The following is a 144,179-nucleotide window of genomic DNA, read 5'->3' as shown; positions in this document are numbered from 1 at the left end:
GGATGGTTTCTCATTATAGACGCGATAATTGTATGCCATGAGTTACAGACGCGTAGTGCTGTATGTTGGTGGATACTCATGAGCTAAAACATGATTATGAGAATTGAAATGAAAGATGAACAACCATGAGTTACAGACGCGTTGTGCTATATGCGGTGGATACTCATGGGCTAAAATATGTATATAAGAAATGAAATGATAAAATGAACAACCATGAGCTACAGAAACGTGGTGCTATATGTTGGGGGATGCTCATGAGCAAGAATATGATTATGAGAAATGAAAGCTTTTGAAAAGATGTTGATATATGATTATGAGAAATGAAAGCTTATGAAAACATGTTGACATATGAATATAAGAAATGATTTGAAAGCTTATGAAACTATGATATATTTATATATGATTATGAGTACATATTTTTCCCAGTTGATATAATTATTTGTGATGAATATGATATGATATATTAAACTCATGTTGCCACACATTGAATAATTTACTCCGTTTTACTAAGAGGTATCTTACTTAGAATCTAAACATTTCAGGAAATCAGGGCAGACGAGCAGAGAGAGCTCTGAGGTAGAGGAGATCTCGTTACCCTAGTATTCAGGGTAAGTTTTGGGGAGATCTGTCATGTGTACAGTGGTATTTTGGGGACTCCTGGTATTGTACTAAAGTCTAGATCTAGTGAGAGAGTTGTTGATGTATTTTGATGATGTTAGTACTCTAGTATTGTGGTTGGGATTGTGTGTGTATATATATTGTGTTCACGTTGCCTGGTATTATTATTGAGTTATGGATGGATCACCCGGTACCCTACTTTGGGTCGGGCTATGTTGACATATGGTATCAGAGATTTTTGTGATATTCGATAGATGATTTATCATTTTTTATTATTTTTGCTAAAAAAAAATGGTAGGAAAAATCAGGTTGTCATAGTAACGACCCGAAAATTCTGCTATATTTTTCTCTTTTCATATAAAATAAGTCTGCTTTGATTCCAAACTATATTGTCTCGATCCCGAAGTGGGGTAATGGGTAAACCTAACCATAAACAAGTCCATGAACTAAACGGCGGAAACATACATATAAAATCCAAGATGCAATACCACAGTTCTACAACCATCCATCAACATATAAGTATCTTCCCATACACATATTTACAACCCATAGTGTACAAAACATCACTGTATAAATATCAGAACTCACAGACACTTCCAACAATATTATCTAGAACCTGTCTCGAAGCACTCTAACCTTGATTCCTCGTATTTCCTGAAATGTTTAAATTCTTGGGGTGAAACACCTCTTAGTAAGAAGGAAAATACTATTATCAGTATGTGGCAATATGAGTTTTAGTGTTTCAAATATACAACCATTATTTACCTTTCCTTTCATTATGAAATCATGTAAAACTGTATACACGTATATATAAACATATTTCAAAATACATACTTTCCTTTCTCATCATACTCTATATAAAATAATATCTCTGTATAAGTAAATATGCATATATGCATAGAAGAACTGTCTTGGATGGATAAACAAACAATGTCATGAATTAACCCTGCATGATCCGAGTTGTGCGACTCGAAGGCTGGACCTAGCCATGGTTGGCCTAACTAGACTAAGTTAATTGTATATGTATCTGTATCTGTAACTATGAGTATGATTTGCCTACCCAACTGGTCTGGACTCCAAGGGGTAACTCTACACTTCAATGGAATAATTGACTATATACGACCAACACTCTATCTGAGAAGTGTGGCTGCACTAGTATCTATGAAGTTACGGTACCGTGATTAGCTATGGTCCATCAAGGTTCTTAAACCATATAATGCGATTTCTAAAACAATATAATATCATGATTTCATTCACAACTCAGTATAAATTGTCATACTATAAATCTGTATAAAATCATTGAAATATTGTTATTCTGTATAAAATACTATCATACTATAGTTCTATATAGAACGTTATCATTTTGTAATTCTTTATCAAATGTTGTACTGTAGTTCTATATAGAACGCTATCATTCTATAATTCTGTATCAAATACTCTATTGTAGTTCTATATAGAACGCTGTAACTCTATATAAAATCTGCACTGTAGTTCTATATAGAACGTTGTAATACTGTATAAAATCTGTACTGTAGTTCTATATAGGACGCTGTAATACTGTATAAAATCTGTACTATAATCCTATATAGGATGCTTTAATATTGTATAAAATTTGTACTGTAGTTCTATATAGGACGATGTAATACTGTATAAAATCTTACCTCTGTCTATATATTTTTACCATAGAAACTGACAAATCTAATTATACATGACTTTCAAATTCATGCTACACAGATTGAGTGATAACTTATACTATAATAATATTATGCTGAAAATTCTAGTATAACCATCTCTAGTGTTTTTGTAATGACCCGATTTTTTCATGTTTTTTTTTATAAATATAAAATATATAGCAAATCCCTTTGTATTACCTGCTGAAAACATCTCAGGCCTAAAAAAGCACTAAGGAAACTTTGTACACAAAACATTCCTAAGCAGCGGTAACCATAAAACTTTAAACAATATTTACAATACCAAAAATCTAAAAAAGTCCCAGAATATACATCACAAAATACCCAGTGACATCCATAAAAAACCCTAGGATCTACCCCCAAACAACCAACAACCCAGCAACACTCACCCTTCCAAAAAGGGCAGCGCAAGAACTTCCCTACCCGCGAGCTTGATCTGCTCGCCTAACTGGATGACCTGAAAAATATTAAGTCAGTGGGATGAGACAACGCTCAATAAGAGGAATTATGCTATTACTAGTGTGTGGTAGCTGAGTTACACATTTAATATACTGATATAATACCGAAACTATAAAGCTGATAATCTAGTATAGTGCACAGATCATATTTATTATAGTTTAAAATACAACTATATATCTGAGTTTTCTAGTTACATATAATTCTGATATTATAATAACACTGCTGTTGCACTGTATATTTGTATGTATGTATTTATGTATATATATATATAGATATATAGAAACATCTGTGATAATACCCTGAGAATTGAATGTCATGATTTAACCCCTCATGACAGGGTTGTGCGGCCCATATGCGGGACTTACTCTGGTTGGCCTACCAGGTAGGGGTGAGCATAATTCGGGGAAAACCGAATTAACCTACCGAAATTGGTCGATTCGGTTCGGTTAAAAAATTCGGTTCAGTTAGTTCGGTTATTTTTTCCAATATTTCGGTTAATCGGGTTTCGGTTCGGTTAATGGAGAATATTAATTAGGTTAACAGATTAACCGATTTACGAATTAATTAAATTTTAAATATAAATTAGTAAATTAAAATCCGATTTCACTCATTCCCTCTCATACTCTCAGTCTCACACTCTCACTGCTCTCAGTCTCACAGAAGTCAGAACATGTAAGTCCCTCACTGCCTTTCGCCATCGCCATCGCCATCGTCGGCCATCATCACCAACACAGTCACTGCTCTCTGAAGTCAGAAGCCATCGCCGTCGCCTTTCTCTCGCTCACCCGAGCTCCTCTGCACCACCAGGCACCATCTTCACGCGATGCCTTCATCTGTGTCCATCGCCATCGCCGGCCATCATCACCAACAGTGCAACACAGTAACTGCTCTCTGAAGTGAGAAGTCGGAGGCCCTCACTAGGTCACTGCCTCTCTTTCGCTCACTTGAGCTCACTGCTCCGCACCATGGCACCACCATCTTCACGTGATGCCATCGCCGTCGCCACTAGCCAACCATCGTCACCGAGAACCACCCCCGACTCCTCATTGTCATCGGCGTCAAGCTCACCCGAGCTCAATCATCTCCCCCGACTCCTTCTTGACTTCCCCCTTCCCTTGTTTTGGATTTACCTTCCTAATTCCCCCTTCCCTCATATTTCTTGGTTAAATTAGGTTAACCAAATTACCCGAAAATAAATTCGGTCGGGTTCGGTTCGGTGAGGCCCAATGGTTCGGTCGGTTCGGTTAACACTATTCTTTAACCGAAATTTTCGGTTAATTCGGTTAATTAACCGAATTTGGCCGAACCAACCGTTTGCTCACCCCTACTACCAGGTAAGTCAATCTGAATCTCTATCAATCAACAATCTGGCCCACTATAGTCTCTCTGGGCATGCTACTACTCTACCTCGTCAAACCGGCCACCTCAACTCAGTCTTCTGGGGAGACTGCAATCTCTCCTTACACCGTTAGATGGAATCCACACACTATCTGAGATATGTGGTTGCACTCTGATATAAAATAGCAACGGTATCGTGCTTGAATCTGACTAAATATTTTCATAGGGTCAGATACTATTTAGTACAGATATATATATATATATATAATTATCTTACTATTTTTACCATGATATTGAAATAATCATAACATCTTTAAAATGATCTGCATAATCTGAATTTCTAACTGAATAACTGAATGAACTGAATAATTGAGTGCTATGGTTCTGAAGTCATGACATTCTGAATAATACTTTAAATCATCTTTTCTGAAAAATGATATCAATATTTTCCTGCTAATAAACTTTAGAACATGATATTTGTAAAATTGTATAAATACTATACTAAACTGTAATAAACTCATGCCACACAATTGAGTAATTAAATTCCATGCTCTAAAATTTGCATCTCTTGATATAATAATAAAATTCTGGAAAACTGAATAATAATATTGATACATATATAATTTTCTGGTAAACTTTCTAAAATTCCTAGCATAACATATTTCTCTTTCAAATATGACTGAGAGGCTGGCCTCCACTCAACACTCCACTCTCACACCCCCGGTGTACCAACCTCAAAACCTGCATTTATATACACATATTCTCCAGTAAATTAATACACCCATAATTTCTAAAATTTCCTATTCATAATTCTCTTAATCCATATTTTACCTGGGTTCCCAAACAGGTACTTGTTGGGGTCCTCAACACATGACTATAGGGGCCCAAAACACCCTATTCCTGAAAATATGACACCCCAAATTTATTCCACAAAACACTAGTATATTCTCATAGTATACGAAATCTAACCTCAAATAATACTGGTAATACTGAAAATACCTAAAAATCTACTTACCCTAATTTTGGGATGATTCCTAAACTGCTCAAATTGAATTTCTGCTCCAGTTAGGTTGTAGAGAATCTCCCCAGGATCATCTTGGTAACTTCTGATCGTCGAACTGGGAAGAATCGGTGTCAGAAATCTAGAGAGAAGGGAAAGAGTGCGTTTTAGAGAGAGAAAGAAACTGGGGAAAATAGATTTTCGCAGGAAAATCTGATTTAGGCTATATATAAAAATGCTATCCACGTGGTCTCGTCGACGAGCCACATCACCTCGTCGACGAGTCCATGAAGGCAGTTCATCGATGAGGCCTTGCTATACCCCTTTTAAAAATTCTTTTCCTCTTCTCTTTTCTTTATTATTTGATTCCAATAATTATCTGAGTTATTACAGTTTTACTCAAACTCAATAACCCTGTCATGACCTGCTTAATTTTCACATTTTTTTTTGCAACACAATAAAACCCAGCAGATCATAATCCACCTGGACCCGTGGGTACCAGGGATACATCAGAACTCATAATGGAAGCCTAAGCAGTAGGAAACATACAATCACAATATCATAAATACGAAAACATCCTTCACAATACCATAAATACCAGAGTCACTATACCCACTGTATTTCAGTATACACATCCCAAAAACAAGATCTAGGGACATTTCTCACAGAATCCAACTGTCCCTACTAAAACTTACCCTTCAAAGAGGGCAGATCAACAACACTAGATCAGTGAGGCTTTTCCCGCTCTCCTATCAGGGGCTCCTGAAAAGTTTATAAAATTTTGGGGTGAGACACCTCTCAGTAAGGGAAATAAACTAATACTAGTGTGTGGCAACATGAATATTCCGTGTTATACATATACCATACAGAACATATTCAGTAAATTGTTATGTCAAATCTAGAAAAACATATATATTATCAAAACATGGCAGAACATACTGCATTTTCATAAACATATATCATCTCATATAATAATAATACAAAACATTTCTGGTAGGTTAGCTGGCTGTTATCATGTATTACCCCCACATTACTAGGTTGTGTGGCCTGAAGGCAGGACCTGACAATGGTTGGCTGACCATTGCTAAGTCAAAAGTACAGTCTGTAAGTTTGATGGGTCTGCCAGACTTGGTCCGTACACCAGGGGCACTCACACACTTCTTAAAAACCACATCGACCATCCAATCTCACACCACTCCGTATAACGGCGTTAACACAAATATCATGATCATGATGACCATGGACACATAGCAACAGTACCGTGCAAGTGCTAGCTTAGACCAAGCTAACCAGGTTCAAATATCATATAACATATACTGAAACTGTGATATTAATATTTCACATCATTAATTATCAAATCAATCATATCATTTTGCATATATACGTATATCATGAAAATCATCTGCCCATACACCGGCAAATTATATCCATAGCTAAGTCCGTACGCCGGCAAATCATATGCATAGCTCAGCCCGTACGCTAAAAAATCAGATACATAGCACAACTTGTACGCGTTGGCAAATAAGATACATAGCACAGCCCGTATGTTGGCAAATCAGATACATAGCACAGCCTATACGCTGGCAAATTAGATACATAGCACGACCCGTACGCCAGGAAAACATATAAAATCTCGGCCCGTACGCCGGTTTTCCATTATAAAAATTCGTATCATTAACACATTCCCAGAAAATAGTTTTTCATTATAATTTCTACTCATGCCACACTAAACATGTTTTTCGTATATTTAGCATACCATCATTTTTAGCAGTATTTCCCAAATATAAAACATAGATCAATATATTTATTTTCCTGAAATCAAATTCTATAACAATATACATACTTTTCCTAAAATACTAGCTTAGTTTATCCCCTTACCTGATTCCTGAAAAGCCCATAAGAAAATCTGTCCCGCACTCGCAGGGTTCCCTACTCAACACCCTGGAAACAATATTTCCCAGAACAAAAGTTCAGTATTTCTATGCATACTATGCTTTCTACAACTGTCAAAAATCCAAATATTGAGTAGAAAGCCTTACCCTGGATTTGGGATGGTTTCCAACTCAGCCCCACCAATGATCCGCTCCGGCAGACTTGCAGAGAACTTTCCCAAGAGCGTCATGGTGGTTTCAGATCATCGAACCGGTAGAAAATCGGCCCGAGATCTTAGAGAGAAGGGTAGGGAACAGTATGAGGAGAGAGAGATTTTGTGCAGGAAAATGGCTGAAAAATCACCTTTAACCCTACTTATACTGCGGGATTTGTCGACGAGCCACGTCACCTCGTCGACGAGTCCTATAGAAAGTTCATCGAGGAACTTCGACCCTTGTCGATGAATTTCACATTTCCACAAATCCTCTCTCGGTATCTTCTCGTCCACGAATCCTATCCTCGTTGATGAGCTCCTCTTATACCCTCGTCGACGAGGAGCTGAAAAATTTCTCGGGATTATCCCATCCAAAATGCAACGTCATTGACAAATGCGAAAGTCGACTGCCTTCTTCTATTCTTGTTTCCATTTCCCTTTCTTTTTATTATTTAAATACCAATATTCTTTGGGTCGTTACAAACCCAATTTCTTAAACATACATATATCATTTCCAAAGTTCCCATTCTCAAAAATTTGTATACTTAGGAAAACATATATATATATATATATATATATATATATATATGTTACTTAGAAATCACATAATATAATTTAATTAGTAAAATTTTTGAAAACGCTAAACATAATCTATTTCTCTTATTTGTTTCCTGAAAATGTGCCTGCATGGATCCCAAAACTGTGCTTGCGGCGCTCGCACAATCTTGTATCCATATACCCTAACTTAATCAGATCAACCCTAGAATATTTACCATTTTAATACTCCTAAGCTCATACTCTTTCAATAACTAATTAAACTTGAAAAACATCTCCCATATCCTAATTTTGGAGTCGTTCCTGGAAAGCCTAAACAGCGAAACTGCTTCAGTTAAATTGCGGAGAATTGTCGTCGAAATCCTGAAATGTCGTTTATCCTTTAATTTGGGCTGAAATCAGGCCAAAAACTGAAGAGAGAGAGAGAGAGAGAGAGAGAGAGAGAGAGAGGTTTAAAATTTTTTTCCAAGAAAATGAACTTTGTGGCTATTTATAGATGGTTGTCCTCGGACAAAATCGTCAATGGTTTCAGTCAACAATTTGATTTTTAACCAAACCAATTTTCATTGTTTTACCCTTACTTGGCCATAGTAACTCAAAACCGTCGACGATTTTCTGAACTCCACCAAAACCGTCGATGGTTTGACTTGTGCCAAACCAAATTTCCTTTTTTTTTTTATTATTTCATTAATTACTATTTTCCGGGTCTCTACATCCTCCCATCCTTATAAAAATTTCGTCATCAATGTTGGAATTGGTGTGATCCCAAGAGGGGGGGGGGGCGAATTGGGTTTTAAAAACATTTCGGCTAATTTAAACATTTCGCCGATTCACCACAAATCATATCCCATTCATAATACAAATGTGTATATAAATGATAAAACTGTGAGTGTGAACATACACGTGCAGCATATCTCATTTAAATAAAAGTGTGCATGCAAGTAATTAGAACTATGAATAAACATGCAAACACATACTTCATTTAAAGTGCATAAATTAAATAAGATAAGGGAGAGAGTAACACAAGATATTTATTATCGAGGTTCGGCCAAACCAGCCTACGTCCCCGCCTTGGGCATACCCCCAAGGATTACACTATCCTGCTCACTTAAACGGGTGGAGCAGAAGCTGTTTACATCCTCTCCTTACGAGGCGAGGAAAATCCCAATTCAATTTTCGAGTTGAACTGAACCGGTCTCACTTATGGGGCTGAGACTCCTCAGTTCAATTTCTGGACTGAATCGAACCGGTCTCACTTACGGGGCTGAAACTCCCCAGTTCAATTAATGGGATGAACCCAACCAGTACATGAAAAATAATTTTTGTACATAATACAATGCTTCTAAATACAAGCAGAAATGTACACATTAAAGTTCTAAAATGTATGCACTCTCTTATGATATGATTTGAGCTCAGTAGAGTAAAGTGTAAAGACCCGAAAAATTAAAATGATTAAAATAATTAGAAAAAAAAATAATAATAAATAAATAAATAATAAATAAAATTTAAAATTAAATTAAATTAAATAATTAACTAAATTAAGTAATTAATTAAATAATGATAATCAATAGTTAAATTATAAAACATAACATATTAATATAATATAATATATGATTATAATATATAATATATATATATAAATGGGATAACTCTCCTGAAGCTCTAAGCTTCAGGAGAGATGAAGTTTTTTTTTCCTGCAAAGATTCACCCCCCCCAAGGAAATTCTTTTGCACAGCTCCAGCTCCTTCCGTCTCCGTCTCTCTCTCTCTCTCTCTCTCTCTCTCTCTCTCTCTCTCTCTCTCTCTCTCAATTTCTCGACGAATTTGAGGCGGATCGAAAAACAGAAGGTGTCGTTGGATTCCTGACTCTGCCACCGACATTTCTACTGGAGCAGATTTGTCGTGGGAACGACTTAGGCACTGCTCCTAGGGAAAGGTAATTTTTCCCCATTTTCCTAATTTCTTTGTAAATATGTGGTTAAATTGACAATCGGACGCCACCACGGGGTCCTAGTCGTCGTCGTCATTTTGGTGTAAGTAATTTTCGAATTGTGGTTTTCTAGGCCCCACTCCAAAGCGAGAGTGAGATTTTAAAATTTTTGCAAATTAACTAAATTTGTGGGTATAACTGTTAATTTGAAAATTATGACCCTAGAAAATATTTAAATAGTATTTTATTTAAGAATAATTTAAATGAAATTAGGGTTTTTGATTCAGTGTCCGAGTGAGTGCCGCAAGTATTTTTCAGAGTCTCTATTGGCGTAGTTCAAGAAATCAGGTAAGAGGAAATTATATATTAAATCAGATTTTATGAAATTAAAGGTAATAATTTATATTATATTATATGTATGTTTTGGTGTGAATTATTAAAATACTAACCATGTAAAACTATGATTTCTGAGCTTAGGACTACTTATTTAGTTTTGTATTTGTGGAAATGAACTGAGCAAAGTGGAAGGAATTTTCTGGATAATTATGTAAGAAATGGAAATTATATTCTCAGTAATTAAATGCTAAATGTGGGTTGACCTATTTTACAGGAATATGTATGAATTTTACTGTTAAATTGTGTGGCATGAGATTTTGTACAAATAAATGTTATATGTATAAGATGTAGACTAAGTAAGTAAAACAATGAGAATAAAATATGATTTGGACAATGTTGCCCATGTATGTTAAATGCAACCATGTAAAGGTACGACAGTTGAAAGTTGGGTTAGCAGATTCTAGCGCATTTCTATGTGGACTAACAAATGACGGCTAAAGAGCGGCTGTAGTACAAAGGAATGAAATGAAAATGTTATGAAATGAAATGATAAGGAATGACAATGTAATGAAATGAAATGTGAAACGTGAATGATATGAATGGGAAAGAGTCACTTAAAGTGAAACGAAATGCAAAGTCAAGTTATGAATAGGAATGAATGTGCATGAATGTGTAATGACAGAAAAGAATGATGTATTACGATATTAGAAGTATGTATGTACGTAGAACATGTTACAATTGGGTAAGGCGAACTCTTCGCCTGAGGGCTTGCTGAGAAAGGCGAGTGCACTAGTAACTTCAGATGTGGCAGTAGCTGCATAACGTATTAGGGTAGAGGAAACCTATTTGTATGGGCGGGTAGATTTCCCTATCTTTAGGGCCTTTACCGGTAAACTATTGTTGAATGCATGAGTACGAGATCAAGTTAACACTTGAGGGCTTACTGAGTAAGGTGAGTGCTCTAGTATGCTTCAGTAGTGACCTTCGGGTTACCTAATTATTAGAGCAGAGGGGTGCTACTTGTATGGGCAGATAATCACCCCTATCCTTGGGTAATCTCGTGGGTAAACCTTTGCATGTGATTGTTAGGTTCAGAAAATGACTTTCAATATTATGTTAATGATTTGTAAATATTATAAAATGATATGTATAATCTCATGATGGCCACACGCTGAGTTTAATATATTATTTCTTCCCTTACTGAGATGTGTCTCACCCGAATATAAATGTATTTCTTTTTCAGGACATCCTCCAGGTCGAGCTTTGAGAGCTCGAGGTTTTTATAGCATTATTAGGAAATATAAAAAGAAAAGTGTATATTTCTATGTTAATTTTGAGATGTATATGTTATGTTTTATGTTTTGTATTTTAAGTCTTCTAGATATTATGAAAGGTTGTGAAACATACTAGTATTATGAATACTGAATAATGTTTGGAGATATGTATATATTTGAATACGGGTGGATGATTAATTTATTATGGCTGGTAGATGGATTTAGAAAACTCTGGTATAATATAATTGGGAGACTATATTTATGTTTTCCGCTGCGTATATGTTGATTATGGATTATCAGGGATTTTATTAGGTATAACGCGCCGAACCCCTGGTTTAAGGGTTCGGGGCGTTTCATAAAGGGTGCTTATATAAATAATTAATGCACAAATAAAATATATATGAAAAATGAATATTATTGTTCTCCTAAAAATATTTTTGAAAACAAAGAATATTTGGAGAATCTAGGAATTTAAGCTCAAGAAAATATTTGTGCCATAAATAATTTTCTTTTAAAAATATTTGTCAAAGAGATAACTAGGAGAAAACCTAAGTAATACTCTCAAAAATATTTTTCAAAGATTAAATGCTAAGAGAGAGTATATGCAAATAAAATGCCATGAATAAAAAACTCTTCTCAAAAATAATTTTGAAATAAAAGCATGAAAGAGAATTGGAGAGATTTGCATAAAAGATTTTGTCCCAAAAAAATGATTTAAACAATAAAAAAATATTTTGGGGGAACTTTGATTAACAATGGATTAGAGAGAAAATTTGGGTTAATCAAAGTTGCTAATCTTCCATGACAACCACCCTGAAGCAGCCTCCTTACCTGAATAGCTAACACCAACTGTGGCGAGATGCGCACACGTGAACCTTAAAATCTGTATTCTTGCTCACCTGGGGGTTTGAAAATTACTTCTTTCTGATGACAATCTATGTTGGCGTGATTAGCCGCCAACCAATTCATACCTAATATTACATCAAACCCCTGCATATTTAATATCACAAGATCAACTAGTAGCACTTTCCCTTAAATGGCCACTGGAAAATCCCTAAGTACCTTCCTACACCTCATAGTAGATCCAGTCGGCGTGGCTACAGACAACTCAACATCTAACAACTGTGCTTCCACCCCAGCTACTTTAACATACCCCGACGATACAAAGAAATGTGTGGCACTTGTGTCAAATAAAACAACAACTTTATACAAAAAAAATAGTAAAGATACCTATAACAACGTCTCCAGTAGCCTTAGTGTCTCCCGGTGTCAAAGCATGCACCCTCGTCGATGCTGTGTTCCTCTGCTGGACCCCACGGTGTGCTTGATAACCACCCTAAGGTGGTTTATAAGCTGGCGTATGGATCGGCGGTTCCCGACATGATCGTGCCATATAGTCAGGTTTCCCACAACGATAGCAAACATTTTCTCCCGTTTTACATTCACCTGGATGCCTCTGACCACATTCAGGACAGATAGGAAGGGTCTACCCACCTTGAAAATCGCTATGCCTCATCATCTGTCCCTGACCTCCTCCTCTATATCAATCTCATCTCCATGGGCCCCAGCTGGAACCCGCCTAGAAACCCTGAGGCGTGGGCCTTTTCCTCTGACTTTGAACTGTGGTGCCTCTTTGCATGCCACTCTCGATTATTACAGCTCTGTCCATTACCTTCGCGAATGTTTGAGCCTAAAAATTAATAACCTGCTCAAACAAATTTTGCCTCAGACCTTCCTCGAATTTCCTTGACTTCTTCTCCTCGTTTGGTGCCAAATGTGGGGAAAACTGAGACAACTCTATGAAACAGGCTGCATACTGTTGTACTGTCAATTGTCCTTGAGTTAAGTGTAGAAATTTTGCGGCCTTTGCTCTCCTAACAGTGGTAAGGAAGTACCGGTCGAAAAAAAACTCTCAGAAATGGCTCCACGCCACCACTACTGGATCAGGCCTCTGTTCCTTAATCAACCTCGTTGAATTCCACCAGCGTTTCGCCTCCTCAGTTAGCTTAAATGTCGCAAACAATACTTTTTGCTCGTCAGTACACGAGAGGACTGTCATTATATCCTCAATATCCTGAATCCAGTTTTCAGCCACTAGAGGGTCCGCTCCTCCAAAAAATGACGGAGGTCTCATCCGCGTAAACTGCTCGATCGTGCAACTATGCTCCCTCGAGCTTCTAGCCATCTCAGCTATCACCTGTTGGGTGATGTTGCGCAATACCAGATCAGAATCTCTACCCCCCAAACTAGAAGGTACTGACCCATCACCCCCAGCATTCGTACCACTGCTCCCTGGGTACAATGAACATAATTTAAGGACCCTATCTCCTATATAGATCTAATTTATTTCATCTAACTGAAATCTCATCTTCACAATTAACTACCCTCCCTGATCTTAATTCAAAATTCAATTCTATAACCTAGACACACGACCCAACAATAGTTTACTATGACTTTCCTGAAATTGTCACCCCAATAAAGACATAGAAACCATCACGGAAATCCTGTACCAAGACCACAGAACAAAATCTCAAATCCTTTTCCTATATTTTGGTATTGTTTCCATTCCACTCTAAAGTCTACGGAACCTAACAACTTAGGCTCTGATACCAAACTGTAACGACCCAAAAATTATAACTTTTTTTTTTTTTTTTACCTATTTACTCTGAAACCCCTGAATTAACTGCTATAACCTCCCAAGCTCCAAGTGAGCACTGAGGAAACCTTGCTCATATTACATACCTAAGCAGTGGAAAACATAAAAACATACATCCATATTTACAATACCAAAATCCAGTTTTTTCCCAAACATAATCACATAATTGCACATCATCCCAATATCATATACCCAAAACTCTTGGTTACTACTCAAAAATACAATCCTATTAAAACTTACCCTACAGATAGGATAGTGTACTCGACCTCTTTATTTGTGAGCCTGATCCGCTCGCGTAACTAGATCACTTGAAAAATATTAAATTACTAGGATGAGACAACGCTCAGTAAGACGAAATATGCTAGTACTAGTGTGTGGCAACTGAGCTTACGAACATGTTATACTAACAAATAATTGAAAGTAAATTTAGCTGGAAAAACATCTCATAATACATCATACACTCATATAGTTTAAAATACAACCGACATCTCTCAGTACTATTTATTCATAATTCTAGTACTATAGAATATCTACTATTATTTTGTAAATCTTTATACATAAAACTAGCTATGATAATACCCTGAAAAACTGTTCATCATAATTTAACCTCTACCACTCCTCAGCCTGGCCTTGACACAAACTCTATGGCACGGTAGCTGGTAAACTGCACTCCACTAATCCTTAGCCCAACCTTGACACAAACTCCGTGGCACAATAGCTGGTAAACTGATCTGAAATAGCCACAGTACCGTGCTCTGTTGATAACTGATTTAATTCATCAGAGTCTAATACTGTATATATATATATATATATATATATATATTATCTTGTTGTTTCATCATGATTTCAAAATAATCATAATACCATAAATTGATATGAAAATATTGTAATAACTGAACTGAAATATTTATAAAAATTGGCCTGTAATATTTGAACCGTATAAGCTATAACATCATAGTGTTATGACTTTAAAGTTCTGGAAATCATGGTAATCTGTGAATACTATAAATCATAATAGTCTGAAAACTCATAATGATATTTTTTGCTAATATACTTTAATCATGATATCTAAAAGCTATATAAATTCTGTACCGATATGTTATGAGTTCATGCCACACAACTAATTAAATAAATTCCCATGCTATAAAATCTGTATTTTCAGAAATGTGTTTTACAGAATATACAGAAAGTAAATATAGTTTACAACAATTACAGAAATACCATGATTATACAATTTTATAGTACCATGACATACAGATTTACAGATAATTATAGAAACACAGTTGATATAGATATAGTTTTCTATAGCGTCATGGTTTATACAGTTATTACAGAATTATGATAAAACAGATAGTTGTATATAGAGATGTATTATATAGTATCAGACCCTATTGGACCATACAGTTACAGAACACGGTACCGTAGCTACATATAGTTTATAGAGTGCAACCATCTATTCAGATAATATGTGGTATAAAGGTCGATCGCATAAAACCCACGAGTGGACAGGCTCCCCATCAGATATGGGTTGAGGAGGGCTGATCAGACTATGTAGTATAATGATTTATTCCTGATTGGCTAGCCAGGGTAAATCCCGCCTACAGGCTGCACAACCCTGTCATGAGGGGTTAAATCATGACACACAGTTATCCACATGGAAGTTTACAGTTATTACTATGTTTATACAGGTTTACAGAAACAGAAAATATAAATATACATATAAGCAGTATTTTGAGTATAAACCTAAAGTACAGAAATGTTAAGCAACAGGTAAGAGATGAAAATTTATATTACTGGTATTGTACTTTACAGATTCAGTGATACATGACTATATAGTAATAGATTTTCACAGTATTGTAACTCATTTGCCACACACTAGCAATAACATATTTCGTCTTACTGAGCGTTGGCTCATCCCAATTACTTTAACATTTTTCAGGTGATCTAGGTAGGCGAGTAGATCAAGCTCACAGGTAATGGGGCTTCAATACTGCCTTGTTAGTAGAGAGTGAGTATTTATTTTGGAGTATTTCTGTATAGCTCTACCCAGTTGAGGATATTTTGGGGAATAGTCGTGCATGTATATTTTGGGGAAACATTTTAGCACTCTGGTATTGTATATAATTATATATGGTTATGTTTATTTGATTTCCGCTTCTCGCTGCTTAGGTTGAGTTTAATTTAGTTTGGTATCAGGGCATTATAAATATTATAGTATAAAAAAAAAAACCAGTTAAATAGAAGGTGGTTACACCAAACCCTCATCAGCAAGTTTCAGGCCCCGAAATAGCCCCTCGGTAAACTCTTGTTAATGAGATACGGGTCCCCGTCAACGTTACCAAGAAGCCACTCGTCGATGAGCTCTTTCAATTTGTCAACGAGACCTTGCTAAACCCTCTTGAAAATTTTTTATTCTCTCTATTTTCTTAATTATTTAATTCCTATAATTATCTGGGTTACTACATGTCTCATGTAGCATATGAGACAAAGAGGGGGCATCTGTTTGCCCTGTACTGCCCAATCTCCCCCTCCCTGTCTCCGTTCTCCTTTGTAATCCTGTCTCCTCCAAGGCCCTCTGCTGGACCCTGTCTGAAAATCTGGAGGCACGAGCCTCTTTCCTTGGCTTGGCACTACTGTGCCTCTCTAAAGGCTACCCTCAATCACTGTAGCTCTATCCACTACCTCTGCAAAAGTTTGGGTTCGAAAGCCTACAACCTGCTCAAACAAGCTCTGTTTAAGGCCTTCCTTGAACTTCCTCGCCTTCCTTTCCTCATCCGGCACCAAATGTGGGGAAAACCAGGATAGCTCAATAAATCTAGTTGCATACTATTGTACCATCATCGGTTCCTGTTTCAAGTGTAAGAACTCTACTGCCTTCACACTTCTAATAGTAGCGATGAAGTATCTCTTGAAAAAGATTTTCCTAAAGCGGCTCCACGTCACCGCTACAGGCTCAGGTCTTTGTTCCTCTAATAGTCTCGCTGATCTCCACTAGCGTTTAGCTTCCCCAGTCAATTTGAATGTCGCAAACAGTACTTTTTGCTCATCTGTGCATGAGAGAACTGTCAACATATCTTCTATATCCTGGACCCAATTCTCAACTACCAATGGGCTAACCCCTCTAAAGAACGATGGAGCTCTTATATGCGTGAACTGCTGAACCGTGCAGCTCCGCTCCCCCGAACTCCTAGCCACCTCTGCCATCACCTGCTGAGTGACGCTATGTAGTACTGCATCAGGGTCTCCTCCACCCATACCAAAAGGCCCTGCATCGTCACCTCCGGCTTGTGCACTGCTACTCCCTGGGTCTATCCTGAAAATTGTGACGACCCGAAGAATAATAATATTTAAAAAATAATGAGGGAGGGAAATGGAAACAAAAGCAGAAGGAGGCAGTAGACTTCGTCGACGACATTGCACTTTGGGAGTATTAACTGAGGGAATTCATCAGGTCCTCGTCGACGAAGGTACAAGAGGGCCTCGTCGATGAATACAAGTTTCGTCGATGAGAAGATATTGAGAGAGGATTTTTGGGGAAGTCTAAAATTCATCGACGAAGGTGCAGGTTCGTCGACGAACTTTCTACAGGACTCATCGATGAGGTGATGTGTCTCGTCAACGAATTAGACCCTATAAATAGCAAAAAGCCCGTATTTAAATGCAAAAAATTAAGAAAAAAATCACTCACTCACTCTCTCTCCCTTCGGTTTCTCTCCCTCCTCTCTTCGATTTTGGCTCTGTCGCTTACCGGATCGACAATCTGAAGCCACCACGACGCTCTTGGGGAAGTTCTCTCCAAATTTGCCGGAGCGGATCGTTGGTGGAAGCTAGTCAAAATTCATCCCTGAGTTGAGGTAAGAGTTTTTATACCGAATTTGGTCTTTTCATAGTTATAGGAAATGATATTCACGTGAAAATACTGAAATTTAGTATTGAGAGTTTTCATTTTCAGGGTATTGATTAGGAAATCCTACGGGTGTGAGTCTAGGAATTCATAGGGGCTTTTTAGTTTCTAGGTAAGGGAATAAACTAAAAAAGTTATTTTCCACGCGTATTATTATTATTTATCAATAAATTAATTTTTCAGTAAAACATGCATGATATTTGGATATTATTGAAAAATGTACGTTATTAAGAAAATACTGCTATTATACGGAAAATGTGATTTTAGAATGAAATGTACAGAATTATTCAACTTGTGTGGCATGAATGTTATTTTTCATGAAAAGTAATGATATGACAAATTTTACGAATAAAGTATGTTTTTAGGAGTTATGAAAAGATATAGTATATTATGATGATTTTGATAAGTACATGATAATTGATTATTTTCAGAATGATATGTATAAAATGATTTCGGCGCGAGGCCATATATATGTATGAAATGATTTCAGCGCGTGGCTATATATATTTATGAAATGATGTTCGGCGTGAGATCATATTTATGAAATGATTTTCGGCGCGAGGCCGTATTTATGAAATTATGTTAAACGCTATATTATCATATATTATATGTTATAAGAACCCGGATGTTAGTTTAGTTCAGTTCAGGAGCATGGTACCGTAGCTTATAGATCAGATATCTATGATCAGATTAGTGCTAACCACCCCACGAGGGGGTGGGAGATGGATAGTCGATGTGGCTTTTAGTGTAGAGTGTAGACGTCCACCTGGCAGTCCGGACCAGGATGTGACGGACCCATCGTACTTACAAACATTTTTGACTCGGCAGTGGTCGGCCAGCCATTGTCGGGTCCTGCTTTCGGGCTGCACAACTCGTCATGGGGGTTAATACATGACACCAGCTAGCTATTCATCCTCGGTATGTTTTCAGTATTATTAAATATAACAGACGTTTTATGAGAAATATGATTTATTAGAAAATGTGAAAGTATATAATTATTTAGTATGATATGATGAATGTTTATAGATATATAAAATGTATTGTATATGTATAATTGTATTAAATGTTCATGTTGCCATACAACTGTATTTAGTTTATTTTCCCTTACTGAGAAGTGTCTCACCCTCAAATTTAATTAATTTTTTAGGAGACCCTGAGAGATTGGCAGGTCGTGGCCGCCGTTGAGTTTGTTAAGTTACTTTACTAGGAGGGTAAGATTTTGTACTAGGATCAAGATTATTTTTTTTGTGAGATCCTAGTTGTATTTGGAATATTATGGGAGACTGAACATATATGTATGTTATTTTGGTGTAAGTAGACTCTGATATTATGTTTTATGGTTGGATGGTGGTAATTTTATACTTACTGTTGCTTAGGTGTCCGTTGTGATTGACAGGTGTCCCTGTTACCCACAGGTTCGGGTTAACTGTTTTATTTATTTTAATTATATTATATGAGTATATAAGCAGGTCGTTACAAAAATAGTATAAAAAAGTTTTTTAATTTTATCATCTTAGCATCACTGGCACACTCAACAAACAAAACTCATAAAATATTTCTCTACAATCATCTATCCCCAATATCCTCAATCCCAATTTAGAATCCAGTCCTTCCACTTAGAAACAAGAACCGATAATAGTATCCATGGTTTTCCTGAAATCGTCACCTTAGGAAAATCACATAAACAACCATGGAACTCCTGTCTCCAGGTTGTAGGATAGAACCCTAAATTTCCAATCTCATCCTCCAACAATAACTAACTCATATCTCAATTCATCCATCCATCCACTATTCTCATCAAAATCCATTCTTATACTCTAGTATTGTATTCCGCTGTTTACTAAAGTCTGCACAATCTAGCAACCTAGGCTCTGATACCAAATTGTGACGCCTCAATTTTCATAACATTTTTTTAATCAATAATTCAACATATGCAAACATCGGCCACGTCAGAAACCTTGTTACCATATCAACATAACCCGACCTGCAATGGGATACCGGGTAAATAGACATACATACAATCCTAACTGCGGAAATCAATATTTACATACTTTCCATGATACTGTAAAAACCCCAAAAAGAGATATAAAAGATTAGTTGATTGATTTAAAAAAAAAAAATGATAATAATAATAATAATAATTAATTAATTAATTAACTAATTAATTAATTGGATTTAAAAGAAAAAAAATAAAAAAAATTAATTAAAATTATTTTTTTATTAATAAAATATATTATTATTAATATTAATTAAATATCATTATTATTATTATTATTATTATTATTATTATTATTATTAATAGTAACATCCTGAAGCTTCAGAAAGCTTCAGGATGAATGTTTTTCTTTGTTTAAATTAACTTCTTCAGTCACCCCCCCCCCACATCATCTTCTTCTTTACTTTTCTTTATTTGCTGCAACACAGCTTTTTCTCTCTCCTCACGTTCTCTCTCCCTCTCTCCTCGATTTCGTGATGAATTTTCATCCGATCGAAAATCGAAAGATACCACTGGACTCCATTCGCCGCTGTCGTCATTTCTACCGGAGCGGATCGGTGGTAGGAGCGGCGTAAGCGTATTCCCTAGGGTAAGCCATTTTTCCCTTTTTCTTTAATTTCTTGCAAAATATAAGTCCAATTGATGAACAGACACCACCACGAGAATCTAAGGATGATTTTCTACAAGTCTAGTGGGACGGAATTCTCATGGGGGTGTCGGGCCAAAACCCCAAATTTGGGGTGCAGCAGTTATTAAGGGACTTATTTTTAATTAATTAGAATTAATTTAGAAATGCTAAAATATTAAACATCTAGGACTAAAGTAGGATTTCTGAAATTTAGGGCTCAGGTGAGCGCTACGGGTGTAATTTTGGGACTCGCAGGCAAAATTTTGAAAATTAAGTGGGGATATTAAATAATAGTTTAAATATTAATTTGAGGTATATGGAGCCTAGGGAAGGCTAGATGAGTATTATTTTGAAGAAATAAATTAATTAATGTGGGGAAAATGTAAATTGTAGGAGTTAAATTTCGGGCGCCAAAGGCGTGAAATTTTGCGTCCTAACAAATTTCTCAGTAGTCAGGTAAGGGAATAAACTAAAGCAGTAATTTTTCATACAAATTATTATTGATTATGAGTAAATTTATTTTCAGAAAAGCATATGTTATATTGTGTATTACGAATGAAATGTACGATTGGGAAAATACTGCTATAATGATTAAAATGTATATGTATGTATGAGATGTAAGGAATTCACGATTTTAGAATATGAAGTATGGTTTTTTTTTACAGCACATGTGTGACATGAATATTGTTTTACGTGTAATGTATTATGATTTGAAAAATTTTACGAACGAAACATGTTTTCAGGTATTATGAAAAGATGAATTATGTTGTGATGGTTTAGACGATTATATGATAAATGATGTATTTTTAGAATATATATACCTGAAATAATTTTGGCGCGAGGCCATATATTTATGTTATCGGCACGAGGCCGTATTTATGTTATTGGCGCGAGGCCATGTATTTATGTTTTCGGCACGAGGCCGTAATTACTATATTTTCAGCACGAGGCCGTAATGATATTATATATATGATCATGTATTATATGTTATCACCACCAAGATGTTAGTTAGTTCAGTTCAGGGGCTCGGTACCGTAGCTATATATGTAGATCAGATATCTACATCAGATTAGTGCTAACCATCCCATGAGGGGATGAGAGATGGATAGTCGATGTGGCTTTCAGTAGAGTGTGGACATCCACCTGGCAGTCCGGACCAGGGTGTGGCGGGCTCATCGTACTTACAGACATATTTGATTCGACAGTGGTTGGCCAGCAATTGTCGGGTCTCGCCTTCGGGCTGCACAACCCATCATGGGGGCTAGCTATTCATCCTGGGTTTGTTTTCAGTACTACAGTTATAACAGATGATTTTATGTATGTTATGATTTATTAACAGATGTAAAAATATATGTTTACCCAGTACGATATGATGATGTTTATAGATTTATGAAATGTATTATATACGTATAAATGCATTAAATATTCATGTTGCCACACAGCTGTATTTAGTTTATTTTCCCTTACCGAGAAGTGTCTCACCCCCAAACTTAATTAATTTTTCAGGAGCCCCTAAGAGACCGGCGGGTCAAGGCCGCCGTTGAGCTAGTGAGATTACCCTGTGAGAAGGGTAAGATTTTGTAATAGGGTTAGAGTTATTTTGTGCTCGACCCTAGAGATATTTTGATGTATATGAGGATATATAGAAGTACAATTTTATAATGTTATAGAAAGCTCTGGTATTATGTTTTATGATTGGATGTTTGAGATTTTATGTTTACTGCTGCTAGGTTTTCCGCTATGTTTGACAGGTGTCCCCGCTACCCACGGGTTCGGGTTGACCATTTTATTTATTATGTGATATTTTATGTTAAGAAATTGAGGTACGTTACAAATACAAATAACCAAAGTACTAAACATCCATACACATATGCATATCTATCACATTCCCAAAACAAACACAAAATACTCTAGGGGAATCTTCCATCCCTAGCTCAAAAAACTCACCTTGTCTAATTAGGATGTCAGCTCCCCTCTATCTCGGAACTCTATCTCTAGGCCTGTCACGATTCCCTAAAATATTTAAATATTTGGGTGAGACACATCTCAGTAAGATGAAATAAATTATTTACAATGTGTGGTAGTATGAGTTTCATTATATCATAATATACATATACATTTCAATGATAACACCATTTGAGAAAATACACTAGTCATTCTCACAATCGTATAGATATAAAATACAAGCTTTTATAAGCTTTATTCCCATCTTTCATCTCATTCTCATGCAACTCATATTTACTAGCAAAAGTTCTTGAGGATAGGGGAGATTACATGCCCATACATGTAGCTCCCCTCTACTCTGATATCGTTTAAACCTACCCGATTAACTCAAGTACGACTACAACTAATACTTATCAGGGCACTCACCTTACTTAGTAAGCCCTCAGGCGGAGAGTTTTACTTCACCTTATTTATCTATGTTATTACACTCACGCACTTTCTTTCCACTTTTAATTTCATTTCATCATCCAGCGCACTACCTTGAGAATATTCTTTTTACGCCATGCTTCACCCTATAGTCGAGGTTATGCTACTCTGAAGATATTTATCACATCATGCTTCACCCCATGGTCGAGGTTATACTACCCTAAAAATATTCTATACGCCATGCTTCTCCCTATGGTCGAGGTTATGCTCACCTGAAAATATTCTCTACGCCATGCTTCTCCCCATGGTTGAGGTTATACTACCTTGAAAATTTTTTCCCACGCCATGGTTCACCCCATGGTCGAGGTTATACTACCCTGAATATATTCTCTACTCCATGCTTCTCTCCATGGTTGGGGTTATGGTCCCTTGAATATTCTCTACTCCATGCTTCACTCCATGGTCGAGGTTACATCCCCTAAAAATATTCACTACGCCATGCTTCACCTCATGGTCGAGGTTATTTCTCTCCACATTTCATCATTTCACATTTCTCATTCACATTTCAGTATTTACAATTGTAGTATTCACATCACAATTTTTCACATCCCTATATTCACAATTCCAGTATTCACATTTCACATTCATACTACAGTATTCACGTTGCAATATTCACATTCTCATATTCGCATTTCAGTATTCACATTTCAACATTTTCATTGCAGTATTCACATTGCAATATTCACATTTTCATACTCACATTTCAGTATTCACATTGCAGAATTCTCCTTGCAATTTTCACATTTCCAGTATTCACAATTCAGTATTCCCCATCTCAATATTCACATTTTGAGATTTACATTACAATATTTTCATTTTCAGTATTCACAATTCATCCTATCATATCAATGATATTTTCATCATTTCAACACACATTTCATTTCATAATAAAATATATATATATATCTCAGTAAAACATTTCCATATTTCATATTTCATCATTTCTCAGAAGATACTTTTCAGTACACTTCACTTTGCAATGTTTCTCAATAAAACTATTCTCATATAATCCCAGTTTAGTATATAAAACATATATATATATATATATCTCAGTAAAGCATTTCCATATTTCATATTTCATCATTTCTCAGAAGATACTTTTCAGTACATATCACTTTTCAATGTTTCTCAATAAAACTATTCTCATATTATCCTAGTTTAGTATATAAAACATAACTGGTTTCCTTTATTTCCATTTCTACATAAAGCCTTTCAATATATATATATATACATCATAGGCTTATTATTCTCAGTGCAAAACACACACACAATTTCAAGAACGTTTCTAGAACAAATCATATGTCACACAAATTTTATATGATATTCATAATATAAAAATTCCAGTCAAAATATCATACTCACATTTTCATATATCAATTTACCCAGTAATTCTCAAAATACTGCTATACTTTATTCCCCTTACCTGACTTACTGAGATCTCACTAAAATACCCAAATTCTACTCTCCTTGGTGTTCATAGCTCAAAAACCTGAATATCATATTTTCCCAGTTCCATTAGTTCAACCCTAAAATTATAATTTCCTTAATATTTCTAGACTCACAAAATTCCCAATAACTATTTTGACATTTCCTAAACCTATAAACTCCAAATAAATAATTAAATTACTAGAGACATCAAATTTGCTAAATTCCCTAAATCTTACCTTAACCTTGGAGTGGTACCTAGAAAGTCCAGTTCAAAAATTTACTCCGCTAGACTCATAGAGAAACGCTCCTAGAACATCGTGCTGGTTTTTTATCGTCAATTTGACTAAATATTTAAGGAGAAATTAAGGAGAGAGAGAGAGAGAGAGAGAGAGAGAGAGAGAGAGAGAGAGAGAGAGGTTACCTTACCCCAGGAGTGGTGCCTACGTCGCTCCTACGACAAATCTACTCCGATAGGAATGTCGGTGGTGGAGAATGGAACCCAACAGTATTTTTTATTTTTCAATCAATGCCCGTTTGGCTGATGAAATCAAGGAGAGAGAGAGAGAGAGAGGGAGAAGGCGTAGGAGAGAGAAAGACATAGAGAGAGACTAAAGAGAGGCGCAACTTACTGAGAGCAATGGAAAAAGAAGCTTCAATGTTAAGCTTTTAACATTCATATGTAATTTTATATATAAATATACCTTTATCATTACATATATATATATATATATATATATATCTTATTTTATTATTTATTAAATTAATTCAGTTTAATAATTAATTAATTAATTAATTAATAATAAATTTTTTTTCCTGGATTACTACACCTATATAAGACGCTGTAATACTGTATAAAATCTCACCTTTGTCTATATATTTTTATCGTAGAAACTAACAAATCTAATTATACATGACTTTCAAACTCATCACACAGATTAAGTGATAACTTATACTATAATCATATTTTGTTGAAAATACCGGTATAACCATCTCTAGGGTTTTACTCAAACTTAATAACCCAATTTCACAAACATGCATATATAATTTCCAAAGTTCCCATTCTCACTAATTTGTATACTCAGGAAATCATATATATATTACACAAAAATCACATATTATACTTTAATTAGTAAAATTTCTGAAAACGCTTGACATAATATATTCCCCTTACCTCTTTCTTGGAAATGTCCATCTAGGGATCTCAAAACTATGCCTGCGACGCTCGCACAAACCCTGTATCCATATACCTTTACTCAATCAGCTCAACCCCAAAATATTTACCATTTTAATACTCCTAAGCCCATACTCTTCCAATAACTAATTAAACTTGAAAAACATCTTCCTTACCCTAGTTTTAGAGTGGGGACTGGAAAGACTAAACAGTGAATTCGCTTCGGTTAAACTGCGGAGAATCATCGTCGGGACCCCAAAATGCCGTTTATCCTTCAATTTTGGTTGAAATCGGGCCAAAAATCGAAGAGAGAGAGAGAGAGAGAGAGAGAGAGAGAGAGAGAGAGAGAGAGAGAGAGAGAGAAGGGTTTAAAATTTTTTCCAAGAAAATGAACTTTGTGGCTATTTATAGATGGCTGTCCCCGGACAAAACCGTCAACTGTTTGGTTTTTAACCAAACCCATTTTCACTGTTTTACCCTTACCTGGCCATGGTAACTCAAAATCGTCGACAATTTTTTGAGCTCCACCAAAACCGTTGACAATTTGGCCTGTGCCAAATCAAATTTCCTTTTTTCTTTATTATTTTATAAATTACTATTTTCAGGGTCTCTATAGTAGGGATGCAGAAGTCCTTACCAATACCGTCCAAATTGTGGGAAAGTGTCTCACAGGACTTTGTCACCAACCTACCTAGAGTGGGAGATATAGGGTCTATGATTGTGGTTATAGACAAGTTTTTGGAGTATGGTACGTTCATGGTCGCACTAAAGTACTTTTCGATAGAGGAGATTGTTGACCTTATATTTCACGCCCGGTTTTGATAATGACAAATACTCTTGTATTTGATGAATATCTAGCTCTTGTGCAGGTCTACATTAGCAGATACATTGATGGCACGAAGAGAAAGTGAAGTTGAAGACCAAATCTCCTTTTGTAATGCATTTCATATCTATTTGGTCTGTAATAGTAATTAGGACATTTGGTTTGTAATAAGCTCACACACATCACATGTATGATCTATTTTGTAAGCTCAAACCAGATGCGAACTAAAAGTGACCTTAGAAAGACCTTAGGGCTTTCCCTTTGGTTGACCGACACTGGACTTTTTCGGTGTCTTAAAATTGTACCTCAAGTGACCCTAGGACACACACATTTACACATATATTTGTTAGACACTTGAATAGAGTTTGTATGTCTCAAAACGGGACCAAAATGCACACTTGGTGCACTTTTGGTCGATCAAACCAGGCAGTTCATTCTGCCCTGGTCGACCGAACTAGGCCTAGGTCAATAGTTGACCAAGGCCCTAGTCGACCGAACCAGGCCTGGGTCAATAGTTGACCAAGGCCCTGGTCGACCGAACCAGGTAGTTCAAAAACTCCTGGTCGACCGAAACCTCCCTGGGTTAACTTTTTGACCATCTGGTCGACCGAGCTACTTTTGTACTCCAACTACCTGATCGACCGAGGGTCCTCGGGAGAAATCCCAGCGGTTTGGTCTACCAAACCAGCCAGTTCAAAATGGCCCGGTCGACCGAGCCTCAAAAATTGAGAAATCTCCCTCTCCTGGTCGACTGAGCCCTTAGTTCAAAATCCCGCTAGTTGACCGAACCATATGAGTTCTAGTCGACCGAAACATTTCTGGTCTAACGGACCTCTCGAGTTGCCCTAATTTTTACCGCGGATAAATATTTTTTAAACAGGGTTAAAATGTGTTAAATGTTATTAAACTTTTCCAATAATTCCTAATAGGTCCCCAACGGTCAAAAATTCTAGTATGTCTATATATACTCTTTCATTTGGGAGAATTAAGCATCGATTAGCAAAAGGATTAAAAATTTTTCTCTCAAGCAAGAATACTCTCTTTTGATTCCTATTGCTCTTACTTTCCCTACAAACACTCCAGCTTTTCTTCTCAAGTTGAAAATCATTTGTAAGAGCTTTGAGTGTATATTCAAATAGGTTTTGCTCTCATTGTTTGAAGTATTTTGAATCGATTTTTCTAACAAGAGCATAACCTAAGCATTCTTAAGAGGCTTTACTAATAAGCCTACCCTAAGAAGGCTTGTGGTGAACTTCTGAGTATTGCATTCTCATTGCAATATCTTTGAAAGTTTGTATTTTTTTTTGGTTTGCAAAAACATTTTCAAACTTACTCAAATATCTTGTGGAATCTTTATTGAACTATTTGTGAAAAGATATTTGTGTTTGTTGCATTAATCTTTGTGGCAATATCCATTCAAGTCTATATCATTTGCTAAAATATAGAGATTATCTATTTTTGCAATCCAAGCATATACATATTCATGTGATTGAGATATTCTACTGATTGATATTTTTGAGGCTTGCTTGATATTCTGTGTGAACACATTTGATTGAAACATTTTGAAATACAGATTGTTGTTGATACTCTCACGTACTCACTACACTGATAGAAAATATTTTTGAGAGTTGAACTATTTAGACCACACTGAGCTTACATTTTAAATCATCTATGGTGTTTGTGATTGTGCGCATTTGTGGTACAAATTTGCTTTACGTGAAAGCACCCTTATACTGTACCTTTTGATTGTATATCTGAGAGATTCCAGACGTGGCCTGAGGGAGTGGTAATCCAGCCTGGTAAGGATTGGTATAAAGGTTGAGGTCAGTCTTGTGTTAATTTGACCTGGTTTGTATAGGATTAGTGAGCAAGTTATTGTGAGAATCCTTGTGCTGGTTAGCCAAGGTGGGGACGTAGGCAGTTGGCTGAACCTCGATAACATATCTGTGTGTTACCCTATTCATTACTGCTTTCTGGTACATGTGTAATTGATTAAACTACTTTAAATTAACTTCTGATATTACTTGCACTAGATTGACTATAGGGTTGTGAACATACTGTTGTTAGGAGGAACACCTAAGGGATAGAAATTTTAAAATACCAATTCACCCCTCCTCTTGGGATCACGATAAACCTAACAGAGATGACCTAATTGTTCCTTGTGATTGTTGTGAAATATTGGGGTGTTCGCTAAGTTATTGTTTGTGACCGAAACTTAATGTTCACTGACAACTTCTTGACATAAATTTTCAGGATCTTCATGTCACATCTTGACATCTCTTCGAGTTCTCACCGACAGACAGACAGAGAGATTCAGAGAGCTACTAAAAGAGTATTTTGTCATTTCGTCAATGACAACCAGAAGAATTGGGTGCAACTACTTAATGCGGCTAAGTTCTGTTTCAATCCCCAAAGGAGCTCAACAACCAACAAAAACTCATTTTGAGCTTGTTACAGGCCAGCAACCGTTGTTACCTTACACAGTGGATGAGCCGTACAGAGGAAAGAGTCCCAGGGCATACATCTTCACTAGAGAATGGAGATAGAATATAGAGTTTGCCCGAGCCTATATGGAGAAAGCTTCTAAGTAGATGAAGAAGTGGGTAGATCAGGGGAGAAGACTGTAGCACTTCAACCGAATGAAAGTGCATCATGTGTTTCATGTCAGTTGCCTCAAGCAGTTCAATGCCAACATTGACAATCGGAGCAGAAGTTAGTCAAATAGAGCAGAGTTGAAGATAGTGTCACCTGACAAACATGAAGTTAAAGAGATCCTTATAGACAGAAAGTTCATATCCTTAAGGAAGAAGCGACAGGAGTTCCTAGTGAAGTGGAAAGGCAATAGTGATAAAGAAATCAGCTGGATTTCTGCGGAAGATATTTAACCGTTCATGGACAAAATTGAAATGTACCTACCGCCAAAGTCTACAAGGACGTTGACTGCATAAATGGGGGAGTATCATGAACTAAACTTGTTCAGGGCATTATGCTTGTCTGTGATTGCTTGTCTTGTATGCTTGGGGATGAATTTTTATCCTGTAGATACTAGTGTAGGGTTATTTTATGCTAGCAGTGTCTTTGAATACCAAATAAGAGAGTATGACTTATCAATCACTTTGATGTGTTCTAGTATCAGGATGATAATTTCATAAAAATCTCTTTAGGGGAGGGTGAGTGTTCATCCGTATTGTATAATTTACTAGATATTGTCAACGTGTTTAACCTACTTGCCTTTCTCATTAAACACACATTGTTAATGGAGGTATTGTTAATAAATTGCTTGTCAATAGAAATATTGTTAATGAATTGCGTTACTTCAATGTTTACTCCTTACTTGCCACTACATTCATGATTACCTACTGTTTCTACTATCATTTGATTGAATGTTAATAAAAGTGTTTTGTGGAAGAATGTAGATAACCAATAAACTGACTAGTTAAGTAGGAATGTTTTAGTTAGCACCACATGACTCTTTTGCTATAAACCAAAAAAAAAAAAAGAGGAAGAAGAAGAGTTTTTTCCCATTTTATTATTAACGATAAATAAAATATTAAATAATACTCTGAATGAGAAAAAAATTCCCAAACTAATGCTTACGTAATCTCGCAGCTTGAAACTGCGAGATTTAAATTGATGACCACTAAAAAGATGACACGTGGCAAGGAGAGAACCAAATCTCGCAGCTCCAAGCTGCGAGATTTAAAGAAAGTAGCCACTGGAAAGCTGACACGTGGCAAGGAGCAAATCTCGCAGCTCAGAGCTGCGAGATTTAGGGTGACGCGTGGAAAAAATCTCGCCCTCCGTCGTTGCATCCTCCGATGCCACCCTCAGCCGCCACCTCGTTGAAATCGGCGTCAACGACGTCTTCTCCGTCCCCGACAACTTCAACCTCACCCTCTTCGACCACCTCATCGCCGAGCCTGGCCTCAACCTCGTCGGCTGCTGCAATGAGAAGGTAACAGTAGCCGCCGCCGCCGCTCTCTGCTCCACTCGCCCAGCCTCCCTTCCGGATCGCACCAGAAAACCGACACAACCACCACGCATCACCACCTCGGGCAACCTCCCCGTCCTTACCCTGCAACACCTCTTGAAGCAGAACTAGTCCTCGCCGCCACCGTCGCCAACACCCCTTGCCGCCGTCATTGCTCACCATCCTTGTCGGCGCCGTTGCCCACGCTACTCGTATCCTTTTCCGTCGCCGTCACATTCCAGCCTTCTCCCACCTCCGGCAGCATCTCAATCAGCCGGAGGCTTCTCTGTTTAAATCTCGCAGCTCCAAGCTGCGAGATTTTCTCCCCTTATGCGCCACGTGTTAACTTCCTATTGGCTATTCTCTTTAAATCTCGCAGCTCCAAGCTGCGAGATTTGGTTCTCTTCTTGCCAGACGTTGTCTTTCCAGCGGCCTATCACTTTAAATCTCGCAGCATCAAGCTGCGAGATTACGTGAGCATTACTTTGGGAAATTTTTTCCCAATCAAAGTATTATTTATTATTTTATATATTTTTAATAATATAATGGGAAAAAACTCGGAAGAATAAGGCAAAGGGAGACCCCTTTGGCTCTACGAAGAGGGCGAGCACTGAGCAGTCAGCACTCAGCGGGCTTCCCTGTTTCTTGGCAGCAGGTCCTGGATTGACTCTTTTGTTCTCGACAATAATATCCATTATCAGTTTACTCTCTCCGTTCATCTCATCACATCTCTTATCTCGTCTTGGTGTTTCGCTCCCCTCGATTCCCGGAAGGATGGCGGCGTTACTGTTAGGGCCGTCGTTTATTAAAGTGCCGCCGCCGCTGCCACCGTCATCGCTCTCTTCAAATTCACATCACACTAATCAGTTTCATCCAACGTTCCACTGTCTGGGGCCGCGCTCAGAGCTCTCTCTTCTTCATTCCTCCTCCTCCTCCTCTGCCAATACGTGGACCCCTAGTGAAGAAGCTGGAACTGCCGATAACTCTCCCGCAGAAGATAGAAGCAGGGATCGCCGGAGAGTGGTCAGACTCGCCTGGGAGAAGCTTGTCCGTTGGTCCCGCTCTTGGCGTTCCAAGCCCACCCCCGACGTTCTTCACCGCATTAACAAGGTTCCTTCTCTTCTCTTCTCTTCTTTTCTTTCTTTCTTTTTCCTTTTTCTATCTCTTTATTATTATTATTATTATTATTATTATTACTCCTCTCTCATCTTCGAGTGACCAATGCCACTTGGAACTCCATTTTTGTTCATTCATTTGCATTTTTGAACTACCAGTCAATTTTCTTGGATTGCTTCCTTTTCCTTCCTTCTTCTTCTTGTCATTAATACTCTTATGGTTAAGTTTGCGTGTACTTGCTCCGCACAAATTCATGGGTAGTTCTTTCTTTATTTGGGGACTTAAATTCATAGCATGGTTCGCGACCATTCCTCTCTGTGTTAGATTACCACTTTACCTAAAAACTTAAGCTGTTAGGTTGTGGGTCAATAATGTATATCAAGTTTTAACACTTCCCCGCATGTGTAGCCTAATAGCACGTGAAGAGATAAATAAATGACAAATAATGTCATAGAATAAAGGCGACGGGCGATAAGATTAGAACCCAGGACCTCTTGGTACCCAGAACTCTGATACCATGTTAGATTACCACTTTACCTAAAAGTTTAAACTGTTAGGTTGTGGATCAATAATGTATATCAAGTTTTAACACTCCGTCTTTGTCTGTTGCCTTTTCACCTGCGCACAATAACTAACACAATCAATATACAAATAGTTTACCCTAACTAGTTGCACACTGATTGGCACACCACACAGAGATTAAAGCTAGCAAGCAAGGCAGTAGGTTGAAATCATACCTTTCATTATGTGAACTGATAGCCTGTTGAATACAAGCATACAACTACTTGGGCCAGAATCCATTTGGTTGGAGAGAAGTGGAGAAGCAATGAGTTCCTCTCCACTTTTCTTGTTTGGTTGATATAAGACAGAGAGACTCTCCTGGGAGACATTTCATGTTGGTGGTCTCCTGTTGGAATCTTAAGAGGGATGAGAAGAGGTATGTAATGGGACATGAGCTACTACCTTTGTACCAGACCAACTATGGACCTTGACCAATAACAAAAAAGATATGAGGTGGTGGAGAGAAGATAAGAGAAAAGAAGTGGAGTTGAAAAAAAAGGAGAATAAGGCCACTTTGTTTCTTTCCCAAAGTGGAGAGATATGTAGAGAAACTAGGGAAAAAGACCGAAACAACCTTGGGCAACTTTAAAAAGCAACCCCTTTGGCTATCATCTCTTGAGTGGGACTCCCTTCTTTTGCAAAAAATAGATGACATGATTAAGCAATCACAACTAGGCTTGGCCCAGAAGGCCCTCCCCAAATGTACTTGCTCTCAAAGCCAATATGTCTCAATATCCAAACTGGTATCACAAAATCCTGTTCGTAAGGAGCCCAAAGCCTAAAGCTCCCTAAGCCAAAGCTGTTTAGTTTGAAAGCACTCCCAACCACTCCATCATCACTTGGATATCTATCCTAATCAGACTGCCATCAATGCAAAAGTTGAAAACATGGGGAAAAGCTTCAAATGACACATGCAGACTATGCAATGGTTTGCCTAAAGGCATAAACCACCTTCTATTCAACGGTCAAGGTATCCAGAAAAGTTGCCTTTGCCCTATGCATTACAAGAGCATTCTCCAGCTGGGATGATGAAATTTTCACTCTCTTCTATGAGAAACCCTCTTGGCATTATCAATAAACTCACGTAGGATCAATAGAATAGGTAGATGATCAGTCATTTAAAGATAGAACTGGAAGCTGCTGTCTACCACCCATGGAGGGCCCAAAATCCCTTCCTTTATAATCATAATCCCCTTAATATAGAGACTATAGCCTAGGCCATTTGCATTGAAGTTAAAGCTGAATGCTGTGATGTATAGGGGCTCAACCACCTCCTCCAATCCTTTTATTGCTATATTTGTTTCTTTGAATGTACTCCCGATTTGAGCTAATAAATTCCTCTTTCTTCAAAAAAAAAAAAAAGCATGTGGAAGATGTTCTTATAAACGACAGTGGTCTTTTGTCTTTTATTTTACCATATTTCTTGCCACATTAACTACTATTGATGTCCTGCATAACAGCCTTGAGTCACCTATAACCCCCTTAAGCATAATGGCTAGTCACCCATAACCCCCCCTAAGCATTACGACACGCTCATAAATACCAAGCTAAAGGGGAGTCTTCCTCCACCACTATAAAAAGGGGATACCCGGAGAAGGTAAGCATCTCATTCCAACTCACTCTTCATTTATTGTTGCAATTTGAGCCTCCCATTCACTAACTTAGGCATCAGAGTGAGCCATCGGATTACACCTCGGGTCCTCTAAGCCATTCTTGTTTGATTTCTTTCAGGTGGTCGCAGTCGAAGGACGGTTTAACAAAAGTCATATGATTCTTGGCAGCAACAGTTGGCCGTTTGTGGGAATCCTTGGGAGGTTTTCTATTCTTGACCATGACCACATCACATGACTTCAAGTTAGAACTCGCTAGGGGAAACCAATCACCATAGTCAATTCATTCCACTCCAATAGATAACCCAAGTGTGCCACTGAGTGACTTTCTGGCCGTTCAGAAAAGGGTAGAAGACATGTTCACTATGATCTTACATAAAAAAAAGGATCATGGGGAGCATGGTATGGAGGCTAATCGGATAGAAGCAATGTCTGACGGGAAGGCAGCTGTCTCACAAGAAGTTGCTGTGAAGGCCTTCGATCTAGTAAAGAAGGTAGAAGATGCAAATGGTGTGGGCATTTATGAACAACGGTCTCGCAAGCAGGAGGAAAAAATTGACCAATTGGAAAAACTGATGAAGGAAGTACGCAACTACCCCTCCGTGGGGGAATCATCAACTAAATCTTCGGACCCTCCCTTTACCAAAGAGGTAATGGAGACCCCTTTTCCAAGTAATTTCAAAATGCCAAGTATTGAAGGGTATGATGGCTTGACCGATCCTTTGGACAACCTAGACACCTTTAGGATGTTGATGCAATTGCAAGGTGTGCACGATGCAATCATGTGTCAAGCATTTGCAGTCACCCTAAAGGGGAGTACTAGGGCATGGTATCGAACCCTAAAGTCTGGCTTTATTAGATATTTTTCTGAAATGGAGCAGTAGTTTGTTAGGCACTTTGTTAGTAGCTGAAAAATGGCAAAAACCTTAGCTTATCTGATAAATCTTGTCCCAGGGGAAAAGGAGACACTTAAGGAGTTTATGTGCCGCTTTGTCAACGCCACTTTAGAGATTTGAAACCTGGTTCATGGGGTAGCGGCAGTAGCTCTAACAACAACTCTTCAACCGAAGGACTTCTTAAACTCTTTAGGGAAAAAATCCCCAGCCAATATGGGGGAACTGCTCACACGAGTCCAGAAATGCATCAATCTAGAAGAAATCATGACCACAAGAAGGAGTGATCTGAAAAGGAAGAGTTTGAAGGACCTGGATGATGTGGGTAAGGAGGGGAAGTAAGTAACTTATAAACTCATGGCATGCGAACCCCAGTGGTGCGAACCCTAATGATGCAAATCCCAATGGCGCGAATCTGAACAGCACGGATCAACATGTCTGGGCTTATAGTGGTCCATCTGATAAGCACAACTCATAAGGCCCTGAAGACCCGCCCAATTGATGAGCACAACTCATGAGGCGAGGAAGGAGTGAGTACGACTCACCCACAATGGCCCATCTGATATGCATTGCTTATGAGGCCCTAAAAATACGGCCAATTGATGAGCACAACTCATAAGGTAAGGAAGGAGTGAATACGATTCACCCATGATGGCCCATCTGATGAGCACCGCTTATGAGGCCCTGAAAATACGCTCAATTAATGAGCACAACTCATGAGACAACAAAAGAGTGAGCATGACTCACCCATAATGACCCATCTGATGAGCACAACTCATAAGGCACAAAGGATTCGGTGCGACTCACCCATAATGATCCATTTGATGAGCACAATTTATGAGACCCTGAAAACTTGCCCACTTAATGAACACGGCCCATGAGGCATAGAGGAGTGACAACAACTCACCTGTATTGGCTCATCTAATGAGCAAAGCTCGTGAGGCCCCGTAGACCTGCCCCCTTGATGAGCACGGTTCATGAGACACAAAGGAGTGAGCACGACTCACCTGAATGGCCCATTTGGACCACCGGGTAGTTCCAAACCAGCATGGCTTAGGCAGGCAGCCCTATAGCTAGCTCTCTAAGTCACTTGGGGACTGGTTCGAATCATGGTTTTAAATCGCGGTAGCGGGTAGCGTAACGTAACGGTAACAGGTGTAACGGGAAGCAGGAGTAGCGGATGTTACATAACGGGAAGCGGCTGTAACGGCCGTGAATTTTTTTGAAGCACGCACAACCTTGTGCATATAGCGTACTTGCATGTTTTAAGCTTTTGGCCATTCTTAGAAAGGGTTTTAGTGTATTTTGGACCCTTTAGTTCGAGTAACTAAGTTATTTGGTAAGGGCAACAAGTTTACATTTGTTTTAAACCATCATTGATAGAAAATTACGTGTGTGCGCGTATTTATACTTCTCATTGTTCTTATCTGTGATAAATTCTTATGTGTGCTAAATGAATTAATAAAATAAAATACATTATACACTCCATTAGTCTATTAGACACATAAGACATACGAATAATATAAATATAAAATAGCTAGAAAAGAAAGAAGGTTGAAGTTGAAAAATAAAGAACATAAATATCACATTACTAAAATTATTAAAAAAAAATTCCTAACAAGTTAGTATTTTGAAATTGTTAATTAATGCATCTATTGTGAGTATTTAAAGAAAAAGTAAATTTTGTATCATTGTCATCCTCATTATAATCTTTTCCCCCTCTTGCCACTTGGTATATTGAGAATGATATATGAAAGAGAGAGAAAAAGTAAAAAATAAAATATTTTTTTGGTGTAACAGTCCTGTAGCGGTTACGTAACGGCCGCTACGGCCGTGATTTTTCTTCCCACCGATTTCGCGGTGTGTAACGGTATCGGTAACCCAAAAAACCTTTACGTAACGGCGTTACGTAACGGTCGCGGCCTTTATTTAAAACAATGGTTCGAATTACTACTCTTGAATAAGAGAAATTTATTTCAAATATTCGGGAGTATTGGGAAAAGGTAGGGGGTGGGGGGGAGGGGGAGAACTGATACACCCAAAATTGTCAGGCTACCCATAGGGGCGGATGGTTGTAAGGCCAATATTGGACAACATATGATGTCTTGCATAACTGCCTTTAGGTTATCCATAACCCCCGATGTGGTTACAATTGTTACTATTGATGTCCTGCATAACTGTCTTGAGTCACCCATAACCCCCCTAAGCATAATGGCTAGTCACCCATAACCACACTAAGCATAATGGCATGCTCATAAATGCCAAGCTAAAGGGGAGTCTTCCTCTACAACTATAAAAAGGGGATCTCAAAAGAAGGTAAGCATTTTATTCTAACACACTCTTCATTTACTGTTACAATTTGAACCTCCCATTCACTAACTTAGGCATCGGAGTGATCCCTTGGAGTGCACCTTGGGTCCTTCAAGCCATTCTTGTTTGATTCCTTTTAGGTGGTCACAGTAGAAGGACGGTTTAACAAAAGCCATACGATTCTTAGCAGCAACAGTTTCTTTTCTCTTCCCTCCACCTCTTTCCAACCAGGCTCCAAATATCTGCTAAGTGCTAACTAGGATTGGGTTGGAATGGGATTGAAATCACACTCACACTGCTGAACTACTATTGAGCTACTATAAATTAGGAGGTAGGAAACATAAAGCTTGAAACTTGCAAACTTTAGTATTTTCTTTGGAAGTCCCTGTACGAGGGACCAAACTATAGAATTGTGAAATTTTAAAGTATTTGTTGAATTGGTCATTCAAGAATTCAAATCTAGTCACGGGGTTGGGTTTGGGGATGGGGAGGGACTAACCATAAACTTCTTTCAAATTGTAATAAATTGTATTGCTAATATTGCATTTTTCACAAAATTTTGGGGTTGCTAGACATAAAATTTTCCAATTTCTAATGAGTTACAGAATTTATTGGGAATATATCTCTTATAAAGGGGTGGGGTGGGAGTTACCATAAACTTCTTTCAAATTGTAATAAATTGTATTGCTAGTTGCATTTTTCACAAATTTGGGGGCTGCTAAACATAAAATTTTCCAATTTCTAGTAAGCTACGGAACTTACGGGGAATATATCTCTTATAAAGGGTGAATGTTGTTCCACCACTGCATCTGCTCAAGACTTCTTTTATTCTTAACTCATGCAAAACATGTTATTGTGGATATTAATTTCTGATTAGAATTGCCATTGTACTGCACATATCCATGCTAATTGGGCTAACTATCTCTTGTCCCTGTAACTTGGTTGGTATAGGCTTTACCTTGATCTATTGGAATACTGTGCCCTTACTAGGTGAACAGTCAATCCCTCTAGCTTCTCAGTTCTTTCTTTGCATTATGAGTGATGTGTCTTCTTTGCATACTTGCCGTGTGTTCGATTGTTTAGGTTGTGGTGCTTGGAGGTGGATCTTTTGGTACGGCAATGGCTGCCCATGTTGCAGAAAGAAAGGCTCAATTGGAGGTTAAGATGCTTGTACGCGATCCTCAAGTTTGTCAATCTATCAATGAGAACCATTGTAATAGGTGAAATTTTGAATGACTGCACTATTTGCATTGACATATATTGTCATGCAAATTAAATTGACAATTCACAGCATAAATTCTCTCTTTAATTGTAAATTCTTGCCTCCCTCGTCTTTGTGGCACCTTTGATTTGAACAAATTTGTACTCGTGCATTAATATGTTTATATTTTGTCTGAATGAGCCATCCTAAACAACTTTCCCTTGTCATTTTTTCAATTGTTGTCATCTTTGACTTTTGACAAGTGCATTCATATCTCATATAATCATATAAAGACTTGTCCAATTTTGCCACTTTTATGTTTCAAAATCTTCTTTTTAGTATACATGTTCTTTGAACATGTTATGTTTGATTGCCAATAATCTGTACGATTATAATAGTATTGTTGGCCTCACGGCCATTTTATCGACATTTTTCTCAACAATAAATTATCACGTGATTATCTGAATCACTTTTCAACATCATTTATTTCATTTTAATTCTATGGCCTGATTGTGCTTCAACCTCTCTGATGTGAATGATATAGCCAAGGTAACTATCAATTCGTTGTCTTTTGGTATCAATTATTAATTTTCTTTATTCTGCTAGTGTTGTTACTTGCATTCCATATATTGTTCTTGGTAATTATAGACCTGCAACCTCTGAGTTCTCGATACTCCATTGTTTAAGCTTAAAATGAACCTTTACTTCACAAGTCCAGTTACAATCTTAATGTCTGTAAACAACATAAGCTGTTTGCTTCAAATTTTCCCATTAAAGTTCATTATGACCATTGCATAGAGTCATTAACATAAGCTGCTTCTTATTGGATACTTATTTGCCATTCATCTAATTGTTTACAATTACATTTTAGTTACCACCCATATGCATGTTCCTGCTCACTTAAATACATTCAAATGCTGCTTATATTGTATCTCATCTTTCATACATCTGGTTCGAAACTTGCAGATTTGGAAGGATGAGGGTTCTGGTGAGCAGATGCTAGAGAATCAATATAGATTATATAATCAGGCATACCAAAACACACAAATGCACTAACCCCAATTGGGTGAGGATTTTGATCTCCTCTCCATTTCACTGTAGTTAATGTTCTTTTCTTTCTCCTCAGGAAGTACTTTCCAGAACACAAGCTACCAGAAAATGTAATTGCAACAACTGATGCCAAAGCTGCCTTGCTTGGTGCAGACTATTGCTTGCATGCTGTACCTGTACAGGTCTTTCAATTTCCTACTTTGTCCGTGCTTAATTTATTTACAGCTTTTGTTTAAAAAATGTGTGATCTTTGTTAAGTGGACTAGTTATAACTTATAAGCACAACCCTGAACTTAATGCTTTCATTAAGTGTTGTCCATAGCCCACTGTGACAGATGCCTTAGCCTTTTCTCTTTTATTGCAGTTCAGCTCATCTTTTCTTGTGGGCATTGCGGATTATGTTGACCCAGGCTTGCCATTCATTTCTCTTAGTAAAGGTTTGGAGCTGAATACTTTGAGGATGATGTCTCAAATTATTCCACAATCATTGAGGAATCCTTGCCAACCTTTCGTTGCATTATCAGGCCCTTCATTTGCGTTGGAGTTGATGAATAAATTACCAACAGGTCCTTGTACATGTTGAAAAAAGGATACTATTGCAGATACTATATTTTATTTGTATGTGGTTTGAGGTGCTAAATGTGCTGCTGTTGTGCTTGCTTTATTCTTTCTGTAGCAATGGTGGTGGCATCAAAAGACAAAAAACAGGCTAAAGCAGTTCAACATCTACTAGCTTCCAGTCATATGAGAATTAGTACATCAAGGTGGGCATCTCCCTTAAATTTAGTGATTGGAAGCATGGAGTTTGAGCAATGGATTTGGACCCAAGCGAAAAATCTTGGGTTCAATCTCGTTAAATTACACACAAATCCAAATCCTCAAAACGCATGCTTGTAAACAGTGTAAGTCAATTCAAACCTTGTCATGAGGACTGGGGGTGTGCTATGTCATTTAATTCTGGCCATTCTTTTCTACGATGGTCTGTATTTTTTGATAAATCATGGAATAACAAAGATCATCATTTTTTTCCTGCCTACCTGAGTGCATCGATTCTGCGATTGGAAATTAATGTTTGTGTGACTTTCATTATGTTACACTTTGGTTATCAAGGCCCTTGTACATGTGCTCTTTTATGCCCCATTCTCTATAAAGCCCGTTGTGTTCATTCTTTAGGGATGCTGTCTTATGACTTCTCTAGATCAAATAAGGAGCACATTTAGTTATCTTTACTTTAAATCGTTTACCATTAGTTCCCTGCCAAAGTAAGAAGGCATCCTTTGCGTGAAACTGAGCTTCATGATCTCATGCGTCTCTATTCTACAACTTTTTGCAATCATTCTTTCTCAAAGTTCTAGATATGATATATTCAATGTGTTATCACGAGGTGGTGCATCTTCCAACTTGTTCATCTATTCTGTAATATGTACTTGTTCTAATGTTCTCTTCAATTTATGTTTATAGTAGAACATTTTTCCTATTATTATTGTTTCCCTTGTTTTGTGTCAACTTTTTCAGAAGTTCTATTAAAAATGTTCTCAATTTTTTTAGTTTCCATCGTACTAGGTCTCATGTAGGCATGCTATATTTGTCTCTCATTTAATCTTTTATCTTATTTATTGATTGATTGATTGATTTATTTATTGTGTTTTTGTGAGCAATGTGTTGCACTTATACCACCTAAGTGCAGCAAAAAATGGTCAAGGGTGAGCTACATCGTTGCCCCAAAGCAATGCACCATCGTAGTGCTTTGGCACAATGTTCAATATCTGAGGGTTCCTGCATCATTGTGGACGTGGGAGTTCAGGACACTAGGATTATATTAGCAACTAGGAATGTATGGACACTTCAAATCAGAACTTAAACTTTGGTACAAAATAAAAGAAGCATATGAATGTGGTAGGAACCATTGGAGACAAAGACCTAAAAGATACTATTATAGATGTTAAAAAAGGAGATATAAGTATAAAAATCTAGATGGTTTTAGAAAAAGAGATAATAAATGTGACTAGTACTTATGCTCCTCAAATAGGCTTAGAAAGAATTTTAAAAGACAACTTTGGGAAGATATGGATAATATTATACAAGAAACGTCAAGGGCTAAGAAACCATTCATAAGAGTCGGCTTAAATGGATATATTAGAAAGGACAATGAAAGGTATGAGAAGATATATAAAAGGACATGGTATGGAGATGAAAATGAATTTGGTGATATGATCCTAGACTTCTCCATGTCATATGATCTCATTATAATGAATATATGCTTTGAGAAAAGAGAAGAATGCTTAATAACCTTCAATAGTGGAGAAAATAAAAGTCAAGTAGATTTTTTCTTGCCTAGGAGGGTAGATCGTTTATCATGTGAGTATTGTAAAGCTATGACATGTGAAAGTTTGATGACACAAGATAGACTTTTAGTCAATGTTACCTAGAACATGGAGTGTTATAGTTCATGGAACAAGATCGGGATAGTGGTATGGCATGTGCTCTAAAATGTGGAATGTTAGGGTTATACATATATAGATATATTGATGAAAACTATGCAATGGAACTTGTATATATTGGGGAGGATGTTGAAGTGTTTCAAAATCTAGAAGAGATTTTCTTTTGTCAAATAGATTATTAATGACTGAAAATGGAATTATAATGCAATAATTCTCCACTTTAACTAATAGAAAAATATGCTAGGTGAAAAAATATTGAATTAAAATTTGGGATTGTTCGAGTTATTGACTTAGTGTTCCGGAACAAAAATGTACCATATTTTGGGATGTTTGCACCAATACATGGTTTGCTAGGATGTTAGCATTTCTTGGTAACTATGGTTTTAGTGTTAGACATAAGTATTAAAAAAAATGGAACAAAAGGTAACCTAAACCATTGCAAGAAAACTAGATGGTGGAAGTAGGGAGAATAATGCATTGGACAATAAGGGATAGTGTAAATGCAGAAAATCTTTGTGCTAAGATAGCTAGCTCAATAAAAGGATAGAAAATGAGATTTTAGGCCAATCTAGGGGATGATTCTTGGCTAGTCAAGAGAGTCGGTGGTGAGATCAAGATGTTCAAACAGTTGTGAAAACAAAAAAAATATGGTTAAAAACATGAAAAAAAATATAGAAATATGGACAACTTTAAAAAGTATAAAGAAGGAAGAAAATTTGCTAAAAAGGGCGTTCATGATAATTTTTTTTGTGCTAAGCAAGTGGTAATAATTTATATACTAGACTAGGCACGAAAGAAGGGGGAAAACAGATATTTAAACTGACTAGAGCTAGAAAGAGCGTGGACTTAGGTAATATAAAATGTATGAAAGCATGGGGATGATAGTGTCTTGGTTAAAGAAGAAGACGTAAAATAAAATGGCAAATTTATTTTGATAAGCTATTCAATGAATACCAAGTAGAAGACTTATACTATGAATTGACAAATGAGAAAAAAAGGCTAAAAATTTGAATATTAGAGTGAATGAAGTTAAGTTTGTGTCAAAAAATGAAAAATGGAAAAGTTAGAGGACCAAATGAAATCCAAACTGAATGTGGGAATGCCGAGGTGATATTTTATAAACTAGGCAAATGCTAGAGGAATGGAGGAAAAACATCTTAATACCTATATAGAAAAATAAAGGAGATATTCAAAATTGTAATAGTATCGTGGAATTAAACTTGTGAGTCCTACAATGGAACGTTGGGAAAGGATAATTAAACAAAGATTAATATTAAAAATGAGGTTTCATAAAATTATTTTGGTCAATGCCTAGTAGATTAACTATAGAAGTTGTATATCTTTTAAGAAGATTAATGAAAAGTTTAGGGAAAAGGAGGACTTTCATATGGTTTCTATTGACTTCTAGAAAGCCTATGTAGGGTACCTAGGGAAGTTTGGTGGATTCTAGAAATGGAGTTTGCAGTAGTTATACCAATTTCATTAAGAATATTTCGGTACTGACTAGTAATAAAACTGCAAGTGGGAGTCTAGGGATATCACAGTAGGTGTACATTAGGGTTTTCTTTTTTAAGTCCTTATCTTTTTGCATTGGTAATAGATGAACATACCAGGGGTATCCAAAAGAAATGAGGTTCTATGGTGTATGTTGTTTGTAGATAATGTGACCTTGATTGATGAAACTAGGGATGAAGTAGAATCTAAGTTAGAATTATGAAGAGAAGTTTTGAAATTTAGAGGTTTTAAGATAAGCAGAAATAAGATAAAGCATATAAAATGTAATTTTAGTCATGGTAGGAGGAATATTGGAGAAAAGATTACATTTGATGGTCAAGAAATCAATAGCACTTAGATTTCAACATATTGGATCTATTAGGTAAGTTGGTGCAGAAATTGAAGAAGTTGTAATAGATAAAGTTCAAGAGGATTTGGTAAAACGGAGAAGTGCTTTGGGGGGGTTGTGTAATTGTAGAATACTCCTATAATTAAAAGGAAAGTTTAGGATGACCATGAGACTAGTTATGCTATATAGATTAGAATGTTGGAATAATAAGAAATAATATATCCAAAAAATGAAAGTTGCCACTGAGAATGCTAAAGTGGATGAGTGATATAAAATTAAAAGATAAATTAAGAAATGAATATATTTCTGGTAAGTTAGGCATAACACTTCTAGAAGATAAGATGAGGGAGGGGTGATTGAGATGGTTTGGGCACCTGCAACATAGGATATATAGTGCATCAGTGAAGAGTGAGCTAGTTACTCCCAGTGGCACTGCGTAATAGAAGAGGTTGGGGTAGTAAAGATTTACTGGTTCTCAAATTGTTGGTGGAAATTGCCCAAGATCATATAAATTGGCGGAAAATGATTAATCTACTCGACCCCACCCCACCCCACCTCGTGAGAATTGAGGCTTGGTTTTTTTTGTTATTGTGTGTGTGTGTGTGTGCTTGCATATATATATATATACTTGTACATTTATATATTCTCTTGTTCCCTCTTTCAACAAGGTTCCACTCTTCAGTTGATACAGAGCAAATAACCATACAAACATATCGGAATATTTATGTTCAGCTTGTAACCTCTGATATTCCAGTGATGTTACAGGGGTGGAAATTGCAGGTGCACTCAAGAATGTACTTGCAATAGCAGCAGGGATAGTGGATGGGATGAATCTTGGAAATAATTCTATGGCGGCTCTTGTTGCACAGGGTTGTTCCGAGATACGATGGTTAGCAACAAAGGTATTTTCATTGCATGGACAGTATATTCTCCTAATGAAAAGCTTCATCTCCAAATGGATATTTTATTCATTGTTCTTGAGTGCGTTTGGATTTCTTGGAGGGACTAATCTTGGTATTTTATATTAGCTGATCACTTTAAGCATGAAATGGAGTAGTAGTTGTAAGGAAGACACCTGTGTTGATTTAGCTTTTGTATGTAATTTTAATGTTTCAGAAGTCAAAAGGCTTTATTTCTATTGTAATAAAAGAGATCTTTTTGCATTTCAATTTTTTGGATTTGGTAAATTTTGTTGATATTTATATTTATGTTAATATTACATGACTTGTACATGAATAGGAGTTTCTTCTTACTTGGAAAATGCCTCTTTTGGCATCTTCTCTGTACTGATACACTTATTTTGGTTGAGATGAATAGAATGCCAATAGCATTAATTAATTCTCTTGCACCATCATTGGGGTATAATCATTCTTCTGTGATGCGCGGTATGTGCCCTAGTACTAAACAAATTTCCTCAGTTTATGATATAGTGAATTTTTTACGGGGTAATTTTTGTGTCTTGACCTTAATGCTTTTCTTGCATTGAGTTATAAAATTGTGAGTTGATAATGTGGATGTGACTGTCATTCTTAATCAGCATTGGTTGGTCCATCAAGCGTTGATCCTGCATCCCTCATTTATGCCTTCCTGGTTTTTTTTTTTTTTTTTGTAATAATTTCCTGAGTTACTGTTTTTGTCTTATGATTAAATTTGGTTCATAAAATTTTATATTTTTCTCCATCAAGTTCTTTGCTGTACTTATTGCAGTGTTTATCTGTGCAATATATGTGACAACAAACAAACCAGGTTCTCCTATAACTGCTGTTATCTCACAATTTCGTTTTTCCATTTTTCCAAAAATTAAGATGGGTGCGAAGTCAACAACGATCACTGGTTTGTCAGGAACTGGAGACATTATGCTTACATGTTTTGTGAATCTTTCGAGAAACAGAATGGTTGGAGTTCGTCTTGGATCAGGGGAGACGCTTGATGATATACTAAGGTCCATGAACCAGGTATTGTCAGTTGTCTGTTTAAAGTTTGCAGATTGATCCAGTTACTTAGATGAATGTATTCATAGGTGGCCGAAGGTGTATCAACGGCTGGAGCTGTGATTGCATTGGCCCAGAAATATAATGTTAAGATGCCAGTTTTGACGGCAGTTGCTCGAATTATTGACAATGAACTTACACCAAAGAAAGCTGTTCTTGAGTTGATGAATCTCCCTCAGGTAATTCTAACACCTTGCGAAGTTCATGAATTTTTAAAAAATAATGATAACAATCAAATTGTTGTGATTCATTTTTGAGGCTCGTGGATGGCCTTGCCTTAATTTAAGTTCCTGCAGTTACAGATCTGTAGGTTTTTAAGATTACGATTCATTTTTATTGCAGGTGGAAGAGGTATGAAGGGAACCCATGGACTTTGGGAATTGGGAATTCAGGGTGAAAGAACTACATGGAATTATCGAATTGTTGTCTAGCTGCTGCATGCAAGGAGTAATTAATTTTAGCTGGCGTCTACAGGATTTATGGGGGTGGTTCCCCGGTTCCCCCCCCCCCCTGTATTTTATTATTGCTACTGCAGACTCCCTTCTGAAAAATGGAAGGGAGAACAATTTTGCATATTTGAGATTGCATCAGCGCGTTGTAGATTTGGGAAAAAAAGAAAAAGGAAAAAAGGGAAAATGAAAGAGCTGATGAAGGGCGAGGAGGCAATGACCGAGTATGAGGTCATCCCAAGTGCAAATGGCCACGCATATGCATTCTTATATTGACAATACCTCACTTGAGAACTGGCAGAATATAACAAACCTATCAAGTGGGTTGAACTATTTTGTGCCCGAGTAATTGTGAAAAATGTTTTATTTTATAATTTTACTATTTTCAAAAAATAAATTAATGAATTTCAGCTTCTTCTTTTTTCAGTTTCTCAAGATTCATATTAAAAATTTTGAAAATTTTGAGCTATAATAGTTCATATAAATTAAAGTTTATGATTTGAGCTCTATGCTTTGGAACACAATTTAAGGAATACAAAATTTATACTACTTATAAAATGATAAAGAAGGGTCTGAGGTGTCCTCTTAAATTTTATTTAAAATTTTTTAAAATAAATAATTAAAAGATGCATATTTTCATAATTAAGTGCCTTTTTACAGTGGAATACCTCTCCAAATATTTAAAAATAAAGAAGAAACATGTTTTCTGCTTGCGCATGCCTTCCACCGAAAGACGTATCATTTGCCATTCTATTAGATTTTAGGAGGGATAAGTTTTCAAATGTGCATGGAGCATTCCCAAATTTAAATTTGTAAATTTTTTAAAACTAAACCCCACGCCAAGAAGCCCATCTGCTACTCAAATGGTGCAATATTTTATTAATTCTTTTCCAGTGTTGCTCTCCATTATTTCTCTTTCATTTCGTAGTATTCTCAATGCATGATTTTAACATCTCTCTCGGGTCGAATTCGACCTTGTTCCGCTTACAATCGTGAACCAGTGTGTTCCGGTATAGAGATTGGCGATGACTGGCTCATACATACTCCACAAAACCCATCACTTTTCTCTTTTTGTTTCCTCCCTATTTCTCTTTCTCATGCACTGCCTATGACTCTTCCAAACTATCACACCAACTTCTCTTCTCTCTCTCTCTCTCTCCCCCAATGATTGCTAGAATCGCCCACCGCCTTTAAATCTAGTACTCCTCATTGTTGATTTTACACATGAACAAAAACCTCAAAAAAAGGGAAAAATCTCCAAAAAAAAAAAAAAAAAACCAAGACTAGAGCATTTTCTATTTTGGATTGCATGTGTTCAGGTCTTGGGTAATGCTCAAAGCATGCGTAAAGGAAGGGGGTATGGAAAGGAATTATTTGCTTCCCTTTTGAAATTTAAAAATATTAGAGAAAGAAAAGAAAAATATTAAGGGATCCAAGTTTCTTTTTTTTAATTTGGTTATTGAGTAGGATAAGAGAGAAAGTGAAAAATATATCAAATTCATGAATAAAATTTTAATTATACACATAATTAATATTCAATTTTTCTTAATTTTTAATCATATAAAATAAAATTTTATTTTTAATATAATTTGATATAGAAAGAAAATATAATGAAAAATGAGTTTTCTCTGTGTTTTCATTTCCTTTCCTTTTCTTAGGTAAAATCCTTGATCCAAATGAACCCGTAACGTTTTGTTAAAAACTTAATTCTGAAGTAAATAATTCTAAAAGTGAGAATTTGGTTTGGGCATTTTAAAGGAGTAACACTGTAGGGGTTCAAAAATGGTTTCACCCACTAATTTAATCTACTATATTCCTATGCTTATTACCTTCATTTGACTTATCTTATGCATTAATAAACATATTTTATAATTATTTTAGTCCAAATGTTTAAAAATAAAAAAATATTGATCTAAGCCAATAAACTAAAAATATGTAAATACAATCATCCAACATTTTATATGCCTTTTTTGCATATTCATATTTTATGTTGAAGTTCACTTAGTTATCGCATGCAATTCGGACACTTTATACTCCGTCAATAGGGTCTTATTTCTCTCTTTTAGTTTGTTGAAGTTGCTTCCCAATCTTATATTAGACTATTGGCACACGATAGGACAAAGACAGTTTTCTTTCTTCTTTTTTGACTGCAAGATTTGTTAAAACTCTTCTACTATTATATATAGTCACATTGTAGATTTATCTTATTATTTGTAAACTCTCAATTTAGTATTGACAACCGATTTTTGCATCTAAAAGCTCCTGAATAGCATTTTTACTTCTCTCCCTCGGATGGAATAAGCAACTCCTTTCACCATATACTAGATAGTTGAGTGAGAGGAACCCATAAGATCAATGTTAGGCTAAAATGTACTGTTGTTATTGTGTCATCATTACATGATTTATTTTTAGATAAAGGATAATTCTCAAATCTCCTTTCAAAATATATTTTCTTAGAAAGCAACCTCTCTCTCTCTCTCTCTCTCTCTCTCTCTCTCTCTCTCTCTCCTCAATCATATACTACATAATTGAAAAATGGGATCCACAATCAACATAATTAAGATAAAAGTAGTACAAAATCATGTTTTATTTGGTTTTTTTTTTCTCCTCCTTACATTATAGGAGATACAATATTGTGGTCATGCTAATGAATCATATGAAATAACTCATTCTACTAAATATAACTCCCCAAATCCTAAAGAGGATGTGTTTTAAAGCCATTTTTTTCTTCAATTTTTTTTTTTGTTTTTTTTGTTTTTCAATTTAGCAAACAAACATTTTCATTCAAAATACTTTAGGTGATAATTATTCATTTGAACGAGTAACTATAGGGGGATGTTGATTAAGGTTAATCACCTTTCAGCCTTCCTTATGCACAAAGTACTTCTAAACCTATTATTCTCTATCAAAACTACTTTTTCGTTCTTAAATTTTTTTATTTTTTTTGTCTCTTTCTTTTAATTGGATGAAAACTTCATTTTCTTTTTTAACCCATTTTCAATGGAATGCTTGGAGCATTGTGTATGCTCATTTATCCATCACATAAACCTTACAATTGATCTAAGATGGAAATACTCACTTTAATGTTAATACTTTACAATTGTATTATTATGTCGAAGTAAAAGCAAACTCAATACTTGTATTGGGTCAAAGTTTAATAGTTATTAGAATGTTAAATAATGAAGCTGTGCACATTTTTTTTTTTTTTTTAATGATAAATTGTTACTTAGAATATATGTTTGACCAAACTGATTTGTATATGCATATGTTTATACACACGTGCGCAGTTATATTTTTATTTATTATATCTTGTCTTTTTAGTTTTTTAACGAATTAAAAACTCTCTTTAAGGAGAGAATGCTCCTTTACATGTGAGAATATATATATTATTTGTGAGTAGTAGGAGGAGAATCTCTGTGGATGTATGCATGGGCGTACGTGGTAGGAATGTATAGGATAATATGTAAGTGCCCATTGTTTGTAAAAGTTATTGTAACTGTTTAAGTATTAAAGAAATTTTTTTTTAAAAAAAATGCTCAAATAAACATTTCATACTGAAATTATTTAAAGAAGTTAAAATTTGTTTTTGCATTTTTTTTTTTTTTGAAATATCAAGAAGATATAATAAAAACGATACTAAAGAAAATCCAACCATGTCCTTAATGAGTTGTACGTGCGAAATTACTAGTAAAAAATAAAAAAGAATCTGCGGTCATTTCGTTCGACCTCACCCAATTAATTTGACGTCGTAAAAAACAAGATTTTCTTTTTTTTTTTTTGGTTTTTTATATAAAAATATTTAATAAAGGTTCAGTGGGAGTAGAAAAAGTGTAAATCTTGTCACTTCCCAAATGAGCATTCGCTTCCATTGATGTTCAAAGTTTGAACGTTGTTTCTTTTATGTGGCCCTTATTGCGTCTTTGTTATGCTAAAGGTACCAGTGAACCTGCTGGACGTTGTGACTCGATGTCCAGTCTCTTTAAGCTTCCCTCTTTCCATGGCTAGTAGTATATGTACGAGGAGTAAATGCATTTCCTCCAGCAATTGCTTACGAGTGGCTTCCCGTTGACTATAGAAATAATGTGTAACATGATAAAATGTTAGTTGCACAAAGGTCGTTATTGGGAGGCTACGAGCTCCTTTCAGAATGGCGTTGAAACACTCCGCAAAGTTAGTGATCATGTTCTCATACCTTTGTCCACCGTCGTGGCACTAAATCCACATATGAAGAGGGATCTGACAAGAAAATAACTTTGTTGGTTCTCCATCTTCAGCAATTATCCTCTCGATCCACTTGTCAAATTTTCTTACTTAATGCTCCCTTCCCAATCGCTCTACCATACGCTTTAAATTGACACTTGCTACTTTAGTATTGAAGTTGCTTACCACGTGCCGAAGGCAAAATCCATGGTGGGCACATGGTGGTTGCCAATCATGATTTCGTTGCACCGCAACTAAAATGTCTGGATGCCTATATGATGTTAGACAAATGTCGTCCCTATCGGTAATGAAACGAAGATAACAAAAAAACGAATTCCATGTGTTAAAAGTTTCCTCTTGGACATTGGTAAATGTAAGAGGAAAAATTTACTTATTTGCTTTCGGGGAAGTAGCAATAAGGAGTTTACCTTTATACTTACCATACAAGTGTGCCCCATCTATACATATAATAGGAGGGTAATGTTGAAAGCCCTTAATGGATGCTGCAAACGACCAAAATACAGATACGAACATTGCAGTGTTTTCGCATTTTGGAATAGAAATTCACCTCCACTTGACTACAGTTCCAAGATTGTACGCACATATCGGAGCTTTACCCGCTCTCAGGGGCTTCTGAAATGTTTATAAAATTTTGGAGTGAGACAATAAGGGAAATAAACTAATACTAGTGTGTGACAACATGAACATTTCTATGATATACATATAATCATAAACATAACCAGTAACACTATATATAAAATTTCTGGGAAAACATGTATAATCAAACATAGCATAACATAATGGTTTCCATAACATAATTCATCTGATATAAATAATAATACAAAAACAACCCTGGTAGGTTAGTTGACTGTTGTCATGTATTACCCCCACATAACTGGGTTGTGTGACTCGAAGGCAGGACCTGACAATGGTTGGCCGACCACTGTCAAGTCAAGAGTACAGTCTGTAAGTTCGATAGGTCTGCCAGACCTGGTCCGTACACCAAGGGCGCTCACACTTCTTAAAACCACATCGACCATCCAAGCTCACACCACTCTGTACAGCGGCGTTAACAAAAATATCATTGATGTAGGATGGGAATGGTCGACCTATGTCCTACGCTTCAACCCTCACACAAACACATACACTTAAACACTTTAATTTAAGAATTTAATTATCCGAACATAAACACAATAAATCATGTTTTATTTCACATGTTCAAGGATTTTCAAAAGGTGTATGACTTGTCTAGCAATTTAAGTCCAAATTAGTTCTTTTACAAAGGAATCAAGTTATATGCTGAAAAATTGTTATTTCAAAGATTCAAGAATAAAAGTTCTATGTTAGCAAACTAATAATTCATACAATTGATTTTAACTAGCAAGTACCAATATTGCAATCTATGGATCAAATGGGCTATTCAAAGATGTGATTTTAATCTACTAGCAAGGGTCCACAAGATATAGCAAAGGATTCAAGCATAAGTACTGAAGTTACCAAGGAATTGGTTTGGATGACTTGACGTTCTTTCACACGTAGTTAGGTCACACCGTAGGTCCTTCGTACAAACTTTGAATCACAAGATGAACGTAGCAATGAAGTGTAGATGATGATCGTCGTATGGGTGTATGAAGATGCTGGTCGTGTGGTGTTGATGGGGGCCGTGAATGTATTAGATGGAGGAGGGGTTGATGTAGTCATTGGATTGTTTAGTGGTCTCTCACCACTTGATCTTCGAAGAGAACATCGTAGCCTCACACTACTCACTCACAAGGAGAGGAACAAGCTTTACAAGCAAAGAGATGCTTCTTCAATATTCAACTTCAACTTCATATCTCTTGTTCTTACAATAAGAAGGCTATTTATAGGCATAGCCTAGAAGACAAAGTATTAAACACTCAACAACTCTCAACAGCTTTCAACAACTATTAATCTAACACAATTAATACTTACTAAAAAACAAGAAACTTCAACTCATAAGCACACAAGTCAAGCTTAGTTGTCTTGCATTATTTCAATTCAAATTTGAAATTTAAACATATTCCAAAAGGAAGGCCAAAACCGTGTGGGACCCATTGGAGCCATGTGGGGCTCACCTAGGTTTTGAGTTGGACTTTGCTTCAATACTTCACTTGGGTCTTCAAACATGGTATTCAAGCACCTAATAATCTTGAAATAACATATCCACAAAAAATATAAATTAACACAATAACAAAGTCTTCACATAAAAAATGTCTTCCATCAAAGAAGTATAAGATCTTCAATTGATCTCATGTGTTCCTGCAAAATAGATATAAACAATTGAGGACATATGGAGGTCGTCCACGTGTCACCATGTCAGCAAAAGAGTGGACATCGGGAGGTCGTCCATGTGTCATCATATCAGTAAAAGGAATACATAAGGCATGTTGATCCCCATCATCTCTCTCGGGCCAAAAAGAATTCTTCTCTGAAGAATTAGAGGTGATATACTGGGAATACAACTCTGAAGTGCGAAGAAGGAGGTCTTCTTTAAGTATCCATCTCCTCTCAAAAAGTGGCTTGTCTCTCCACTTGACAAAGAACTTTTGATATGATCGCTTTCGTGTGAACTTTAGCTTGTCATCCAAGATTGCATCAAGGTACTTGGGCATGGGTAAGGGTAAAGGCAAAGGCAATTTCGAGTTTTCAAGGTCAAAAGGAGTGGGAAATGGAATGGGGTCACCTGCAGGGTTAGAATTTGAAGGTTCTATAAAATAAGATGCTACAAGAAAAAATGTTAGATTTTCAACATTAAAAACATTGTTTATGCTAAAATCAATAGGAATATTAAGCATGTAAGCATCAGAACTAGTTTTCTTTAAAATTTTGAAATGATCCATCTTGTTAGCATGTAACTTCCTCACCTTTCTTACACGAATTTGCTTAGGACGAATACGGACTATAACCATATCACCCTTTGAAAAATTTTTCAACATGCAATGTATGTCAACAGTAGATTTATAATTTTCATGATTCAAATTAAACTTCATTCTTATTTTAGAGTGTAGATTGTGTATATGCTTTGCAAAAACGTCAGTCGGCTCGCTCACTCTAGACTTAAGTGGTAGTCGGATAAGATCTATAGGCTTTCTAGGACTGTATCTTGTAATAATCTGAAATGGGCTGAGTATTGCGGTCCTATCCACTGAACTACTGAATGCAAAATTGGCCACATGAAGGCATAAATCCCAAGACATGATGTTTTCAACTACCTTACATCTCAATAGGTCCCTAAGGCTCCTATTTACTAGTTTAACTTGACAATTAGTTTGGAGGTAGAAGCACTAGAACATTTAAGTTTGGTGCCTAACAAGGTCCTCAAGGCTTTTAAGAAGTAACCTATGAGTTGTACATCTTTATTTGAAACAATGGTTTTAAGAAACCTATGATCGATGACAATCTTGTTGGTTGCTCTATCATTGATGCATGTGCTCAAAGTGTTATCTTCCTTGGGATTAGGGAAAGTAAGGCAAGCAAGTGGACCTAAAATCTTATGAACAAAGTCATGTTCATTCAATTCATTCACTTGTTTTAGCTCCTCATGTTCTATCGGGTTCACTCTATGATGTGGTAAATGAGGGAAAGATGAATAAGGAACAAGGTCAGTGATATGTTGATTGTCTCTCATGGGAGATGACTTACTAGGTGACTTAGGGATGACATCCTTAAACTCAAAAGGTAGGGATGATACTTCTATGGGTGTTTCTTTCTCAAAAAGGACCATTTTAGTCTCCTTAGTAACAACCACAAACACTTCTTGTGTATCTTGACTTTCCTGCTCAAACGGCTCTTCACTTATGATATTCAGGGTTTCTCCACTAGTTTCTTTCTTTTCCTTCTTCTTTTTCTCACCATCTTCCTTATCAAGTGCCAAGTTCCTAGTGGGACATTGTTTAGGAAAGCATCCTTGTTTATGGCACCTGAAGCACACTGCACTGCTAGAACTCTGGTGAGAGGATCCAGTCATGGGTGCTTTCCCTTTGTCCATAGGTTTTGGACTGTGGGATTGCTCCCTCGGGAAGTGACTTGACCTAATTGCGCTAGTCGGGACTTTTCATAACTCTGAATCTGGTAAGAGTATGACTCATTGGAAGAGGTATCAAACTATTTTCCCATGGGCTCTTTAGTCCTTTGCTTAAAGTTATAAGCCAAACTATAGGCATGTTCAAGAGACTTTATGTGATATGGGAATAGTTTTCTCCTCAGTTCAGGCTTTAGTCCTAGACAAAATCGGGAGGTCTGTTGACTATCAGACTCATAGACACCACATCTTAAAGTCAGCTTATCGAATTGATTCATATATTCTAGAACAATCATGCTACCTTGACGCAAGTCGTAAAGCTGATCTATAAGGCGCTCTCTATATCTAAGGGGTGCATACTTCTCCCTTAATCTATCCTTCATTAGATCCCAATGCTCAGTGGGTCTATGGTTTAACCTCGCTTCTTGTTTCTTAACATTTATCCAATGGAGTTTAGCTTGCCCGGTTAGTTTCATTTTTGCAAACCTCACTCGGTGTGAGTCATGCATCTTACACCACTCAAAATAGGCATCCATTCCAATCAACCAATCTTGGAAGACTTTAGGATCCTTTTGTCCATCAGAGGTGGGGGCTTCTATCCTCATTTCATCATTGTAAGGATCACAATGGTCCCTATGGCAAGGTCTCCTAATATGAAGGTCATCAATGTCAAGTCCTCTTCATCCCAATATTGGGCATAGGGCTCATGACGTGGGGGTATCCTAGCAATATCAACTTGGTGACTCACTCGCCTTTGTGGAGTGAGGGAAGGTCTTTCTCTAGGAGTCATAAGTGGCTCTCTCTCAACATGAATCCTACAACCTCAGTAAGGATTCCCGACTTGAGTAGACATCCTAAGGGTTGAGAAAGGATTCAGAGAGCACTAGGGCAGCCCTTTGGAATAGAGTTTGGTTACACAAGGTAAGGTCAAGTGTAAACATAACATAACTAAGGTCCAAATACCCAAAAATCAGAGTATGGGTGGGCTATTCTTGGCAAAACTATCACCCGTTTTTTTGGAAACCTGAAAGCTGCTAAAGGATTTTTGGCTGCGAACACCTTTCGGTATTTGAGACATAACTTTTGCTACAAAACTCCAAATAAGGCGATCTTGGTGTCAAAAGAAATCTAAAGATATTTTCCACAACTCTTGTGTTTAAGGTTTTTGAATATGGTAAGGTTTTGATAGTGAAAATTACACATCAATTTGGCAGACGGAAAATGAAGATGTTGGGACTTAGAGGGTTCGCCTAATTGGAACTAGGCTCTGATACCAAGATGATGTAGGATGGGAATGGTTTACCTATGTCCTACGATTCAACCCTCACACAAACACATACACTTAAAACACTTTAATTTAAGAATTTAATTATCCAAACATAAACACAATAAATCATGTTTTATTTCACATGTTCAAGGATTTTCAAAAGGTGTATGACTTGTCTAGTAATTAAGTCCCAATTGGTTGTTTCACAAAGGAATCAAGTTATATGCTGAAAAATTGTTATTTCAAAGATTCAAGAATAAAAGTTCTATGTTAGCAAACTAATAATTCATACAATTGATTTTAACTAGCAAGTACCAATATTACAATCTATGGATCAAATGGGCTATTCAAAGATGTGATTTTAATCTACTAGCAAGGGTCCACAAGATATAGCAAAGGATTCAAGCACAAGTACTGAAGTTACCAAGGAATTGGTTTGGATGACTTGACGTTGTTCCAAACGTAGTTATGAAGATGCTGGCTGTGTGGTGTTGATGGGGGCCGTGAGAGTATTAGATGGAGGAGGGGTTGATGTCGTTGGATAGTTTAGTGGTCTCTTATTACTTTCATTACCGAAGAGAACGTCGTAGCCTCACACTACTCACTCACAAGGAGAGGAACAAGCTTTACAAGCTCAAGCAAAGAGATGCTTCTTCAATATTCAATTTCAACTTCATGTCTTTTGTTCTTACAATAAGAAGGCTATTTATAGGCATAGTCTAGGAGACAAAGTACTAAACACTCAACAACTCTCAACAACTTTCAACAACTATTAACCTAGCACAATTAATACTTACTAAAAAACAAGAAACTCCAACTCATAAGCACACAAGTCAAGCTTAGTTGTCTTGTATTATTACAATTCAAATTTGAAATTTAAACATATTCCAAAAGGAAGGCCAAAACTATGTGGGACCCATTGGAGCCATGTGGGGCACACCTGGGTTTTGAGTTGGACTTTGCTTCAATACTTCACTTGGGTCTTCAAGCATGGTATTCAAGCACCTAATAATCTTGAAATAACATATCCACAAAAAATATAAATTAACACAATAATAAAGTCTTCACATAAAAAATGTTTTCCATCAAAGAAGTATAAGATCTTCAATTGATCTTATGTATTCCTGCAAAATAGATATAAACAATAGTGGACATCTGGAGGTCATCCATGTGTCACTTTGTCAGCAAAGGAGTGGACATCGGGAGGTCGTCCATGTGTCATCATATCAGTAAAAGGAATACATAAGGCATGTTGATCCCCATCAATCATGATGAATCATGAACACATAGCATCGGTACCGTACAAGTGTTAGCTTAGACCAAGCCAACCAGGTTCTGATAACATATAACATATACTGAAATAGTGATACATGGATATTTCATACTATTAATTGTCAAATCAATATCATCATGTCGTTTTGCATATATATATGTATATCATGAAAATCATTGGCCCATACGCTAGTATTTCATATTCATAGCTCAGCTCTTACACCGGCAAACATAACCATAGCTCGACCCGTATGCCAGCAAACATATCCATAGCTCGGCCCGTACGTCAGCAAATATATCCATAGCTCGGCTCGTACGCCGGCAAACATATCCATAGCTCAACCCGTATGCCGGCAAATCATATAAAAAAAATCTCGGCCCATACACCGGTAAATCATATAAAAATCTCGGCCCGTACGCCGATTTTTCATTATAAAAATTCATATCTTTATCATATCCCCAAAAAACAGTATTTCATTATAATTCTACTCATGCCACATGAAATAGATTTTTTCGTATATTTAACATACCATCATTTTCAGCAGTATTTTCCAAATATAAAACATCTATAAATATATTCATTTTCCTGAAACCAGATGCTATAATAACATACATATATTTTCATAAAATAACTAGCTTAATTTATCCCCTTACTCGAGTCCTGAAAAGCCCCTAAAACAAACAGCCCCGCACTCATAGGGTTCCTCATTCAACACCTTGAAAATAACGTTCCGCAGAACTAAAAATCAGTATTTCTACACGTACTACGCTTTCTACAACTGTCAAAAAGCTAAATACTAAGTAGAAAGCCTTACCCTGGATTTGGGATGGTTTCCAAGTCAGCCCCACCGACGATCCACTCCGACAGGCTCGCAGAGAAAGGGGCCTCAGTACTATCCTGTCAGTAGAGTGAGTATTTTTTAGAGTATTTATGTATAACCCTAGCCCAGTTTAGGGTATTTTAGGAAACAGTCATATATGTATATTTTGGGAACACATTTTAGCACTCTCGTATTGTATATTTTCTTGATGGTGTTTATATGGATTCCTCTTCTTGTTGCTTAGGTTGATGGTTTAGTTAAATTTAGTAGGTATCAGAGCATTATAAATATTACAGTATAAAAAAAAAAAATCAGAACTGGAAAAGATATAGCAGGTTGTTACACCCTGAATATGGGATGAATTCCGAACTCGACCCACCGACGATCCACTCCAGTAGATATGCAAAGAACTTTCCTAGGAGTGTCATGGTAGCTTCGGATCGTCAATTTGATGGCAAACGAACTCGAAAATTGAGAGAAAAGGAAGGAGAACAGAAGGGAGGGAGGGAGGGAGAGGAATTATGCGGCCAAATTAAGCTGAAAATCGCGTTTAACCACTATTTATACTGCGGCCTTCGTCGACGAGCCACGTCACCTCATCGATGAAGTCATGAAGACAACTCGTCGATGAGCTCTCTCTCAGTATTTTCTCATCGACAAATTACACCCTCGTCAACAAGTCTAATATACCACGTCGTCGACAAACGCTTTTGCTGTGTGTCCCTTTTTAATTTCTTTTTCTCCCTTTCTTTTATTATTTAAATATTATAAATTCTCTGGTTCACTACATTATAAGTGATGGGCAGGTCACCCTGGTACCCCACTTCGGGTCGAGTCATGTTGATGTATGGTATCAGAGATGTAGATTGATTATTGTAGTTTATTAGATTGAAAAGGAAAAAAAAATGGTAGAAAAATTGGGTCGTCACACTATGAATTCTTTCAATGTGACGATTGATGTAGACACATCTCCCATAATCATATTCAATATCTCCCCAATAATTATGGACGATGTGATTTGGTTATGGTTTTGCAATAACAGTTCATTCAAACACGTGTACGTACAATCATATTAAGTGATTTCAAATAAATTATGTTTCTTCTAAAATATTGCTCACAATCTCCATCTACAATCAAACTCCTTACACTTAGAAACTCAAAACACTGGGTTAGACTGCACCACGTAGAAGTCATGGTGAGCTTGACCGTGATAAATCTGCACTGCAGCTATCAACTGATCCTTTGACCCAAAAAACATCCCTTTACCCAGCTCGAATGACTCATCCCAACGAGTCACTAACATAGGAAGCTCTTCTTGGCGTGACACATCTGCGACATTTACATCAATTTGAGCATACATTGGAAGTTCTTCCATAAATTGTACGTTGTGGATGACATCATTCGTTTCACCCGGGGGGAGGGTGGATTCACATCATCAGTGAACTCATTTAACCCTTTAGCGATTTCCTGCTCGTATGTTTCTTCGTATTCTAAATTAACATCATTAGTAATGTTCAACCCTTCGTCTAACGTAATGTTCGCAATGGTGAACAAATCAACGGGACTTCAATGCACCCTCCTTGTTCATCCGTGTGATAAATAGAGATTTAATATTTCAACGACTCAAATGACGATCTCGGACTTTCATTGGAGACGCACAGGTTCCACCTACCGCATGAGGAGGCGACTATCACACTCCACGATGTCGCTGTTTTGTTCAAGCTGTCGATTGATGGGAGGCCCATCATAGGTCGTACTGTCATACCAGTAAAGGGCCCTGTAGACCTTTAGGGAGGACTCGTATTGCGCCGTATATGCAAGCGTTTGTTAGGGGTGGTGCCACCAGACAGTGAGTTGGTTGGTGCATGCATCTGTATGCAGTTTATCGAGGAGGAGATGTTTCGTCAGCTCTCGGCAGATGCAGATGCGGATACTGTAGAGTGCCACAGACGGCCGACGGATCTCTAGATTTTGACCCGCCTCGCCTTCACAAGGAGGTTGACTAGCTCTAGTGCGAGGAGGTCGAGCAACTCTAGTAGGAGGACGATGTGCTTCCTCTAGTCGTCCATTGAGTCCCACCTTCTCGCCATCAGTTGTACAGGCATAATACGTGTTCAGTCCATCAACACTGTATGTGTAACGACCCGAATTTAAAATGGAAATTTGAGTAATAAAGAGAGAGGGAAATAGAGACAGAAACATTGCATTTGGGAAATAAAATAATTTTTAAGAGATTGCCTGAATTCGTCGACGAACACAGGGTTTCATCGACGAAGGCTTTAAGAATTTCATCAACGAACACAGGACTTCGTCGATGAGAAAATACCGAGAGGGGTTCTGAGGCAGCCTGAATTTTGTCGACAAATACAGGGTCTCGTCGACGAAATTTATGAAGAACTCGTTGACGAATTCTGCTGTCTATATATATATATGAAAAATCTTATTTTTAAACGTCATTTGAAGCTTCCTCTCCACTCTCTCTCTCTCTCTCCTCTTCGGCTCTCTCACTCTCTCTCTTCAATTTTGGGCTAAGTTTACGTCGGATCGAAGATTTGAGGCTACCATGACGCTCCTGGCGAAGTTCTCTGTGAGTTTGCCGGAGCAGATCATTGGAAAAATGAAGTTGGAAATCATCCCTAGGTTGAGGTAAGGCTTTTTAAGCCAAATTAGACTTTATGGTAGTTATAGAAATTGATGTACGCATGAAAATACTGATGTTTAATACTGGAAGTTTTGAGTTTCAGGGTATTGAGTAGGAAATCCTGCGGGGGTCAGGTTAGGAAATTTTAGGGGCTTTCTCAGTAGCCAGGTAAGGGAATAAACTAAAGCAGTTATTTTTCATGCAATTTATTATTAATTATGAGTAAATTTATTTTCTAAAAAAGCAAATGTTATACTTGTATATTATAGATAAAATGTACGTTTGGGAAATACTGCTATTATGATGAAACGTGTATGTATGTATGTATAAGATGCCAGAGAATTACGATTTTAGAATAAGAAGTATGATTTTATACAGTGCACGTGTGGCATGAATATTATGTTATGTGAACATATTATGATATGAAAGATTTTATGAACAAAGTATGATTTCACGTATTATGAAAAGATATGTTATGTTACGATCATTTTGACGAATGTATGATAAATGAATTATTTTCAGAATGTATATACCTGAAATGATGTGGGCACGAGGCCATGTATTTATATTATCGACATGAGGCCGTATTTACGATTTTTCCGCGAGGCCATGTAATTATATTATCGGTAGAAGGCCGTATTTACGATTTTGGCGTGAGGCCATGTATTTATGATTTCGGCACAAGGCCATATCTATGTTTTCGGCACGAGGCCGTGATGATGTTACGTATGTTCATGTATTATATGTTATTACAACCAGGATGTTAGTTTAGTTCAGTTCAGGGCTCGGTACCATAGCTATATATGTAGATCAGATATCTACGTCAGATTAGTACTAACCATCCCACGAGGGGATGGGAGATGGATAGTCGATGTGGCTTTCAGTAGAGTGTGGATGTCCATCTGTCAGTCCGGACCAGGGTGTGGCGGGCCCATCGTACTTACAGACATATTTGACTCGGCAGTGGTCGGCCAGCCATTGTCGGGTCCCACCTTCGGGCTGCACAACCCGTCATGGGGGGTAATACATGAAATTAGCTAGTTATTCATCTTGGGTATATTTTCAATATTACAGTTATAGCAGATGCTTATGTATGTTATGATTTATTGACAAATATAAAAGTACATGATTATCCAATCTAATAGTATGATTATTTTCAGAGTTATGAAATGTACTGCATATGTATAAGCACTTTAAATGTTCATGTTGTCATATGACTGTATTTAGTTTATTTTCCCTTACTGAGAAGTGTCTCACCCCGAACTTAATTAACTTTTCAGGAAACCCAGAGAAACCGGCGAGTCAAGACTGCCGTTGAGTGAGTGGAGCTTCCCTACTAGAAGGGTAAGCTTTGTACTAGGATTAGTAGATTTTTGTTGTATGATCCTAGGATTATTTTGATATTTTAATGGTTGTATGTAAGTACAATAATTGGAGATGTAGTAAACTCTGGTGTTATGCTTTTGATGTTATGTTTTATGGATGGATGATTGGGATTTTATGTTTACTGCTGCTTAGGTTTCCGCTGTGATTGACAGGTGTCCCCGTTACCCACGGGTTCGGGTTGACTATTTTATCTATTATGTGACATTTTATGTTAAGAAATTGAGGGACGTTACAGTATGCACCTTCGCTAGGAACAAATATTACGAGACCGTCTAGTAGACAGGCAGACGCCCCTTCTGACTTTGCTACCACCTATTCGATGTCATACCTATTGGACGACATTTTCAATGCGAAGGAGGTGGATGCACCCGCCATGCCACCTCGTTCTCGTCCAGAGCCATCATATGCGTTATTCCCCATCCTCTTCGCATGGATGCTGATTATGCAGTACCTCTTGGTGGAGATGTTGGACATACAGGACAATGACAAGACAAGACACCCGATGCAGATGAGCAGCCAAGAGACGGCAGACGCAGACAACAGCCATCCCAAAATCGGAGACGACCTGCATGCGGCATTGAGTAGTGTCCGTTTGATTTCGAGTGTATAGCATCGATTATGTTAATTTCATTTGTATAGGATCAATTATTTTTATCTCATTTGTATAACATCGATTATTTTTATTTCATTTGTATAGTATCAATTATTTTTTTTCATTTGTATAGCATTGTTGCATTATTTATGTATAATTATAAATGTTCATTCATTTTCCCCAACATGTATATATGAATAAAAGTTGTGTATGATAGTTGTGAATGAAAGTTGTAAATAAATGTTGTGACTATACTAGTATTCTCGATTAAAATTATTTTCTTTTAACTAGTGCATGGATTTGAACATGTGTTCTTATGTATTGTTTCCCAATATGTATATGTATAGTTTTGAATGAAATTTGTAAACATACTAGTATCGATTACCGAGGATAAATATTTTCTTTGAACAGGTGCATGGATAAATATGATCATTTTTAAAAGGACACTGTCGAAATTTTTACAGTAATTTGATACTTTGAATGTGTATGAAAGTTGTGAATGAAATTTGTGAACATACCGGTATTAATTGTTTAGGAAAAATATTTTCTTTAAATAGGTGCATGGATGGATATGGTCATTTTTTAAAAGAAAATTCTGCCGAAATTTTTACAGTAATTCGATACTTTGAATGTGTAAGAAAGAAAATATATTTTTTATTATATTTTTTTAATAATTAAAATTATCAAAATAAATTTTTAAACAAGTGTCGTCATGAAAAAGTAAACTACATAAGCAATCCCAAAGAGCGTTGATCCTAAATTGGTAACAATGAAGAAAAAATCACATACATGGGAAAATTAAATGGAAAAAACAATGTTCATTTAGTTACATGTCAATATAATCCATCCACATTTCATTTCAACAATTATAAGAATGTTTGACCCATCCACCTTCAACGTAACAGTAATTTTATAGGCAAGAACAGACATGATGTCAACTCAATAAAAAAAAAATCAGAAAAAACATGGTTCGGGCATGTATCATCATATTTCAGACTTCTTTTGGGTGGGGGGGGGCGGGGGATGAAAATTAACAATAACAAGATTTTGCTTTATTTAAAACTTGAAAATTTTTAGAAAAGAAGAAAGAAGAAAATATAATTTATATACTTTTTATATTAATTTTTCCTCCAGTCTTAATTACATTAATGATATATTAATATTTTTAAAATTTAAATATTAATGATTGTAAAATTAAAATTTTTCATTAATTTATCATATTTTTTATTTTTTACTTTTCTTAGAATCAAACATAAAAAGTAATCTCGTTTGTTGCTTGAAAAATATAAAGAAAATAAAAAGAAAATGAATCCACTTTTTTTTATTTAGTTATTGATGAAAATTAAATACATATATATATATATATATATATTGAACAAATTAATGAATAAATTTTTTCTTCATTTTTATCACATTAAAATACAAATTAAGTGTTCAAAAATCTTAAAAAGATAAAAAGAAAATAGAATATTTAGGATTTTTTAATTTAAGAAAAAATTACATGCACAATAAATCTTCTAGCGAGATTTAAATGGTCTGTCGAATCGTGTTTGGCGCGTGTTACTCAAATCTTGCTTGACCATCTAGCAAGCTTGGAAAAAAAGCCGGTACTGACGCGTGACAAATCTCGCTGGACGTGAGATTAAATAAGTATCAAAACTCAAAAAAATTTCCAAAAAAAGTAATTATTTAATATTTTATTATAAAATAAAATTAAAATGGAAAAAAACTGACATATTGGGCTTTCTAGTTCATCAGGTGAAACTGAGGATATCATGATATGCGCCTCAACAAATTTTCGCTGTGTCGGAAGCTTTCGTACCTGAGACAATCACATCAGTCCCCGCTGTCCATCACTTCCAAACATAGGACTTTTGTTCAACAAGGACTGTATTCGGAGGCCCTACAACCATACTTCACCAAACCCATCTCTCACCACGCCGCCGCTGTCACCGGAAAATTCGTCTTCCCTTCTCTTCTCAAAGCCTGTGCTGCCCTTTCAGACCTCCGCCATGGACAAATTCTCCATTCCGCCATTGTTACGATGGGCCTTCACTCCGATCCCTATATCGCTGTTTCTCTCATTAACATGTACGCAAAATGTGGGTCACTCGCTTCTGCAGTTGAAGTGTTTGCGGAAATGTCTGAGAGTCAAGTCGCGGTTCAAGACGTCACTCTCTGGAACTCTATGATTGATGGGTACTTCCGATACGGCCAGGTTCATGAGGGTATAATTCTTTTTAGTCGGATGCAATCGTTGGGTGTCAGACCCGACGCCTACTCGCTGAGTATTCTGCTGGGAACATGTGAGGGCATGTCGGTTGCCGGGAAGCAAATTCATGCTTACATTGTTAGGAACATGTTATATGGTGATCCCTTCTTGGAGACTGCATTGATTGATATGTATTCGAGTTGCGGCCGACCAGTGGATGCGTCCCGCGTGTTTGATAAGTGGGCGGATAAGAACAATGTTGTCGCATGGAATGCATTGATTAGTGGGCTTTGTGAGAACGGATTGTGGGAAAACAGCTTAGAATTGTTTGCATTGGCCAAGAGTGAGAGTTGCACGCTTGGATCTGCTTCATTTTCGAGTGCTTTAACTGCGTGCTGTTACGGTGAAGACGTAGATTTTGGGAGGCAGGTTCACTGTGATGCAATCAAAGCGGGTTTTGAGATTGACTCGTATGTTTGTACTTCTCTTTTGACCATGTATGCCAAGTGTGGGCTGGTGGAATTGGCAGAAGAAGTATTTGACCGGACCACAATCAAGGAAACTGAATTATGGAATGCAATGATCTCTGCTTATGTAGGTAAGGGCTGTATTGATGAAGCCTTGGGTGTTTACAATCACTTGAGGTTAAGTAATACTCCAATTGATTCTTTCACAATATCTAATGTTTTATGTTGTTGCACTATGGCTGGGTTGTATGATTTTGGTAGGACAGTTCATGCAGAATTAATCAAAAGACCAGCCCAAAGTAGTATTGCTGCACAGAGTGGGCTGTTGACAATGTACTCAAAATGTGGGAGTGTTGAAGATGCTATTTTAATTTTTACTACAATGAAAGAACGGGATCTGGTTGCATGGGGCTCTATGATATCAGGTTTTTGCCAAAACAGGAAATTCATGGAGGCTTTGGATTTGTTCAGGGCAATGGAGGTTGACGGCATCAAATTGGATCCTGATATTATGGCCAGTGTAATCAGTGCTTGCATGGGACTGGAGAACATAAAATTGGGTTGTGGAATCCATGGATATGTCATTAAGATTGGTTTAGGATCTGATGTTTTTGTGGCTAGTTCCCTGGTTGATATGTACTCAAAATGTGGTTTTGCAGAGATGGCTAGGAAGGTATTTTCTGGGATGTCACAAAAAAATCTCGTGGCTTGGAATTCTATAATTTCTTGCCATTGCCGGAATGGGTGCCCAGAGCTTGCCCTTATGCTCTTTCCTCAGATTGTACAGCATGGCTTGTGTCCAGACTCTATTTCTGTAACAATTGTCCTTGCTGCAGTTTCATCACTTGCAGCGCTGTTAAAAGGAAAGATTGTGCATGGATATCAAATAAGGCTTCAGATTCCTTCTGATCTTCAAGTGGAGAATGCATTGATTGATATGTACATCAAGTGTGGATCTTTAAAATATGCACAAAACATCTTCTGGGACATGCCAAGAAAAAATTTAGCAACATGGAATTCTATGATTGCTGGGTATGGATGTCATGGGGAGTGCCTAATAGCAATCAGATTATTTAATGACATGAAAAGATCAGGAATAGCTCCTGATGATATAACCTTCCTTTCCCTCATATCATCTTGCAGTCATTCTGGTCTCATTGAAGAAGGTCTAAATCTTTTTCAATCAATGAGAGGAGAGTATGGAATTGAACCCAAAGCAGAGCATTATGCAAATGTTGTTGATCTCTTGAGCCGTGCTGGTTGTTTGGATGATGCATACCATTTCATACAAAACCTGCCCATTGAACCTAACAGGAGTGTTTGGCTATGCTTGTTGTGTGCATGTCGAGTGCATCGTAATATAGAGCTTGGCGAGCTGGCTGCCCAAAACTTATTAAGGATGGAACCAGCCGGAGGCAGTGATTATGTTCACCTGTTGAATCTTTATGGAGAAGCTGAATCATGGGACAAGGCAGCAACTTTGAGGGTATCAATGAAAGAGGAGGGACTGAAGAAGAAACCTGGGTGTAGTTGGATTGAAGTGGGGAATAGGGTTGATATGTTTTTCTCAGGGGATTCATCCTCTCCGAGGACATTTGAGATCTACGAGACATTGAATACTCTTCGGAGAAATATGGAAGGTAAAAGAAGATTACTTGATGGCGTTTGGAAAAAATGAGAATCTATGAACCTCTATTGAGAGTGGGTTCAAGCCTCAAGGGCACCTTGCTGCACCATTTGTCAAGTTGAGAGATGAAGTTGTCTTTTTGGGTTTGGGTTTAGCCCGTTTCTATTTTTCCATTTCATCCCCTTTCTCTCTCTCTAAAATGTTCTAATGTAATATCTTCTAGTCACACCTTTCACTTGTCAAATTAATCCCCATGGTAGTGTTGCCTAAATTCAAGTTGAAAGTTATAGTCAATGTACAACATATGAATATTCCTGTGCTACTCTTCTTGGTCCTGTGAGTCAAAGGAGGTTTTTTTTTTTTAAATCCTATCTTTGTCACTCTATCGTTGTTAGTGCCATCTATATTGATAATGATTGATGCATCAAAAACTTTCAAAAACTTTCAATGATGCATCAAAAACTTTCAATGACATTTTGGTTATTCTTGTATCTTTACAAAATCGAAACCAAGTGTTTTATAACCATCTCTATATATAAAAATGACATATTTCATTTAGCCTCCTTTTGCCTACTATAATTAGTTATTTCCTTTCTACTACCAGCTAGATGCCAATTGCATTGTGGGCCATTTTGTTTTCCCTGTACCCGTCAACTCTTTAATAATAATAATAATAATAATAATAATAATAAATCATCAACATGTTGGAAGCTCGTCTTCCAGAGACACTTTTTGGGCAGCAGAGCCTTATTGTTGGCAAGGAACTCACATGCTCCAGTCATCATCTTTGAATTAAGAGATCAATCATGTGTTTGTCACTCCCAAAAGTAGCAACATGTGCTGTGTGGCAACTTCAAAAAATTAGGTACAAACATCATCGTCATCTCTCTCTCTCCAATGCTAATTTGAAAAAAATAAAAAAATTTCTATAGTTTTTTAGAAGTAGCATTCAGAATGGAGTTTTGCTAATGGAGTTATTTCTTTTTTCTTTCTTGTTTTTCCTATTTTAATTATTGCTTATATTTGGTATTTGGTTCTTTAATTTTTGTATCTAAGTTATGTTAGGAAATTTCATTGATTAGTCTCTGGTTGAGAGGACTGAGGATGGTGATGAGAAGAGGAACTAATGAAGAAGCATTGACTGAGTGATCAATGCTTGCAATCGAGGAACTTGGAGGTGAGTTCATGCTCCCAATGTCATTGTTCTTCTATATTATTTCATCTACTTATTTTTTGAAATAGAATCTTCATTTATTTATTAGGTTACTTTGGTTGCACATTCATTCACTTCCGGGCTTTTAAAAGTATATTACTTCTATTTATTCTCTTGCATATAGTTTTAACAATGATCTTCACTGAATCTGCTTCTTTGAATATTTTGTTCATGACATGTTCGATCATACTTTGATTTCTGCCAGCATCCAAATTCTTGAGAAATGCTTAATTATTCAGCAACCTTTAGTTGTAAATAGATATATAAAATTGGGATCCCAAAAGTGAGAAAATTAAAATTTAGTTGGTAGTAGTAATTGTAGGCATGAAAATTTATAACGCCTTGAATTAATTTAATTGGTCAAAAAGACATAATATTTATTTTGACTAATTATTTAAATGAACCTACATACTAAATTTATTAATTGGAGCCTAATAAAGATGAGTGAGTGATTCTTTAACGATTAAATATGATTGGATATCTTATGGTTTATATCCCATATACATGGACACGAGTCAAGAGATAAAAGAGCTTGAGGGCTTCACCAACCCTATTTCTGCCTATAAAAAGTCTCATATTGGCTTCTCTAAAGAAAAAAAAAAAGAAAAAATGAAAAGGAAAGAAAAAGAAAATAAGAAGGAGAGAACTTGACTTGGAGAAAGGAAGAGACAAAAATCAAGAATCAATCTTCATTCTTCGGCATTCTTAGCAATCGAAGAATGCTCTAATTTCAATCAATTTCGACAATCTATTTTTCTTCCAAACATCTATTGCTCATGATTAGGCTCATGTTTATGAAGATTGGATACAGATCCACCTTCTAATGAATTGTCAATTTCATCAAATCAATAAATCTTGTTAAATTGATCAAATATTAAACAAACTCAACTTCAATAGATCGTGAAAGTGTTCATCCTAAAGATCCAACATCAACTCATTCGACAACTAACTCTACCCTTTTTAGAAAATCTCATCAAATAGATCAAGGGTTAACAAATTCACCTTCCATAGATCACCAAATTTATCCTTCGAAAGATCCACCAGTGGCCTCTTAAATCGGCAAATTTTGTTAAAAATTTTAAAATCAAATGAACTCACATTCCATAGATCGTGGAATTGATCATTCGAAAAATTCAACATCAACTTGTTCAAGAATAACTTGGGGCTCTCAAATTGATAGATATCATCAAATAGATCAAAGATGAAACAAATTTACCCATCATAGGTTTTCAAATTGATCCTTCAAAAGATTTGTCACCCACTTCGTCAAATTAATAATCTACACAAATTAATCCAAAATCAAGCAAATCCAACATTTGCAAATCATTAAATTGATCCTTCGACAAATCCACCATTGTATTTGGGAACGCACTCTTCAAGCCTTTGAAATCAGTGGATTCACTTTTAAGGAGATTGAATTAGAGGACATTTTATTTTATAGTAAAATATACAAAGATTATACTTATTCCTTTAGTCATTGTAAAAAAATTAATATTTGTTCCAATTCTTTTATTGCATTGACAAGCATTACAAATGGAAGATGAAGAGACATGAGATACTACAATTGGTTGAGAAAAGGTACGAATAACAAAATCAACTACTTTATTTGACGGATGCCTAAGTCATCCATGTCAGGTGTCAGCCGTTGTTCGCTCACCAACAAGTGCTAAAACAAAAGATAGTTTAGCGGAAGACGTAATCGGCATTGGATAGACCACATCCTGACATTTACCGCGAAGAAGAGTCGCCCCCGTGCTCCAATCCTTCACAAGAAAATAAAATGGGTGAAACTCAAGATATACATTATTGCTACGAGTGAAATTATGAACAAAGATTAAGTTTTTGTGAATATTAGGAACACAAAGAGTATTAGTCAATTTAAAAGACTCTAAGGAATAGGGAAGAGACAAAGAGCCAACATGTGTGCCTCGCAAACCTGACCCATCGCTAATGACAACCTCATTCGTGCTATCATAAAAGTGAGCAGAGAGATTGGCAAGATCGGAGGTGATGTTGTGAGAAGCAGCGAAATCCATAAGCCACTTTTTGTTTGTGAACGCATTGGTAGCGACACAATTGATAGACTTCCCTCCTGAAGCAGAGTAACAAGTCTTGGCCAAGTGGCCTACTTTGTCACACAGCTAACAAATGATCTAGGGCTTACCAAATTGCTCCCTGCGATTATTACGACCAGAGTTGGGGCGATGCTAACATAGGAGCTAGGGTTGGAATGTTGGTTGTGGTTGAAAGTAGAATTGGTAGTACGGCGCTGAGTGGGGTTCACAGTGGCAACTAGAACATCATTGGATGCATTAACATGTCATAAGTAAGTTTCGTGGCCAACCAACACATCATGAAGCTCCTAAAACGTGAGAGAAATATCACATGCCCAAATAGGCGCTACAATCTCACGAAATTCGGGGCCAAGGTTGTTGAGGACATACAAAGTAATGTCATCCACTGAGACAGGAGAGTCAACCACAACAAGTTTATCAACTAAAACCTTAATGGCATGGAGATACTTCGAGACCGAGCAAGACTCTCGCTGAATGAGATTCAACTCCTCCTTAAGTTGCATAACACGAGTGCGTGAATGATTGGCGTACAATCATTGCAACTTAGACCAAGCATCATGAGCAGTGGTTAAAGCGGTAATGAGCGGCATAATCGGTTCGAAGACTAATGCAAGGATGACATGAAGGATCAGCTTATTTTGCCAAAACCAACTTCAAAAAGCCGAATTTGAGACACCTACAGAAGATGAACTGGGGGGGGGGGGGAGGGGAAACTTGTTAGAGAAAAAGCTCTGATACCATATAGAAAATGCAGGACACTTTCATTGATGTAAAGATGTCCTATATGCAGGGCTTGTACAAGGTATAGTTGTTACAAATTCAAAAGTATTTAAAGAGTAAATCAAAGAGATTCTAAATTATCAAATACAAATAGATATTCAATAATACGACTGAAGAATTCCATATCGTTGCAGACTATCGGATAATATCAAATCTGTAGCTATTTGGATTCTTGGCAATTCAGCAACAGACATAACCGTCGACTACAGTTTTCTCACAGCAAACATTTTGTCTCAAATCATCAAAGCAACCGTCGAGGGGTTTATTGAAACCGTCGACGCTTTGCTGGAAAACGACACAATTTTCTTAATAATGTTAACCAATTTTTTAATTTAATTTATTAAATGTGTCCTTTGAAAACATCATTTTGTTATAGTTAAAATTTATGTTTTTTGTATGTACTTAATGGTTGACTAATGATTAACTAATGGAAGGTTCATTTTATAAAAACATAGGGTGGAGTGTAATTCTTAGAAAATTCATAAAGTGTTACTAGATTTTACCCTTAAAAAAATTGAAAATATAATTGAGAAGCAAGGGAAAGTAAAGCAATTAAAGTAGCATTCATAATATTATAAAACTGACAACAGTTTTTGTGCAACACTAACACAGGAAGATCATTGCAGCAACAGTTGGCATGGTGGATCAGAGTTGCAAGAGTTCCACTTTACCCCAGGTGCGCAGCCATGCATCCCATAAAATTTCCGCCACTCAGGATGATGAAAACATTATATATCAAGAGAATCACTGAAACTGGGAAGGGTTTAAAAAATCTACTGGGTTGCTTTGCCCCATCCATGGATAAGAAGTCTGAGAATGATGCTCATTTTCATTGGTATCCCCTACAACAATAGGGTTTGTTGAGAGGTCAAGAAATTTGTGTATAGGATTTCTGCGTGCCATCATTTGGGTAGGACTTTCTTCTCAAGTTTCAAGAGAGGTGGGTATTCCTGCATTTAGACAACGCCACATGGTTATGTAATTTGGCGCAGGCTCTTTCTAGACGTACAACAAATTACAAATAAGAATTCCATCTTATTTGCTAAAGCTCCAATTCAATTTGTGAAGTCAAATAATGAGTTTCAACGATTCGTAAAAAGTACATGTGAGTTTAGAAAATAAATAAAAGTAGTAGCGCACTCATTGCACGCTTGGACAAGTGCTCTCTCCTTTCCTCGTCTTCCTCCCTCAAACTGATCATACCTGCAAAAAGAAAGTAGGGGGCTGCATGTTGCAAGAAGCCAATCTTGTTCAATCCACCATTTCGTTGTTCCTTTTTTTTTTTTGTTTTTTTTTTTTTTGTCCTTCCTCAATATTCTTTACATTGAAGGCGATGACATGTCCCCAATACACATGCAAATTTGATCTGTGATTCAATGAAATATGCAAGGATAAAAGGTCTCATTCCCTCTTGTCCTCTTCGAGATCTTCCACAAGCCCAAACACATGATCTGCTGTAATCGATGCCTTCCGTTCTTTTCTTTCCAGCTTTGTCACTAAATCTCCAGCCACCTTTACTGCACTGCCAGTCAGCGCGATGCCCTCATCTTCAAGGTCTTCGCCCGTCTCCTCTGAGTATGCATATCTGCCGCAATTCCCAATCAGAATAACTACCATCAGTATAATTTGGAGTTCCTTTTAAAAGCCAAATGAAAAAGCATATAATTGACCTTTTCTCCAAAAGGGTGTTAATCAACAGTTCTAAATTACACTATAAAACCAGGAGTGGGGGTGGGAAAGCAAAATTAGAGCATCCCATGCTCCATGAAAGAGAATTAAGTAGTGGACTTGGACCATTATTCCTGAGTAGACAGTGATCATTCAAAATACCACCTAAAGCATGTGGAATCTATGAACCATAGCCTATAGAAGAATCTACTGAGAAGCAAGGGATGGTTCCATAACCAGCATCAGCATGCACCAGATAACCTAATTAGTATTATGTTTCTATCGTCCTCAACCAAGAGATTTCTTTTTTAATATGCAGTGATTTTGGACTTCATTCTCCTTATTATTTTGGCCCGTAAGACATTAATACCTATTATTATACATTTATAATAATTAATAACAAAAAAAAAATCAAGAAAAAAAAAATAATGTAACTTAAAATAATGTAGCATGACAGTTCAAATTTGAAACCATACCCCCATTAGTTTTGGTTAGTTAATTATTGACTGTTGAATTCTTTCTTTACAATGATTGAGAATTTTAGGACATGGATTTAGTTTGGTACATATTCTTAATAGGTTTTTGTACTGAAAATATGATTATTCTTCTTATATAGTTCATAAACAAGTCATGGATACTTTTTGAAATGTGTTCTAAGATTCCCATGTTGAACTAAGCACAACATGGGCATCCTGTAAACATTATCAATAATTTTATAAATGCTAACCAAATAAAATATTCCCATGAGGCCTGCATCCCATTTCTCAGAATGAGGTTTCCACACGTCATTTTGGGAGAATATCTATGATCCCCGGAACCAGATGCCACTAAAGATTACATCAATTGCATACAATAAGTAAGAAGCCCACAACGTACCTAAGCCTTTTAAAAGCCTATGAAGGGTGTGAACAATTATATAAAAAACATTTACAAGTTTATTCTCCTTGCCAAGTCTCTCAACATGCACAGAACCATTCTATGATATATTCAAAACTAGGGATATCCCACAAAAAATGAATGATATTTTTATGATTGGGCAAGTTCAGAAATGAAACTGAAGCAAAGGCTATTAAAATTCATTGTATCTGACAAAAGCTCCAGTTAAGTGCATTACTACTTCCACTACAACTTGCTTCCAGATAGCCAAGAGCTCTTCATCCAACACCACTTGCATGAATAGGCACGAAGGTTCAAGTTGTCCTCTTCAAGCTCTCAGTCAGCATAAGGCACCTGAGGGAGATGCTGCTGCAGTGGCTGCAACGAGGACAGGAGCCCACTGCCTCCTTCAGGTTCTGGACCTTGGTCTCTTCGTGGGATGAATTGTATTTGCTGCTACGGTAGATGGAGGAGGGGATCAAAGCTCATAACTGAAAATCAGGCCTGAAAGCCTTTCATTTAGAGTTAAGAGTAACTCTTCAACCCAGTTCCTGTGCTGCAAGTAAAATCCTATACCACTCCTTTCAGTTGAATCCTTCCACCTAAGTTGGTCTCCATCAATGTGATAAAGCTACTGAATCTGTTCCTTTGGAGCAGGAGTGATAGGGTTCTCTCTCCTTTTTCTCATTCTTTTAAGCTAGGAGAGAGATTGGTGATGGCCTAGAAATCAGCCCAGGAAACAAGAAACCGCTCCACTTCATCCACTTCCATGAAGATGGAGCACTGGAGACCTTTCGACCACTAAAGTATTCTGTGACTCTCCAGCAACTAAAATTTTCTTTGTTGAGCAATGTTGAGATTTTGATTAAATGAATGTCCTAACTTGAAGATAGGTCTCTCCCTCTATTTATAATACAAATCAAATACATTCTAATGACAATAATACCCTCACTAACTCTCACTAATTAACATACTAACAAACACAATAATAATTCTAAAAGACATAAATAACCTCTTAACACTCCCCCTCAAGTTAAGAGTATAAATATCATATGCTCCTAGCTTGTAACAAACTCAATAATAATTCTAAAAGACATAAATAACCTCTAACACTCCAGCTAGAATATAAATATCATATGCTCCTAGTTTGTTACAAATGAATTTAACACGAGCACTCCCCAAAGCTTTGGTAAAAAAAATCCGCAAGCTGCATATTAGACTTCACATGAGCAATAGTAATGAACTTCTAAAAATGTTTCTCCTGAACAAAATGGCAATCAACTTCAATGTGTTTCATCTAATCATAAAAGACCTGGTTAGAGGCAATATTAAGAGCAACTTGATCATCATACATCAACTTCATAGGCTGAGGATGTGAAAAACTCAATTCTTCCAACATGTTCTTCAACCAAACATGTTCACGAGTAGTATGAGCCATAGCTCTATGTTTTGATTCAAAACTTGAACTGTCCACCACAGTTTGTTTCTTACTCTTCCAAGAAATCAAAAATTACCACCAACAAGATATAGTACCCAATTGTGGATTTTCAGTCGGAAGGCAACCCAATACAATCTACATTTTTATATCCATTAATAAAAGCGTGACCCTGATCACGATATAAAAGACCTCTCCCACATGTAACTTTGCGATATCTCAAGATGCGAATTATTGCGTCCCAATGACTTGTCCTTGGAGAATCTAGAAATTGACTCACAACACTTGTTGCAAAAGATATTCCGGCCAAGTGACTGTGAGATAATTCAAATTTTCAATAAGTCTACGATATTGTCCAAGATTAGGCAACAAATCACCTATGTCCAGCACTTGTTGTTAGGATACATGGGTGTATTAACCGATTTGGATCCCAACAATCCACTTTCATCCAACATATTAAGAACATACTTCCTCTATGACAAAACAATTCCCATACGAGATCTAGATACTTCTATATCCAAGAAGTATTTCAACAGTCCAAATCCTTGGTTTGAAACTTAGTATGAAGAAAAAGTTTTGAGACTCTGAATAGCTTTATCATCATCATCTATAATAACAATATCATCCACATACACAACAAGAAGGATCCTACTCGATGAAGTATGAAGATAATAAAACTCAAAATGATCCACTACACATTGTCGAAGACCAAACTCAAGTACTATAACCCTGAAATGACCAAACCATGCTTTGAGAGACTGTTTTAAACCATATAGAGACTGTTTTAAACCATATAGTGCCTTCTTTAGCTGATACACTAAGCTTGATTCCCCCTAAGCAACAAACCCAAATAGTTGCTCCATATAGACCTCTTTCTCAAAATCACCATGCAAGAAGGCATTCTTCATATCTAACTGATGCAAAGACTAGTGACAAGTGGTAGCTAAGGAGACGAACAAATGTACTAATGTAAGTTTGGCAACCGAAGAAGAAGTGTCAGAATAATCCAACCCATACACTTGAGTATGCCAGCAAAAAGACGGGCCTTTAAACGAGCTACAGAACCATTAGGATTTGACTTTCACAACGTATACCCAACAACAAACTTGCTAAGAGGAAGAGATACCAAGTCCCAAGTGCCATTGTTTTGTAAAGCATTCATCTCTTCGACCATAGCATTCCTACACTAAAGTGGGCTAAGGCTTTTGAAACAAATTTAGGAAGGGTAGCGGATGATAAAGCAATAAGAAAACAATAACTGGAGGGTGATAAGAAGTCATTCTAGACATAGTTGGAAATGGGATGTCGGGTACATGTGCATTTACCTTTCCGAACAATAATGGGAGGATCCACATTATGGGGAATATTATCATCACACGAGAAAACCAAAGGCGTGGTAGTAGAAGCTAGAGGGGGACTCTTTTCCTTGGACCCAACGTCGTGAATACACCTGCAAATTATGATGATCGAGACAATGAGAAGGATTCGAACTACATGGAAACTAAGATGGTTGATTGGGCAAGGACAACAAGCTAGAATCTGGAAGATTAGGCAGAGGAAGACACACATTGCGCTAGAAGCACTTAAGGATTGGGTATAGTAAGGTGTACACTCAAAGAAGGTAACATCTGCAAAAACAAAGAAGCAATGTAGCACAAGAATATAACAACGATATCCCTTTTGAGTATGTGAGTAGCCCAGAAAGACACATTAATGGCACGAGGGTCCAACTTATCCACCCTAGGAGTTAGTTGACGAACGAAGGACACACACCTGAATATATGAGGGAGAGACTCTAAAGGTGAATTAGGAGAGACAATGGAGTAGGGAATTTTACCACTAAGAATAGAGGATGACATTTTATTGATTAGATAGCAAGCAGTACGCACAACATCACTCCAAAACACTTTAGGTACATACATTTGATAAAGTAATGTGCGAGTGATTTCAAGGATATGTCTATCTTTCCTCTCTACAATCCCATTTTGTTGAGGAGTGTGAGCACAGGATGATTGATGAACAATAGCAAACTAAGTCATATAAGCAGTGAATTGTGAACTGAAATACTCTTTAGCGTGATCACTTTGAAGCATTCAAACTAGAAAACCAAATTGAGTCTTTATTTCAGAATAAAAGGCACAAAATATATGAAATAACTCAGAATGATCTTTTATTAAATATAGCCAAGTCATTCTTGAATAATCATTCACAAAGGTTATGAAGTATCGGAAACCCAACTTGGGCACAACTTTACTATGACCCCAAACATCAGAATGGGCTAACATGAAAGGGCTTGCAACCTGTTTATTGATTCAGGAAATGAAAGGGACATGTTGGTGCTTTTCCCCAACTGACAAGACTCACAATCAAGACTAGACACAAAACTCAAATAAGAAACAAGACATTTCAACTTTTCTAGTGAAGGATGACCAAGGTGCAATGAATTTGAAGAGGTGTGGCAGCAGCAATGCAGGCGGTAGAAGGAGATAGTGGCTCAAAGTGATAAAGTCCACCAGCTTCACGCCTTTCACCAGCCATATTCCTCGTCTTCAAATCCTTAATAACCATAGAATCAAGGAAGAATGTTACTGAACAATTCATGATTGCTAATAGACATAAGATTGAGAGGAAACTTGGGAATTTTAAAAACCGAAGGAAGAGAAATAGAAGAAGTGTGATTGGTGGATCCATCAGAAAGAGTAACACAAGGTAAATTTGTAGGATACTGAAGAGTAGAGAAGAAATTAGGTATACCTATGGTATAATTAGTGGAAGTGGAGTCTATGACCCAAGGACTAGGATGAGAAGTACTGGATGATAAGCATACCACGGGATTACCTGTTTGGGAAGAGATGCAATGGGAAGAGAAGCTTGTTGTGACGCTTGATACAGTGGGAACTTGGAATACTCTTCCTCTGACATGGAGATCATATGTTGCCCTCCACTAGGCCCCAAAGGTGTGGAGTAGGTGGTGGCTGCATTAGTTGCCCCCAACAGTGTGAAGTCAGTGGTGGTTGCTTTGGCAACACGTGAAGGTCAACTATCGAGATCCCAACACTGTTCAATAGTAATGATTACCTTGTCCACAATGAGTGCACTTACAAGGAGTGCCTCTACCCCGTCCATCTCTACTACCACGACCATCGAAATACCTCAATAACTTCTGCAATTGTTTGGTAGAGAACTAGAATCACCCTGCATTGCAAAGGCTAACCTCTCAAAGCCAAATGCAAAAGCAAGAGAATGCGTGCTAAACAAAGCATGAAGGGCACAATAATAAACATTGGCAAAATGATGGCAACTCTGCACTACTAAGTATCTGGGACAGATTGCCTCAAACTCGAGTCTCAAGCCAGCTAGAACCTGAAGAAGTGTCATCTATTTCCTTTACTTCTGCATCTAACGAACATCAATGGTTATAGGTTGCACTATGTTAAGCTCCTTATGAATACGTTTTATCTCTCAAACGTAATCTGTAATGCTCCTATCTCCTTGTTGTAACTGAAAGTACTAGAGTTTAGAAGCTTGGCATAATCCCAAATCTCCTCGCATGTATCGAGATGCATGCACATACGTGCAATTTGTGGCTTCGTCGAATTCCACAAGAAGGAAATAATCAAGGCATCTTCTTGAATTCAAACTTCTTTTCTTTTCTCATCAGAAGGATCATATTGGAGCAAGTTGTTAGGTTTTCCAAATCCTGCTAAAGAAACCCAAACAACTTTAGAATTCTTTCGATCCAACTTTTGAGCTATTATCTATGGCAGCGATGAAGGAAACATGCTTTTAGGATTCATAGACTCCATGCCAACACTCACAAACTAGCAGCACACCAATATCAAACAAGAAGAACAAAAAAAACTAATTGGGACAATCGCAAACTATGTGAAGCACCGACACAACCATGGACGAGGTGGACGACTTACCAACTGATATAGCATTGCCACAGCCTCACAACTCAACTCACAAACACTGCCACTGCTCCAAGAAACTCACAAATAAGCCTTAATGAACACTGAACAACAACTAAGGGGTTACCATGAGTGCATGGTCGAAAAAGGTTGGATCTTTGAGCCAAAAACATGCCCCACAGCTTGATAACATGGTCTAGAGAAGGAATTAGAACATGGCAGAAGGGGTGGGGGGAAACAAGGTATCTGGAAACTCTCTCACGTGCCAGTGCGTGGGATTAGCACTGCCAGTAGTTGGCCGGGCATTGCAGCACATGGGGTACTTGCTGGCAATGGGGTTTTGTGGGGGGTAGGCTTCGGAGGGTTCTGTTTTTGGCTGAATGGTTGGTTTTGTGAAATAATGAAGGGTGAAGGTGGATCTGAGAAGGGCAGCAACAGGAAGGTGTTTTCCAGCAATAGCGAAGTATGACAGGGTTTAGGTTGGATCGCTTTGATACCATGCTCAGATTTTGATTAAATGAATGACCTAACTTGTAGGTCTCTCCCTCTATCTATAATACAAATCAAATACATTCTAATGACAATAATACCCTCAACTCTCACATATTAACATACTAAAACACAAACAATAATAAAAACCTCTAACAAGCACCATTTGCCACAACCACCTATCTTCCTCACCCCTGGCCCAATGACAAGGGTGTTACACTTAAACTTGAAAGTTACAAGTTCAAGTCATGGAAACAACCTCTTCAAATGTAGGTAAGGCTGTGTACATCATGCCCTCCCTAGACTTCTAAAATGGTCTGGGAGCCTTATGTAGTCAAGGCTGCATGTTGAAAATTTCACATGCAATGCACATGAGAAAAATACTGCATGTACACATGCATCACAAAACACTACCTTCAATAATACGATGATGATCACAAAAAAATTTGATCACATAAATTTTATACAAGGTAGAGGCGTAGAGCTATTCAATCATATGAAGAAATTTAAAATTTTTGGTTTAGAATTAGGTAGGTATCTTAGACAGCTGTTTCCAAATTCTAATTTAGAATAGTCATATATTTAGCTACTTTAAAGAAGATATAATGCGCAAATTTTCTGTAAATAATATAGAGTATTAGTACTTCAATTTATAAGATTATTTACAAAATATTCTTAATTTTTTATTTTATTTGAAAAGCGTATAAACTATACTAAAACTATCTAATTTTTTTCAAGCTGTTTGATAAGCATTCACATTATAAAATTAAAATAATACATTATATTTAATACATTCTCATCGTCATGTACAACATGTGATAATTGTACTATATATAATAATGTTTTTTCACAATAAAGGGTGGCATAATCATAAGAACTATTTAGGAACAAGCTTCCATGCATCTGTCAATTGTACATCCTTTAAAGGAGTAACTTCATCCACCATTTATAATAATGGCCCCTCAATATCAAAGGGCTAAGCTAGAAGCAAATGCAATCTGAAACAAATTCAGTAATTAACAGGCTGAAAAGAGGTAAAGTTCAGAAAAATACCTAGTTGGGTTATGTGAAGGAGCCAATAGAACGCATATCACAGCCAGGAGCAAGTATGCAAGCGAAGTCCAGAATGCTGGGATAATCCAGGCTCTTCTCCACAGTTCACTAAGAGGGTCAGTTGCATTGAAGTACAACTAAAAAACAGAAAACAAATAAAATAAATATCAATAGTAATAAGTATCCAGCTGAAAGAAAAACTTAAAAAGAGTTTTAAACTTAAGAACTCATATTAGAGCAGTAACATCTTGGCATGCCTACCCAAAAGTTTTAGGAGACGGTTTTCTTTTTTTTCTTTTTTTTTTTTTTTTGGTTGTTGTGGGGAGAAGGGGGCAAATGGATATTGGCTTTCTGATTTCCGAAGGAAAAGAGTGCATGTTCAGAGGCAAGTCAACTAAGTGAATACTCAGTATCCATTATGAAATTTATGATTTATACCTACTACGGCATGGTAAAAGAAAATTTCCTTTTTAATTTTTTTCTAGGCATAAAAGAAAATTTTCTAGTAGTAAAATTATCGATGTCAGAGGCAGGAGGAAAGGGGAGAAGGGACTACCTCATACCCAATCCAAGCAACAGAGAGGAGTACAGATGCTGCAAGGGAATTGGTGAATTTTCTATAAAGCTCAAGTTTAGCCATGCTCCTCCGTATCTATGGGGAAAATACATGAAGAGAGAATAAGTTCAATTTGCATCCAACACAAAAAGATATGTATTCTGATACAATAGAGTAAGCTAAAGGATCATCCACTATCATTGGCAGAAAAAGCCACAATCTTAGGAGTTCTTCATAAGATGTAATTGTTGTCATTAACACGAAAAAGCTTTTTGAACAAACATCAATTGTGTTAGGTTACCACTTTACCTAAAAACTTAAGCTATTAGGTTGTGGGCAACAATGTATATCAAGCTTTAACAGTCCCCTGCAAGTGCAGTCTGATAGCACATGGGAAGATAAACACACAATGATAACACCCATTACAGGGAATACAATAAATTTTTTTAAATGACACAATAAATGCAGGCAACAAGACTAGAACCTAGGACCTCCTAGTAATCAGCTCAAATACCATGTTAGATTACCATTTTACCTAAAAACTTAAGCTATTAGGTTGTGGGCCAACAATGTATATCAAGGTTTAACAGAGCACATAGTAATGAATGCATTGTTTGACATTCTATAGAGCAAAAAGAACGGCTATTAGGCAGACATAGGTTTATATCGTAAGATAAAACAAGCTAACATTTCATTTGACAAGAGTTATGACCATAGAAAGGGCTTATGGTCAAAAGGAGTTCATATAACAGGCCATAAGCAAGAACACTTGACTAAGTTGAGAAGAAAAATTATTGCACATTTTAAACCAGGCATTGCTTACCAGGTATTTCCACGCACAATGGCACGCATATAGTAGGTGGCCCTTCATTGATCTTATGAATTATAGATTAATCTCCTATTTACTCACAATTAAAGTAACAATACTTCACTTACCATCCATTGTTACAGGGGGCAAATGCATGTATTATTAGTAATAAGTTTAATGCGCCATATGATTGCAGGCTATCTTCATTTTATAATGATGACTATGATTATTATTATTATTTGGTGGACTCCTTGCCCCCGCACGACATATCTTCCTTTGTTTCTATCTAATATAGCTTCTTTTTTATATAAAAAATTATTATTATTATTATGATTATTATTATTTGTTTATCTTTTTTTTTGTGGAATAAGAAATCAAGAATTTGGGGAACATTGTAGGGAATTGGAACAGCTGTGTGCGAGATTAATCATAGGACATGTGGCAAGATCCCTATTTAATCCTGAATTCAAGATGCCAAAGAGACATTTGGCTTGGTGAGCTTAAAACAAGGTCCGTTAAGGGTGTCTCAGCTCCTTGAACTTTCCTCAAGTGTCCACCACGTGTAGTCCACGATGTGTGTCCTTTGCCCATTCTACTTCTTGGCATATATCATTGCGTTATTAAGCTACTTAAGAGCTTTTCTCCAATTGGTCATGCCTCGCAAAGCCTCCTTCCATTACAGGATGATCACACCCTGAATGCAACAAATACCCTTTCGCCTCATTGAACAAGTTTTTGGCTGTCACTTTTGCTTGTGACTTTCTCTCTCCAAATCATATTTTCTTTAGAATACGTACATTCTTACGTTACCTCGCACTAGGATCTCCAAGTGAATGGTGCCAGCATTCTTGCATCATCCACACTTCATTTGCCAGCATGGAAATTTGAGTTAGTAAGGATTGCTGTGTTCTTGTCTCTCAAACTTCACTTTATCCATTACTTGTATGCGACACTTGCGCCCCCTCTCCCTCCAAATCCAAGAAACCATATCACCCTGCACCCACCCATCCACCCATCTTTGGGTCCTTGGAAAAAATTTATAGATTCCTTGAACTGCCCTACTATAAGAAGGGGGTGGGCGGAGGGGACAAAAAAAGAGAGAAGAATAATAATATTATTCATAAGTCAAGAAGCAAAGAAAGAAAAGTCATTTGCAATGTTTTGAAAGGTGAAGACAAAAGGCAAGACCTTTTAGCTCTTCTAAGGTGAGATGCCAACTTGGACTAAGGTGTAAGTCAAGAGTTTTATCTTTTTACATAAAAATGTAAATAAACTACATAAATTTTTAAAGATAAAGAAAATTACAGAGAAAATTTTGAAAGGAAATCAAATATAATTTATAAACTCCTAGTTGGTCATTGTAAGAATACTAATTTGAATTCATTAAGTAAATCAATGCGACGTATCTAAGGAATTACAAAGTTCAAATTATTTTTATGATCAATGCTACAAATCTCAATTGCTTGGGAAAAGTTTAGAGGCTGTTTGGTATCAATTGCAATTGCAATGCATTTGTCTACACTGTTGGTTTTTAGTTTTTGTTGCAGGTTTTTGGTTGTTGCAACAGGTTGCTACAATACTTTTAATATTCAAAATTCACTTTTGTTGATTAAATACATTTTTTTAGTGAATAAAAATTAAAATAATTTTTAAAAAAAATATATCTAAAATGAAAAATCATAAAAAAAATATTTTCAACAATTTTCAATTTTCATATATGATAGTATTATTCTTCAATCGCATAAATTGGCGGAAAATGATTCATATAGCCGACCCCACTTAGTGGGACATAGGCTTGGTTTTGTTGTTGCTGTATAGTATTATTCTTCAATACTAACAAGTAAGTTTGAATTATTAAATTGCTTTCCATTTTTTATAATAATTTGTTTTGATTTGTATTATTCTGAATATTTTATTATTCTAATAATATTTCAATTGGATAAGACTTTAATCTATTTCTAAATGGTAGATAATAAGGCCTAATATTGGTACTTTTAAATTACTTAGACCTTGAAGATGAAAAATGATATGGTAAACCTCTGGGCCAAAGACTGTCAGGCACAAACACTTCTCCTTTGCCGATATTGGGGTGGGCCTTGAGGTGGGTCTGAGCAACTCTAACTTGGAGGCTCTTCCCTTTGCCCTCCCAGACTAACTCTTTCAGGTCCTTAAAACTCCATGAAGGTCTGGCCAAGACAGCAGAGAAGGTAAGACTGTTTCGGAGACCCCTCTGCAGAACCCTGAGGTAGAGAACAACTTGGAAACAGAAACCCCCCCAAATCCACAGATTGCTGTCAATGACCTTGCTCGGGTTCCAGCCCCCAATAATCACATTGAAGCTATGGACTTTAGTCTCAACCCAGTGGTTGTCGAGGTTATATTTTATTACTAGCCTTGAAGAGATTTTTTGGAGACAAAAATCTAGAGCCTTATGGCTTAAAGAAGGCAACCAGAATACTAGATGCTTCCATTGGACAGTAAATGCCCATCGCAGATTGAATACCATTTCCAGCATTGATATTGGGGAATACACTGTACAGAGGAAGAGGAAACCAAAACAGCATCTGTGAGTTCATAATCCTCTACTCTGAATCCAAAGACAGGAGACCTGTGGTGAATGATATCAACATTATATCTCTCGATTCTTCCACTGTGGAGTGGCAAGAGAGACCTTTTGTAGAAGCAGAAATCCTTCAAGCCTTTGGAGATTGCAATGGGAATAAAGTGCCTGGCCTGGATGGTTTCTCTGTCTTTCTTCCAGTCAAACTGGGGATATCTCAATGATATGGTAACTTATAAGGAGGTATGATAATTAACTATTATCTAATCCAAAGGCAAAAATGAATATGCATTCAATCGGGTTTTGGTTTCAGTTTTAGGAAAATAACCAGAGGCTGGTATTCAGTTTCTAGTTTCTGTTTCTGTTTCTATTTCTGATTCCTAGTACTTGTTTTGCCTTTCACTTTCAGAACTTTTTAAGGTAATACCACGTGATTACAAGTTTAAGAGTACATATTGGCTAAAACAGGTGTGTTCTGATCAATTTATCCTAGCCAAATCTAACTGAACACTCGCACATCCAAATGCGCAAGCCACAACTAGAAAGGAGCAAAAGGCAACATTTTTTAACATGGATATCAATGTTTGTGCGTGTGTGCATGTGTATACATGGATCATGTAAATTGGCGGAAAAGGATTAATGTAGCCAACCCCACCTAGTGGGACTTGAGGCTTGGCTTGTTGTTCCTGTTGTTGCTGTTGTGTGTGTGTGTGTGTACATATCAATGTTTTATAAGGCGAAAGTGTAAGGCGAGGCATTCTAACCCCTAAAAGGCGAGGCGTAAACCTTAAAGGCCTTGGGACGCAAGCCTTTCGAGAAATTTATTTTTAGATAAAATATGTAAATAAATTACATATATTTTACAAATAAAGAAAAATTAAGAAAATCACAAATATAAAGTTAAAAAAAATCAACATTATTTGCAAACTCCATGTTGGGCATTCAAAAATTGCTACTTGAATTCATTACATAAATCATGACGAGATATTTATAACATTACAAAGTTCAAGATCAAAGATATAACTCTCAATTATTTTTGGAAGGTTGAGGTTCAAGAGTTTTAGAAATCAACTCACGAAGCTAAAATTTTCTAACCAAATTTAACTTGAGATTCACACGCCCAAAATGGGAAAGCCTCAACTAAAAATGCGTAAAAGGTGTGCCTTCTGTACTAACGTGTAAGCCTTAGCTTGTAAGCTGTTAGCCTTTTGAGCCACAATGCGTTTTAGGCTTGCCTTGCCTTGAGGCGAACCTTGATTGAGCTTTTTAAAACATTGGTACATATATACATATATATGGCTCCACCGTTGATATTAAGCATAATGAATAATTCCCATTTCGTAACAGCTATATAGTTTTCTTCCCAATAAGTTTCTTAAGAGCTAAGAACTGCAGGATACAACTAACCAAGCCAATGCTACCCTGTTAGAGCTTGGTAAGAGTTGGCAATGAAACAATAAAATTACCTGAAGCTTCTCCAAAGTTTTAGATAGTGATGAAAAAATCCAAAGAATAAAGCAAGCATCCAATAAAGCAACAGGAAGCACCAGAAAGAGCTTTGCTTTCCCAGAAAAGTCATTGATATTCCCCAAATGCTCAATAAGCTCCAGTGCTTCTGAAGCCGCAAAATATAACACACCAAGGAGGAGTACTTTTGAGGTTATACCACCTAGGGTTGGCCGCACAACGCCATAGCCCATAGAAACCACTAAAAGAAGAAGGCGAGAGACTGTCTTCTTGACAGCACTGAAGGTAACTGCCCACAAGGTGATTCCCATTGGCCTGCTTCCAGTGGAATTGAAATTGGCATATTCGAAGTACCAAAGAGCCATTTCACACATTCCAAGACCAATAACAGCAGTAATGTGATAGTGCAATTGTATTATATCTTTCCAATATTGTACAAACCGAAGAAACCATATGAGACCTAGAACAAGGTATGCCAAGGACATGAAACCAAAAAATGTCATCATTGGTGCCATCTTACCAGGTAAATATCCTTCTGGGTTTCTCCAAACTGTTCTTCCATTAATTAAGGTTCCCTTCAGTTCAGGATCACAAAACATAAAATAAAGATAGTACATCCCAGTACTATTGATCTCAACAGTTTGAAGCACCATATTAGCCTCTTCATTTTTCCCTTCGAAAAATGTCTGAATTCGTTTTGGCCAGCTAGGATTATCTGGGTCTTGGCGGATGATAACCTCTCCAACTTTACATGAACCATCCTTTGCAAGATCTGGGTTGCAACAAATTGCATCAGAATTAAGATAAGACCCACCAATCTTCTCCCTGTCTTTGACTTCAACTATTATAGCCTCAACCAATCCAGTCATTTGCTGCATATCATTCTGCTTATTGGTGGACTCTTTTGTTCTTCGGAAGGTGATTGACTCAAACCTGCAAAATAAATTTCAATGAGAGATAGAAACCAAACTACTCCAATTACAACCGAGATTTACTCCTCGTTTCAACTTTTGAGCACCGCAGTTGTCAATAAATATTGACATGAGCAGAGGATCATGACTAGTTAATCATTTAAGCTTGAAACAGTAAATTTTAGATAACATGAAGAAACAATAGTGCACTGGGGCACTAATCAGGAACAAAACACCAGAAAAATTGTTTTCCAGATAATAAAAGAAGAATTCATTAATGGAATAAGAATATACAGCTAGGAGAGTAAGACATTTCCTTTACAAAGTCTGGAAAATCCAGATAAAAAGCACAAAGGGGCAACTAAAAGACTAAAGAAAAACGAGGAAAAACAAAAAATAAAACGAGCTAAAATTAACACTGCACACAAAACACCAATCGAGCAATGAATAATTGTGCATGTGGGCACAGTAACCTACTATGTGCTTAATTCGGGGGATTGCCTGCTCTCAATCCTCTCTATCAAACCCAGAGAAAGAGAGAGCCACTTAACATCATTCCATGAGAGGTGTTGGCAGTAAGATGTAGATGATCAAAATGTCAGAGCTAGATCATCATATGATTAGCCAACCAGCATATAACCCCGACAAGACCATTATATAATTTCTCTTGTGATGCTAATAACAAATGTTCTTGTTTTTGATAGAAAAAGAAGACAATTTAATTAGACCAGAGAAATGGAGTACATGAATCATGATTGGAGGACGAGGAGTCGTCCTCAACCAACTAGAAAATCTGGAAAAAGGAAAACTGAAAAACAGCGCAGAAATACCAAAATGGGAAAAAAAATGTTTAGTTTTAGGAATGATAATGAAAATTAGTCTAGCCTTATGTTTAATTGATGCAAAATCTAATTAACATCTGGCTTGCTTCCTAGGCCAGTGTTAAAGATTTGAAAAATAGAAGCTTCCAAATGCTTAAGATAGGAAGCTTTTTCCCTCATTTCATTTCCATATCATTCTCAACAAAATCAAATGGAACAAATCCTTTAAGAGGACTGAGAATTGTTTGATAACAAACATTCTGGTTCACACAATTTCTGGTTGGAGAACATGCAAGACCATACCAGTGTTTAAACAATAACAAATGACAATAGCAAATATTAGGTAATTGATACTATGCAATGATGTGCTGATCTCAATCCCAAAACTCAAATATGCATTTGATATTAGCAATCCACTAAAATTCGAATAGAAATAATGACGCTGAGGAAAACAATCCAAATCAACCATGGGATTCTATAGTACATGGGTTTTAAACTCGGACCGGACCAAATGTTCTGACTGGGTTCAACTGGAACTGGTGGCCACGCTGGTCCAGTCAAAATTACAAACCCAGATTTGCCTTGAACTGGCCTTGACCTGGCTGAACCGGTCGAAACTGGTTTGACCTTGCCTGAACCAGGGTCAACTCAGGCTGTCCAGCACCTCATCAGAAAAAAGAGAAAATAAACGTGAATTATTGCTGCCTACTTGAATTGAACCCGCGACCATGTAAAATCCATCCATGTGATCTACCAACATGCCAACCAACTTGGTTTGGAAGCTACATTTACCAAGTATATTACACACACACACACACACACATGTAAATAAAATGCGCACTAAGTTAACACAATTTATCAATTGAAATTATTAAAATCAAAACATGTTTCTACCTCTTTCAAAATTTTTGTTTGCACCCTAAGTCCTTATAACATCATAATAATATAATAATAAGTTTAAAAAATATTAAAAAAAAACTACCGGTGTTGAACTAAAACATGTTACCAATTATTTTTTATTCTAATTAACTAATAGGTGATCATGACCATTATTTTGTAATAAATAATAAATAATAATAATAATAACAACAACAACAACAAAAATAATAATAATAATAATACTATAAAAAAAAACTTCTCGTTTTTACCTTAAACATGTTACTAATTAATACTTTTCTTACTCTAATTTGCTAACAAGTATCATGGCTATATCATTTTTGTCATATTGTCTGAGTTAATATAATATATTACTTGATCATGGCTATTATTTTTATAATATTATCTTAGATTAGTATATTTATACTATACCTTAAAAGAGGTCGTACTTGCTTCAAAATCCTCCAAACCTCAAATCCTATTTCTTCAGATTTTTGAATTTTTAAATTCTAAATTTAATTTTTGATTGACTAAGATCTTTCTTCCTTACATGCTATTGGCTAGAAATTTAAGTAATGATAATTTTGACCCATAAAAAACAAATTGCATTTTGATCTTGCAACAACAGCATGTCTCTTTTATTTTGTTGATCACTCTCCACAAAACTCTCCTTTTCATTTCCTTCTCTCTCACAGCATGCAATTTGACCATGTAACAATAGTCTGTCTCTCTCTTATTTTGTTGCAAATCACTCTCACAAAACTCTCCTTTCCATTTCCTTTTTTATCACAGCTGAATTTCTCTCTTGAAAGACAGTATCACTCTCGCAATTCACTATTACATAGCTGGGAATTTCTGACCCTAATTAAACATTTAAATTTATAATCAAATCTAACATTTAAATCACTCTCACAACTCAATTGTTTGCACTGCACTCAACTCTTTTTCTTCTTGTCTCCCTCTCTATTTCCTTCTCTCAAATCCCTCAAGTTCACCTTGAAATATCTCTCTGAACTGATTTTCTATGCGCAACTTTTTAATATGCTGACTGGTCAAGTTTTCTTCAATTGGGGCTGGTTTGAGACAGGAGAATACAGACGAGGGTTGTGCAGAGTGTCTTGTAGTTGTCCGCTATTGATAAATACAGCAGATGTCTTCAACAAAACAGATTTCTCCCCTCTCTGGACAGCTTCAAAAGCAAGGGTCTTTTGTGTTATAAGTATGCAGTGTACATACCTGAGAAGGCTGAGTTGTTAAAAGAAAAAAATATCCACAGGAATGCATGGCCGAGGAACAACGTGCATGTGAATGGGATGAAGGTGTCACATCCTCACAAACTCTGAGTTGTCCCTCCTTCAATGGCATTAGGCAGGGGCTTTTGATTTCTTTGCCAGTTTTCGACATATTTAGATACACCACCACCAATCATGAGATCATCCACAATTTAATGAGTTTTGACATACCAATACAACACCCACCCCTACCTTTTTCTCCTGTATAGCCAATAGCCCTCTATAATTGGTGGAAATTGAAAATCATGTCATAAATGACCCAACTTGCCCTCTTTCAATTATATACATATTTACACTTTCTCAATTGCTTGACTGTTTTCTCTCATACAACTCCACTAGTACTCTTCTCAAACCGAAAGGCCGATGTAGCTTGAGGAGGATTGTGTTGCATATCCTCTTCAATTTGAGTGGCAACCTATGTTGCATTTCCAAATGTAATGAGACAAAACATGCAGCAAGATTGGAGGCAATAGCTGGCTTCAACCCTTTCCTGTACAAAGCTATCATAACATCCTCTTCCCATTTTGTATCAGCATGAGTACCAAATGATAGAATCTACTAGTGTACTCCATCATTGCCTTTTCTTCTCGCTCCAAATCAAAGAGTTGTAGATTAACACGCTGCTAATAATTGGGAGGCACAAGCATGGCTCACTTCATCTCATTCCACAGTGTAATCTCACCAAATCTCCTCCTCCTAAAGATCTCTCATTGTTTAATCCACCAAATCTGAGCAGTTCCCTTCAATTTTTGATTCAGAAAGTACAACTTTCTAGCCTCATTAATGTCATACCATCAGAAATAGCACTCCAAAGAATACACCCAATCATCAAATTCATTAGGAGAACCATCCATTAAAATTTGAGACTTCTAGTTAATTCCCTTACTCAAATGATTATTTCGGCCTTCACACAACTCAAAAGCATATGAGGGAGAGCAGCTATTCCACCATCTTGTTTGGTTGGAGATTGCATATGCCTTTTACCTAAGGCTGCAACTTCAGTTGTTAGCCTATTCAAAGCACCAATAATAATCTCCAAGGCATTTTCCATGTTTTGTACCCTATCGGAAAACAACTCCACCTTTGCAGACAATTAAACATTGATCACCATGAAGCAAATCACAAATTTCACTTTCAATTATTTAAGAACAATCTTCAAGACACCTTTAATCTTGAGTATCATGCAAAAATGAAACAAACTCACTAGCAGAACTCACAAATGCAGCAATAAAACCTGCTTTTTGATGCTCGCAACATCAATTTCTTGCTTCTCATAGCAAATTATCATGATTACTTGCAATATATTGTATATAAAATTAAAATATCTCCTTGCAGTTCAAAATATCGTGGATAAAATCAAAAATCTCGTGAATAAGGCAATTTTTTGCATAGACTTGAAATAGCAAAACACTATAGGAAGTTTCCCACTCACAGGCCGCCGGCATGTGGGATACGTGCACTGCTGGCAAGGCTCCTCAGGCAATGAAACTCCAGGCAAGGGTAGATCAGGTAGTGAGGATTGTAGTGATGGTTGTCGCATGATGAGAAAGATTAGGAAGCTAGAGTTTCAAAGGACCAACGGCTGAAAAATATTTTTCCAGTGTGTGGGAGTCCTCTGATGGTTGAACGACGAAGAAACTTCAGGGTAGGGTTACGTAGGGCTCTGTTTTTGTGAGTGTGGGTAATGTTGTAAAATCTAGGATAGAAATTAGGGTTCTGAAAAATGAGACACAATTGGAATTTTGGAACTTGTGCAGAAACTACAGAACTGCTTTTCGTTTTTTTTTTTTTTTTAAATGAAATTTCAGAACAGAGAAGATTCAGATAGAAAATGATGGAAGAGAAATAGAGAGAGAAGACAAGAAGGAAGAATGAAGAAGAAAAGAAGAAGAGAACGGAAGATTGGAGGAATTTCTGGGAAGAGATGGCTGCAAGTAAAGGAGATAGCAACAGAATTCAGAAATTAGAGAGTTGAGCCAATTATAGGAGAATTAAGAGAACAAGAAGAAGAGAAGAGAAACAAAGAAGAAGAAGAGGGCAGAATGTTGTTGGGGCAGCAGGGGATTACGAACAGAACAGGAGCTCAAAACAGGGGGAAAAAAAAGAGAAGGAAGAAGAAGATAACAGGAGAAGGATGAGGGAGAATGGGTGGACTGGAATGGAAGAATGGGGATTATGGTTGGGTTCTAAGACCAAATGACGTAGGGGCAGCATTAAGGTTCTGCAGCCATACAGAAATTAGAAGAGAGGAGGGAAGGGGAAGGGAGGAGATATCAGGGGGAAAACTCATTAATTCAATTCAAATTCATCAACTGCTGCCCACATGGCTTTCACACACTATTTACAAGAAAGCCTCTAAACACATGAAATTACACACACAACCCTAAAACTACATTGAATTATGAACATACCCCTAGAATTCACAATTACTACAAACAAGCCCCCATCATACATAATCCTAACACAAACAAACTACATAGACATACTTAAACAACTAAGCACAGTTGGGTTTTCGACCCAATAAACCATTCACCCTATTCTTTGACATGGGCCTCCTAATTGAGTCAAAATGATCCATTCAAAGACCGGCTTCTCATCCTACATCATAGCCCATCTTTCATCACAGACTAATTCATTTCTACCATTCCTCAAGATTTAAATGATTTAACTCCAAGACTTTCAATATGAAAGTTTCAAACTCTTAACAGTTAAAATACCCCATAAAATTCATAAAAGGCAATATTTTAATATGACAAGAAATTAGGGATTTTAAGTGTTAGCCCCAAGGTTTCATTAATTTGGTTTTGATGGTAACAAACTATTTTGGATTAATGGCTTCGTGTTTAAGTTGTTTTTAAATGGGATTTCTAGTCATTAAAGTTGAAGATTTGGGAGAAGATTTGAAGAATTTATTTGATCTATTTGTATTCATTTCTCTCAAATTGTAATGTGTTTTATCTTGTATATCTCTAAGAATACAAAGATCATGACATAAAAGTTTAAGGAAAAACAAATAAAATTGTTAGTTTCTTCCGGGCTGCCTTGTCACGGCAGTCGACCAGCTAGAAGGGGTGGTTGACCACCTAGGCGTTGGTCAGCCGACCTAGGCAGAATGCCCAAATAGTTGATTGACCTTGATAGCAGGTTGGCTAGCCTAGACAGAAAGGTTGAGTGGTCAATTGGCCTATGCAGAATCAAGTGGTTGACCAGCCAAAGAATAGCGATTGGTCGGTCTAACTTTTTAGAGATTACAATAGTTAGCCTTTCTCTTTAATGGATATTGCCCGATTGACTGGCTTGTGATCTAGGTCGATCAATCTTAAAAGAAAATTAACTCTAACAGGCAGAAAATGACTAGTTTTGCTCCAAACTCTATAAATATGTCCTCTAAAGCCCAAGGAACGTTAGCAAAGCTATTTATATTGAATTTCCCAGTCTCCAAACTCTCTTTTCTCTTAAATCATTTATGTGCTTGAAACTTGCTCATCTTGAAATGATACACCAAAAAACTCTTGTGCCATCTCTTGCACTTTTCTTTGAGAGTTGTTTTGTTGTGCTTAAACTTGTTATTATTTATTGTGATGAAATTTTTTTCGTAACCACTTATATTTGGTATCCTTGCCTCTATCAAAGCAAGGTGTATTTGGTTGCCTTGTTTCCGTACAAAACAAGGGTTGTATTCCTGTTCTTGTTGCCATCAAAGCCAGGGAAATAGTGTAATCTGGTGTCCATGTCGCCATTAAAGCAAGGGAAATAGTGTAATCTCAAGGTGGTTCGCCTTGAGAAAGTAGACGTAGGTGGGTATAGGTGAACCAGTATGAAAGAGTTTGCATTTTCTTTTCCCTACTCTTTAATTTTAATTGCTTAATATTCGTGTATTTGTTTGGTTTGTTTAATTTGTTTTAAATTTGGTATCAAGCACTTTAGCTTTCATTAAACCCAATTCACCCTCCCCTCTTGGATTGTCACTTGGGCCAACAATAAGGTTATAAACTTCCTAAGTAATTTTATGATTTCTTTTGTGATTTTGTTGTTTGGCAGAAGAACATTTCAATGGTTAGGATATGGAATTTCTCACATTAAAAGTATAAAATTCTAATATTGTGAGGAGGTGATCAGAAGGAATTCAGTTGAAACAAATATTCCATAATTTGTTTTAGTTGTTAAACATGTAATATACAAATAAGGTCATTCATTTTTCCACAAACCAGAGCATTACATCACTTACATGTATTCAGTTGAAAATTCCAAGACATATTCAAAGGTAGGCACCTATCTAGCAAAGCAAAAAATAACAAGTAGAGACAAAATTGCAGGGGAGGTTTACAACTATTTACAATAGTAAGCTCACCATCCAACAACCATTTACATCCCAATAAAGGACGTTTGTTTTATTTAGGATGAAAAGAGGAGCATTACAATATGCATTTTGGGTTTACAACCCAACATGCAAAGAAGGTTTGATTTATGACTATTTTATGATGGTAGGGAATGGGGGCAATAGCCAACAGTGGTCCAGTATGTGGGCATTTGGTTCATTAGTACAGATTGTTCCAGCTCAATACTGCCAAGAATTCCTCACTATTGCATGGGAGTAGGTTCATCTTCGAATTATTTTTCCCTTCCAATATTTTTTTTATTGGAGTTCTCTCATTCCTTTGATCGAGTGTAATGATGCAAATCAGACTTTAATGAGTTCGTATCAACTTATATTGATGATTACAAAAAAAATTATTTCAATTGTGATTAGCGGATATAGAAAATTTTAATTCAAATTATAGTTCTTATAAAAATTTTAATTACAAATTTATTTTGTAGTTTTAAACTATAAATATTTTTACTAATAGATCAGTTTTAAAATATTAATTAGCTTATTAAATCATAAATTTATTGAGTAAGCTCAAATTATTAAAAATAATTTTTGAAAAAAACAGCCAAACACTTAAAAGTTTCCACCAAAGTTGAATATAAGAGAAGTGCTTGAAATCTATTGGAGATCTACCAGGCGTCATTGGCCTCCAAAAGTTGATCCTGATTTTTCTAGAATTTTGAATTATTTAATTAACCCCTAATTTTTAAATAGTTGCTATTGGCTAACCCTTTGACTCAAACATTGTTAGTTAATTGATTCTTAACTAAATTATAAATTTATCAAACAATTTCAAAACATAAAATTACATTAGTAGTTATAAAATTTTTTAATCAAATAAGAACAATCTTGAAAAAAAAAAGCATCTCAACAGTTAACACATAGTGTCCGTCTTGATCAAGGATTTTGATTGGTGAAAAGAAAGGAAAATAAGAAGGGAAGTTATTTTTCATTATCTTTTCTCTCTACACCAAATATTACTAAAAATAAAAATATGTTCTAATATAGTTAAAAGTTAAGAACAAAAAAAAAAAACAAATGTTAGTGATGCTTAAATCAAATTTTTTGCTAATTGGCAAACCTATTTCATTATATTGCCGTTCACATCAAATATTACTAAAAATATATATTTGTTCTAATATGACTAAAAGCTAAGAAACAACAACAACAACAAAACCAAGCCTTAGTCCCACTAAGTGGGGTCAGCTATATGAATCCTTTTCCGCCAATTTATGCGACAATGGACCATTTCTTTTTATAGATTCAAGGAAATTAAATCCTTACTCACTATCTTTTCCCAAGTTATTTTAGGTCTACCCCTACCTGTGGTGACCTGAATAATAGCATGTTAATAATAATAAGAGGGAGAGAAAATAGATACTAAAACTCGTCCACATTGCATTTTGGAGATAACATTAAATAATAATAATTTCAAGGAAATTGCTCAGCTTCGTCGATGAACACAGGGTCTCATCGACGAAGGCCTTCAGAATTTCATCGACGAACACAGGGCTTTGTCGACGAGAAAATACCAAGAGGCAGTTCGGGCTGCTCTGAATTTCGTCGACGAACACAGGACCTCGTCAACGAATTTTGTGAAGGGCTCGTCGACGAACACAGGGTCTCGTCGACGAACCTGGTCCTATAAATAGTGGAAAGACGGGATTTTTATTCATTTCCCTCGTCGCTCTCTCTCTCCTACAACTCTCTCTCCCTTCTCTCTTCATTTTCGGCCCCACCAATCGCCAAATGGACGATCCGAAGCTACCACGACGCTCCTAGCGGAATTCTCTACGCATCTACCGGAGCGGATCGTCGGGAAATCAGAGTTGGAAATCATCCCAAATTCAGGGTAAGGCCTTTTAATCTCCTTTTGGCCTTGTGGTAGTTATAGAAAATGATATAGATGGAAAAATACTGATATTTAGTTCTGACAAATATTGGTTTCAGGGTGTTTTGTAGGAGGCCCTGCGGGTATTAGGCTAGAGTACAGTAGGGGCTTTTCAGAGATAAGGTAAGGGAAATATGCTATGCTAGAAAAATTCTCAATATTATGCAGTTTATTTATTTACGAAAATTATGTATTCTAGTATGGTGTGGCTTATGATTATGTATATGGTACGGGGATATGTTTATGAATTTAGTTTCATGATTTTACGAATTTCAGTATTATGATTATACGCATTTCAGTACCATGATCTTATGAATTTCAGTACCATGATAACACGAATTCCAATATTACGAATATGCAGTTCCATGTTATGATTATTCAGATTTCAGTACGTTATGCAGTATCATGGTTATTTCAGTACTTTAGAATCATGGTAAATCAGATAGACATGTATATAGAAATACATTATACGATATCAGACCCTGTTGGACTTGCAGCTACAGAGCACGGTACCGTTGCTATAGATATTATGTTACTATATGATTGCAACCATCTATTCAGATATACGTGATACGGTCGACCACCTAGGCCCTTGAAGAGGTTAGGCTCCCCATCCAGATATGGGTTGAGGTGGGCAGGTCGACTGACAGAGTTCAGTGATTTATTCCTGGTTGGCCAGTTAGGGTAAATCCAGCCTACGGGCCGCACAACCTCGTCATGGGGGGCATGTCATGACACAGATAGCCACAGGGAACAGTTTTAGTTACTATTACTTACGTATTGATTTACAGAAACAGGAATCCTACTATACACACTAGAAGTATTTTGAATTATAACCATAATACTGATATGTTAAGCAATAGGGGAAAGGAGTGGTGTGTTTTATTATTTGTACTGTACTTTTGTACTCAGTTATTCCTGTTTATATGAAATAGATTTCATGATATGTAGTGGCTCATTTGCCACACACTAGTAATAGTATATTTTCTTTTACTGAGCGTTGGCTCATCCCAGTGTTGATATATTTTTCAGATGATCCAGGTAGGCGAGCAGATCAGGCTCGCAAATAGAGGGCGTCTGTAGTGCCCCATCAAAGAGTGAGTATCTATAGCTAGTTGAGGGCAATTTTCGGGGATACAGTTATGTTGAATATTTTGCAAAACATTTCAGAACTCTGGTATTGTATGTAATGGTTTAGGTTTTGTTTATATGATTATGCTTCTCGCTGCTTAGGATAATGTTATGGTATCATAGTATGATAATTATTACAGTAGAAAGGAAAAAAAAAAAAAAATCAATTAATTAAGCAGGTCGTTACATTACCCCTTCTACTGCCCCCCATAATAACTAAGTCACTCTTCCTCACAGGTGTACTATAAGGCCTACGTTGGAAGTGTCCATACCATCTGAGTCGTCCCTCCTTTATCTTACCTTCTATAGGAGCTACACCTAACTTACCACGAATATATTCATTCCTTAATTTATCTTTCAATGTTATACCACTCATCCATCTAAGCATCCTCATCTCGGCAACTTTTACTTTTTGGATATTATGTTTCTTCGTCACCCAACATTCCGATCCACATAGCATAGCTGGTCTTATAGCTGTCCTATAAAATTTCCCTTTCAATTTTATGGGTATTCTGCGATCACATAGCACACTTGAAGCACTTCTCCATTTTACCCAACCTGCTTTAACTCTATGCATTACATCATCTTCAATTTCTCCTTCAACTTGCATAACAGATCCAAGGTATCGAAATCTACAAGTGCTACTTATTTCTTCATCATCAAATTTAACTTGTCTCCAATATTCCTCCTATCATTACTAAAATTACATTTCATATATTCTGTTTTATTTCTACTTATCCTAAAGCCTCTAGATTCCAAAGCTTCTCTCCATAATTCTAACTCCGCCTCTACTCCATCCCTAGTTTCGTCAATTAATACAATATCATTTGCAAACAACATACACTATGGAACCTCCTTTTGAATACTCTTAGTCAATTGGTCCATCACTAAAGCAAAAAGATAAGGACTCAAAGCAGATCCCTGATGTACACCTATGGTAATTGGAAATTCTCTAGTTTCTCCATCTATAGTCCTTACACTAGTCATTACTCCATCGTACATATCCTTAATGACATCGGTATGCCTACAACATATACCTTTTTTTTCTAAAACCCACCATAGAACTTCCCTAGGTATCCTATCATATGCTTTCTCAAGGTCAATAAATATCATATGCAAGTCCCTCTTCTTTTCCCTATACTTTTCCATTAATCTTCTTGAAAGATAAATAGCTTTTGTGGTAGATCTCCCAAGCATAAAACCAAATTGATTTTCTGAGATCTTCGTTTCTAACCTTAATCTTTATTCAACAACTCTTTCCCATAGTTTCATCGTATGACTCATAAGTTTAATTCCACGATAATTATTACAATTTTGAATATCTCCTTTATTTTTATATATAGGTATTAAAGTGCTTTTCCTCCATTCTTCTAGCATTTTCTTAGATTTTACAATTGTATTAAATAAATTAGTTAACCATATAATTCCGTTATCACCCAAGCATTTCCAAACTTCAATTGGGATGTTATCCGGTCCCATAGCTTTCCCATTTTTCATCTTTTTTAGTGCAAACTTAACTTCGTTAACTCTAATTTTGCAAATAAATCTTATATTTTTTGTCTTTTCCTCATTTGACAACTCTAAGTTTAAGCCTTCTATTTGGTTTTCGTTAAACAACTTACTAAAGTAACTTTGCCATCTTTCTTTAATATCTTCGTCCTTAACCAAGACAATATCATCCTCACTTTTTATGCATTTTACATTTCCTGTCCTTGCTCTTCCTTTCTCTAGCTTTAGCAAGTTTAAATACATCTCTTTCCCCTTCTTTTGTACCTAATCTATCATACAAACTATTAAAAGATCTATATTTAGCTTCACTAACGGCCTTTTTTGCATCTTTTCTTGCCTTCTTATATTTTTCAAAGTTATCTCTATTTCTACATTTTTGCCACGTTTTATACCAAATTCATTTTGTCTTTATGATTTTTTGTACATCTTTATCCCACCACCAACTTTCTTTGCTATTCGAGAATCTTCCCCTTGATTCGCCTAAAATCTCTTTTGCTATCTTTTTAATAGAACTAGCTAATCTATTCCAAAGAGTATTTGTATCTATCCCATCCTCTAAGGTCCAATCCCCATCTTTGATCATTTTATCTTTAAATTTTATTATGTTTTTCTCCTTTTAGGTTCCACCATCTAGTTCTCCAACACTGGTTTATTTTATCCATTTTCTTCCATTTTTTAATACATATATCTAACACTAAGACTCTATGTTGTGTGGTTAAGCTTTCACCTGGAATAACTTTACAATCCTTGCATGATAAACGATCTACCCTCCTAGTTAAAAAAATATCTATTTGACTTCTATTTTGTCCACTTTGAAAGGTTATTAAGTGTTCTTCTCTCTTCTTAAAGCAAGTATTCATTATACTAAAATCATATGACATAGCAAAGTCTAAGATCATCTCCCCTGACTCATTTTTGTCTCCATATCCATATCCTCTGTGTGTCCTCTCATAATTTTTATTATCTCTTCCAACGTGTCCATTCAGATCTCCTCCTATAAATATTTTCTTCGTCCCTGGTATGCCTTGTATAATACTTTCCATATCTTCCCAAAATTGTCTCTTCAGATTTTCTACTAAGCCAACTTGAGGAGAATAAGCACTAATGATATTTATTATCTCTTGTCCTAATACCATCTTGATTTTTATAATTCTATCCCTTACTCTAGTTACATCCACAACACTATCTTTTAAGTTTTTGTCTATAATAATGTCTACTCTATTCTTATGTTTTTCTTTACCAGTGTACCAAAGTTTAAATCCTAATTTATCAATTTCTCTAACTTTCTCCCCCACCCACTTAGTCTCTTTAAGGCAAATTATATTAATTCTTCTTCTAATCATTGTATCCACAATTTCCATGCTTTTACCCGTAAGTGTCCCTATATTCAAAGTTGTTAATCTAATCCTAGTTTCCTGAACTAACGTCTTTACCTGCCCACGTCCAGAATGATGCAGAAATCCTCGCATATTTGACACTGTAACCGGGCACCGACACAGCACGTCACTTCGGGGCAACGACCTAGCCCACCCTCGCCCACTTTTCGCTACACCCGGGTGGTTCAAGTGTAACGCGTCGCTCGTAGGGGACGCCCCAGCAAATATTCGGTAAGAATTCATATCATAGTGATCTAACAAATTTTACGCTGGCTGTCAGCTACCTAATGCAACCCTCCTCCTTAACCCGGGCTTGGGACCGGCTGTGTGTGAAAAAATTAGGGCATTAAGTGCATCATAGACGAAGTTGACTAAAAGCTAAGAAAAAAAAATCAAATGTTATTGATGCTTAAAATCAAAATTTTGTTCATTAATTTGGTATATTTTTTGTCTTCTTTCTCACTTTCCTTCATTTATGAAAAATTGGATTCTTTCATATTTCTTTTTATTTCTCTTTAACATTTTCAAGTTCTATTTGGGACTTTAAGATTTTAACCATAGTTGGATTTGGGGAAAATGTTCGAAATATATAGAAAATATTGCCAAAATTTTAAGGCCAAGAGGGAGAAAATATAATAAAATTTAAAAATAAAATGATCAAAGATGGTGATTGGACTATAGAGGATGGTGTAGACACAAACACTCTTTGGAGTAGGATAGCTAGCTCTATTAAAAAATAGCAAAAGAGATTTTAGGTGAATCAGGAGGAAGATTCTCGAATAGCAAAGAAAGTTGGTGATGGGATCTACATGCTCAAAAAGCCGTAAAGACAAAAAGAATTTGTATAAAACATGGAAAAATGTAAAAAACATGGATAATTTTGAAAAGTATAATCAGACGAGAAAGGATGCAAAAAAGGTCGTTAGTGAAATTAAACATAGATCATTTAATAATTTGTATGATAGATTAGATACAAAAGAAGGGGAAAGAGATATATTTAAACTTACTAGAGCTAGAGAAAGAGTAAGGACTTAGGTAATGTAAAATGTATAAAAAGTGAGAATGATATTGTCATGGTTAAGGAAGATGACATAAAAGAAAAATGGTGAAGTTACTTTAGTAAGCTATCTAATGAAAACCAAACAGAAAACTTGAACTTAGAATTGAAAAATGAGGAAAAGACTAAAAATATGAAATTTATTCGCAAGAATAGAGTTAACGAAGTCAAGTTTGCACTAAAAAAGATGCAAAATGGAAAAACTATAGGACCGGATAGCATCCCAATTGAAGTTTGGAAATGCTTAGGTGATAATGGAATTATATGCTTAAATAATTTATTTAACACAATTATAAAAACTGAGAAAATGTCAAATGAATGGACGAAAAGAACTTTAATACCTATATATAAAAATAAAGGATATACTCAAAATTGTAATAACTATTGTAGAATTAAACTTATGAGTCATGCGATGAAACTGTAGGAAAGGGTAGTTGAACAAAGATTAAGGCTAGAAATGAAGGTTTCAAAAAATCAATTTGGTTTTATGTGTGGGAGATCTACTAAAAAAGCTATATATCTTTCAAGAAGATTAATGGAAAAGCAAGGTTGTTAGAATCGAGATTCTAAGTGCGATCGTTGGAGGGTCTGCAGGATCGAATCGTAGAATAAGATCGAGAATCGTAAGATTTTACTTTCAATGAATATTAAAAAATTATATGTGGAACTTTATGACAAGTATTAATACTAAAAACTTGGTTAGTAACTTAGCAAGTATAAGAAGTTAAAAATACAACAAAAAGTTCAAACAATAAAAAGAAGAAAAAGAAGAAGAGCAAGAAAAGGAGAAGAAGAAGGAGAAAAACAGAGCTTACTATTGAGTCTTTTCAAGAAGCAAAATATTTGTTTCAAAGCACCTCTATAGCTCTGCTGGGCCAGTTGGCTTGGCTCTTTTCTTGGCTGCTGCTGATCAAACAAGAACTTTGTGTTGAAGAGGACTGATGTGTTCTTGTCAAAAACTGAAGAAGGAAGAGGACTGCGGATTGAGGACTGAGTTTTTGTCGAACCCCAGGAACTCTGGTTGTTGAACACCAAAGAACTGTTGATCACACAGCAAGACTGCTAGCTGCTGCTGATCAAACATCAGTCACCAAATGGAGGACTCTCTGGTTGTCAAACAGGAGAGAAATTCAAGTGCTGATTGCTGAATTTCCACTGAATCTATTCACTGATGGGAGGCTGAGAGCCATATTGGCCTCAGTTTTAGAAGACTTTGAACCAAACATAAACCTTTTGGGCCTTTGAGCAAATAAAAACATGTATTGGGCGACATTATTGAAGCCCAAAAAGGAAAAAAAAATCCCAATTCAGGTAACAGAGTAGGATCTGTACGATTCTACTTATGATTCTACGATTCCGATTCTATGATTCTGCCACGATTCTACTTGATTCTGATTTTTGTTGCGACTTGGATTGTTTGGGTGAATGTAGATTGTAGAATTGTATGATCCTAAGACCCAGATCGTGATTTTAATAACCATGTAAAAAAGTTTAGGGAAAAGAAGAGGAATTTGCATATTGTATTTATTAACTTAGAGAAAGCATATGATAGGGTACCTAGGGAAAATCTATGATAGGTTTTAGATAAAAAAGGTGTATGTAATAGGTGTACTGATATTATTAAGGATATGTACGATGGGGTAATTACTAGTGTAAGGACTATAGGTGGGGAGACTAGAGAATTCCCAATCACAATACGTGTACATCAAGGATCTGCTTTGAGCCTTTTTTTTTTTGCTTTAGTGATGGATCATTTGACTAGAGTATCCAAAATCAAGTTCCATGGTGTACATTGTTTGCAAATGATATTGTACTGATTGATGGAACTAGGGATGGAGCAGAGGCTAAGTTGGAATTATGGAGAGAAGCTTTAGAATCTAGAGGTTTTAGGATGAGTAGAAATAAGACAGCATATATAAAATGTAATTTCAATAATAGTAGGAGGAATACTAGAGACAAAGTTAAACTTGATGATGTAGAAATAAATAACACTTTTAGATTTCAGAACCTTGGATCTATTATGCAAGTTGAAGGAGAAATTAAAGAGGATGTCATGCATATGGTTAAGTAAAATGGGGAAGTGCTTCAAGTGTTCTTTGTGTTCACAGAATACCCTTAAAATTAAAAGGAAAGCTTTATAGGATGGCTATTAGACCAGCTATGCTATATGGATCAAAATGTTGGGCAACTAAGAAACAACATATCCAAAAAGTTAAAGTTGTCGAGATGATAATGCTTAGATGGATGAATGGTATACAATTGAATGATAAATTAAAAAATGAACATATTCGCAATATGTTAGGCGTAGCTCCTATAGAAGATAAGATAAGTGAGGGCAAGGTCTTAAATTTCAATTTCGACTCAAATTTCGAAGCTCCGAAAGCAGTAGTAAAACATGGAATTCTTTTATGAATCTTTAGAAATGATTAATAGACAATAATGTAAGTTTTAGGACTAATATATATTACGAGTAAATACATCTATGTTGTGTATAAGGTGGAGATGTTGTAATATAATATGTGCGTCAAACATATTTGTAAGATAATCATTAAACATATTATAGAATCAATTAATACAAATGAAATTCACAAATTATTTAAATATTATTTATTATACAAATAATGATAATTTGGAAATGAATGGGTAAATAAAATGTTGTTGTAATTTTATTTTTTCATATAATTTCAAAAACACTTGTAATAATCATTTGTTTTTATAAAAATAAATAAAATAAATAAAAGACAAATTTTATTTCACTCCTAAATCCCTTATTTGAATTTCGACGAAATTTCATTGCATAGTTCAAATTTTGACAAGTTTTGCTAAGATTTCAAGATTTCGATAAAATTAGGATGATTTGTTGAGATTTCGACAGAAATTATGCAAAGCGGAAATTGACAACCATTTTGATTTCAAGGGTGACGGAAATTTCGACAATTTCTTGGAAATTTAAGACCATGAATGAGGGACAAGTCAAATGGTTTAGGCACTTGCTACGTAGGCCACATAGTGCGCCAATGAGGAAAAGTGAGTTATTTATTGTGATGAGGAGTAGTAGATGGGGTAAGGGTAGACCTAAAATAACTTGGAATGAGATAATAAGCAAAGATTTAATAGCCCTAAATTTGTCGAAAGAAATTGTTCTTGATCACATAAATTGGTGGAAAAAGATTCATGTAGTCGACCCAACTTAGTGGGACATAAGGCTTGGTTTTGTTGTATATCTAATCACATGCTTAAATTTTGTAATTTAATACATAAAATTGAAATTTCATATTTTTATGGACTTAAAATTAATGATTTATATAGGACCTGTTTTTGAAATATACATCATATCACTAGTAATACATATATATTATGTCATGCTAACATCACCAACTTGTCCAGTTTGACTGATCCAGTGCCTTTTTTGGGTTGAACTCTAGTCCAGGTTCTAAAAAACCATGGTACCAAATGGCTGAAATACTCAAAAATCCTAAGAGGGGAGGAGAAAGATTATAAAATAGAGCATAGAAGTCTTTAAAATTCAAGAACAGTCATTGAAAACCACTCCTGAAGGCCAACATAATTCACATTTTCACAATATTCTCATTCTAAATACGATTATGTAATAGAGATAATAGTGTTTGTGTCTGCATCATAGAGAGAGGGAGAGAGAGAGAGAGAGAGAGAGGCCGATATTTAATGATAGAGAAAGAAAAGATTTTATAGAAGAGAAAAAAAAAAGTTCAGAAAGGAGCATAAGAAATCCTCCTTAGATTATATATATAAGAGCAAAAAGAGAACATACCAACACTGTTTGATACTCACATTGAAGTCTGAAGAAGGCACTCCTATGAAACAACTAGCTGCAAAAGCCCACAACGAAGCCAAACACGGAATCCTATCACAAAGCATAACTAAAGACATCTGCTTTCCCGTGAAAATACGGATGTTCCTCTCCAACCAAATCCCCAAAAAAAGAGCAAAAATCTTGAATCTCTACGATGCAAAACAATCTCTACTCCTCCCTAAACTGGAAAATGAGATAGGCAATAGATCCTCCACAAATTCTAGACACACTCAAGGCTCTACAAAAAAACATATATCCAAAGATAAAACCTTAAAAGATAGTAGTCCAAGGCGCAAGGCACAATGAGGTGCAAAAGGTACTTGGAGCCGATATTAAAAATGTGTACAATGCCTAATTGGTGGGTAATTGATATATGAACACATCAATAGTAATATTACAATTTAAAATGCCAAAATATTCAATACATAAATGCATAGAAATTATGAAAACCATTTAAGATTTAAGACCTGCTATCCTAAATGCAAAAGCAATTTATAATATATTTCAGAAAAATGTATAGGTTGTATACTACATTTCCAAACAAAACAGCAGCTAAATTCAGTAAAAAAATGATATAAACTTGCATTAAACTACATAATTAATTACATAGCATATAATATTAACTTAGTGGCTCAATGCAACGCCTGCTTAAACCATAAAACATAGTAGTCCAAGGCGCAAGGCACACTGAGGCGCAAAAGATACTTGGAGCTGATATTAAAAATGTGTACAATGCCTAATTGGTGGGTAATTGATATATGAACACATCAATAGTAATATTAGAATTTAAAATGCCAAAATATTCAATACCAAAACATAAATGCATAGAAATTATGACAACCATTTAAGATTTAAGACCTGCTGTCCTAAATGCAAAAGCAATGTATAATATATTTCAGAAAAATGTATAGGTTGTATACTACATTTCCAAACAAAACTGCAGCTAAATTCAGTAAAAAAATGTTATAAACTTGCATTAAACTACATAATTAATTACATAGTATATAATATTAACTTAGTGGCTCAATGCAACGCCTGCTTGCTGGTGCAAGAAGAAAAAAAAGAAGAAGAGAAGAAGAACTGAAAAAGAAGAAGAAGCAGAAGATGACTTACTAGTTCGAAGCAGCCTAACAACTCATGAAGATTGGTGATGACAACTCTCTGGCTCGAGGACGAGCATTGTGCTAGTTCGAATGCTTGAACCTCAAAGACAAAGGGTTCCCGCTGGTTCCAAGGCTCAAATATGAAGGGCTCCTACTGGCTCGAAGACGAAGAGCTCTTGCTGGTTCAAAGGCTCAAAGCCGAAGGGCTCTGGCTGGTTCGAGTCGAAGGCTCAAAGACGAAGGGCTAGGGCTAGTTGAAAGCTTGGCTTTGCAGTCTAGCTACATAAAAAGAAGAAGAAGCAAAAGATGACTTACTAGTTCGAAGCAGCCTAACGACTCACGAAGATTGGCGATGACGACTCTCTGGCTCGAGGACGAACGTTGTGCTAGTTCGAAGGCTTGAACCTCGAAGACAAAGGGCTCCCGCAGGTTCCAAGGCTCAAATACGAAGGGCTCCTACTGGTTCGAAGGCTTGAAGAGGAAGAGCTCTTGCTAGTTCGAAGGCTCAAAGACGAAGGGCTCCGGCTGGTTCGAGTCGAAGGCTCGAAGATGAAGGGCTAGGGCTTATCGAAAGCTTGGCTTTGCAGTCTAGCTACGTTTTCTTTCTTAACAGGTTTTAAAAAAAAAAACATAAATAACGTTAAAAGGTCAAAAATTTCAAGGCGCGACTCACTACGGCTGGAGCCTCAGTGCGCCTAGATGCACCTCTTGAAGGTCGCTGCACCTCAACCCTGATGAGGTGCTAGCCTCGTCGCCTCAATATGCCTCGCACCTAGGCGCACTTTTGACTGCTATGCCTTAAAAGGCCTCCTACTCTGCAATAGATTAACCTACAAATAATCTCCTAACTAACCAAGTAATCTTTTTTGTTCCCCACTAAGGACCAAAAGAAATTTCTCATGATTCTCTCAATTTTCTAGCAATCCTCATCGTAAATCTATAAATAGACAAGAAATGGAGAGGAATACTAGAAACACGCGCCTAATTGAAAGTGATAGGCACCCATCCAACTACTTGGGCACCTTCTCCACCACAAAATTTCAAAACCCAATCAACAAAAGATTACAACCCAAAGGCACTCCTAAATATGTTAAAGACCAATCTAGAATGCCACACCCAACTCATGAGGACAACTCCAAATATCTAGGCCCACTTTACCACTCTTCCCCAAATTAATTTTTAGACTAGAAACCCTTTCAAAGAGTTGCAAAATAGTAATCACATTAAAAAAGAATCTCTATGATCATCTAAGAAGAAAAACAGTATCATTCACAAAAATATGAGACAACTACCCCCTTGTTCCCCGCCCGATCCTCTCATAAATCCTCTATTTGCATGCCTATGAAAAAACCTACTCAAGACATTTAACACAAGAACAAACAAAAAACAAAAAAGAGGACCCACTTGCCTAACCCAGTTTGAAGCCCTAACCACAATTTAGGCTCTCCATTAGTAATTGTTGAGTAATTGGTAAAATGGAAGACCTAAACTCAATGATAGGTCTCTCCTTCTATTTATAATATATGTAAGTACAATAGGAATGACCATAATACCTCACACTTATTACTAACAAAACTCTAGTAGTAATAGTAATAGTAGTAGTAGTAGTAGTAGTAATAATAATAATAATAATAATAATATGCTCCTAGCTTGTTACAAACGAACTTCACACAAGCACCTTCAAAGGCTTTAGTGAACAAATGTGCAAGCTAACTCAAAATTCACATGAGTGGTCATAATGAACTTTTGTACAAGTTTCTCTCGAAAAAAGTGGCAATCAACTTCAATGTGCTTCATCCGCTCATGGAAGACAAGGTTCAAGGCAATATAAATAGCAGCTCCATTATCACACATCAACTCCATAGGCTAAGAATGTGGAAAACCTAGTTCTTCAGCATGTTCTTCAGCCAAACAAGTTCATAAGTAGTGTGCATCATAGCCCTATACTCTGACTCCGCACTCGACCTAGCAACCACAGTTTGTTTCACACTTTTCCAAGACACCAAATTACCACCGACAAAGATACAATACCCGGTTGTGGATCTTCGATCGGATGGTGATCTGGCCCAACCTGCATCTGTACATCCCTGAATATGAGTGTGACTCTAATCCTGATATAAGAGACCTCTCCCTAGGGCATCTTTGAGATATCTCAAAATGTGAATTATTGCATCCCAGTGACTTGTTCTCGGGGAATCGAGAAGCCAACTCACAACGCTTGTTGCGAAGGATATATCTGGATGAGTGAATGTGAGAAAATTCAACTTTCCAACAAGTCTTCAGTACTGACCTTGGTTAGGCAACACATCACCTATATCTGGCATTAACTTACTATTGGGATCCATGGGTGTATCAACAAGTTTGGATCCCAATAGCCCCGTCTCATCTGAAAGATCGAGAACACACTTCCTTTGTGACAAGACAGTTCCCATACGAGATATTGATATTTCTATACCCAAGAAGTACTTCAATGGTCCCTAATCTTCAGTTTGAAACTTACTCTGTAGAAAAAGCTTTGAGTCCTGGATGCCACAATCATCATCACCAGTGATCACAATGTCATCCACATATACTATAAGCAAAATACTGCCCGATGGAATATGACTATAAAATACAGAGCAATCTATTGCACACTGATGAAAGCCAAACTCAAGTACTACAACACTAAAATGGCCAAACCATGCTCTTAGAGATTGTTTTATACTTTTAATCCATAAAATGACTTCTTGAGCCGACATACTAAGCCTAACTCCCCGTGAGCAACAAACCCAGGGGGTTGCTCCATATATACCTCCTCGTGCAGATCACCATGTAGGAAAGCATTCTTCAAATCTAACTAATGTAGAGGCCAATGACAAGTGGTGGCTAAAGAAATGAACAAACGTGCTAAGGCAAGTTTAGCAACCGGGGAGAATGTGTCTGAATAATCCAAACCATACACCTGAGTATACCCCTTAGCAACAAGGTAGACCTTCGGACAAGCAACAGAACCATAAGGATTGACTTTCACATTGTACACCCAACGACAACTAACCATAGACTTATCACGAGGAAAAGGTACCAAATCCCAAGTTTCATTATCATGTAGTGCACTCATCTTTTCTACCATTGTCGTCCTCCACCCAAAATGGGATAGGGCTTTAGAAATAGATCTTGGAAGAGAAACAAAAGACAGAGTACTAACAAAACAATAATAAGAGGGTGACAAGAAATCATAACAAACAAAATTAGAGATTGGATGTTGGGTACAAGTGCATTTACCTTTTCGAACAGCTATTGGAGGATCAACACCACGAGAAATAAGATCATCTGATGAGGGAACTACAGGCACAGTGGTACAAGCTAGAGGAGGCACTTCCCCCTTAAGTCATCGTGTGTATACCTGCACATTGGGATGATTCAAGAGATGAGGACTCAAACTGGATGAAGATGTAAGAGGATTGGGCACAGATACTAGGTTTGGATCTGTAAGGCAAGGAAAGGACTCATCAAGGTCAAAAAACTCAAGGAATTAGAGTAGTACGGTGTAGACTCAAAAAAATGACATCAGAAGACAAAAAGAATTGATGTAAAGTAGGACTATAACATCAATATCCCTTTTGAGTATAGGAATAGCCTAGAAAAATACATTTGATAGCACGAGGATTCAACTTATCCATTCTTGGAGATAACTGATGGATAAAGGACACACAACCAAATATACGAGGAGGAAGGTAGAACAAAGGAGCCTTAGGAAAGATAACTGAATATGGAATTTACCACCAAGGACAGAGGATGGCTTTTTATTGATGAGGGAGGAAGCAATGAGCACAACATCATTCCAAAAGACTTTGAGGACATTCATTTGATACAATAGGGTACAAGTGACTTCAAGAATATGCCTGCTTTTCCACTCTGCAACTACATTTTGTTGTGGAGTGTGGGTACAAGAGGACAGATGGATCATACTAGAGTTAGTCATATAAGTATTGAATAGGGTGCTGAAGCACTCCTTAGCATTATCACTATGAAGTATCCTGACCAAAATGTCAAATTGAGTCTTTATTTTGGAACAGAAAGCACAAAAGATATCAAACAACTTAGAACAATCTTTCACGATTAAAAGTAGTAAAGTCCACCAACTTCACGTCTTGTATCAATTGTCTTTCCCGTCTTCAGATCCTAAATAACCACAGATTCAAGAAGGAATGTGACAGAACAATTTAGTGACTTTGTAAGCTTACTAATTGACATAAGGTTGAAAGAAGATTTAGGAATGTATAAAGCAAAAAAAAGAGAGATAGAAGGAGTAGGATTTACTGCTCCTATCCCCTTAACAGCAATAGTGGACCTATCAGCAAGGGTAACTTGAGGGAGATTTTTACGATATTGTAGATAAGAAAAGAAGTTGGTTGCACCTATTATATGAACAGTGGAAGCAAAATCGATAATCCAAGGACTAGTAGGAAGGATACTAGATGACATGCAGACTGTAAGATTACTTTTCTGAGTAGAAGGAGCAATGTGATAAGATGCTTTGTTGAGACAATTGATACTGTAGAAATCTGGAATACCCCTCCTTTGATATAGTCACAGTACGCAGTTCACTCAAACAAGTGACTAACAAAGGAATCATACTTTTAAGATTTGCAAATGCCATCCCAACATTCACAAACTCAGACCAATGATCATAAGATTAATTGCTGGAACAATTGGAACAACCACAAACAAGGTGACCCACCATGAACAACCCACAAATAAATCAGTACAAGACAGCCCCAAGAAAGCAACACTCAGCACTGGAACAATGGGAGAGGTGAACCACCGAAACTACCATGAACAAATCACCAACAACCTCAGATGCAGCCCCAAGAAAGCAACACTGCCACAGCCTCACACAAAAAAAACAGCATATGAGCACTGCCACTGCCCCAAGAAGGTCACCAATGACCGTTACTTACACCGAACAACAACTAACGAATTACCATGACTGCATTGTCACAACAAAGATTGGAACTTGGAGCAAAAAACACATGCCCAACAGCTTGATATTTTGGTATATGGAAGAAATTAGAATAGTGAATCAAAAAACACAGCAAATCCAACAGTTTCAGACCCAATAAACTCATTAACAATTGATAAACAGCTTCACGAATCACGAAGCATCAAACAACCATTCCTTAGGTGCCACACTGCCACAGACGAGGTAAACAACTCACCGATGGATATAGCACTGCCACAGCCTCACAACTGAACATATGAATGCTGTCACGGCTCCAAAAAACTCAAAAAGAAGCCTTCACAAGCCTTGAACAAACATCAACGGAATGCTAATAGTGCATAGTCGAAAAAGGTTGAATTTTTGAGCAAAAATCTGATCTAACATCTTGATAATATAGTCTAGAGAAGGAATCAGAGCATGGCAGATGGGGAAAAAAAAAGGTGATCGGAAATTCACTCAAGCATCGGCATGTGGGGGCTCCTCCTGCGATGGGGTTTTGTGGGGTGAGTCATCCGGGGGGGGGGAGGGGTATATTTATGGGTGTATGGTTGGTTTTGTGAAATAATATGGAATGGAGGCGAATCTAGGAAGGACAGCCACGGGAATGGTGTCCGGCGATGGCTGAGGAGAGTAGGGTTTAGTTTGGATCACGCTATGATACCATGTTGAGTAATTGGGTAAAATGAAAGACCTAAACTCAATGATAGGCCTCTCCCTCTATTTATAATATATGTAAGTACAATGGGAATGACCATAATACCCTTACTCGCACTTATTACTAACAAAACTCTTAACACAATGCTGAAAGATTGAATAACCATTAACAGTAATGATTGAAAAAAGAGGCATTCGAAAGCACCTCCTTATCCAAGGTGGCAAGGTCCACCTTCTTTCACCAAAGCTCTTCATCAAAAAAAAATTTTAAAGAAAATTCCAACTTGCTCATCATAAACCTTTAAAAATCCACTTTAAACACAATACCCTTTTCTTTCCTTCAATAAACATCCTCAACAACCTTATTTGCTACAAAACTAGCATCAACTATCTGCCTATTCCCCATAAAGAACTTAAAGCCTAAAAAATAGTATCTCCTTTGACAAAAGTCAGCTTATCTGTTAGAACCTTTGCGATGATCTTATACACACTAGCCTCTAGTCTTCCAAAAATATACAACTTTAATAGACCTATTCTTTTTACGCACCAAAGTGATAAAAGTTGAGTAAATGCATTTGCCCAAAGTTCCATTAAAATAAAAATCATATTAAATCCTCCTTAACCACATCACAACAATCTTGAAAGAAAGCCACACTAAGCCTATCCAGACCCAGCATCTTGTTCACGTCTATCCTGCAGATAACCACTTTTACCTCACTTTCCTCAAATGGCCATTCCATCCACTTAACCTGATCTCCACACTTTTACCTCACTTTCCTCAAATGGCCATTCCATCCACTTAACCTGATCTCCAAATATATGACTCCAATTCATCCCCTAACTCACGTAGAAACATCCTCCTTAGTGGAAAAAATTAGCAAAAAATAAATAAATAACCCATAATCTCCTAAGTTGTCAAACAAGAATCAATAGTATGTCACAGCCCCGCCCCCACCCCCCAAAAAAGAAACCCAACCTCCAAGATTCCAATTCCTTAATTATATTCCTTCTCTCCTAGCTATTAGCTAACTTGAAAATATTTTCAATTTCAATCACCCTCCCTATCCCATTTAAATTTTGATTTTCGCCTCCAACTCGTCATTTCCCTAAAGATGACCTCTTCTAACTCATGTTTCAGCACTGCCCTCTTAGTCTTACGACACTCCAAAAGACCTTCTTCTTTCCTATCCAACAAATGTAGCTCACATAAAATGCTATTTTTTTCTTAACCCTAATATCCCCAAGAACTTCAATGTTCCACTCTTTTAGCTCCTCTTTTAGACGCTTGAGCTTTCTCATAAACCTAAAGGCTTCCTAACTACCCACTAAACCAGCTAGAAAGTGTAGAAGCCTTCCCAACCCTTGTCAATGTTCACACTCTAATTCCTAACCAGAGATTGTAAGGACTTTTGACCTAGTTACAAACAACTAACAATCAACAGACTTGATGCAGATGCTATTAATTGTGAAATGGATATTGGATGCAATAATTAGCTTTCTTGCATCAGGTTTTGACTGTTAATATATACTTCAATAGAAAAATTTACCTAATTTAACGAGATGGAAGACCCTTGACTAGACACTAGACAATGTTTGTCAATATATGCAAAGACCGCTTAGCGCATACAATATTTTTAATTCACTAATCATCTGTGAAGAGGAATGAGTTAGATATTGTTTCTGGCATAAAAAGGGACAAGGATAGACCTAAAATAATTTGAAATAAGGTAAAGAGGAAGGATTTTAATAGTCGGGAAAATGCCACCTAGTAGGAGATAAGGATTATTGTAGTAGTATTATTGATTCACTTCAATAGAAAAATAAAAATAAATAAATAAATAAATATCATTACAGCATGTCCGTCTCGATGTTACCCAAACGAATCCAAAAGTTTGTCATGCCATCAAAGATACAGCAGAAAACAACAATGTATGGAGAGAGAGAGAGAGAGAGAGAGAAGAAAATATAATTTTCAAAAGTACCTAATGAAGGACTTGCCAGCAACGGGTTTGTCTTCAGAAGTGGGAGGCTTGTCGTGAACTTTGGAGGCGTAGAGCCCTTCGCTACCGCCATGGAAGAAGAAAGAGTTGAATCGAGGGATAAAAACTTCGTTCTTATATTCGTGGATCGAAGCTCTTACATGAATGATCGACTCCGAGAGCAAAATAAACCCTAAAATAATGACGGACAATACCAGATCACGGGGAATATTGTCTCTGTAACGCATGTCGCGCGCGCGCGCTTCCTTCTTTCTCCCTCCCTATATCTGCCGCACTGTCAATTTTGTAAAGAAAATAGCACGCTCACTTTTGCACTCCTGCGAATGATGTGATCGGTTTGCTTAACGAAATTGGACTTTGTTGGTAGTCATTTTTATTTCAATCGGAAAAAATCAATATAAAAAAACATAGATTAAGGTACGTTTACTCTTATTAGATAGCGATACTGACAATTTCTTTTTTTGAAAAAAAACTGTGGTATCCTACACATAGCCCTCATACGGACTATTACACCAAACTACACCCCCCAGTCTATCTCACCCCATTCTAAAATTCGGGAGAAATCCTCATGCGAATCTGAACCCTACTCAGGAATACTGCAACTGGAAAAATTAAAAACCATGCTAGTATACAAGGGAATTTCCCCACTGATATTAGGGATTAGGAAAAAATTAGCGTTTAGCACAAGAATTTTCCTTCCAAACAAAAAAAAGGAAAAATAAAAAAGAAAAAATTAACATATTAAAACACTAAACCATTGACATTAAAACAAGAGGGAATATGGTACAATTACTATCAACAAAATATTTTTAATGCAAGCTCAGAATGAATGACCAACTCAAATGAAATCAAGATGGGATTAACTTAACCAGTGCAATTGAAACCAATCTAAGAAATCATATCTTTGACAAAGATGAGGTACCTTGGACTAGGTTGATCCGATCAAAATCAATCTAGATTGATGCAATTGGGATTGACCAATTCAGTCTAACCAGATTCAATTTGAAGGTGAGTGGCCCTCCAAACTTTCCTTTCTTAAAAGTTAAAAATTGGATATAACATATTTAATAAGCAATTTTTTCAATTTTTAAAAACCTACTTTTTTTCAAAGAGCTTATAAAATTATGAATTTGAAATTTATAAAAACTAAAGCATAGCTATTTTACTAGATTATTCTATTTCATGTGTTCGTATTACTTTTTTTTTTTTTATATTACAAAATTATAACAAATTAATTATTTTTTAAAAAATACATTCATTTTAATGGGTATATACATTTATTTTAAATACTTTAAAAATTCTTATATATTTGTTTATGGGCACATAATTCATCTTTTTCTATTTAACATTTTCTTCCCCCCCCCCCCCCCCCCCAAGGGGTGCCATATAGCTTTTATATTAATCCCAATCAGCTTCTTTTAACTAAGCCTCATTCTTGTTGGGATCGCTAGATAAAGCAAATTGACACATCTTGAGCCAGTGTCACTAACAAACCCACCAATTCCTAAAGAAAAATGCACCAAATCCAGCCAGTTACTTTTTTGGATACAAAGAAAATAATTGATATTAATGCACATTGTCAAGTTTCTGATGAATAGAAAATAGAAACAAAAATTGAAAGAAAGAATGGAAATTTTACTTAATGAATTAATTAGGTACAAAAAAGTATTTATAGAGTTAAAATAAAATAACAGAAATAATAACTAATTTTCTTCATGTTTTCCTACTTTGACACATTCTTGTCCATAATCTGTACCGATACTTCCTCATAAATTAGTAAATCGCTGAATTCTAATTTACCATAACTAACTACGTGAGAAGGGTCCGGGATGTATTTCCTCAACCTAAAAACATGGAACACGTCGTGTATCCTGAACAACACACGTGGTAAAGCTAGTCTGTAGGCAACCGGCTCCACTTTCTCTAGAATCTCAAACAGACCAATGAACTTAAGGCTAAATTTACCTTTTTTTCCCAAATCTCATAACCCTTTTTAACGGAACTATTTTCAAAAACACATGATCGCCGATATCAACCTCCAATTTCCTACGACGAGATCGACGTAACTCTTCTGTCAACTCTGAGTTACACTGATTCTATCTCTGATGAGCCGAACTTTATCATACGCTTGCTGTACTAACTCTGTTCCCATAACTCACCATTCTCCCATTTCATCCCAGTATAGAGGAGAACGACACTTTCTACCATAGAGCACCTCAAACGATGTCATGTCAATACTGGCTTGATAACGTTATTATACGCAAATTCCACCAGTGGCATAAATCGGGTCCAACTACCCCCAAAATCCAGTACGCATGCTCGAAACATATCTTCTAATATCTGAATCGTCCTCTCAGCCGACCCATCTGACTGTGGATGGAACGTCGTGTTGAAAGATAACTGAGACCCTAGAGCCTCCTGCAAGCTCCTCCAAAATCGTGATGTGAAACGTGGGTCTCGATCTGACACTGTAGACACTGGCACACCATGAGAATGGACTATCTCTTGAATATAAATCTCTGCTAGTCTGTTAATGGAGTAGTTGATCTTGATAGGAAGGAAATGAGCGGACTTAGTTAAACGATCTACAATCACCTATATTGCATTCTGGCCATATAATGCCTACGGCAACCCTGAAACAAAATCCATAGATATATGATCACATTGTCACTCTGGGATAAAAAGTGTCTGCAACTGGCCTGCCGACCTTTGGTGCTCAGTCTTTACCTACTGGCACGTCAAACACTGTGCTACATTATAAAGACCTGAAAAATTAAAATGATTAACATAATTAGAAAAATAATAATAATAAATAAAATAATAAATGAACAGATAAAAGGAATAGTATGGAAAAAAAATAAAAATAAAAATATATATATGAAATAAAATGAAATTAGACTAATTATTAATTAGTTAATTAATTGAATATTATTTGATTGAATTAATAAATTAATTAAACGTTATTTAAATAAATTAATTAAGTAAATTATACAATGGGTATATATATATGGTTAAAGTAATAAGTATATATATATAATATAAAATAATATAAAGATAGAATTAAGTGAATTGGATTTCAATTTGAAATCCAATTCAATGTTTAATTCTTCTCTCCGGTGCCTGATTCACTCGCCCCCCCCCCCCTCTCTGCAAATTGCTTCCTACGTGCAGCGCGCTCCACCTTCGTCTCCGTCTCTCTCCTTCTCTCAATTTCTCAGTGGATTTGCAGCAGATTGGGAAACGAAAGATGCCGTTGGATTCCTGGTTTCGCTACCGACATTTCTACTGGAGCAGATTTATCGTGGGAATGGCTTAGGCCCTGCTCATGGGGAAAGGTAATTTTTCCTCATTTTCTCAATTTTGCTTTAAATATGTTGTTAAATCGGCGATCGGGTACCACCATGTGATCCTAATCGCGATTGCCATCTTTTTGACATGGATAAATTTTCAACTGGGGTTTTCTATGCCCTACTCCAAAGTGAAAGTGAGATTTAGGAAATTTTGCAATTTGAGTATATTTGCGGGTATTACTATTTATTTAGGAATTATGGTCTTAGGAAATATTTAAATAAGATTTTATTCAGAAATAATTTATTGGAATTAGGAATTTAATTTCAAGGTCCGGGTGAGCGCCGCAGGCATCTTTTCGGGGTCCCTGTTGGCGTAGTGTAAGAAATCTGTAAGGGGAAAAATATATATTAAATCAGAATTTTTATGAATTTAATGGAAAAATAAATTGTGTTATATGTACGTGTATATGTTTCGGTATGGGTAAAATGCCAACTGTTTAAATTATATTTTTTCGAGTCTAGGACTGATTATTAGATATGTGTATGTGAAAATGAACTGATGAAAGTGAAAAAATAGTTTCAGAGTAATTATGTAAGAAATGAAAGGTATTTTCAGTATATAAACATTAAATGTTAGTTGGCTTATTTTACAGGCAGTGTATGAATTTTATTGCTAAATTGTGTGACATGAGTAAATAGAATGTTGTGGAAATATATGTTAAATGTATAAGACGCAGGTTAAATAAGTAATGCATTGTGAATAAAACATGGCATGGACTATGTTGCTTGTGTGTGTTAATACAACCATGTAAATAGCTGAAATATGTTGGGTAAAACAGCTGAAAGTGGCTGGATAAATGTATGACAGCTGAAAGATGCTGGGTAAACAGTTGAAATATGCTGGGTAAAACAACTGAAAGTGGTTGGGTAAATGTATGACAGCTGAAAAATGTTGGGTAAAACAGCTGAAAGATGCTAGGTATGAAATGAAATGAAATGAAATGGGAAATGAATAAAATGGAAATGAAATGTGAAATGAGAACAATGTAAAACGGGAAAGAGTCACTTAAAGTGAAATACAATGCAATGTTAAGCTATGAATATGAACAGATGTGTATGATTGAATAATGACTGAAAGAGTAATGTATTATGGTATTAACAGTATGTATGTACGTAGAACATGTTACGATTGGGCGAGGCGTACCTTTCACCTGAGGGCTTGCTGAGTAAGGCGAGTGCACTAGTAGCTATAGATGTGGCAGTAGTCGTATAACGTACTAGGGCAGAGGGAACTTACTTGTATAGGTGGGAAGATTTCCCTATCCTTAGGACATTTGCCGATAAACTTTTGTATGAACTGTGTAAATACGAGATCAATTTATCACTTGATGGCTTACTGAGTAAGGTGAGTGCCCTGGTATGCTTTAGCTGCAACCTTTGGGTTGTCTAAATATCAGAGTAGAGGGGTGCTACTTGTATGGGCGGGTAATCACCCCTATCCTCGCGTAATCTCGTGGGTTAAACATTTGCATGTGTTTGATTAGGTTCAGGGAATGATTTCAAAAATTATGTTAACGATTTTCAAATGTTAAATAATATGTCATATATAAACTCATGTTGGTCACACACTGTTTTAATATATTATTTCTTCCCTTACTGAGATGTGTCTCACCCGAATATGAATTCATCTTTTTCAGGATTTCCTCGGGATCGAGCTTTGAGAGTTCAAGATTTTATAGCATTATTGGGAAATAGAAAAAGAAGAGGGTATATTTCTATGTTAATTTTGGGATGCAAATATTTATGCTTTACGTCCTTATATTTTAAGTCTGTGGAGAAAAGAAAGTTTGTGAACATACTGAAATGTTTTGGAGATATATGTAATTATGGAAATGTAGGCATTGAAAGATATTATGGTATATGGATAGAACTAGGAAACTCTGTTATTATTTGTATGATTAAGGTTCATAGTTGTGTTTTTTGCTGCATATGTATGGTTTAATTATGGAATATCAGGGATTTTATCAGGTATAACGCGCCGGACCCGGGTTTAAGGGTTCAAGGCATTACATACATATTCAGCAATCTCCTTTTTCATACCACTCTACCAATAAGACTCTCACAGATCCTTATATATTTTTGTGCTGCTGGGATAAACTATGTATAGAGATCGATGAGCCTCTTCTAGGATGGTCCTTCTGATATCAGCATCAGTAGGAACACATAATCTAGAATGGAACGGCAAAGCCCCGTCATCTGTAATACAAAACTCCTCTCCCTGACCACCCTGTACTTTGACCATTACCTCTGCTAATTCTAGATCCTCTTTCTGAGCAGCTTTAATCCTCTATTACAGAGTAGGCTGCACCACAAAGCAGATAATACATGTATGAGGATCACACTTGACCAACTATATGTTGAGTCTATCTAGATCCATCAAGATTAGATTCTAAATCTCCATAACTGCCAGCGCTGGTCCCATAGACTTCCTGCTCAGCACATCAGCTACCACGTTTGCTTTCCCTAGGTGGTAACTGATAGTACAATAAAAATCTTTAATAAACTCCAACTACCTTCTCTGCCTCATGTTCAATTCCTTCTGAGTGAAAAAGTACTTTAAACTCTTATGGTCGGAGAAGATTTCGCCTCACTCGCCATACAGGTAATACCTCCAAATCTTCAATGCATATACTACTGCAGCCAATTCAAGATCATGGGTAGGGTAGTTCTTTTCATATTCTTTCAATTGCTTGGAAGCATACGCTACCAACCTACCATGTTATATCAATACACAGTAAAGTCCTTTCAAGGACGCATCACTGTAAATAATATAACCCTCACCCCCTGACAGGATGATCAACATTGGTGCCATGACAAGCTTTTGCTTCAATTCCTAGAAGCTCTGCTCATAGTTGTCGTCTCATTCAAATCTGACGTTCTTCCTAGTCAGTCGCATTAGAGACCCTGATAACGCTGAGAATCCCTCAACAAAACGACGGTAATAACCAGTCAGCCCCAAGAAACTTCTGATCTCCTAGACGTTCCTCGGTCTAGCCAAATTCACTACTGCATAAATTATACTATGATCCATAAAAATTCCATCCCCTGAGATGAAATGCCCCAAAAACGCAACCTTTCCGAGCCAAAATTCACATTTGCTGAACTTGGCGTACAACTTCTTTTCTCTGAGCGTCTATAAGACCTGCCTCAAATGCGTCTCATGCTCCTCATATCTCCTCAAATAGACCAATATATCATCAATAAAAACAACAACAAACTGGTTTAAATATTAGTGGAAGATTCTATTCATCAAATGCATGAATATTGCAGGAGCATTCGTTAGATCAAAAGGCATAACAAGAAACTCATAATGCTCATACCTAGTTCTAAAGGCTGTCTTCAAGACGTCTTCTGCTCTAACCTTCCCTTGATGGTAGCCTGATCTGAGGCCAATCTTAGAATAAACTCGTGCACCCTGGAGCTGATCAAAGAAGTCGTTTATACGGGATAGAGGATACTTATTCTTAATTGTTACATTTTAATTTCCTTGTAATCTATACACATCCTCATGGTCCCGTCTTTCTTCTTCATAAATAACATTGGAGCTCTCCATGGAGATACACTGGGCTGTATAAAACCCTTATCAAGCAAATCTTGCAACTAATTCTCTAATTCTGCCAACTTTGTTGGCGCTATTCAATAAGGTGCTTTAGAGATCGGCGTTGTACCTAGAAACAAATCAATAGGAAAATCTACCTCACGATAAGGTGGCAAGCCTGGTAGCTCATATGGAAAAACATCTGTAAACTCCTTTACCACTGGCGTAATAGTGAGCTTCAATTCATTCCTTGACATTTCCTTCACAAAGGCCACAAAACCATGACAACCACTTAGGAGCAGTCTACTCGCCTGAATAGCTGAAACTAACTAAGGTGGGGATTGCACTCGCGATCCTATAAATATGAATACTAGTCTTCCCAGATGTCTAAATATCACTTCTCTTGAACGACGGTCTATACTAGCAAAGTTAACTGTCAGTCAATCCATGGCGAATATTACATCAAACTCGTGCATGCCCAGCACTATCAAATCAGCATACAAAACTTTCCCCTAGATATCCACTAGACAACCTCGAAGCACCCTGCTACACCTCACTACTGATCCAGTCAGTGTGGTTACTAAAAGTTCAATTTCTAACATATGTGCTTCCGCCTCACACAATTTAATACACCCCATAGACACAAACAAGTGTGTGGCTCTTGAATCAAACAGTACAATAACTTTAAATGAAAGTATGTTAATTATACCTGTCACCACGTCGTCGGCTGTCTCAGCATCACCCGGTATCAAGGTATAAACTCTCGTTGGAGCAGTATTCCTTTTCTAACCTCCACGAGGCGCCTGATTGCCTCCCCGAGCAGGTCTAGGAGCGGAAGCAACTCCAATATGAGCTTGACAATCTCTCATCATGTACCCTGGCTCCCCACATCGGTAGCAAATACCTCGTTCGACACGACACTTCCCCGGGTGTCTCTTCCCACGAGTTGGACAAGCTAGAAAAGACTACATACCCTAAAACCCACGATTCCCTGACTCCTGCCTCCAATCCCTGTAGTATCCACCTCTCTTCCATGAACCTCGACTAGACCCCTGTTAGGAACTAGAAGGCGTGGATCTCTTTCTCTGTTTCTACTCCTTAGCCTCCAACCGCTTTCCGGCTTCTACCATAGCTGCTCTGTCTACCAGCTCGGCAAAATCTTGCAATTTAAGTATCGACACTTGCTTATATAATTCTCTCCTCGGACCTCTTTCAAACTGTCTTACCTTCTTCGTCTCTTCTAGAATAATGTACGGGGCGAAGCAAGATAACTTAATGAACCTTGCCGCGTACTGCTGCACTTTCTGCTATCCCTGCTTCAGGTTACGGAACTACTCTATCTTGGCTTCTCTAGACGAGGCTGGAAAATATCTGTCGAAAAGTATCTCCTTAAATCATTCCTAAGTCATCTCCATATGCACTACCCTCTACTGCTTTAGAAGTTTCATTGTCGTCCACCATCTTTCGGCCTCTCCAGTCAGTTTATATGTAGCGAACAACACCCTCTGCTCTTCAGTACACTATAGCACTGCAAACACTTTTTCAATCTCCTGCATCCAGTTTTCAGCGACTGCAAGATCAGTTCCTCCTGAAAAAGCTGGAGAATTTATTTTTATAAACTTCTTAATCAAACTACTGTGGCCTCCAGATGGACCACCCTACTCTCTGGAGTTCCTAGCAATTTCATCCATGACTTGCTGAGCCATGCTACGCAGTAATGTGTCTGAATCGCCACCAGCAGTGCCCGAGGTTACAGCACCCTCATTGCCACTAGCATGGGCCCTACTACCTCCAGGGTCCATCCTGAAAAGATAATAAACTTAGCTTATGACCTTATTAACATAACATATCATCTAACTAGTATATTATATCCATAACTGATTTATTATCCCTAATCTTAATTTAAGGTTTAATCCTGCAACCTAGATACCCAACCCGACAATAATTTATTATGACTTTCCTGAAATCATCACCCTAGGAAAGACACACAAACCATCATGGAAGTCCTACATCTAGACTGCAAAATCAGACCTCAAATTCCCTTATCCTATACTCTGGTATTGTTATCGCTGCATTCTAGAGTCTACAGAACCTAGCATCCTAAGCTCTGATACCAAACTGTAACGACTAAATTAATTTACTACATAATCAACCATATTAAATACCTTAATACCATTAACTAATAACATAACAAAGTCAACCCGAACCTGTGGGTAACGGGGACACACCTGTTGTACACAACGGATACCTAAGTAGCGGTAAATATAAATTTCATCCAACCAACCATAAAATACATTGCCAGAGTTACTTACATTCCACCTTCTATAGATGTATATATACAATCCTCAAAAACATCAAAAGATAAAACTATGATCTTACATCAAAAACCTACTAACCATGGTTCAAAACTCACCCCTCTAGCAGGGTAGAACAACTGCCTCAATGGCGCAGGGCTCGGTCCGCCTCTCTTTCTGGATTCCCTGAAATAATTTTGTGCTGGGGTGAGACACCTCTTAGTAAGGGAAATAAACTAAATACAGTTGTGTGACAACATGAATATTTGCATGCTCTAATAGATATACAGTACATATTACATGCCTGAAAACATTGATAATATCATAACTGAATAAACATACAATTTCATAGTTATACTAATCATACTAAATCTCAATGTTCATAAAATCATCTACTATAAATAGTAGTACTGAAATATACCCAGGATGAATAACTAACTGGTTTCATATATTACCCCCCATGACAAGTTGTGCAGCCCAAAGGTAGGACCCGATAATGGTTGACCGACCACTGTCAAGTCAAAAATATCTGTAAGTACAATGGGCTCGCCATACCCTTGTTCGAACTTCCAGGTGGACGTTTACAACTCCACATTGAAAGCCACTGTTAGAATTGGTATATTCCCAAGAGGGGGGGTGAATTGGAATTTTAAAATTTATCTCCTAGGTAAAATGAAATACCCGTATAATTCAACCTAGGGTCTTTCTATGCAATTCCAAATGCGCCAATAATATAATGTGTAGAAATTTAAATCAAGCGCATCATTCACACCATAACTGTGACGACCTACTTAATTTCCACATTTTTTTTTTATAAAATCAATATCACAAATCCCAACTCAGCAGATCATAATCCACCGAGACCCGTGGGTACCAAAAATAAATCAGAACATGACACGGAAGCCTAAGCAGCAGGAAACATATAATCACAATATTGTAAATACAAAACATCCATCACATTACTACAAATACCAGAGTTACTATACCACTGTATTTCAGTATATACACATCTCAAACCAAATCAAGAAACATTTCCCCCAAAAATCCAACTGTCCCTACCAAAGCTTACCCTTCCAAAAAGGGCAAACAACAACTCTAATTCAGCGAGCTTTTCCCGCTCTCCTATCTGGAGCTCCTGAAAAGTTTATAAAATTTAGGGGTGAGACACCTCTCAGTAAGGGAAATTAACTAATACGAGTGTGTGGCAACATGAGTATTCTGTGTTCTACATATACCATACCTAACATATTCAATAACTGTTTTATCAAATCTGGGAAAACATATATATATCAAATCATGGCAAAACATATTGCATTTTCATAATCATATCTCATCTCATAAAATAATAATAACATAAAAACATTGCTGGTAGGTTAGCTGGCTATTGTCATGTATTACCCCCACATGAATGAGTTGTGTGGCCCAAAGGCGGGACCTGACAATGGTTGGCAGACCACTGCCAAGTCAAAAGTACAGTTTGTAAGTTTGATGGGTCTGCCCGACCTGTTCCGTACACCAGGGGCAATCACACACTTATTAAAACCACATTGACCATCCAATCTCACACCATTCCGTACAGCAGCATTAACACAAATATCATGATCACGAAGACCATGGACACATAGCAACGGTACCGTGCAAGTGCTAACCTAGACCAAGCCAACGAGGTTCTGATATCATATAACGTATATTGAAACTATGATACATGGATATTTCATATCATTAATTTTCACATCAATCATATCATTTTACATATATATGTATATCATGAAAATCATCAGCTCGTACGCCGGTATTACACATTTTATCATAGCTCGGCTCGTACGCCAGCAAATCATAGCACAGCCCGTATGCTAGCAAATCACATCATAGAACGGCCCGTACACCGGCAAACATATCATAGCACAACCCGTACGCTGGCAAATCACATCATAGCACAGCCTGTACGCTGGCAAATCACATCATAGCACAGCCCATATGCCGGCAAACATATCATAGCACGGCCCGTACGCCGGTTTTTCCAATTATAAAAATTCATATCATAATCTCATTCCAGAAAACAGTATTTCGTAACATTTTATACTCATGTCACATTAACAAATTTTTCACATATTCAACATACCATCATTTTCAACAGTATTTTTCCAAATATAAATCATATATATGTAAACATAATTACTTTCCTGAAATCAAATGATATATATATATATCATTTGATTTCAGGAAAGTAATTATGTTTACATATATATGATTTATTATATATATATATATATATATATACATTTTCTTAAAAGAACTAGCTTAGTTTATCCCCTTACCTGGCTACTGAGAAAGCTCCCAAAATATTATATTCTAACACCCGTAGGATTTCCTGACCAATACCCTTAACTCAGGGATGATTTCCAACTGCTTTCACCAATGATCCACTCCGGAAAATTTGGAGAGAACTTTTCTAAGAGCGTCGTGGTGGCTTTAAACTGTTGATTCGACGTAAATTTAGCCCAAAGAGAGAGAGAGAGAGAGAGAGAGAACCAAAGGGGGGAGAGAGAGAGAGGAGAGAGTTAGCTTCATTACTAAGTTAAAAATCCGGATTTTGATATTTATAGAGCAAAGGATTCGTTGATGAGCCACGTCATTCGTCGACGAATCCTTTAATAAATTCATCGACGAAATTCAGTCGGCTCAAACCTCTCTCGGTATTTTTTCGTCGACGAATCCCCTGTATTCGTCGACGAAGCCCTGATGATTCCTCGTGGTTATTCCTTCTAAAGTGCAAGTCGACTTCCTCCTTCTGTTACGGTCTCCATTTCCCTTGCTCTTCATTATTTAAATCCCATTATTATTCGGGTCGTTACAATAACATACATGTGCGGTAAATATAAAGTGCAGAAATGTAAAGAAGGCACATGATATATTATCACGGTTCAGCCAACTGTGCCTACGCCCCTGCCTCTAGCTTGCAAGCCCGAGGATTCCACTAAAGGCTCACTTAATAGGTGGAGCGGTACCGATTACAACCAGGTCAATTAGTACAGGGCTGACCTCAACCTTTACAACCAGGTCAATTAGCGGGGCTAACCTCAACCTACACCTTAACAGGATGGTGCACCTAACTTTCCTAACCGGGTCTAAGCCAATTCGAGACTATTTCACAAGGCTAGTCTCCCTCTTCAGGCCCGTACCTGGAAATACAACAGTATGTTCACAATCAATGAAATTGGTACAGTGATTATGCTTTGATGTAAAATAGATATGTACCCAGTTATGCGCAATCACATACACCACCAAATGATATAATATGTAAGCTCAATTTGGTTTAATATATCAGCTCTCAAATATATTTGCTATCAATGTATTCAGTGCATGAGAGTGTCAACCTATATGATCTTTGTATCACAATATGTATTCAATCTAAAAGCTCACACAAAGATATCAATCAACTCTGAAATATTTCAATCATATAAATCTTAAGCAACGTATAGATTTGGTTTGCAAAAAGAAATTTAATCTTTGTATTTAGCAAGAGATAAAGCTTAATAAATATTGCCACAAAGATTTTGACTCACAAACAAATATCATTTCAAATATTTTTCAAGATAAAACACAATAGATATTTGTAAATGATTTTGAAAAGATTTTGCAACCAAAATAAAATACGAGCTTTTCAAGATGTTGCAACGAATATGCAATCTCAGTAGATCAAATGAAAGTCTTCTTAGGATAGACTTGTTAATAAAGTCTCCTAAGAATACTTGCGTTTGGCTCTCAAGAAAATTCGTCACACACAATCACAACGCTTAGGAGAGCAACCCTTAGCAACACTCAAATCAACTTACAAATGATTTTCAGTAATATGGGAAGGTAAGATTAAGTGTATGGAGCTTAGTAATGAGTATTATGGGATTTGGGATTTCAAAGGATTTTTCTCAAACAAGCTTGCTAATCCACCACTAATTATTCCAAATGAGAGGGTATTTATAGACTTCCCCAGAAATATAACTGTTAGGAACATGGTTTGAATAATTAGGAAAGTTTTAAGAATATCTAATTAATTTAACCTCGTTTAAAAAAGTTAACCACCGTAAAAAAATGGGTCCAACCTGAGAGCACCGGTCGACCAAGACAAGTTCGATCGATCGAAGTTCTTAAGGTTCAGTCGACCAGACCAAAAATGAACTGTCCATTCAATCGACCGAACATGTATGTCCGAGACAATTTTTTTATATTTCTGAGGTTTGGTCAACTAGGCTGATTTTGAACTAAGCCTATCGGTCGACCAGACCATTGAGCTCCCACACATGGAAACTCGGTCGACCATATTGGTGGTATACAAATTTCTCTCGGTCGACCAAGAAGTCAAAATGTTGACTTCAAGGAGGTTCGGTCAACTGGGGCCATTTGAACTACAAGAGTTCAGTTGACTGGGCTGTGGTCAACCGGTTGACCCAGTCCAAGGTCGGTCAACCGGGGGCAAAATAAACTTTAATTACCGGTCGACCGAAGGTGCACATTTTGTGCATTTCGGTCCTATTTCATGCAATAATCACCCTATTTAAGTGCTTGACACATACATGTGACTGTGTGAGTGTCCTAGGGTATTTTCCAAGTCCTGTTTCATTTATGATTCAATTTGAGCTTACCTATTAGACCATGCATGTGATGTGTGTGATGATTACAAGTAAAAACCCTAATTACTATTATAGACCATTTACATAAATGAAATATATTACAACATAAAATAATTGGGTCTTCAATATTCACTTGCTCTATGTGCATTAAGATCTTTCAATTTATGTTACTGCACATAACCTCAAACACCCATTAGATATAATGAGTATTTGTCATAATCACAACCGGGGGTGACCTATAAGGTTAACAGCCACATCGACTATCTATCTTCCACCCCCTCTACTGGCAGGAGTGGTTAGTACAAGTCTAAACTGAATTGAACTGTATAGCTACAGTACCGTGCTCCAGAAAACTGATATGAGCTATCATCCGAGTTCTAATAACATATAGTACATGATCATATACTATTTTAACATAAATAGATTGATAGCATTTTCTGAATTCCTTCATAACATAAATAATCACGACCTTTCGCTGGATAACATACATAACTGCGGCCTTGCACTGGCAATCAATCACGACGTTGCGCGGTACATATCATAGATATTGAACTGAACATATGTACTGTTTATCATATATTTTGAAACCATAATTTCCTGTATTATCCGTGTTATTTATGAAAATAACTGTAGACATGCCTTTTTTATAAATCTGACTTAACACAATACAATATATGTGAACTAATATTCATGCCACACAAACTGAATAAAATTATGAATTTTGTTCTGAAATCACATTTCCTGACATTTTTACACTAAAAACATATTCCTGGGCAACAATAGTATTTTCCCAAATATACTCATACATAATACATGCTTTCTAAAAATTAATCTGCTATTAAATAATAATAATTTTCATGAAAAATTACTGTTTTAGTTTACTCCCTTACCTGACTACTAGAAAGCCCCTAAAATAACTAGTCCTGCACCCACAGGGTTCCTTGCTCAACACCCTGAAAACAACATTGCCCCAAACAAAAGTTCAGTATTTCTCTAAATGCTACCTTTTCTACAATTGTAGGAATGTTAAATACTCAATAAAAAGTCTTACCCTGAACCTGGGATGGAGTCAAAGTTAGCCCCACCAATGATCTACTCAAGTAGACTTAAAGAGAACTTCCTTGGGAGTAGCGTGACGGCTTCAGATTGTCGATCCAGCAAAGAATGGACCCAAAATCTTAGAGAGAAGGTGTAATGACCCGAAAAATAATGTTATTTAAATAATAAAGAGGGAGGGAAATGAAAACAGTAACAAAAGGAGGCAATTGATGACATTACACTTTGGGGATAATAACCGAAAATTTTTCCTTGGTCCTCGTCGACAGATATAGGGGATTTGTCGACGAGGGTATAGCAAGACCTCATCAACAAGGACGAGCTTCTTCGACGAGAAGATACCAAGAGAGGATTATTGGGAAGTCTTAAATTCGTAGCAAGGGGGGTAGGTTCGTCGACGAGCTTTCTACAAGACTCGTTGACGAGGTGACGTGGCTCGTCAACGAATCCCACAGTATACAGGACGCCCTGAAACCCGCCAAGTAGGGCCTGGGTGCCACGTGTTCCAATCACATGTATCTGATATCATAATTAATATGCACGCAGCAGCACATAAATAAATAACCTCAAATAAATACCAGAGTTCTATATAACAACCCAAAAATAGACACTACAACATCCAAATATCCGTATCCACAACCAATATTTAAAACATAACCCAGTACAAATATATATATATATATATATATATATATATCAGTATCTCACAATATCCCAAAAAGAAACCAGCAAAAACAGTCCCAGCCTAAGCCTTCAAACCCGGTCTTCAAAAAAACCTAAAAAAAATTATTAATCCATTAGGGTGAGACACTTCTCAGTAAGGGTGGAATAAATTATAACAGTGTGTGACAAATAAGTTTTAATATTTATATATCAAAATAAACTGCTTGTCACAAAATATCAATAACAACTGAGAAAATGTACCATTAATAACATCCCCGATATCTAATATGATACCCACATCCAATATGCACAAGTACATAATTTTTATGTAGGCGAAAGTTTCCAAAGATAGGGAAGATTACCCGCCCATACAAGTAGCTTCCTTCTGTTCTGGTACTAAAAACTACCTACCAGAGCACTTACCTTACTCAGTAAGCCCTCAGGTGAAGAATTACCTCGCCATTAGTATACACATCTTTATTATTTTAAAGGCAAAGATTTTCGAGGATCGAGATGTCTACCCACCCATACAAGTAGCATCCCTTTGCACTGATACCAAGAAACTACCTAACAGAACACTCGCCTTTCTCAGCAAGCCCCCGATAGTATGTTTATCTCGCCGTATGCACACACATGCATTCACAATATTCTATACCATTATTTTTATGCTATAATTAAATTCACATGCGCACAACACATCCGCACAGGAATTATGCATCTCATACTTCATCTTCCAATGTCCTTAATACGTGACTCACACATAGCAACTGCGTACATGTCAGTACGTGGCCCACAAAGACACATACGTACTTCTTATCTACACGTGGCCCACACAGACACCACTACCCACACAGGGTACATAACATGGCCCACACAGGCCCCATTATCTACACAAGATATAATGTGGCCCACACAAGCACCACTACCCACACAGGGTACATAACATGGCCCACACAGACGCCATTATCCACATAGGATATAATGTAGCCCACACAAGCACCACTCCAACTTTCGCAATACGTGGCCCACACAGGCACCACTATTCACCAGTGTCCAATCCTCATGACCTACCCGTCGTACATCAATAGAACAAGCTCCTCGACCTGCCAATGTCCTACCCCATATAAATGACAATATGACGAGCTCCTCGACCTTCTAATATAACAACCTCCTCATGCCAACATTATATTTAGATGCATACGAATAACCACACCAATTAATTCACACGGACGCATCAATGCATTTCCACATAGGAATCCAACAAATCAATTCATTTCCCACACAGTTTCCCAACAGATCAATACATTTCCACACAGGAGTCAAACATAACAATTCATTCATCATGTCATAATTATTCCAAACACCCCCACATGCAAACCCAAATACCACAGTAAATCATATTCAATTTATTAGGAAAAATTGTTCCTATGTCACACGAATTTAATATCATATGCAACTATGCCAAATATAAATCTTAAACAAAATCATCATTTTCTAGTACTTAGACGGTTCTAAAAATCATCTAGATAAATAATAAATTTCATACGCTCGTAAATAATCGGTTTACCTTAATAAAATACTGATATAATTTTATTCCCTCTTACCTGATTCCCTGAATCACGCCTGCAGGGCTCCCAAAATTATACACGCGACGCTCACCCGAACCCTGATTCAATCAAATCAACCCCAATAAAATATTATTTTAATATTTCCTAATTTACAATAATTAAATAATAATTAATTTCTAAATAACTCATTTATCCTAATTTTGGGCTATTTCTACAACGACCCCACGAGAAATCTGCTCCACTAAATTTATAGAGAATCATCCCTAAACTCTCGTGGTGGTGTTCGATCGTCAATTTGGCTTAAAATTTAAGAAAAATTGAGATAAGAATGAGAATTTGCCTTACCCCAAGAGATATGTCTACGTTGCTCCAATGACAAATCCACTTCGATAGATATGTCGGTGGCGGAGAATGGAGTCTAGTGGTGTTTTTGGATTTCCAATTGGGCAAGAATCTACCGTGAAATCGTAGAAAGAAGAGGAGTGGAGAACGTGAGTTGAGAGAATTTTTTTTTCTCTTTCTTTCTTTCCTTCCTATCTGCGAGTGAGAAGAAGAAGTTTTTTTTTTTTTCTTTCTTTCCTGCTTCTCTAGAACTTAACCACTAAGTTTCCTCATTTTTTTTTTCTTTCCTTTATCCTTACTTTAACCTTTTATATATACTTATATATACTTACTTATATATACTTCTATATATATATACTTACATATATACTTATATATATATCCAAAATCCTCAAATTTCTTAATTTAATTAATTTTATTAATAATAATTAATTAATAATAATATTTTTTTAATTAATAATTTTTTTATTTTTTATTTTTTTTTGTCGTTATAATATAAATAGCCCTAAACTGATTTTAATCGCAGAAAATCAACGAAAATCTCTCCTCTCTCTCTCTCTCCTGGACGATTCTCCCTCCATCTCACTTCGATTTCAACCCCGTCAGTCGCTGGATCGACGATCTGAGACCACCACGACACTCCTGGCGGAGTTCTCTTCAAGTCTGCTAGGGCGGATCGTCGGTGGGATCAAGTCGAATTTCTACCCAAAATCAAGGTAAGGCCTTTTAGTCAGTTTTTGGCCTTCTAGCAGTTGTAGGAAATTATGTAGGCCAAGAAATATTGATATTCTGTTCTGAAAAATATGATTTTCAAGGTATGAAATAGGAAGCCCTGCGAGTGTAGGACTAGTATGCGATAGGGGCTTTTCGAAAGTTAGGTAAGGGAAATATGCTATGTTAGGAAAACCTTGTATGATTTCAGTATGAAGTTTATGTTTTTACTAGATTATTATTCAGAGCAGAAATTTATGCAATTTATTATTGAGGTTAAAATATTTTAAATTATTGTGTGGCATGAGAGTATAAATATAGTATAGAAACATGTTTATACAGTATTTTCAGGAATATGTTTTACATAATATACAGACAGTGAAATGCGGTTACAACATCTTTCAGAATACCGTGATTTTACAGTTTTACAACATCATAATAGGTAGATTTACAGTTTATCTCAGAAAGATACAGTTATTACAGAATCATGGTAAAACAGTTAGTTGTATATAGAAACGTATTATATAGTATCAGACCCAGATGGATCAGACAACAGAGCACGACCGTAGCTACAAATATACAGATATTCAGTTTAGAGTGCAACCACTTAACTTAGATAGTAAGTGGTATGAGGTCGATCGTGCCTAGTTGTGGACATGCTCCCCATTAGATATGGGTTAAGGATGGCCGATCTGATCCAGGAGTAAAGTGGTTTACCCTGGTCGGCCAGCTAGGATAGATCCAGCCTTCAGGCCGCACAACCCTATCATGAGGGGTTAAATCATAACGTACAGCTATCCAGGGAGATATTCTTAGATATTATAGTATTATCATATTTTCCAAAATAGTAGTATTATTATGAAAAGTAATTTCATACAGTTTGACATGTTAAATTATGTAGTTAAAGGTTTTATAACATGTTATGTAGCATCAGCATTTCCAGTTTTAGTTATTTGTATTACTCTTAACTCGGATTAATTTTTACAGATTTACATCTCAGTAGCCACACACTAGTGATAGCATGTTTCGTCTTACTGAATTTTGGCTCATCCCAGTGTTGAATTATTTTTCAGGTGAGCCAGTTGAGCGAGCGGAGCAGGCTCGCAGATAGAGGAGCTGTTAGTCTGCCCTTTTTTAAGGGTGAGTGTTTTGGGGTTCAATTTTGTTAACCCTGGTATTAGTAAGAGCAGTTCTTGAGAGTACAGTATAATATGAAATATTTGTGAAATTTTTAGACACTCTGGTATTGTAGGAAATAATTTTAATTTAAAATAGTAGAGAATTTTATCTTTATAAGGAGGTTGTTACAGAAGGAAGGAGAACTGAAGAGGAGAGAGAGAGAGAAAAGTTCTTTGTGTGAATTCTGCGGTGAAAACCAAGTTCAAGCTATTCATACACCTGCACTTGTTGATGAGACACGTCACCTTGTCGACGAGGCCACGAAGGGAGTTTGTCAACAAACATTAATTCTTCGTCGATGAAATTCAGAACTGGAAATAGCCCCTCAGTAACTTCTCGTCGACGAGATGCGTGTTCACGTCAACGATCCCATCAGGAGCGTTCGTTGACAAGACCCTATTGAATTCCAAATTTACAATTTCTTTGTTTATCCTCCTCATATTATTTAATTAATATAATTCATCGGGTCTCTATAGTACAACCCTGTCATTAGGGGTCAAATCATGACTTTTAGTTATCTATTTAGGAAAATTTTCTCAGTTATTATATATATATATATATATCCAGATTTATAGAAACCGTAGACATACCTATGAATATTAGAAGTATTATGAATAGAATATTCAAAAAAATAGTTTATGTTAAGCAACATAGATATGAGTTATACTATGTCTTAATTATATGTGTTTTCTCAGACTCAGTTATTTACGATACTTCTAAATCAGATTTTACAATTATGTAAACTCATCTGCCACACACTAGTAATAGTATATTTTGTCTTACTAAGCGTTGTCTCATTCCAGTGATTTAACATTTTTCGGGTGATCCAGTTAGGCGAGCAGATCAGACTCGCAGATAGAGGGGAGTACAAACTGCCTTGTCTGTAGGGTGAGTGTTTTTGGGAAGTCATTTTTGAGTAGTCCCTAGGTCCAGGTGAGGGCATTATGGGAATGGCTATGTATGCATATTCTGGAAATTCTGACACTCTACTATTGTATATATTGAAGTGGTTATATGCATTTTGTTTTCTGTTGCATAGGTATTTTATTGAGTTCTAGATTCCACGGTCCGTATTAGGTCCGTGATGATGGTTTGGTTTATCTTAAAAGGTATCAGAGCAGTGAAATTTTGTAGTTTATATATATAAATATATATATATATATATATATATATATAAAATAAAAATGGCATGAAAATCAGGTTGTTACAATATGTATGTATGTATATATCTCATTTCATCACATTCTTAACATAAAGCAGTTATGTCATATTCCTCATGCCACACAATTTTTGTCTGATAATCATAATATAATAATCATAAGGAAAATATCCATATTCTCAATTTCAAATATTTTAATCAACCAGTTAAATTCCCAAAACTACCTGTTATAATTTATTCCTTTTACCTGCTTATTGAGAAAGTTCCTACGAAGATCTTAAATCCATGCCTGCGGCGTTTCAGAGCTCAAAACCCCAAAATCATTTTTTTTTCCCAGTTCAATCAACTCAATCCCAGAATAATATTCACATTCACATTTTCCAAGGCCCATATACTCCAAATAACTAGTTAAACTGTAAAACAACTGATAATTCATCTCCCTTTACTCAGCTTTGGAGTGGTGCCTAGAATGCCTAAATTGAAAATCTACTCCAACTAACTTGCTAAGGGTCGCTCTTAGGACCCCGTGGTGACATCTGGTCATCGAATTGGACTGATATCGGAGAGAAATCAAAGAGAGAAGGAAGAGGGTGTCCGTGGGTTTCTTCAAAGAGAGAGAGTTTTATGTTTTGTTTAAACAAATGAGGCTACATGATTTCCTTTATTAAACATTGCCAGACAAAACCGTCGACGGTTTTCTTATAGACTTCAAAACCATCGACGGTTTGGTCTTTAACCAAACCATTTTTAACTACTTTATCCATTTACCTGGCTGCAGTAACACAAAACCGTCGACGGTTTGGTTTACACCAAACCAAAAGTCCTATTTTCTTTGTTTTTCTTATTATTTAAATATTTTAGGTCTCTACACATGAAGATTAAGAAGTTGTGTTGTAGGATTGAAAAGGCAAGAACACTTGGAATCCCACGTAGCACCACATTGCATGGAGATGAAACCCACAAAGATGTACTAAAATGAGGCAAGATGTAAAGGAAGAGAGACGTGAGCGAATAATACCTTGGAGTAGCCACAAAAATGCGTCCAAGAGCCTTAAGCAGAGGAGTAAGGTTCTTCGATGTTGTAGGGCAAATCTTTGAGTCCCGTCCTAGATCTGGCAACGAAGCCCTTAAAGAATTTCAGCATCTTCTCAAGAAGAACACATGCAATCTCTCCCTCAAGCTTGCTTCGCTGAGACGACGACGAGGAGGTGGAGAAGAAGGAGCGCGGTTCGATCTAATAGCGTGCATGCCCGTGCATGTTGTGTAAGAGAAGAACCCAGATGAGACATGAACGGAGCCTAACTAGAAATACAAAAGCTTTGATTGGATACTCCGTGAGATATGGGGTTCTCGTCGTTTCACTGGGAGTTTCAATTTTTTGGGTTGTTGACTAGCGGCAGATGATACGATATAACCCCTACACCGCTCAATGATATCAATTATACCATCCTTTTACTTTCCATATATATATATATATATATATATATATATGTAATTGTTATGAAAAACAGGTTATGGGAAATTTGGATGTCACCCATCTTCCACCACTTCGATTTTCCACCCTAATAAATGCATTAGTATTCATATTACCCTATGAAAGGACACCCTACCCCTCACATTTGTAAGACATATCTTTGCATGCTTGTATAAACATTGCATGCTTAAATACTCACTTGCATGCTTGAAGTAAATAGGGTATATAGAAAGAAAAGGAGAAATAAAGATAAGATAGAGATATTTTGTATAAGTCCGGTTCCATATCATATTGTAATACTTTCCGTGATAGTGAAGTTTTGATCTCATCCACTAGTGAAGTAGGCATAGTCAAACCACGTAAATTTTTGTATCATTTCTATTTATTTATTTTTCATATTTATTTTTTTACATATTTTATAACATGTTATCAACACAAAACTCTAAAAATATAGCCCGGTACATATAAGGCATAGGGCTGTTGTGTCAACAATTATCATAAAATTGTGAAGATGTTTGTCAGGCTACCCAAAAAAAAGGAAAAATAAAAAGGCCAGATAATGAATTTATACCTTTTGATTTCAGTTAAGATTGAGCCCCGCAAAAATCTGCGAGCTACAAAGTCTTGTCTGAGAATTAGATTGGAAAGGTTGAACTCTCCAATTATGGAGATTAACCAAAGAAGAGCCTAGCCACCTCTTTAGGTAGAGGTGGTAAACCCGTCTTACTTAAAATCCTTGGCTAAATATTCAGCTATATCCATGAATTGTCAGCTTAGCTTTCCTAGAGCTATGTCAGACAAGTTGCTCAAATTATATTCATAGCAGATTCTAACTTCCAGAATCAGTTAAAGGAAATTTTAAAAAAAAAATTCTGAAGGACGCCAAAATCATCAAATTCAACAATTCCCATTAAAGTTGACAAACACACCTCCAGAGTCACATCTAACCACATTTTTGAGAAGCCATAGAGAGCAAGCAAAACGTTGACAATTTAAGAAAAACTCATGAAGATTAAGCAGTTGTGTTGTAGGATCATAAATGAAGGAACACTTGGAATCCCATGCAGCACCGCATTGCATGGAGATCAAACCCAGAAAGATGTACTAAAATGAGGCAAGATGTAACGTAAGAGATACGTGAGCGAATAATACCTTGAAGGAGCCACGAAAATGTGTCCAAGAACTCCAAGCAGAGGAGTAAGGTTCTCCGATGTTGTAGGGCAGATCTTTGAGTCTTGTCCCCGATCCGGCAACGTCGCCCATTAAGAATTTTAGCATCTTCCCAGGAAGAACACACGCAATCTCTCCCTCAAGCTTGCTTCACAGAGACAACGATGAGGAGGTGGAGAAGAAGGAGTGCGTTTCGATATGATAGCGTGCGCGCTCGTGCGTGCTGTGTAAGAGAAGAACCCAGACGAGACATGAACGAAGCCTAACTGGAAATAGCAACGCTTTGATTGGATACTCCGTGAAATACGGGGTTCTCATGGTTCCATTGGGAGTTTTAGTATTTTGGATGGTTGATCGATGGCAGATAATACGACAAAAATTATACCATCATTTTACTTTCATATATATAAAAATATATATGTAATTGTTATGAAAAATAGGTTATGGGAAATGTGGATGTCACCGATCTTCCACACTTTGATTTTCCACCCCAATAAATGCATTAGTATCCATATTGCCCTATAAAAGAACACCCTACTCCTCACATTTGTAAGACATATCTTTGTATGCTTGTATAAACATTGCATGCTTGAATACTGTAATAACCTAAAAAAGGGATATAGAAGATTAGTGAAGTGATTTCTAAAAAATAAAAAAATAAAAAAATTAATTAATTAATTAATTAATCGGATTTTAAAAAAAGAGAAAAGAAAAAAAATTAAAAAAAATTAAAATTTATTTTTATTTCTATTAATAAAATATATTATTAATATTAATTAAATAAATTATTATTATTATTATTATTATTATTATAACTCTCCTGAAGCTAGAAGCTTCAGAAGGTTTCATTTTTTTTTTTTTAAATTGGAAGGTTTTCTTCTTCTTCTTCTTCTTCTTCTTCTTCTTCTTTTCTTTTTCTTTTTTGCCTGCACGCAGACACTCTCTCTCTCCTCTCATTCTCTCTCCCTCTCTCCTCGATTTCGTGGCGGATTTTTACCCAATCGAAAATTGGAAAATACCGTTGGACTCCATTCTCCACTGTCGTTATTTCTACCAGAGCGGATCAATGGTAGGAGCGGCGTAGACGTATCTCATAGGGTAAGCCAATTTTCCATTTTTTTTTTAATTTATTGCAAATTATAAGTCCAATTGATGAACAGACACCACCACGAGAATCTATGGATGATTCTCTACAAGTCTAGCGGAACGGAATTCTCGTAGGGTCGTCGTGGGCAAAACCCCCAAATTTGGGGTACGTGGGTTATTAAGGGGCTTATTTTTAATTAATTAGAATTAATTTAGAAATTCTAAAATGTTGAACATCTGGAGTTGAAATAGAATTTTTGAAATTTAGGGCCCGGGTGAGCGCCGCGGGTGTAATTTTGGGACCTGTAGGCAAAATTTAGAAAAATTAAGTGGTTGTGTCAAATATTGGTTTAAATGTTAATTTTAGGTATATGGAGCCTATGGAAGGTTAGATGACTATTATTTTGTGGAAATAGGTTAATTAATCTGGGAAAAATACAAATTGCAGGATTTGAATTTCGGACTCCAAGGGCATAGCATTTGGGTTCTAACGAAACTCTCAATAAGTCAGGTAAGGGGAATAAATTATAACAGTATTTTTAGAATTACTGTGTGAATTAATATGTGAAAATGAACATATGATATTTTGTATAATGATCTGAAGAATAATAGTATTTAAATAATAACAAGGGAGATAAATGGAAACAGTAATAGAAGCAGGCAGTCGACTTCGTCAAGGAACGCTCCGCGTTCGTCGACAACATTGAACTTTGGGAAAAATATTCCAATAAATTTGGCAGGGCCTTGTCGACGAGGGCGAGCTTCATTAACGAGAAAATCCCGAGAGAAGAATTTGGGCTACTCTAAATTTCGTCGACAATGGGTAAGGTTCGTCGACGAAATTACTTAAGGACTCGTCAACGAATCCCGCAATATAAATAGCCATAAACTGATTTAAATCGTAGAAATTTGCCGTAAACTCTCTCTCTCTACCCCTACGACTCCTCCCTCTTCTTCCTTCGATTTCGGCCCCGTCAATTGCCGGATCGATGATCTGAAGCCACCACGACGCTCCTGGTGGAGTTCTCTGCAAGTTTGCTGGAGCGGATCGTCGGTGGAATCAAGTTGAATTCATTCCCAAAATCAGGATAAGGTTTTTTAGCCAATTTTTGACCTTTTGGCAGTTGTAGGAAATGATGTAGGTCAAGAAATATTGATATTCCATTATGGCGAATGTTGTTTTCAGGGTGTTAAGTAGGAAGCCCTGCGGGTGTTAGACCAGTATACCACAGGGGGCTTTCTAGTAGTCAGGTAAGGGAAACATGCTATGCTAGAGAACTCTTTTATGATTTCAGCATGAATTATATATTTTTATCAAATTACTATTCAGGTTATATATACATTACAGTTTACAAGACTTGATAATATTAGTATGTAATTGTATGGCTTGAGTCGATGACATAAACAATACTATATTTACGGAATTTGTGAATTCTATGTTTATAGTTATTAACAGAAATACCATGATATTTGCACAATATAGAATGACGAATTTTCAGTGAACAGTATACTCAGAAATATGCATTTTCAGTAATTTTAGAATAACATGTTTATCAGTACCATAACGCCCCAATGTACAGTTATTCAAACAGTAGTTCAGTTATACAGAAAACAGATTTTCAGTCATCTTATTTAGAAATTTTAGTTAAATTTTATGGGGTTATGGTTGTTTTAGAAACCACAGTAAAAACAGTATATTACAGATATTAGTTACCTATATAGTATTAGACCTTGATAGATCAGACAGCAGAGCACGGTATCGTAGCTACAGATATTCAGTTAAGTAGTGCAACCACTTTACTCAGATAGTAAGTGGTATGAGGTCGATCGTGCTCACGTCGGGACAGGCTCTCCTTCAGATATGGATTGAGGGGGCTGATCAGACTGTCGGAGTTCAGTTGACTTACCCTGGTCGGCCAGCCAGGATAAGTCCCACCTTTGGGTCGCACAACCCTGTCATGAGGGGTTAAATCATGACATACAGCTATCCAGGGGAATTTTCTCAAATATTATAAGTATAAGTAGATTTTCAAAAATAGCAATATTAATAAGAAAAGTAGTTTCATACAGATTGACATGTTAAATAATATAATTGATGGTGTTATTATACGTTATGTAATATTAGCATTTCTAGATTCAATTATTCATATTATTCTTAATTCAGATTATTTTTACTGACTATAACTCTGTGGCCACACACTATTAATAGCATGTTTCGTCTTACTGAGCGTTGGCTCATTCCAATTTTGAATTGCTATTCAGGTGAACCAGCTAAGCGAGCAGAGCAGGCTCGTAGGTAGAGAGACTGTTGTACTGCCCTTTTTGAGAGTGAGTATTACTTTTGGGTGGCATGTTTTGTAAACCCTTGGTATTAGAAAGGGTAGTTTCGAGAGAAACAATGTTGTTTGCATATCATGGAATGATTTGACACTCTGGTATTGTATTATATGTGGACTTATTTTATATGATTGGACTTCCGTTGTTTAGGTTATTGTTGGATATTAAAACAAGGGGAAAATAATTTTATTTTATTAGCAGGTCGTTTCATTTTTCCTGAAAATTATTATGATATAAATATTAGATAAATTGTGTGGCATTTGAGTAATATTAAATTGTGATGTTTTGTAGTGTGAAATTAACATATTATGAGTATTAGATGAAAATTGTGTGGCATATGACATGTGTTGAAAAATGTGAAATATAATGATGTGTATTTTCTGGGAAAATATTGAAATGAGAATGATTGATGTGATATTTATACGTGAGTAGAAATTATTTGCATGGAAAATGAGTTTATACAAATTACTGATATGAGTATTTTGGGAAATGTGGAAATATGTGAAATATAATATATATTATTATGAGATGATGAAATGTGCACAGAAAAATGATGAGAATATTTACATTAAATTGAGTTAAGATATACTGAAATATGATTGATGATATGCCAATACCGCACAATAATTGCGGGTGGGTGGTAGTCCTTTCCTACTGATGCCGTTGGGGAGCTATGCTCAGTATGGAGACTGTGTGTGTGTGTGAAGTTCCTACTGATGCCGTTGGGGAGCTATGCTCAGTATGGATATTGTGTGTGTGTGTGTGTGTGAAGTTCCTTCTGATGCCGATGGGGAGGTATGCTCAGTAGGGAGATTGTGTGTATGAAGTTCCTACTGATGTCGTTGGGGAGGTATGCTCAGTATGGAAATTGTGTTGTGAAGTTCCTACTGATGCCGTTGGGGGGAGATATGGTCGATATGGAAATTGTGTTGTGAGATTTCTACTGATACCGTTAGGGAGGTATGCTCAGTATGGAAATCGAGAATGTGTTGAGAATTGGAATTATGTGATCTAATGTATTATGTAAAGTATATATTTATATGAATTAATGAATACATAGATATGTAATGAGTTAAAATGGGAAATGATTATGAAAAAAAAAAGAGTGTGTGTTTTATGAAATAAATAATTGAGGCGAAGTGAAACTCTCCGCCTGAGAGCCTATTGAGTAAGGTGAGTATCCTGATAGGTATCAGATGTGGCCATTCCTGACAGCATAACGCGTTAGAGCAGAGGGAAGCTACCTGTATGGGCGGACAATCTTTCCAATTCTCAAGAACTTCGCAGGAAATTATGTGTGTTGGAAATGAATAAACTTGAGTAATGGTTTTAAAGCTTATAAAAGCTTGTGTTGTATATCTATATGATTATGAGAATGTGAATATCAACGTATTTTCTCAGATGAAATGTTGTTTTGAAAAGTAAAGTATGTTGTAATTGAACTCATTTGGCAACACATTGTAAATAATTTGTTCCTTCTTACTGAGATGTGTCTCACCCAAATTATCTAAATTTTTTAGGAAATAGAGACCGATCGGGGGATAGAGCTCCGTGATTATAGGGAGTTGGAACCCTGATATACAGGGTGAGTTTGGACTAGGGAAGTGTGATTCCCTAGAGTTGTATGGTTTTTGGGTATGAGATAATATTGCATATATATGTATGTTGATACTCTGGGTATTGTATTCTGACTAATATATATATATTGTCTTCTGCTATTAGATTTTATAAATAAAATGACTTTTTACTCGGTACCCAATACGGGTTGGGTCGTACAAATGGTAGTAGGGTTATTGACGTGACCGATTTGTGGATGTTGTGGATGACGAGTGATTATTTATTTATTATTGAGAAAAAAAATTGTACAAAAAATCGGGGCATCACAAATACTCACTTGCATGCTTGAAGTAAGTAGGATATATAGAAAGAATATGAGAGATAAAGAGAAGATAGAGGTATCTTGTCTAAGTCAAATTTCATATCATATTGTAATTCCTCTCGTGATAGTGAAGTTTTGATCTCATTCGCACATGGAGTAAGCATAGTCAAACTACGTAAATTTCTATATCGTCTCTATTTATTTATTTTTTATATTTATTTTCTTACATCTTTTATAACACGTTATCAGCACAAGACTCTAAAAATATAGACCGGTACATATAAGGCATAAGGCAGTTGTGTCAACAATTATCATAAAATTGCAAACATGTTTGTCAAGCTGCCTAAAAAAATGAAAAATAAAAAGGCCAAACAATGAATTTACACCTTTTGCTTTCAGTTAAGATTGAACCCTGCAAAAATTTGCGAGCTACGAAGTCCTGTCTGAGAATTAGATTGGAAAGGTTGAACTCTCCAATTATGGAGATTAACCAAAGAAGAGCCTAACCACCTCTTTAGGTGGAGGTGGTAAACACGTCTTACTTAAAATCCTTGGCTAAATATTCAGCTATATCTGTGAATTGTCAGCTTAGCTTTCCTAAAGCTATGTTGGACAAGTTGCTCAAATTATATTCATTGCAGATTCTAACTTCCAGAATCAGTTAAAAGAAATTAAAAAAAAAAAATTCTAAAGGACGCCAAAATCATCAAATTCAACAATTCTCGTTAAAGTTGACAAACACACCTCCAGAGTCACATCTAACCACATTTTTTAAAAGCCAGATAGAGCAAGCAAAACGTTGACAATGGAAGAAAAACTCACGAAAATTAAGCACTTGTGTTGTAGGATCGAAAAGGAAGGAACACTTGGAATCCCACGCAGCACCGCATTGCATAGAGATCAAACCCAGAAAGATGTACTAAAATGAGGCAAGATGTAATGAAAGAGAGACGTGAGCAAATAATAACTTGGAGGAGCCACGAAAATGCGTCCGAGAGCCCCAGGCAGAGGAGTAAGGTTCTCTGATGTTGTAGGGCAGATCTTTGAGTCTTGTCCCAGATCCGACAACGATGCCCTTTAAGAATTTCAGCATCTTCCCAGGAAGAACACACGCAATCTCTCCCTCAAGCTTGCTTCGCAGAGATGACGAGGAGGAGGTGGAGAAGAAGGAGTGCGGTTCGATGCAATAACGTGCGCGCCCATGTGTGCCGTGTAAGAGAAGAACCCAGACGAGACGCGAACGGAGATGGGGTTCTCGTGGTTCCACTGGGAGTTTCAATTTTTTGGATTGTTGATCGGCGGCAGATGATACGATATGAACCCTGCACCGCTTGATGATATCAATTATACCATCCTTTTACTTTCCATATATATATATATATATATATATATATATATATATATGTAATTGTTATGAAAAATAGTTATGGGAAATGTGATGTCATCCATCTTCCACCACTTCGATTTTCCACCCCAATAAATGCATTAGTATCCATATTGCGCTATAAAAGGACACCCTACCCCTCACTTGTAAGGCATATCTTTGCATGCTTGTACAAACATCGCATGCTTGAATACTCACTTGAATATTTGAACCCACTTGGACAAAGTAGAGGAATATTCTGAAATAAAAAATAATTGAATGAATTTGAAATATTATTATTAAAATAAAAATTCCCATAAATTTTCAATTTTTAAAAAATAATAAAGTCATTTATAAAATATTTTTAATAATTTTGTACAATAAAATTGTTCTTGTAAAAAGAAGTTCTAAATATAATAATTATGCTAAATTGCCATGTTAATATCTATATTTTTTATTATTTTAATTTGTATTTGATTAAAAGATAAAAATGAACATCTGTTATTTGAGTTTTAAATTTTAGAAATATTAACGGAATATATTACTAATTTTTAATTTAATTTTTTTTGTTTTTATTTTAAATTTTGGTTTTCATAATTTTTGAGATAGCAAACGCTTCCAAGAATCAAAATTATTCATGCACCAAGATAAGGGAAAGAAGAATTTGAAAAGTAACATTTACCGAGACTCAACTAACAATGTTGCAAGAAAGCGTGTCTTCAACTCTATGATTGGGCGATGTAGAGTCAAAACAGTGGTTGTTGGCTAGTTGCTCTGTGTTTCATAGCCACACGAACTATGGAGTGAAACACGACTATTGTGTTTTTATAAAAATAAAAAAAAACAATTGAAAAATAGTAATAATATTTTATTAACATTTAACACATTCTTGTCATGTTTGATTGTTAGCATTGTCCATCATATCTGAGCAATAATTAAGTTGCTTAAAATCCTATTAAATAAATTTCAGATATTTCTCAATTAAAAATATATTACTCATTCTATAAGTTGTGATGTACAAACTTTTTATTTCAAATTATAATTGAACAAATACGAGAGTATAACCCCATATTACATACAATTCGAATTGAAGCTAAAAAATGAAGTATTAATGAAGAGACAATTTAATATAATTACTAATTCTATTTAATACTTACTATAAAGCAAAGTTGATTTACAAGGTTTTTGGATGGGGGAAATGAACATACAAGGGGTCAAAGAAGTTAAGAATTACATTTTATTTATTTATTTAAATACTGCTAACAATTGTAAGATATCAATTAAAATCCTTTATTTCAATACATTTTTCCCCTATCCAAGAACCTTGTAAATTAACTTTGCTTTATAGTAAGTTTTAGTAGAATTTGTCATTATATTTAATTATCTCATCCTTTATTTTTCATT

General features: G+C 36.4%; 3 protein-coding genes across 10 annotated transcripts; 2 read left to right on the top strand and 1 right to left on the bottom strand.

The window, feature by feature from the left end:
- The first annotated feature begins 30,866 nt into the window (after positions 1 to 30,866).
- Positions 30,867 to 46,099, top strand: LOC131165499 (glycerol-3-phosphate dehydrogenase [NAD(+)] 2, chloroplastic). Of its 2 annotated transcripts, XM_058123378.1 has the most exons (10): positions 31,269 to 31,402; positions 37,734 to 37,772; positions 37,866 to 38,002; positions 39,110 to 39,215; positions 39,398 to 39,599; positions 39,710 to 39,797; positions 44,072 to 44,219; positions 45,123 to 45,272; positions 45,338 to 45,487; positions 45,651 to 46,099. In XM_058123378.1, exons 3-10 carry the CDS (start codon positions 37,902 to 37,904, stop codon positions 45,663 to 45,665), a joined length of 960 nt encoding a protein of 319 aa, XP_057979361.1. In that variant the 5' UTR covers positions 31,269 to 31,402; positions 37,734 to 37,772; positions 37,866 to 37,901; the 3' UTR covers positions 45,666 to 46,099. The 2 variants fall into 2 exon arrangements, with proteins under 2 accessions (XP_057979360.1, XP_057979361.1); XM_058123377.1 differs by lacking the exon at positions 37,734 to 37,772 and having other exon boundaries at positions 30,867 to 31,402.
- Positions 46,100 to 63,709: 17,610 nt separating this feature from the next.
- On the top strand, positions 63,710 to 66,650 carry LOC131165498 (pentatricopeptide repeat-containing protein At2g40720). Of its 2 annotated transcripts, XM_058123376.1 has the most exons (2): positions 63,710 to 64,788; positions 64,924 to 66,650. In XM_058123376.1, exons 1-2 carry the CDS (start codon positions 63,759 to 63,761, stop codon positions 66,333 to 66,335), a joined length of 2,442 nt encoding a protein of 813 aa, XP_057979359.1. In that variant the 5' UTR covers positions 63,710 to 63,758; the 3' UTR covers positions 66,336 to 66,650. The 2 variants fall into 2 exon arrangements, with proteins under 2 accessions (XP_057979359.1, XP_057979358.1); XM_058123375.1 differs by having other exon boundaries at positions 63,716 to 66,650.
- Positions 66,651 to 70,896: 4,246 nt separating this feature from the next.
- Positions 70,897 to 114,160, bottom strand: LOC131165497 (uncharacterized). Of its 6 annotated transcripts, none has more exons than XR_009139586.1 (6): positions 112,961 to 113,577; positions 85,175 to 86,108; positions 80,341 to 80,436; positions 79,785 to 79,921; positions 71,493 to 71,937; positions 70,897 to 71,302 (listed from the first exon to the last, which is right to left on the bottom strand). XR_009139586.1 is itself a non-coding variant. In XM_058123371.1 (6 exons), the coding sequence occupies exons 2-6, from the start codon at positions 113,203 to 113,205 to the stop codon at positions 71,754 to 71,756; spliced, it is 1,596 nt and encodes a 531-aa protein (XP_057979354.1). In that variant the 5' UTR covers positions 113,206 to 113,295; positions 113,901 to 114,160; the 3' UTR covers positions 71,368 to 71,753. The 6 variants fall into 6 exon arrangements, 4 of the variants coding, with proteins under 4 accessions (XP_057979354.1, XP_057979355.1, XP_057979357.1 ...); XR_009139587.1 differs by having other exon boundaries at positions 71,556 to 71,937; XM_058123371.1 differs by lacking the exon at positions 70,897 to 71,302 and adding an exon at positions 113,901 to 114,160 and having other exon boundaries at positions 71,368 to 71,937; positions 112,961 to 113,295.
- Between the last annotated feature and the right edge of the window lie 30,019 nt (positions 114,161 to 144,179).

This window comes from Malania oleifera, chromosome 10 (assembly GCF_029873635.1).
Source record: "Malania oleifera isolate guangnan ecotype guangnan chromosome 10, ASM2987363v1, whole genome shotgun sequence".
NCBI lineage: Eukaryota > Viridiplantae > Streptophyta > Magnoliopsida > Santalales > Ximeniaceae > Malania > Malania oleifera.
The sequence above is the reverse complement of the archived record's forward strand: the minus strand, read 5'-3'. Positions and strand labels throughout refer to the sequence as shown.

Coding starts and splice junctions, on each gene's coding strand:
- LOC131165498 (XM_058123375.1), top strand. CDS start 63,759: ATGCGCCTCAACAAATTTTCGCTGTGTCGGAAGCTTTCGTACCTGAGA.
- LOC131165499 (XM_058123377.1), top strand. CDS start 31,067: ATGGCGGCGTTACTGTTAGGGCCGTCGTTTATTAAAGTGCCGCCGCCG. Junction 38,003..39,109: donor AATGAGAACCATTGTAATAG/GTGAAATTTTGA, acceptor CTTTCTCCTCAG/GAAGTACTTTCCAGAACACA. Junction 44,220..45,122: donor TACGATGGTTAGCAACAAAG/GTATTTTCATTG, acceptor CCAAAAATTAAG/ATGGGTGCGAAGTCAACAAC.
- LOC131165497 (XM_058123371.1), bottom strand. CDS start 113,205: ATGCGTTACAGAGACAATATTCCCCGTGATCTGGTATTGTCCGTCATT. Junction 80,437..85,174: donor AAACTTTGGAGAAGCTTCAG/GTAATTTTATTG, acceptor TTTTCCCCATAG/ATACGGAGGAGCATGGCTAA. Junction 71,938..79,784: donor CCTTCACATAACCCAACTAG/GTATTTTTCTGA, acceptor GAATTGCGGCAG/ATATGCATACTCAGAGGAGA.